This window comes from Labeo rohita, chromosome 5 (assembly GCF_022985175.1).
Source record: "Labeo rohita strain BAU-BD-2019 chromosome 5, IGBB_LRoh.1.0, whole genome shotgun sequence".
Classification (NCBI taxonomy): domain Eukaryota; kingdom Metazoa; phylum Chordata; class Actinopteri; order Cypriniformes; family Cyprinidae; genus Labeo; species Labeo rohita.
This window is the reverse complement of record NC_066873.1, coordinates 42,081,910-42,226,088: the sequence shown is the minus strand read 5'-3', so window position 1 is coordinate 42,226,088 and position 144,179 is coordinate 42,081,910. Positions and strand designations below refer to the sequence as shown.

Below are 144,179 nucleotides of genomic sequence, written 5' to 3'. Positions count from 1 at the left end.
TTGTTGATGTCTTTTCAACATCATTTGTCCACTGGGTAGAAAAAGCAGCCAAAGAAAGAAATGATGAGGAGTTCGTATGAAGCTGCCTTTTTTGTCCAATTTGATTGGTTATAATTTCAAATTTGTCCATGATTTTGAACGTTCTGTTTTGTTTTAATGTTTTGACAGTGTTGACTTGTCATGTTATGATTTACTATCTCATGATTTTGACTATTATGATGTATCTCAATTTTGACTGTCATAATACTGACTTAGTATCACATAATTTTGGAATTTATCACAATAATATCTAATAATCAAATTTATCTCATAATTTATTTTGAAATAATACTAACTTAGTATCTCATAATTTTTTACTCAATACTGACTTGGCTCATAATTTGTAATGACTTAGTATCTCAATGTCAGCTTTGTAATAATAATGACTTAGTACAGTATCTCATAATTTCGACTTTAATAATGACTTCATATCTCATAAATTTGACTTTGTAATAATTTCATAATTTTGACTGTAATAATAATTCAGTATCTCATAATTTCAAGTGTCATAATGACTTAGTATCTCATAGTTTCGACTTTGTCACAATCATTTAGTAGCTCATAATTTTTTACTTTTATCATAATAATGACCTAGTATCTCATAATTTTGACTTTGTCACAATAATGATTTAGTATCAGATAATTTCTGACTTTTATCATAATGACTTAGTATCTCATAATTTACTTTGAAATAATGCTTTAGTATCTCATAATTTTTGACTTTCACAATGATTTAGTATTTCAATGTTTTTTAACTTTGTTATAATAATGACTTAGTATCTCATAATTCTTTATTTTGTCATACTGACTTAGCTCATAATTTTTACTTTGTAATAATAATGACTTTGTATCTTATCATTTCAACTGTCATAATGACTTAGTATCTCAGTTTTGACTTTGTCACAATGATTTAGTGTCTCAAAATTTTGACTTTGTAATAATGACTTAGTATCTCAGTTTTGACTGTAATGACAGTATCTGTAATGACAGTATCTTATTGCTGACTTAAGCTCATAATTTGGACTTTGTAATGACTTAGTATCTCAATTTCAACTTTGTAATAATAATGACAGTACAATATCTCATAATTTCGACTTTAATAATGACTTTGTATCTCATAATTTTGACTTTGTAAGAAGAATGTTATTTCATAACTGACTTTGTAATAATGACTTAGTATCTCATAGTTTCGACTTTGTCACAATCATTTAGTATCTAATAATTTTGACTTTGTAATAATAATGACTTAGTATCTTTATTTTTGACTGTCATAATACTGACTTAGCTCAAAATTTTGACTTTGTAATAATATCTCATAATTACAACTGTCACAGTGATTTAGTATCTCAAAATTCTGACTTTTTGATTTTGAATAATTTTTGATTTTGTCATAATACTGACTTAGCTCAAAATTTGGACACTGTAATAATAATGACTTAGTATCTCATAGTTTTGACTTTGTAATAATACTGATTTAGGATCTCATCATTTTGACTGTCATAATGACTTAGTATCTCAGAATTGTGTGACAGTTTGATTTGCATGTTTTTTGACGTCAATTTTGTTGTCAATTTGATTTCTTTTCAACATCAATTGCCACTGGGTAGAAAACGTTGCCAAATAAAGAAATTATAAGGAGTTTGTATGAAGTTGCTGCCTTTTTTGTCAAATTCGATTGGTTATAATTTAATTTGTCAATGATCTTGACATGAAAATGTTGACTTTTGTCATGTTATGACTTAGGATATTATAATTTTGACTGTCATAATAATGATTTAGTATCTCATAATTTCGACTTTGTCATAACAGTATTTCATAATTTTGACTTTGTAATAATAATGACTTAGTATCTCATTATTTTCACTTTGTCACAATGATTTAGTAGCTCATAATTTTGACTGTCATAATGTCTTTCTATCTCATTATACTCAATAATGAGTTAGTATCTCAGAATTTTTTTCTTCATTTTTTGTCTATTTGATGTATTTTTAACATCAATTGCCCACTGGATAGAACACAGACAAATGAAAAAAAATATGAGTTTATATGAAGTTGCTACCTTTTACATAAAACTGATGCTTTAATAAGCCTAAAATACACTGAAAAAAAATCTAAATATTAAATAAAAAAAAAATAAAAAAATTATTCATTCTTATAGTTTAAGTAACCAAGTGAAAAAAATTAAATTTTTTATAAATAATTTTATCAAAATGAACAAATATTTTTGAGTAGTTTAAAACAAATAAAACTTGTTTAGTTAATCAAATAAGCAAGTTCATGATTAATTGGGGATTTAAATTTTGGGGATCACATGGATCAGGTTTCATCTGTGAAATTAAATGTTCAGTTATATTTTTTATGTCATATGTGACCTTTTGATTAATTTGAAAAATACCTTACTGGAAAAGGTTTTACATCTCGGTAATGGTCAAATTGTAAAAAACAACAAAAAAAAAAACAACAACAAACAGAACATTGAGTCTTATTAGAACATTTATTCAAGTACATTGATGCTTCACTCTCATTTTCATCTATTTACACAATAAATAAGGCACAGTCCACCAGAAAAGGCGGGAAACCGCAGCTCCCATGACTTCAATCACTTGTTGCAAGTTGTTGATTGACTAACACAAATCTGATACCATCCACAACCACTGTCATGTTGGAGCTGAACAGATTGCGAAAAGAGAAAACGTGACCGTTCTCTCAGGAGAGTCATGAGCCGAAGGCCCAGTGTTTGTGACAGAAGTGTGATCTCACTCGCTGAGGTCCTGCTTCGTCCCACTGGCCAGTGTGTACAGGTCCTCATACAGTGAAGTGTGACGACAGCAGGACCTGCTGTATCTCTGTCCTGAGACGGGCCACCATCAGCTCCGACCACACGAGATCTCTGGCGTCCTTCTCCACCGGCGGGTCGGTTTGCAGGAGGCTAAACTCACCGTTCGAACCCACGGCAGGCGGTGAGTTTGGGGTTAGTGTCAGTGCTGTTGGTCTGTTTTCAGACTTTAATGTCCTGGGACTCCGACATCTTAGCCAGCGTCTTTTTAACACGCAGGGCGGTGAGACGAGAAGCCGGATTATGAGCCCAACACTCTGTCATGAGCTTCCCCATCTGCCTCAAACACTGACAATAAACACAAAAAACTTACTTCAACAACAATGAAGATGTGAAAAATGTCATAAATAAATAAATTAATTAAAATTGTTGTCAAAGATATTATGAAAAAAAAATATTTGTGATTTGTTTCTTTTCTAATTTTGATTTCTTGGCTTTCCAATAACATAATTCTCTAACATGATGAGCTAGATTTATTAGATGCTACTCTTATAATTCATCAGTGTGACTATTGTATGAAGTTGAATAAATGAGTCACATTAGCATCATGTCAAGGTCACTTAAGTAACTTGATGAAGGAACATGAACAAATTATGATTCTTGACTAAGAATAATTTAACTAAAAATGTTTAAGTAACTTAATTGATTTGTGTGAAACTGCTGTACATGATTTAATCTAATTTTCTTCTGTAATTATTATTATAATTACTTAGAAATGTGTTTATATTGTTTTTCATTATTGTTTCAGTTATTTTAGTGCAGCAATATAAATAAAATGAAAATGAGAAATGTTGCCTTGGCAGCGAGCTAAAGGGTTATTAAATTGAACAAAACTCCATAAAAAACATAAAATATAAGAATGGCATAAACTTACTTTATTTCAGCTAGTTGCCAAAGCAACTTTTTTATTTAATTTACATTGATGTACTAAAATAAATGTTATTATGTTTAAAATAATTTAAACTAAAACTGAAAATAAAAATTAATAACAACTATATAGACATTTTAATATTAATAAAAATAATGAATAAATAGTTTTATAAATAACTTAAGTTAAATTAGTAATAAAAATGTCAAATAATTTGTGAAATTAGTACAACTTTAACTAAAATAAAAAGGAAAATAAATACAAAAATTAAAGTATATATTAAAAAATTCTAAATCTAATTTTATTAATTGAATTTATTAAAGACAATAGTCAATAATCTTAGTTATACTAAAATAACACCAAGCTAAATAAAATGTTTATAGATATATATATAAACATTTTATGTTTAAACACTAATATTTATATATATATATATATATATATATATATATATTATATATTTATTCAAGTACATTGATGCTTCACTCTCATTTTCATCTATTTACACAATAAATAAGGCACAGTCCACCAGAAAAGGCGGGAAACCGCAGCTCCCATGACTTCAATCACTTGTTGCAAGTTGTTGATTGACTAACACAAATCTGATACCATCCACAACCACTGTCATGTTGGAGCTGAACAGATTGCGAAAAGAGAAAACGTGACCGTTCTCTCAGGAGAGTCATGAGCCGAAGGCCCAGTGTTTGTGACAGAAGTGTGATCTCACTCGCTATATATATATAAGGAACATTTATTTTAAAAAATTTAAATATATATATAAAAAAATTCAAAATATCAATAATTGTATCTCAATTGTACTAACATAACACCAAGCTAAAAAAAAAAGTTTTTATATATATATATATATATATACACATATATAGAGATATATATGGTATATATATATATATATATACACACACACACACACACACACATTTTATTTAGCTTGGTGTTATATATATATATATATATATAAATTAGTAAAACTTTAACTAAAATTAAAATAAAAAGGAAAATTTAAAAAAAAATTCAAATATATAAAAAAATAATTCAAAATATCAATAATTGTATCTCAGTTATACTAAAATAACACCAAGCTAAATAAAATATGTTTATATATATATATATATATATATATATATATATATATAGATATATATATATATATATATATATATATATATATAGATATATATATATATATAGATATATATATATATATATATTTACACTTATTTTATGTCAAGCCACACATTTTTTTATCGTTTAGTTAACTATAATAAGCCTAATTTTATCAGCAATTATTTTGTGAATAACATTTGAGATAAAATGAATAAATATGACATGATGAAATATTGGCCTTTTTAATCAATAAACAATAATTATGACTAAGAAAAAAACAGTAAATTTGCACAGCACATTAGTGTCTGTGTTTTTGTGCTTTATGCTACTGAATCACAGTGTAATTGGTGAATAGATGTGTGTTTACCTCATCACTGCTCCAGCGATTGGGGAAAGACGGCCGTATTCTCTTAATACACACAACCTCTCGCATGTCTTCATATGACGGGTCATTAGGAACGTGATCGTGATACGGCAGCTGATATTCCTCTACGATACCTGCAGAAACATCCCGAAATCAATCAATACACAGACAGAACAAAATAAACATGAATGAGATCTCTTTAAAATCTCTTTCAATCTCTTATAAATCGGTTAAATTATATAAATATTAAAATTTCTATTTAAACAAATTAGGGTTTTTAAAACCATGGCAACAATTCTAATTCCGATACTATCCACATCTATTAAGGAATATCATGAGAAAAACTGAGACAAAGCTGACATTTAAAGGAAATACAGCAATATTTAATAATAATAAAGGCAGAGCTGTACCTCCAGACACACATCGGCGGGCGATTTCCCACAGTATGAGGCCGAAGCTGTACATGTCGGCCATGATGTAGGACTGAAAGTGGTTCCTGTTCAGCGTCTCGTCCAGAACTTCAGGAGCCATAAAGCGTTTGGTGCCCACGCGTGTGTTTAGCGGGATGTCCACTTCATTAGTGTCGCTGTCCAGCACAAACAACAGGGTTTCAGTTCTCAGATTCAAGCAGAAGAGCTCATTTCTTCAGCATATATGCTACACATCATTTTCTGCTATTTCAGGGAAAAACTTGTAGATTGTAGAAAAATTGTAGATTGCCAAGCTATAGTCAAAATACCCTTTGAGAAAGTAGTTAGCTACATATACAAGGAGCAATGTTTAAGATATAATATTTAAGATATCCAATAGTTATCAATATATTAATATTGTTGGCTCATAAGAAACATTTCCTGCGATTTCCGTCATTAGCAAGTGTCAATTAGCAGTATTTATTATTAATGTTTTGAATTTGTATTTGTTTCTTTCAGTTTTTATTTAAAGTTTTAGATGTTTTGTTTATTTTGTCACTTTTGCATTGTTATTACTTTTTTATATTTCTATTTATCTTTAATATATTATTTTCTAATAGATCTAGCTGAAAAATATATATAAATATATTCTACAGATGAAAAAATTAAATAAAACAAAATATTAAAAATTATTTTTGCTATTAATTTTGTCATTTTTATTTTTTTTACTGTTTCTATCTAGCTTTATTTTTATTTTAGTTTTCATTTTAGCAATTTTACTCCTCCAACTTAAACCTCTGAATTTAAAAAAATTTATTTTTAATGAAATTACTGAAATTAAAAATAATGTGTTATTAACGCTGTCATTTTCATTTTATTTTTTTCATTTTCATTTAATTTCATTGTGTTTTTATTTACATTTATTTTTATTTTAATTTTAGTAATTTTACTACTTCATCTGATATATCTTTTATTTCAGTTAATTGCCAAAGCAACATTTCTTGTTTTTTTTTTTTTTTTTGTTTAAGCTAAAATAAAATAAAATATAAATATATATTCTATAAATGAAAAAAATAAACTAAAACTAAAACTACTAAAAATATTTTTTGTTATTAATTTTGTCATTGTCATTTGTATTTTTAGCTTTATTTTTATTTCAGTTTTAATTTTAGTAATTTTATTACTTCAACTTATGTGTCTTTTATTTCAGTTAATTGCCAAACCAACATTTCTTTTTCTTTTCCTTTTGTTAAGTTTAAGCTGAAATAAAATAAAATATAAACATTTCTGTAGATGAAAAATCTAACTAAAACTATTAAAAGTAATTTTTGTTATTAATTTTGTCGTTGTCATTTTTATTTTTTTAAAGTTTCTATTTAATTAATTCAATTTAATTTTACATCTTAAATATATAACAAAACTTAACAAAAACTAAAACTATTAAAATAATTTTTTTTATTTCAAAGTACACTGATATATATGTAATAAATTTTAGGTAGGGACTTTTAGGAAAATTTTTGAGCGATCACATAGAATAATACTTGAACCTTTTTGAACAGGTTGCTAAACCTGCTGCCTACAATAATTAGCAAGTTAAACTCAAAGACAAGTAAACCACAGCAGCTGAACTCTGACCTGATGAACTTGACGGCCAGGCCGAGGTCAGCGATGCAGCAGGCGCCGTTCCTCTTCACCAGGATGTTTTTGCTCTTCAGGTCTCTGTGTGCGATGGCCGGTTTGCCCTGCGTGCCGAAGATTTCCGTGTGAAGGTGGCAGAGGCCGGAGACGGACGAGTACGCCAGTTTTAGCATGGCCCGGCTGTCCAGGGTGGTGCATTTGAGATAGTCGTACAGAGAGCCGTTCTCGTGGTAGTCGGTGATGAGGTAGAGTTGAGTCCACGAGCCCGTGCCTTTAATGTCGGCCGCTATGAACCCTGGAGAACGCAGGAAGGAGAGTTAAAATTAGCACATGAGGCTAAATATATCGAGCCAGGCCGTGCTTAATTTAATGTAATAATTAACCTGATATCAGCTAATTAATTTGAAATGACTGCTAATCAAGACGGTTCAATCGTGCATTTTAACATGGTTCATTTTCCTGTAATTACCGACTGCATGTTCACCAGTGGGAGTAATTAAATAACAGTAGATAGGCTGCTAATGTAACTACATTTCTCAGTTGCGTGACAGCGGCTCTGCTGGAAAATAGCATTGCTGTTTTTTCTTACAAATAGTGGAATAGCATGAAAAGATGCAATACGGCTGCTTGTTGCATCAGTTTGTATTGTGCGTGGAGCTTTACAGCCGAGTGATTCGAGGCAATGATCAAACACACTCTCACTGAATGTCCTCAAGCAGCAATTAATGATAGTGAAATTATTCATTTTGGATGGTTCGTTTTAATGAACTGAACTCACTTTAATTTACGTGATCGCTCAAACGTGTTCCCAGAAGTCCCCGTGTCTAAAGTATTTAGTTAATTGAGTAGTTGACAAATAGCACAGACATGTTGAGGTTTTAGTTTAACAATTACAAAGGAAAGTTTTGCACCATTTTTAATGAGTTTCTTTTCTTTCTTTTTGTAGTTCTTTTAAATAATCTTGCAGAGTAACATGAAACTGTATAATAAGATGAAAACAAACATTTTTCGGTACTGTGAACTTGAATTTCTACAAAAAAAAAATAAAAAATTGGGGGTTGCATGACTTTATGAAAATGTAATAATTAAATGAAATCATAAAATGTTAAATTAAATTAAGTATTTTTTAAATAAATACTAAATACTTTTAAGTACTCTGAACATATTTAATTTTCACTAAATAAAGATTATTAGGGGTTTCATGACTTTAAAAAATATAATAATTAAATTAAATAATAATTGAATATTAAAAATTTTATTTTTAAAATAAATACGAAATATTTTTGAGTACTGTGAACTTATTTAATTTACAAAAAAAAAAAAAACGATTATTAGGGGTTTCATAACTGTATGAAAAGATAATAATTAAATTAAATCATAAAAATGTAAAATTAAATTAAGTATTTTTAAAATAAATACTAAATATTTTAAGTACTGTGAACTTTTATAATTTCCACTAAAAAGATTATTAGGGGTTTCATGAATTTATGAAAACATAATAATTAAATGAAATCATAAAAATATAAAATTAAAATAAATATTTTTTTCCAATAAATACTTTTTTTTTTAACTGTGAAGTTATTTAATTTCCTTTAAAAAAAGGTTATTAGGGGTTTCATGACTTTATGAAAAGATAATAATTAAATTAAATCATACAAATGTAAAATTAAAATAAATATTTTTTCCAATAAATACTTTTTTTTAAACTGTGAAGTTATTTAATTTCCATTTAAAAAAAAAAAAGATTATTAGAGGTTTCATAACTTTATGAAAAGATAATAATTAAATTAAATCATAAAAATGTAAAATTAAAATGAATGTTTTTTCGAATAAATACTATAAAAAAAAAACTGTGAACTTATTTAATTTCCATTAAAAAAGTATTAGGGGTTTCATGACTTTATGAACAGATAATAATTAAATTAATTAATCAAAATGTAAAATTAAAATAAATATTTTTAAAAAGAAATACTAAAGATTGATGAGTACTGTGAACTCATTTAATTTCCATTAAAATAAAATTAAAAAAAGATTATTAGGGGTTTCAAGACTTTCTGAAAAGGTAATAATTAAATTAAATCACAACCATGTTAAATTAAAAGAAATATTTTTAAAATAAATACTAAAGATTTTTGTGTGCTGTAAACTTATTCAATTTCCACAAAAAAAAAAAAGAAAAAAGATTATTAGGGGTTTTATAACTGCATGAAAATATAATAATTAAATTAAATAATAAAAAAAAAAGTTACAAGTATTTTTAAAATAAATACTAAACATTTTTGAGTACTGTTCAGCTTTTTTAAAAAAAAAAAAAAAAAAAAAAAAAAAAAGATTAATAGAAGTTTCATGACTTTATGAAAAGATAAAAATGTAAAATTAAAATTAATATTTTTAGAATACATACTAAATATTTTTGAAAAAAAAAAAAGATTATTAGGGGATTCATGACTTTAAGAAAAGATAATTAAATGAAATAATAAAAATGTAACATTAAAATAAATATTTCTAAAATAAATACTATACTACTAAAATAAAACACTAAAAATTTTAAATATTTTAATTGTTTACCTTAATGTCATGTGACCATTAACAGACATCAGACAACCGTGAAAATGCAAATGTGTTGTTAAATTATTAAAATATGTTATCACAAAATGTTAAAATATTTTATATCACAGAGGTTTGACTGAGAGAAAAGTTTGTGAACAAAAAGTTTACCACAATTATTGCATAAATGTAGTCTTAATGGGTTTTTTGGCCCATCCTCGACCTACAGTAAGCATTAAAGCTGACAAGACTTTATTTTATTGAAAGACCTTTGCCAAATTATGTTTGAATATATGTAGTGCAGTGGAGATCTTAAGCTATTCAAACATCTATTGTTATGCGGCACTGACTCATCAGGCCTCGTATTTTAAAAGAACGGCAATAAAAAAATAACGAGTTCCTTTATTCACCCTAATTATACACATACTGCCCCCTTAATAGCTTCAGTGAAATTAAATACTTTTATTAGTGCACCCAGCTACTTTTTCAAGAGGGTAGATGAATAATTTTAAATCATGAGTTACTTTAGCTTGGCAAGCAGGACCTTTCCTAATAATATAGTGTATTTTCACTACATTAATAGTATAATAGTGGCATGTGAATGTAATGGTGTTTGTGTGTGCGTGTGAGAGAAAGTCTCACCCAGTATATTCTCATGTCTCATGAGGACAGTCTGATATATCTCCGTCTCTCTGAACCAGCTGGCCTCCTCTGTGGTGAAAAAGACTTTCACAGCTACTTTCTCTCCCCTCCATCTCCCCATCCACACCTCTCCATAACGGCCCTTCCCGATCTGTGTCACCATCTGGATCTGCTTCGCTATAGTGCGCTGCACCTACAGACACACACACACACGTATACAGTCTGTCAGATAGATAGACAGACATGAAGTGTTCGATCATACACAATAAGAGCAGTGATATTTATTTAAACAAATAGGATAAATATGGTCCTAAGAAATCATCATTAAATATAAAAAAATAAATCATATAAAAATTATTTAATTAAATTAATGAAATTCTTAAAAGTATTTAGTTTTATGGATAGTTCAACAACTTAATTACTTACTAAAATTTTAACAATAAATATAAAATAATATTTTTTCGTTTTCCCAAATTCCATTTTATTTTTTCTCAAATTCTGTTTTGGGTTGTAATTTTCTGAATTTTGCTTTAATGGTTTAATCAAATTGAAATAATAAATAAGCATGTCTAATTCACTCACACTTACTTTACTTTTATAGATAGTTCAACAATTTAATAACTTACTCAATTTTTAACAATAATAGAGCGCTATCAAATGTGTTTAAATAAATGAATAGGGCCCTTTGGAATCGGTTTTATTTATTTATTTATTTATTTATTTTTATTTTATTTTTTTTCCACAAATTCTATTTTATTTTTCCTCAAATTCTGTGTTTTTTGTTGCAGTTTTCTGGATTTCATTTTAATGGTTTAATTAAATTGAACTAGTAAATAAGCATGTCTATTTTATTCAGTTCATAAAACGTTTTTGTTTTATGGCTAGTTCAACAATTTAATAACTTACTAAATTTTAACAATAATGGAGCCCTATCAAAGGTGTTTAAATAGGATGAATATTTTTATTTGATTTTATTTCCACAAATTCCATTTGAATTTTTCCTCAAATTCTCCGTTCTGTGTTGCCGTTTTCTAGACTTTGTTTTAATGGTTTAATTAAATTTTAATAATCAAAAAGCATATCTAATTAATTTAGTTCAGTTCTGTTTATTCAAAATTTTTAGTTTTATGGCTAGTTCAACAATTTAATAACTTAAATTAAATGTGTTAAGCCTTACATTAAATGTGTTTAAACTATTATTTTTTTTAACAATTACATTTTATTGTTCCCTAAATTCTGTGTTTTGTGTTGTAATTATCTGGATTTTGTTTTTTTTAATTGTAATAATAAAAAAAACATGTCTAATTAATTACATTTGTCAGAAATACTGTGTTGTCTTTTCATTGTCGTTTTCTGAATTTTGTCTTTTTTATCATTTAATAAAACTGTGGTTATCAAATGAAGGCATAACATTTTAAATTGTTACACTTTATTTCCATAGTCCATCTTAGAAATTGTACTAACAATAAGCAACTTTGCAAAGTTGATGTCAACGAACTCTAATTTGCAGCTAACATCACAATTGCAATTAACAATTCTTTTTATTTTTTTGCACCAAAATGTTTTACTTTTTTAATGAAAAAGATGAAAAATTGTGATATTTTATATACACATATTTTTTTTTAAATAATGTTTTACTTTACTTTATTATTATTATGATTATTATTATTATTACTATTATTGTTCTGAAGTACATTCTACTGTACAACTGTAATACATAATATACATAATTTTATAATTTCTTCAGATTAGACCAAACTTTAATTTTGGTGGGTTTAATGAAGACTTTGTGCTGTGTGTATCTGACACTCATTCATTCTGAGACACACTGACTTCCTATTAAATAGTAGCCTTTCTGCAGTTTAATAATCACTGACACTAGTCTATGTTGTGATTTGATTAATTGTACTGCCTTACTTTGATCTTCATCCAAAATTCCATAACATATCATGTTATACCGTAAATTCTGTGATTCTGTCTACGTCCTGTATGCATCACAGAAATCACAAGGCTCTAAGTGGATGTTGATTTCATGTGATCTGTGACTGTGTGCAGTGTGTGACTCTCACCAGCAGGGGGAGTCCTGACCCTGAGCCAGAGCTCTGGGATTGCTCTATGAGGTCCCGCAGGGATTCTCCCGGAGGAATGAAAGTTTCATCCGGATGCAGGCCGAGGCTGTAGCGTGGGGCTAACTCATGACGCTTATACCTGAAACACCACACGGACTACTTCAACACCAGAGTAACATGACCAGAAGTCCACACAAACACAACCTGGGGCCTTAAGTGCCAGGCTGGGAGAGATATATTGTTATAATGTAAATTATGTTAAAAACGAACCACCAAGCATGAAAGCATGTTCTAGTACACCCCCAAAACAAAATCCAGACTTTGTAAAAGAGCATAATAGGACTCCTTTAAATACACTAATGTGCATACATTTTCTGAACAGGAAACTGATCGCTAAAGCCAGGTTCAATTTTTTTGTTTAATTCTGTTGACTTATTTGATATATTGACTTATTGTCTAAAAACATGTTATGAAAAAAACTAACTCAAAATTGACCAGTCCATAAAAAAAATACTTTTTTGCCTTTAATATCTAGCCTTAAAGGGATAGTTCACCCAAAAATTATTCATTCATCCTCAAGTTATTCCAAACCTGTATGCAAACACACACATCCACACACATAAAAAAAAAAATTAAATTAAATTAAATTAAATTAAATAGTTGGTAACAGTTGATGGCATCCACTGATTTCAATAGTATTTTTTCCATACTACTGAAGCCAGTGGGGACCAGCAACTGTTTGGTTACCAACATATAAAATATCTTCTTTTGTGTTGAACAGAAGAAAAACTCTTGGAACAACTTAATTGGATTCATTTAAGAAATACTAAAGCCTGTGTTTGTGTCTGTGTGGTAACTTACCTGAAGTAACAGAAGATGATGATGAAGGTGAGGATGAAGCTACAGACGGTCACTGAGATGAGCAGAGCGATGTGATGAATGTCTCCCACCACGTAACCTGCACACAAAAACACACACACATATTACATGTCAAAGAGCCGACAGTGAACACACAACTCTTACATCATCACATTTGGCTCTATGAACACTTCCTTCAGGAGTTCTGTGTGTGTGTGTGTGTGTGTGTGTGTGTGATGCTGAAATCAGAGCTACAGCACAGGTGTGAAGGTATGAACACACAGGTGTGTGTGTGACGGACAGTGAAGCTTCTGTTCAGCTGTGTTGATTGATGGGAGTTGACAGCCACAATAAACCCTACAGGTGTGTGAGAGTTTCTGACCTACATATACTTTTGGGAACAAATCAGACATTTTTTCAAGGAATGTTGCCCAAAGGAAAATACTAAAGAGGTTAAATAATGTTTTTGTATTCACTTCAGTTTGAGATGGTCTATAGCAGGGGTCGGCAACCTACGGCACGCAGAGGGATAATCGCCAGCGCGCAATAGGGAAAACTGCATACTGACATACATTTTGAGGTAATTAATTCTCATAGTCACACAGCCTGTTAGGAGCTATAAATGCTATTAAAGTGTGAGAATTAACTTACTCAACTTTTTTTTCTCAAATATGGCCATTTTAAGAGAGAGAGAAGCTGGGTTTCCATCCAAAGTTGCAAATTTTTTTTTTTTTAACTTAAGACTGGTTTTGTGGTCCATGGTCACATATATTAATCTGAATCTATGATTAGACTGCCAGATAAGTGTGTGTGTGTGTGTGTGTACTTGTTTTTGCTACATTGTGGGGACCAAATGTCCCCACAAGGATAGTAAAACCTGAAATTTTTGACATTGTGGGGACTGGCAGAAAATGCAGAAAGTTTTCTGTAAGGGTTAGGTTTAGGGGTAGGGTTAGGGTAAGGGGATAGAAAATACAGTGTGGACAGTATACAAACCATTGCGCCTATGGAGAGTCCCCACAAAGATAATAAACCAGACTGTGTGTGTGTGTGTGTGTGCGTGTGTACTCACTGGGTGTTCGCAGAGGAGGCAGTGTTGGATGCAAGTCTCTGTTACAGTAGTTCTGATCTGTGCAGCACTCGAGCGCTCGCCGCTGTTTAGAGTTCCCTGTGTCCTAAACACACAAATACACACTATATTAAAACATCAGCTATTTCGGGTGGTATTTCAAATTCTGAAACAATATGTGCAACTCATTTAACCTTTATAATGTGACACATTTCAAGTAAAATGTTCACTGTTTTCAAGTGAATGTTCAGCATCAGATAATGTACTATAGGGGCAGGACTTAAAATAAGTGTGGAAAAATAGTGTGCAATATTATTCATTAAAGTCCCGCTGTAGTCAAAATTTTTATAACTCTACCCCCCTTGCCTCATTTACTATACGCGGATCTATGAATATGCAAAATAGCCCCGCCCTCACACAGTCACACCAGCCGTGATCCACTAACTGAACTGTAGTAAACGCGATATAATGGCGAAACACGGATAATGACTGATAAAATAATTGCTTTTGTGCTGAAAATCCTGTTGGTATATTTTGCATGCTAATGATAGGAATCTATCCTTTGACGTGATTGGTTGTTTCAAACCGCATTTCTGGGACAGCCTTTGGGAAACTACAGTTTTAGGAGAAAATACTCAGCGATGGTGTTGATTAATGGACTGGGACATGGTTCCTCTAAAAGCATATTTAAAAACACCACATAGACAAATAAACTAAATAAAAATCTTGATTTTCACTACAGGGGGACTTTAACATAATTTTTCAGTGTCCACATGACTTTGGCTTTGGTAGAAGAAAAGAAAATAAATTTTAGCAAACAGTATTTGCACAATATAACCAGTGGCATGTATTATGAAAATAAGTATGATTGAATTTGATCGTATATTATTTTATGTTATGATACAGTTGAGTGTCAAAGCAATAGTTCACTCAAAATATTGACTATAAACTACTTTTATGGTAATTTTTGGAGCTTGGCAGCATAAATCACTGTTCATTTTCATAATATAGACATTTCTTCTGCTCATCAAGGCTAAATTTATTTGATCAAAAATACAGGAAAAACAGGAATATTATGAAATATTATTATAACTTAAAATAACTGTTTTCTATTTGAATACATTTTGAAATGTAATTTATTCCTGTGATGCAAAGCTGAATTTTCAGCATTATTACTCCAGTCTTCAGTGTCACGTGATCCTTCAGAATCATTCTAATATGCTGATTTGCTGCTCAAGAAACATTTATTAGTATCATTAATGTTGAACACAGTTGTGTTGCTTCACATTTTTTTCTTTAATGAATAGAAATTTCAATAGAGCAGTGTTTAATACACAGTGAGTTACATAAGGCTTTTGTTTCGTCTGTGCTTAAGGACTGATACATTAACACTTAAGTGGTTTATTTTGGAAATTAGAGTTTATGACTCACTCGGCACTGAAACTCTGATCCGACCAGACCCAGACAGCCTGATGTTAACACAGCCGTTCCACCCTCTTCCTCCACCATGGTGAAGCAGTAACCGTCCGTCCTGAACACAAAACACATATGTAATACCGTGTACAGTAGGAGTACATAAGTGAGACGGGATGTGTCCTGATACCTGCATGTGTTATTGGTGGAGTCCTCGGGACAGTGATGGTAACAGTAACACCACAGGAAGCGCTGAGGTAGAGCCGGCGCATCACTTCCTGTCTCCCGACGTTCTTCCACCTTCCCAGAATTCCTCAACAGCATGGTGTCCAAAACATTAGCTGGAGAGGAAGAGAAAAGGAAATGGCTCAGTTATCATCCTGCAGTATCTGTCAGAAACTCACACAATATCTTTCCAACTGCATTTCATTCCTACTTGTTTACGGAGCAAAATTAACGGGGAGAGAGCGAACTGAATAATTACTCCAGATTTCCAGACTCTCAGGATCAAAACACACAGCTTTGAAGCATGAAATTTATGGCACCTGGGGAAATATGGCTGCAAATATCACATCATTCTTACTCTTTCATCTTCAAACATTTTCAGAGAAAAAACGCCCCCGAGACATTTGATAAATTAAACAAAAAGATGGAAATGAAGGTTGGACGGCCTGTCACTTGTTTTGGAGTGATATGAAGAGATTATATGAGAAGTTTGTTTAAAGAAGGGCTTCTCAAACACTCGATCTGAACGGATGCTGAACTTGGTGAGCAGGTGAGTCAAGAAGAAATGGACATCAAGGATAAACTCGCTAAAAATAATATCGATTGGTTAGTGTAAAACATTTTTTAAATGGAAAAAAAAAAAATTGATCAAATAAAACTACAAAAACACAAATATTATTACACCACAGTCAGTATTCAATTATAATATTCATCAAAACAAGTAAAAAAACAATCACACAGCCCTAATTTAAAAGAAAACTTCTCACTCATGTTTTAATACAGAAAATATAAAATACGGAAAATTTGTGTTTTTTAAATTTATGGCATGTATGGCATTTTTACGTCTAATTAAATTGTATGTTTTCCAATTAATCATCTATTATGTCAAATTCAATGATTTATATTTAGTTTACCAATCATACGAAATCAGTATTAACAAAATTAATTTGTTCTACAAAGCTGGTGCAGAACAACACAAAAGTGGCTTGTAGATATATTTTCAGACGTGTAATGACGCTCAGAGGTGGCATGAGTGCAATCAAATTCATAAATTCAAGGATAATGTTTTAAATATACAATTTTGACTATAGAAATATTAAATAATTTAACTAACTAAAATAATAATACTATAAAAATGAAACTAAAATTGCCAGTAGGTGGTGGCAACTCACTGATTTTATCACTGAATCATTCATTCATTTGATTCATTCGAATGACTGATTCACTCAAGAATCAAGCAAGTGACTGACTTAATGAATAAGTACCAAACGTGGCTTGTAGGTGTATTTTCAGATGTTTAATTGCGTTCAGAGGTGGCATGAGCGCAATTAAATTAATAAATTCCTGTTTAAATTGTTTTAAATATAACATTTTAAATATAGAAAAATTAAATGATTTAAATAACTAAAAAGATACTTTAAAAATGAAACACATAGGCCAGTAGGTGGTGGCAAGTCATAGATTTTTACCACTGAATCGATTGATTCAATTGAATTGATTCAACTGATTCGTATGAATGGCTGATTCATTCAGGAACTAAACAAGTGTATGTCTTTATGAATGGGTAACTGAATCATTGACTCACTGGATGCATTTAAAAATGCACGCTAATTTATAAACCAAACTGTTTAAAAACATTTTTGTTGATGAAATAGAGCAAAATCAGCCAGAAAATGGAAAGTCACATAATATTAAGTTCTTGTTTATTTAACTGTTGTATTTATTCAATATCACATTTACAAACTCCCTTAAAGGGATAGTTCACCCAAAAATGAAAATGTGATGTTTATCTGCTGACCCCCAGGGTATCCAAGATGTAGGTGACTTTGTTTCTTCAGTAGAACACAAACGAAGATTTTTAACTCAAACCGTTGCAGTCTGTCAGTCATATAATGGCAGTCAATGGCTACCAAATCTTTGAGAGTAAAAAAAACATACACAAACAAAACCAAATTAAACCCTGCAATTCATGACGATACACTGATGTCCTGACACACGAAACGATCAGTTTGTGTGAGAAACTGAACAGTATTTATATCATTTTTTACCTCGTCATGCGGCAGATGCTGTGCATGCGCTCAGGACAGTAGGACATAGCGGTGAATCAAAAAAAAAAACAAACAAAAAAAACAAGGTATAAATACTGTTACGTTTCTCTCACAAAACAAAGTTTCGTGTCTTAGGACATCAGTTTGTGTATGTTTCTTTACTCAAAGATTTAGTAGCCATTGACTGCCATTACATGACTGACAGACTGCAACGGTTTGAGTTAAAAATCTTCGTTTGTGTTCTACTGAAGAAACAAAGTCACCTACATCTTGGATGCCCTGGGGATAAGCATCAAAATTTTCATTTTTTGGTGAACAATCCCTTTAATAATCATTAAAGCTGTTCATCGCAATCTCACAAATTTCCATTATAATCATCAAAGCCCTACAATGCACAATGAATCTCTTATTTACACCCAGTCTACCCTGTTTGTTATAATATCAAGATTCATAATCTTGCAGAACTCAACACTGAACAAACGTGTTTTAAGCAGTGAGTGGATTCTGCTCAACATTGCGTTTAAGGAATCAACAGATATGTCTGTGATCCATTACTCAACGCTGCAAAAACATGTTGTAAGTAGAAAAAAATATGCTGATCGGGTCAATAGCACTGGTGGTCCTAAATATTTTTTTCCTAGTCGCACACAGTAGTTTTCAATGGTTGCACTGTAGAGCCCTGTTATGTATATTTGTATATAACAATAAAATAAAAATATCTACGTATTAGTGTTGGTAATTTTGGCAGCTGAATGAATATGGAATATTCTATAAAAATGTTAAATAATTATTCCAAATACATACAACAAATACAAACAAATTGCAAGTAAAACAAATAAATAAATAAATAAATAATCAGCTCAAAAATAATCTTACAAGAACAAATTGAAAAACTAACAAAAACAAAGCTAAACTGGCATGACAACTTGAATATAAAGTAAAATTAATTCATAAAAAAATGCAAAAATATGGTTATACACCATAATAACCTTGCTGAGAGCACAATTGTGCTTTTGTATCCGTGAGCAAGACACTTAACCTGGGGTTATTGCTGCTGTAATTAGTGCATGCTAAGTCACTGTGGGTGAAAAGTAGGTAACACAGTTACGATACAGGGCTGTAAAGTTGATGTGTGTGTTTTTTTCTCTCCCACAAGAGCTTGTGCATATGACCGAACATACACACACACATGGTTTTAGACGGTCACAAAGGTGCTTATAGAAGCTGACCAAACACCCTTCAGTCAAAATAACTCCACATCTGTGAGCTGTTAAAAACAGAGAGGGGGTGCTGAGGAATGCTGTATATAATTTTGACATCAAGACATAAAATAACGATGCTTATTTCACGGCTCTCTGGAACACTTCATTGTGATTAGCCGATTCAGTGGTCAAATATTCTTGTATATAACATTGATAATCATGTTTATATACAGTAAAAATTAGACTCCATGTAACACTCAGTTTTACCCATATGTATATTAACTAATAACTATCAATAATAAATAGTAGTATATATAATATAAACAAATTAATTTATATCTTTCATAACATAGTTGAGAAACTATATGCAAAGTTTGGTTCATGTATGTTTAGTGGAAGCTCATTTAAACACATTAAGGCAGGCGATGTTAAAGCATAAGCATACTAATGTGCATGTAAAAATAAAAAACAAAAAAATTGTAATAAATTTAATGTAGTTGTTTTATCTAATAAAATAAAATAAAAATAATTTAAAAAATCTCTTATTTGTTCAAGGAATGTTAACAACTTTTGGTTTAAAAAAATAACTAATTAAATGTAAAAATAATAAAATTAATAAAATTAAAAAAATAATAATTAATATAAAAAATAATGTATTTGTTAGTATAATCACAATGTAATAGTTTTAATAAAATAAAATAAAATAAAATGTTATAAGGAATGTTTTCAACTTTTCATTTTAAAAATTATTATTAAATGTTGAAATGACATTATCAAAGATTATAAGCTTTTATTATTACTACTGTAGAAGTTAACTAATTTTAACTAATGTAATTCCTATGGGTAGACTTTTTAAAAACGTGAATCTCCTATTTTGGTTTAATAAAATAAAATAGAATAAAATAAAATAAAATAGAATAAAATAAAATAAAATAAAACAAAATCTCTCATTTGTTCAAGGAATGTTAACAACTTTTTTTTATCTAAAAATGTACTATTATATCTACTGTGCATGTAAAAAAATAATAATAATAATAATAATAATAATAATAAAGAATACATTAAAACATTTAAAAAACAATAATTAAATGTAATTGTTTTATCTACATTATTATTAAATGTACTTGTTAATATCATCATACTGTAAAAGTTCTTAATAAAATAAAATAATTAAAAAAAAAATCTCTTAATTGTTCAAGAAATGTTAACAATTTTTGATTTTAAAAATGTACTATTAAATCTACCGTGCATGTAAAAATAATAAAAAAATAATTTTAAAAAATTAAAAAAAAAAACAATAATTAAATGTAGTTATTTTATGTACATTATTACTAAATGTACTTGTTAATATCATTATAACTTTTGATTTTAAAAATGTACTATTAAATGTTGAAATTAACATTATAAAAGATTGTTAGTTATTATTACTACTGTAAATGTTAACTAATTTTAACTAATCAAAGTAATTCCTATGGGTAGATTTTTAAAATGTGAATCTCCTATTTTGGTTTAAAAAAATAATTGTTATCTTTATTTAAAGGGATAGTTTGGCAAAAAAAAAAAAGTAATTTTAATAAATATAAGCAATTTTAAAAAATGTAAGTAATATTAAAATATAATATAATATAATATAATATAATACTGGAATAATAAAATAAAAAACATTTTATATAAAATTTTAACTCAAAACTGTATTTCATGTCTGTAATGTAGTCATATAGTCTAGGTCGCGGTGGGGTCCTGTTCACCCTGTCTGGGTTTATTTTTGCGATAATGACCACCTGACGGTACATTATGTTATATTTAGTACCTTAAAGTCAGCTTGAGCAGACTCCCTCTCTCTCAGCAAACTATTCTTGTCTTTCACTCTCTCTGTTACAAACACTATCACTAGTCTAAACTCACTAATGCACTGCTTATATTACAGAGCCGAACACAGCACTGCTTTAGTCTGGAGAAAGAATGGAGGCCAGTCTGTGTGTGTCTGAAAGCATCCTAGCACGTCTAACACACATAATTAAGGGACGACTTTAATCCTACAAAGTACAGACACACTTACACAGACATGTGAGTGTATACAGTAAGACTCATTCATGTGTCCCGCGACATAAACACTCACGCTTTCCCACACGCGCCGTGAGTGTGATGCACTGCTGTTCAAGATCTCATCCCATCCCTTCTGATCCATTTTTTTTCCACATATGCTCACTTTATGAAACACACACACATAAACGCAGACAGATTTTGGCCCTCACTCGCATAGTTAAGAGAGCCCTGTGAAAACAGTCGTAAACACAGTCACCGCTGTGAGACGTAACGTATAAACAGAACAGCTCATTTATAACCGCTAACCCGAGAGCGTTCAGCTTACAGTGACGCACAACTCGTACGCTCAACATCGCGCTGCAGAAACAGCTTTTAGTTTGTTTGGTCTTTACTGGAATATTTATTGATTTCACACATTTTTCACAACTACTACTTGTACTAAAAATGTCTACATAAATTTAGTAACACTTTACAATAAGGTTTCACTTGTTAACATTAGTTAATGCTTTAGATAAAATAAAATAAAAACAATAAAATAAAACAATAAAATAGAATAAACATAAAAATAAAAATAAAATATAAAATGGCTCTCATTTGTTAACAACTTTTGATTTTAAAAATGTACTCTATTAACCTTAACATTAAAAAAGATTATTAGTTATTATTATTACTACTGTAGAAATGAACTATTTTTAACTAATGTGTTTAACTATTTTGTGTGGGTGAATCTCCTATTTTGGTTTAACAAATAAAATAAAATAAAACAAAAAAACAAAACAAAACAAAAAACTTTTGGTTACGAAACACGACGAAATAGGAAGCTCCTGTTTTGGTTAAATCACTAACATGAACTTTTATTTTCAAATAAACATAAAAAATATATACAAATAAAAAAACAAACAAACAAACAAATGGTTAAAGCACCAAAATAAAATAAAATAAAATAATTTGTTAACAACTTTTAATTTTAAAAATATATGTTATGTTTTAGAAATGTGAAGCAATAGTTAAATAAATAAAATAAAATAAAATAAAACTGAGAAGCTCCTACTTTGGTTAAAGCACCAAAGTTAAAAAAAATGAAATGAAATAAACTAAACTAAAATAAACTAAAATAAAATAAAATAAAATAAAATAAAATAAAATAAAATAAAGTTAAATAAAATAAAATAAAATAAAACAAAACAAAAAACTGAGAAGCTCCTACTTTGGTTAAAGCACCAAAATAAAATAAAATAAGATAAAATAAAATAAAATAAAATAATTTGTTAACAATTTTTGATTTTAGAAATGCATTATCAAATGTTCAAATTTCACATTATCATAGATTATTAAATACTAGAATGGAAGTATTGTACAATGTTAGCTCATGTTAACTAATGTAGTTAACAAATTTTAACTAATGTAATTCCTATGGGTGAAGTTTTTTTTAAATGTGAAGCAGTAGTTAAATCACTAAAATAAAATACAACAAAATAAAATTTAATTAAATTATAAAATTCAATAAAATTAAAATAAAATCAAGTATGTTAACAACTTTTGATTTAAAAAAATTTATTATTAAATGTATTATTAATTATTAAAATTTAAAATTATTAAATACTACACTTCATTTTAACTAATGCAGTTAACTAATTTTAATGTAATTCCTATGGGTGGAATAAAATAAATATTGTACATTTGTAAAATTTGTAAAATAAACAAAGATTTGTTCAAGTATGTTAACAACTTTTAATGTTAAAAATGTATTATAAAATGCTCAAATTAACATTATAAAGATATTATATTATTACATTATAAATATTAGAATAGAAGTATTAGACACTGTTAGTTCATTTTAACTAATGCCGTTAACTAATTTTAACCAATGTAATTCCCATGGGTGACATTATCATGAATATGAAGCTACAGGTAAATCAAATCAAATCAATAAATTAAAAATAAAATAAAATAAAATAAAATAAAATAATACATTTGTTAGTTTTGTTAGAAAACGGATACAACTTTTGTTTTTTAAAATGATTTATAAATGTAATTAAAAATGTTAAAGTTAGCATTAACAAACATTAAATACTGAGAAGAATTGTTCATTGTACTAATGTAGGTAACTAATGAAACTTTACCGTAAAGTGTTACCAACAAACACGTTTGACTGTAAAACTGCACCGATCCCAGCAGCTGACAGAAATAAACTCGTGTGTCACTCACAGCTGTTTTTGGCTCTGTTTCTTAACATTGTAAGCGGCGTGAATCTGGCACAGGAGATACGCGATCCTTCGTTTCTCACTCGCGTCACTCTCCATCTGGCTGTCAGAGCGCAAATACTGCTCACTGCATAGGGAGTCATTTACATAATGTAAACACTGACTCGCCAACTATTTGACTACTTTTCTGGATGACTAGTCAATTAGTAAAAATGAGTAGTTGTGCAAGCTCTACTGAAAACAAATCTGCACTGAACATACAGCAATTATACTCAGACAAACACAGTATTAGAACATTTACTCCATTAGAAGCTTTGAGTAGACATGCAGTATGCATGTAATATGGCTGAAGAAAGATTTGAAAAAATAACCTATATCTAATATGGAATAGGCAATATTCTTCGGTGTTCTTCATATCAATAGCTTTAATGATTTCACCTAAATGTATGTGATGACTGAATAATGCCACATTTTTTTCTTTTTACAAACACAAGACGCCAAGAGAAAAAAATTTTAAAACATAGAAAAAACAATTTGACTTCTCAAAGTTATGAAAGAAAAATGAGAAGAAAAAACGGGGTTACGTTTCAGAATTTATAATAATATTTATAATAAAATGTTATTTACGCATAACTGTTTATACATAAAATAAAACTAAAGTACAGTAAAATTGTTTCAAAAGTCACATAAGAGAAACACAATTCTGTTAATCTTTTGTTAGCTCATAAAAATATTATTTTACAAATATTAGCTTGTAAAAACTATTTAAAAATATGTATAGCCTAACCTATACCAACATATATGCTAAGTAAAAAAAAATAAAAAAATCATTTGTAATAAAATAAAATAAAATAAAATAAAACTAAATTAAATTAAATTAAACTAAACTAAATTAAATTAAATTAAATTAAATTAAATTAAATTAAATTAAATTAAATGGGGTTTTGTTTGAGAATTTATAATAATATTTATAATAAAATTATGTTTATGCCTAATTGTTTATACATACAATAAAACTTAAGTACATTAAAAAATAAAAATAAAATAAAACAAAATAAAATAGGACTAATAGGTTTATGTTTGAGAATTTATAATAATATTTATAAGAAAATGTTAACACATAATTGTTTATACATAAAATAAAACTAGAGTTCATTAAAAATGTTTTAAAAGTCACATAAGAGAAACACAATTCTGTTAATGTTTTGCTAACTTATACAAAATATTATTTTATAAATATTAACCCATAAAAACTATTTAAAAATATAGCCTAACATATACCAAAACATATGCTAAATATATTTTGAGTAAAAGCAACTTTTTGTATAATAAAATAAAATGGGACCAATGGGGTTATGTTTGAGAATTTATAATAATGATGTATAAAATGATAGTAAAATTGTTTATGCATAATTGTTTATACATACAATAAAAGTAAAGTACATTAAAATAAAATAAAACTAAAGTTCATTAAAAATGTTTTAAAAGTCACATAAGAGATACGTTTGTTAAATGTTTTGTTAACTTATAAAAAAATATTATTTTACAAATATTAGCCCATAAAAACTATTTTAACTATTAAAAATATATCCTAACGTACACCAAAATATATGCTAAATATATAGTTAAAAAATGCAACTTTTTGTTTGTAATAAAATATAAATAAAATAAAAAAAATAATAATAATAATTATAAAATAAAATAAAGTAATAAAAAATAAAATAATAAAATAAAATAAAATAATAATTTAAAATAATACAAAATTTTTAAATAATAATAATGAAATAAGAAATGTCAAGTGAAATGTAAAATGTTTCATTAACAGGCAAAATTATATAACACCAAAAGTAAGAGCAAATGTAACATTTCAAATACAAAGCAAATGTTTTTGATCATATTAAAATAATCAAATAAAAAGTATAATATTTTTTAATATATCATCCTTTAATGTTTATATCATAAATATGATATAAAAATGTCTCACACACACACACACACACACACACACACACACACACATACATATAGAACAATTTTGCTATATTTAGATCATATATCTAAAAATACCAAAACTGTTTACAAAGGCAAATTATTAAAAATGTCTTTTAAAGACAAGTAAAATGGTCTTAATTTCAGTTTTGCTTCACATCTAAAAATGCATAAAGTCAGGATTAAATGTATTTTAGGGCAGTCTATAGTAATTATAATTAGCTTAATTAAATAACAAAAGCCGTCAACAGGGTGTCCCCAATTACACAGTGAGGTTTCCACACACACGCTCAACCACACTGAGGTCTGACCTTTAACCCCAAAATCCAACCACTTCAGTATGCCACAGTCAGGCTTGACACACCTGTCAATCAAAACCCAGAGCCGTCAATCAAACCCGCAGGGGTCTGGAGATAATGAGTGTACACGAATGAAAGGAAAAAAGATCAATACAACAGATGCAAGAAAGTGAAACTGCTATGAGAAGAAGAAAAGATAAGAGCGGAGAATAGATGCAGAACAGACAAAAGAGAGCTACAACTGTGTCTTTATCTGCCGGGCTTTGTCAAGCACGACTGGCCGTCTGAATGGGCCTGAACTCAATCAAAATCTCTTTTTCGCTCCCTGTCAGGCTGATGGTTGAATAAAACCCCTGAGGACTGAGATTTTCACACACAGAGACACTTTTCATTCCTTTACACAGCCAAATAATCACTGTGAATATGTCAGAGAAGCCCGACAGCTCCGTAAAGCTGCTTCCTGCTCCTCATTCACAGTTTTGTCTATATGTGTGAATCTATTATCGAGATTTAAAGGAGCCTAATGTCTATATAGACAATAATGTCGATTCGTTCCTCAGTTTATAAAAACTAATGAGAAACGTGCCTACAGTGATGCATTTAAAAATGGAAGAATATAATGATGTGCTTTTTCTCTAGCGCTTATAAAATAAATAAAATAAAATAAAATAAAATCCTCCTACTTTGGTTAAAGCAATGAAATGAAATGAAATTTAAAAAATAAAAATCAAACATTAAAATTTTATAAAAAATTAAATCAAATAAAAAAAATACTAAAATAAAAATTAAATTTAAATTTAAATTTAAATTAAATTAAATTAAATTAAATATAAACAGAACATTTTATTATTTTAAAAAAACAATAGTTAGTTAAGCTGTGAAATAGTCTAAAACATCTTTTTGGGCTGTGACTATTCTTGATCTTTTACATAAAAGATAAAATAAAATAATAAAATTAAATACAAAATTAAATAAAAATAAATTAAATGATAAATTAAAAATTAAATTCAATTAAAAATACTGAGCTGAGAGTACTTTTCTAAGCAGATGAACTTCTGGTTATGAAAGGGGAAGAACTGAGAAGCTCCCACTTTGGTTTATTTTTATTATTTTTTAATTTAATTAAATTTTTTAAGCAATAAAATGAAATGAAATGCAATAAAAATGAATAAAATAAAATAAAATTAAATTAAATTAAAAATGTTATAAAATGAGCATTTTATTTTTAATTTTATTTAATTTAAATTTAATTTAAAGATTTTCAATTGAATTGAATTTTTTCAAGCAATGAAATAAAATAAATAAATTAAATTAAATAATAAATTAAATTAAATTAAATTAAATTAAAAATAAACTACAAATTATATAAAATAAAAAATTAATTCAATTAAAAAAATAATACAATTTAAATTTAATTTAAATTAAATAAAAAATAAAATGCTCATTTTATAACATTTATTAATTAAAAAAACAATAGTTGAGCTGTCAAATGGTCTAAAATGTCCTTTTGGGCTGTGATTACTTTTGATCTTTTACATAAAAGATAAAATAATGAATACAATACCATAAAAAATAAATTCAATAATAAATTAAAAATTAACTTAAAATAAATTAAACATAAAATAAAATGCAATTTAATTTCTTTAAAAAATGTTCATCATTTTTTATATTTCAAAAAATATATGATAGTTACTTGAACTGTCTAAAATGTCCTTTTGGGCTGTGCCTACTTCTGATTTCTTTTACATCACTTCCACATCCCTTCTGGATATCCATGTGCAGATACCAAGCAAAAATAACAGGGTTGAAGCTGAAACATAAGCACTTGAAAGACAGTATATTACTTTGCACATTGCACTTTGAAGACAGCTTTATTGGTATAAACACATCTCCTGTTCTATATACAGCGAGGTAGGAATCCAAACTGTTGTCTGTGATAGTTGACAGCATGCCACCAAATGCAGGCTAAAAACAACCTACAATATTCCTGTAATTGAAGCATACATGCCATAATATACATCCGCAGTCATAACAGGCTCATGTCGGTGACGTCTGAAATGCGTCGTTTCAGAGCCGTGTGTTACCATGGCTCCTCAGCGAGAGTTCTGCAACTGTCTGTTATGTAAATAAAGAAAATTCCACTCATATCTGGAATGAAACGGAGTCTGGAGGTCCAAGTCTTTTTGACTTTCTGTAAAAACACACTGCTCGACCCTAATTAGCTGATGTGATAACCTTGATTTAAATTCCCTGGAAGCATCCGAACATCTTAAGATGACACAAGGTTGCTGCAGGGTGACAAGTCTTTATCGGTCACTCGCACACAGATGCTGCTAACAGCACATCATATAAACACCCGCTGACACCATATTAAGACAGCAAACGCTCAGTAAGCGCTGATGTTAACACACCATGAGCGTGAGGGATGACTGTGCAGTGGCTTATGTGCAAACCGTGGCCTTGTGTTTGTGTTTATGCCGAGATGTAATTTACAAGGTCATCTTGAAACTCAATCACCTGACCCTGAACATTCCAGTGACCCTTCACACACACATACACACACACACACATCCACCACACTCTACGAAATATAAAATAAACACGGCACTTTCAAATAAACAGCAGAAGCAAAACTCAGACTTCCATTTCAAGAATCTTTCAACAACATGAGAGAAACAAGAAAGAGCCTCTGGCCAACTGAGAAAGTTGAGAGCGAAAACAGAAAGAGAAAAACGGGTTTCTGCTCAAATTTTAGTAACTGTTTAGTAACTTCAGTAACTGTTAAACAGTTAGTGGCACGTGCTCTTGTGTTCAAAAAGAGTGAAACTGAAATAAGCAAAGCATGTGAGACTGTGCTATACTGTAAATACAACAGGTGCATTAACGTGGAGCTTTGTATTCTGACTACAATCGGTTTAAAAGTGCTTGTTTTGGGTGCCGGAATGGCCGTTTTTACTGCTTGATGAAATATACACTACAAGCCAAAAGTTTTTGAACAGTAAGATTTTTAACGTTTTTACAGAAGTCTTTTCTGCTCACCAAGCCTGCATTTATTTGATTCAAAGTACAGCAAAACTGTAAAATTGTGAAATATTTTTACTTTTTAAAAGAACTATTTTCTATTTGAACATATTTAAAAATGCAATTTATTCCTGTGATTTCAAAGCTGAATTTTTAGCATCATTACTCTATTCACATGATCCTTCTGAAATATTTTGTAACATTATAAATGTCTTTATTTTAATCAATTTAAAGCATTTAATTGTTCTAGACTCTATTTTAATGGTTAAATAAAAATTTTTTTTAAAAAAAGAATCAAAATCATGTCAACTGAGTGTTTGTGTTTTTTTTCCCCTCAAATCGGTTTTATTTTTATCAAATTCTTAGTTTTTCTTTTTTCTGGATTCCGTTTGAATGGTTTAATTAAATTTGAATAATTAAAAGCATCTCTAATTAATTGGTTTTATTTAAACTAAATAATGTATTATTATTTTATTTATTTATTTTCAGAAATACTGTGTTGTGTATTTACAATTTTCTGGTAAATAAGGTCTGGTAAATAATTTCTCTGGAAAATATTCTTTTAAAAATAATAATTTTATGATTAGTAGTAATATCATTACATTACGTAATATCTTTCTGTCACAGTTTCTTCAAGTGAAACCAAACTTTTATTTTGACAGGTTGCTATAAAGACCTTAATGACGATAGTTTTACTTAAATGAAACGCTAAAATGCTCATGAAGTGACTCTCAGAGCAGTTCTAGAGATCATGTTCATGTGTTCATGTTAGGGCTGGGCGATTTTTCTGATTTTATCAGTTCATTCGAATGTAATTTTCAAAACAATAGAAAAGCAGGGTAATCGAATAAAAAACCTGTGCAGAACTACTACTGTATGTCTAATATGTCATGCTTGCATCACGGTGACAATCAAACTGCTGTTCATTGTTTTTACAGAACACTGTAATAGTCCACTGGTGTTGTACATCCAGTCATTTTGAATTTAAATTACCTTGACTTCTCAGATTTTTTAAAAGCATTTTCCTCATATTATTTCTAAACATGAATGAAATGTATAAGAATCTTTCTGCGAAGATAGGTGACAAGTGATTTGTTTACATCATGTTGACAACTTCATGTGTGATGCACTTGGAATACAATTTTCTTTAACTAGAAGGTTAATAAAGAATAAGTTACTTGAATCATGTTGTAGTTACATTTTCAAGTTGACTAGTTAAGGCAAAAAAAAAAACGGCCTAGTTCATGCACTCTATATTGTGTTGGCAGAGGCTGAAAACACTGCGAGCGTCATGTCCGCTTCAGTATGTGTGTAGTTAATGAAACCATTTATTCACACAGAGACACGCAGGATTCATATTTAAATAGTATTTTTGCGGCTTAATATTCAGACACTAGTCCATATCACACGTTTGATTTATTCATCCCAAATTTGGCAAATTCCATAACATTCCACGTTATATAGTAAATTCCATTTTTGTGACTGGATTCTGCGATTTTGAACGCATTTTCCACATTGCGGAAATCATAAGGCCCTAGGACGGTTAGTATGCAACAACAGCGCAAAACTTTGTATATTCATGCATGAGTGCATCAAAAGATTAAATACAATTTGAAGCTTGTGACGTACAACTACGCAAATCAACCTGATCACTTTTTTTTGTGTTCAAGTAAACAATATGTTCGTATTCAAACAAAAATTGTCTATGCAAACATGGCTGATGATGGTTATTGGTCATATTGTTAAGGTGTGTTCACATTTACCATTGTTCAGCAAATTTTAAAGTAACAGGAATCCATGCAATTAGGAATTTCGAAAAGGTGAAAGATTACCCCTTGCAGATTTTGCAGGAGGTTCAAGTTGGACAAACACAATGACCTACAAAAAGCTGCTTGGTTTGAAAGTGATTTCTGTGTGAGCTTTGCTTCATGCATTGCTACACTATTGACAATGTTTAATAGACCTTTTTGCCTGTGAAATTTCATTAATGTGACCACACCTTTAGGCAAGACTCACAATGGAGTCAGTGCAATTTTTAACCATTAATGTATACATTTTATATAATGGCTAATGTGTAATAAAAATATTAAGGATACATTTATTTTAAAACTATACAAGACTAACTAGCAGGTGTTTACTTTCCTGTTGCAAAACAAGAAATGCATTAACACCTCATTTGATACAGTAGCAGAACAATGTCATTTTTGCTGCATATGATTGGACCATGATTAAAAAAAACTAATTGACACACTAATGATGCTGCATTGATGAAAAATTGAAGTTTTCACGGCACATGGCTCATTTGTACATTTATAACATAGTGCAGACAGAAAGCAAAAATGCATTCTTTCTTTAAGCCAAATTAAAGATTGCAAGAAATCAAGAAATCAAGAAATGCAAGAAGTTTTGCCCAACCAAATGCTTTCCAAAATGAGAAGTGGCCAGTGACAAGTCATGGCTGTGATGTAAACCAAAGTTAGCTATTTTGAAAAAAACTGTCTATGCTTTTCAATATGTCTTCTGCAAAATATTTCAACAAAAAAAAAACATTTCACTGCTGCTGAACTCCCACACTTCTCACTCTCTGCTGTGAAATCTGTTCATGATTACTGCATAAGATCCTTTCAGCACAAACTGAAATAAAAGAAGGCCCGTAAACCCTCAGCTGTCCGTCCAGGTGGGGCACTGGAACGTTCAGCCTACGTATCACGACAGAAGTGAAAGGTGGGAACAGGTGCGTCTACGGATGGGGTCAATACTAAAGATGGAGAGATGAAAGAGAGGCCAGATTATAAAGAACAGAAGATAAAGGCATTAAGAAGGACTGACACACAACACCTCCAAATATCAAATCCAGCTGCTTCTTTCCCATCATGCATTTGGGTTAGAGTGAACCACAGAAATACAATAGAGTTTAGAGAATAGAGATTTAGAGAATATACCACTGTCAGTGGTACCCGAATATCACACTACCTGTCAAAAGTTTTTGTAGATTTTTTAAATGTTTTTTTTTAAAGACCTTTCTGCTCACCAAGCCTGCATTTATATGATCCAAAATACAGAAAAAGCAGTGATATTGTCAAATATTTTTACTATTTAAAATAACTGCTTTCTATTTGTAATATATTTTAAAATGTAATTTATTTCTGTGAACAAATCTAAATTTTCAGCATCATTACTCCAGTCTTCAGTGTTACATGATTCTTCAGAAATCACTGTAATATGCTGATTTGCTGTTCAAGAAACATTTATTATTGAGTATTGAGTTGAGTAAATTTTTTTCAGGAGTCTTTGATAAATAGAAAGACCCAAAGATTTATCATTTATCTCAAATAACAAGCTTTTGTAACATTATACACTATACCATTCAAATTAATACTTTTATTTAGCAAGGATGCTTTAAATTGATCAAATGTGATGATAAAGTCTTTTATAATATTACGAAATATTTCTATTTCAGATAAATGCTGTTCTTCTGAACTTTATATTCATCAAAGAAACCTAAAAAAAATACTCAGCTGTTTTTAACATAATAATAAATGTGTTTTGAGCCACAAATCAGAATATTAGAATGATTTCTGAGGGATCATGTGACTGGAGTAATGATGCTAAAAATTCAGCTTTGAAATCACAGAAATAAATTTCATTTTAAAATATATTCAAATAGAAATCAGTTATTTTAAATAGTAAAAATATTTCAAAATTGTACTGTTTTGCTGTACTCAAATAAATGCAGGCTTGGTGAGCAGAAGAGACTTATTTAAAAAACAAAATTTTTTTGACTGGTGTGTGTTTATTTTTTATTTGATTTTTATATTTTTACATACGTTTTATTTTTTATTTATATTTTTTATATTTTAAATATAGTGTCTATTAAAGATGAAAAAGACCGTCCAAACCAAACCACAACTGTTATCTTGTTAATTTCTCATCTCTGGTCAGGATGGACCAATCACAGTTGTTTGTAATTACCGGATAAGAGTTTGCCTGAGCGAATGTTTGAACTGAACAGATTTAAATGATTACACATTTTAGAGTTCAAAAATGTACAATAAGACAAGAAACGCCCAGAGGTTTGAATGTGAACATGTGTGTTGCTCCTCATCATTAACCTCCATTAATAATACACCACAGCACCGGCTCCAGGCTGACTACGCATAGAGTGCTGTTTCTGAGTGTTACTGTTTGCAGTACTGCTGTTCTCTATCATTAAAAAGCCATTAATAAATCAAGAAAGTTCAGGCTCCAGACTGACTCACACACACACACACACACACACACACACACCTGAGTGCCATTCAAAATCCATTAAGTGAGTTATCACACAGCGACTGGAGGCCTCATTCAAGCCTCGTTCTGTGCTCATGAGATCCTCTCTGAACGCCATACTGTTAACTCTTTGAAGAACGGAAACCAAAAAAGATGGGAAAACCATTAGAAAAGTTGTCACTGTCTTTCCTTTCATTCCTTAATTTGCTGTTTCTGCAAAATATACACTAATGTTTAAAAAGTTTCTTTACAGAAATTAATACTTTTATTCAGCAAGGATGCATTAAACAATTAAAAGTGACAGTAAAGATATTTATAATGTTACATTGAAATAAATGCTGTTATTTTGAACTCAATCATCAAGGAATCTTGAAAAAAATGTATCACGGTTTCCACAAAAATTAAGCAGCACATTAAATTAGCATGTATGAATGATTTCTGAAAGATCATGTGACACTGAAGACTGGAGTAATGAGGCTGAAAATTCAGCTTTGCATCACAAAAATAAATTACATTTCATTGTATATGCAAACAGAAAACAGTTATTTTAAATTGCAATAATATTTCACAATATTATTGTTTTTCCTGTATTTTTAATCAAATAAATGTAGCCTTGGTGAGCAGAAGAGATTTTTAAAACATTTGCACTGATACTTAAAAGTCTGTCTTGCTTTATAAATAATCACAGAACATAATTCTAAGTCTAGAGAGGATCAGAATGATCTACAGTCTCATTTTTTAATCATATTGTCAAATTAACAATTTTGGTAGAAAAGGCAGAAAATAAAATGCTTTTCAAAGTCACAGTTCATTCCAGCCCATGTAAGAATAAAATCCAATCAAGTTTGGGCAGTTTACAAACACATCTTCCTGAAAAATCCAGAAAAAATCCAGTTCATTCCTATGGAACATCCCTTAAAGCTTGTCTGCATAAGCAACAGTAACCAAGGGGGCGGAGCTTAGCAAAGGCATGAAAACAGTGATAAAAACATATACATTTAAATCTACACTTGCATACTTATAAAACAATGAAAGGACGACTCACTCTGCTGTGGTACTGGCATCAAAATATGTGACTAACAAAATTACATGCGAACAAATCCCAGCTTCTCAGTCTTGTACGGTCTCAAACACTCTTTTGTTTTCTTTTATTCCTCTCTTTAACACCTCTGTCTTTCCCACACTCCAGATATCCAGCTAGAGCTGCATCTGCCGGCTGTCCGTCACAATTTTCTGGACTCCGGCCATCGAGCTGTTACAGCTGGACCGTCTGTGACATAGTCTCCCTGAGCAACTTTAAGCAGAACATTATCGTTCAAGAGTGACTACGCTGTAAAACGAAATCTGAATCACTTCATTTATCCAACAGGTGGCCACTGACAGTGAAAAGACAAACCTGTAACAGCCATTGTTAATCAGAGGCATCAGAGAATATATCTCAAAACCTCCCAGGAATAGAGGTGAGAAGGTGATGAGAGCGCTGATGAAAGGCAGTTTTTCCTCTGGGATATGAGACGTGCCCTCTGTCCAAGCCAAACAGGAAGTGAGTGTCTCAGACGGCGCTGTCAGTGAGGTGCGACTGAGAAGACCATCACATAACTGCAAGACTCAAACATTTTGGTCTTTCTCACTTGAAACGTTTCAGACTTTCTGTGTTGCTCACGCTGACTAATCAGAAATCATCATAAATAAACCAGTGTTCGTCCAATTTGTTTTAAAACGGTTAGGGTTTATCTAGCTGGTGGACCAACAGAGTAACACCAGCAAAACGTCTTTGTCGCACTGGGTAGCTGAGGAAGTCTTGCTGGTTAAGCTGGGATAAAGCGGTTTTTGCTGGTCTGACGTGATTTACCAGACCTAACCAGTTTGACCAAGATGAGCTAGTTATATAGACCAGCCTGAATCAACCAATGAGCACAAATGACAAAAACTAGAAACCATGCAAAAACAACTAAAGGCTCATTTATAGTAGGGTTGCAAGATCTGGAGAAAAATAATCAGATTGCAATTGCAAAAAAAATCCTGGTTTGCTTTGCTTGTTTGTAGGGCAAAACATAAAATGCTGTGATTATATATCAATATGACTATAATAATATTAAACACAAAACCACTACTACTACTATAAATAATAGTAATAATGAATGAATAAATGTTCTGCAAAATAAGCATTTTTACAATTATTATTATTATTAAAATAAAAAATATTACTGTCGTAATATTTCTCTGTAAAATAAAAAAATAATAGTAGTAAAATATAAATAAAATATAATTATTTATTATTGGTATTACTAAAAATACTGGCATAATTTATCCAAAAATGTTGTAACTATAAGATTAATCACAAAAACCACCACCACTACTACTACTACTACTACTACTACTACTACTACTACTACTACAAATAATAATAATAATATTAATAATAATAATTGTTCAGCAAAATAGAAGTATTTTTGTTTTATTGTTATTACAATTATTAAAAAAAGAACAATAGTATTAAAATATAAGTTTTTATTATTAGTATTACTAAATTACAAAAAAATATTTTAATCAATATGACTATAATAATATTAATCACAAAACCACCACTACTACTACTACAAATAATATGAAAATAATAAGAATAAATGTTCTGTAAAATAAAATAAAAATAAAATTATTATTATTATTATTATTATTATTAAAATAAAAATAAAACTACTGTTGTAATATTTCTCTGTAAAATAAAGTTAAATAACAGTAGTAATAAAATATTTACTATTATATATAATACATTATTATAATGTATCTGAAACATTGAAGTATAATAGCAATAAAACATACACATTACTATTGTATATACATATATACATCACACATATGCATTACTATTGTAATATATCTTTATTTTACAAAGCCTAACAGTAATAAAATATAAGAAAAAATAAATACTTATTAATTGTTAATAATCATAATAATAATTTTACTTTACAGCACAACTGTAAGATGACAATACTAATATCGAACAATACTAATACATTTCAAACGTTAAACTATCAAACTTTTATTTTTAGTGGAAAACTGCAGGAAGCTTCTCCTTTGTTTATAAGCACTTCTCATTACTAGTTTGTGAAGATGGTTGGCATAAATTGTGTTCCCAAATGCACAAATGCATTAAAGACCCAAACAGCTTTTACTATGAACCAAGCCACACTCTGAAGCACTGAAAACACCAGATCACAAACTGCTCGCTTGTAAGAGAACACAGTGTTGAGCTTTACTCTGAAACATGCAACACACATTTCATTAAATCACAGCCATATTGCAATTTCAATTAATTGTGCAGCCCTACTAGTTTATATACTCCACAAGCAGCAGATCCGCATCCAAACACACACAAACATATATGCTAGCCTTGTCACAGGAAGTACTCAGTGTAGACAGACACTCAGAGTGGACATGCAGTGAGAGTGATGGAGAGGCTGAGATGCTGTGGACTGTAAATAAACTCTGACAGAGACGCCGCAGGCTCCGCAGCGCTCGGTGGATAGCGGATGAGTTCATTGTGCGTCTGGGTGTCAGGAGACAGGTCTGGACCGTGTCTGAAGGTTATTACGGGATGGGAAATGATGGAAATGGCTGATGATGGAACCTTCATTTCTCTTTATCGCTCCAGAGGCAAGAAACAGCAAGAAGTGAGTAAAAGGATAGAAACATCCATTTCTGTACTAGCTTAGATTTAATAAATTATAAATGTACTAAAATACATGCAATTATAAAAATAATGCAATTAAATAATATATAAATATATTTAATATTTCTAAATATTATATTTAGCATTATTTTTTTTTATTTTATTTTATTTTAGTATTAACATTTAATATTATTTATTTTGATTTAATAAACAGATTTTTATTTATTAAATTATATTATTTAAGTGTAACTAAATAAAAATTCTATTATTGAATAATTTATTATCGGATTGAATTTTAATTTATGATTTTTTTAGGGTCTTAATGAAAAATATACTTTGATTAAAAATCCTCAATGGTTTTGTAAAACAACACCCTTTTTACTTTGTCAAAATGAGCTCTGCACAAATCATCTCATTTCTAAGGGGTTGTTCCTTTAAATGCAAATGAGCTCTGCTCACCCCGGCCCTCTCTTCTCTTCTCTGTGGAGTGACAAGCCTGTTTACTGTAGCCACATTTAGTGCGTTTAGCCGCGGAACTTGGTGATTGCAGAGATTCATAAAAAAACCCTTATACTCACTTCTGCTGTAGGTGAAGCTGGATCATGAATGATTTGCATGAACACAGATGCATTTATGCAGATCGGGAGGCGCATTCCCTTCACAAACAAACGCAATCCACTGCATCTTCAGCAGCTCAGATGTCGGGAGTAAATGACAACCACTATGTTCATTGTTACATCCAGCAACACAACACCTCAATCGCTCAATCGGAGATATTCTTGTCTAACTTACATCCCTGCTCTGGCATCAAAACAATGGAGGCTGCACTGTGACAGTTGATCTGAGGTAAGACGCTCATGTCAATCAACTATCATGGGAGCGGCCTCTGACTGTGTGACGCCACACCGACAGGCATCTGAGAATGGCTCGATTTGAAAAAGGGGATATTATTTTTACAGATTAATTAAAAACCACTGCATGGATTTTTATCATTATAGAGTAGATGTGTGCATACACTGCCAACACATATTAATGTTCAAACAACATGTAAAGGTGAAGTTTGCTGTGGTAGAAAGAGGACTGTGGGTTTGTGCTTCAAAGGGCCAACAGCAAAATACCATTTATTAAACAAAATAGAAAATTAGATTCCTTCAATACGCAATTAAACCCACTTCTGAAAGGCGCAGATATTGATTATTAAAATAACAAAAAACACAGTCTGGCTAGAAACACAAGTCAAACAAGTGTGTGAGAGAGAAAGTCTGTTGTACAGATTAAACACTGAGTGATTTCAAAGCTGGACCTCCAACTGTGTGTAAAACAAGTGTTTGGCAGCTGAGAGGTTGATAGCACACTACCAAACAAGAAACACACACAACAACACCTGGCTGACCATTTGCCACACCATCACTACCACCAAACATGAGGTTTGTAAAAGCCTGATGGAAAAGTCCAACATACAGAACACCATAAAGCACTATACAAACTAACAAAAGAATAATTATTTAAGTTGCAATTATGCTAAAATACAGCAGCCCCAAAGAGACATTGCATCAGATAAATATCATTAAATTATAATTATTTATGTTTAAATAATATTTATAATTGATCATCAAATTAAAATAAAACATGAAAAGAATTGTATAAAATATATTATTGTAAATAATTGCAATAATATAAATCCACTATCTATATCTATCTATCTATCCATCCATCCATCCATCCATCCATCCATCCATCCATCCATCTATCTATCTATATATATATATATATATATATATATATACACACACACATATACACACACACACTTATCTCTTTCTCTCTCTCTCTCTCTATATATATATATAAATTAAAACAAACAAATATTATTTAAACAAACATATTTTAAACATGCATATATTTTAGTAAATATTTATATTTATAATTGATCTTCAAATTAAAAAGTGAAAATAATTTAATTCAATACTATTGTAAATAATATATATTCACATAAAAAATAAACAATTATTTAAACAATGTTATATTTTATTGAATATTTATAATATATTAACTTAGATTATAGACTACATTATTAATATTTATATTCAATCTTATGATTCATAATATAAAATTTATTCAAGTAAAAAATCTAATATTATTTAGACAAATCATATATTATATTGAATATTTATATTTATAATTGGTCATCAAATTAAAATAAAATATGAAAATAATTTAATTAAATATATTATTGTAAATACTATTTTCTACTTATATATAATATATATTCAAATAAAAATAAACAAATATTATTTAAACAATATTATATTTTGTTGAATATTTATATTATATTAACTTATTAATATTTATATTCAACTGTTTTATTAATTACATAATATTTCATCCACATCTATCACCAAATAAATAAATCTCAATCTCACTTTAAGCACAAACATTTAATGAGAAGTAGTTTGTTAGGTTTGAAACTGAGACACTGAGCAAAAATGAAGAAGTGAAATTAGTGAAAAGAAAATATAAGATCTCTTCAGTCACACTTGTTTCTCCTAGACGGGGCTGTAACCATCACAGACGACAATCGCTGATTTGTAAACTTTTACATTCGTTGTTCTCCCCAGTCTATCAGATTTGCTTTCCTCCAGATACCAATGAGACTAAATGGAAAGCAAATGTAGACTTTCACTGAAGTTAATGAAAAAGACAAAGATAAAGTCTCAAAAGAGATCTTAATAACATGCTCAATCATACCAAAACACCAGTCTGCCTTTTCAACAATTACACCCAGGAGCAAACCTGCTTTCCACATTCATTTTATAGCTCTGTATGTCAGCTACTGAAGAAGAAATTCTAGAAGAAACACCTTGACACTTAACGGAGATATCCTGAGCTATACAACAGCAACATCTGAGTGAATGTGAATGTGTGCGGCGATCCGTAGAGCAGAGAGCAGCTGCGTTACAGATCCTGCATTAGACACACACAGAACTGCAGTCAGTAAGTGTTCTGAAGGTTGACACTCACCCAAGTTTTCCTCCACGAGTCCCAGAAGTCCAATGAGCAGCACGCAGACCCAACGCAAGCAAGTCCTTGAGAGATCCATCTTCTGTGTGCGCAACTCCAGCGAGCGAGTGAATCCCTCAGCTGTCTGCTCAACACACACTCTTGAGTGTGTCTGTGTGTGTGTGTGTGTGTCCTCTACAGAATGTGAGAAACTGCACACCCCACAGCAGCCTCAATCACAGCTTCACACCGACTGCCCAGAGAGAGAGACACAGAGACACAGAGAGAGAGAGAGAGAGAGAGAGGGAGGGGATTATTCACAGTCTTACACACAGTAGCCTCAGTGTAGTTTGGCCAAACCCCACCCCCACTTTGAGGCCACACCCCCATATTTTCACCTCACCCTCCTTTTGCCTTCTTTTTACTAAACACACCGGCTGAATGCAATAGAAGCATACTGCTCCCTGCGGCATAGTTATTATCACAAAAACAAATTATTGTAAATAAATATTTAAATTAATTATATAGTAAATTATTTATAATATAATTTAATTATAAATGATGATATAATGAAATGTTAAAAATAATAAATAAATCAGCTAGTTGCCAATGTAACATTTATCAGTTCTTAAAATATCAATCCAAATAAAGTAAAACAAATAAAAAGATGGAAAGAAAGAAGTACTATCAAGATAAAAATTTAAAACTGTATTTTTGTATTTTTAAATAAAAAAAAAAAAACCAAAGTATTATAAATTGTATTTAAATTTTTTTTAATTACTAAAACATTAACTGAAATTAAGTGAAAACAGAAAATATAAATAACATAAATAAAACCTAATACAAAATATTACCAAAACCTTATTAAACTATCAAACCAAATAATGTAAAACAAATAAATAAATAAAGAAATACTATCCAGATAAAATTAAAACTGTATTTTTAAATAAAAATGTGTGAGTGAAAACAGAAAATATAAAAACAGAACCTAATACAAAAAATTACCAAAACATTATTTAAAAAAAAAAAAAAAATCAAACCAAATAAAGTAAAACAAATAAAAAGAAACAAAGAAACAAAGAAAAACATACATTTTTTAAATTGTATTTTTGTAATTCTTAAAATTGTATTTTTGTACAATTTTTCATATTATATTTTTTGTATTATAAACCTGAACATATAATATAAATAAATATAAAAATACAAAAATAAAACCTAATACAAAACATTAACAAAACCTTATTAAAACTTTATTAAAATATCCAAATAAACCAAATAAAAAGCAAAAAAAAAAAAAAAGAAAAAAAGAAAAAAAAAAGAAAAAGGAAAAGAATGAAAAGAAAAATTACACAATTTTTTAAAATTGTATTTTTGTATTTTTAAATAAAAAAAATTATAAAAATAATTTAAATATTTATAAAATAAATTATAAAATTGTATTTTTAAAAATATTTAAAAATGACTAGAACATTAACTAAATTAAGTGAAAACAGAAAATATAAAATAAAACCTCATTCAAAATATTGACAAAACCTGTACTAGTATGAAAATACTGTCACTGTCATAATGTGCTACATTTCACATTGATTTTTATGTAAAGAAATCACTGATTAAATACATAAATAAGATACTACAATAACACTACTGCATATTGTGCATACTACAAAAATACAGTAGTAGTAAGTAGTAAGATAGTATGCCATTTCGAACAGCCACTCTTCCATGCATGTTTGTTTGGCAGCGCCATGTAATGCAATGCAAAAAAAAAAAAAAAAAAAAAAATGATAACAATAAAAACGATAATAATAATAATAATAATAATTAATTAATTACATTTAAAAATAATATAAAAAAATCTGAGAATTACATTTGTTGACATTTTTAGCTTAAAGCACATAGTAAAATAACACAACACAGCAGTTATTGGCACTACAATAAAAATGCAAAATGGTCTGTGCAGATCAGAACAACTCAGACACTTCAAGAAAAGAGACAGAGAGCTAACTAAATCTAATAAACAAGCAAACAAAGAAAGAGAGGTCAAATGAGCAGTGCTCCCTCTTACTGAGACTTCTGGATAACAAATCAACCAATAAATCTGTGAAACACACACACACAATCTTCTCCCAAACATAACGAGCAGCGATGTCGTCTTTAAGCTTGACCTTTGACTCTTCTTCTAATTTGTACTAGGTTGACCTTTAACCCATATCAAACTCAGTCTGAATGAAGCTGGAGCAAAACAAACCCTTTTAAAGTAAAGACAAAAACACACAGGCTTTGTTCCCACCTCCACAGGGCCACATGCTCACTGATGTTAAATACGGTTGTCACTCCTTCTCTAAACACTTGACCCTGTTCTGTACACAGTTACACAGAGACACTCCTCCAACATTCAGATGGTGAAAACACTGCAAGAAAATGATTTTCTTACTTGGACCTGTTTTAGAATTGTCTTGTTTTCCAGTACAAACATCTAAACATTCTTAAACCAAGATATAGTGCATTACGTCTTAAAATTTAAGTCTTTAAAACTCATCAAAATAAATTAAGTTTATGCTTAAACACAAATCAACTCAGGTGAGGACAGAAAAATGGAAACAAGATTTTTTTTTCCAATTTTTTTTTTTCTTGACCCATTATTGGCAGATATCTTTCTTACACAAAACAAAAACTCAATTAATTTTGCTAAAATTCTTATATAAAATGAGAAAAGTTAGGTACTAAGTCTTAGTGTCTGAATAATTTGTTGTTACAACTAATTGCAGCAGCATTTTTTACAGTGAAAACAAGACAAAAAAGCAATAGCAATGGGAAAATAGTAATAGTACTATGTACAGATTATTATTTTAATGCAGTGTCACTGAAGTCAAGATCGAACTCAAAAAAAGTAAAATAAAAAAAATTACAAAGTATGTTATCATGTAGCTAAAAAAATACCTTCCACACATGAAAATGTGTTTAAAATAGTTCATATTTTCAAATCAAACAATCAAACAATCTTTATCAATCAGTGCTGAATGAAATTTAAGTGCATTAGACAACATTTCTAAAAATAATAATAATAAATAAATTAGTTGCCAATGTAACATTTATATAGACAAAAATTTAAAAAATTATATATATAAAAAAAAAAATGTAACATAAAATGGAATTTTTTAAAATATTTTTAAATTACTAAAACATTAACTAAAATTAAGTGAAAACAGAAAATCTAAAATTAAACCCTAATGCAAAATATTAACAAAACCTTAAAATTAATAACATTAAAATGTTATTAAAATATCAAACTAAATACAGTTAAACAAATAAAAAGAAAAGAAAGAAAAAAGATTATACACATTTCTAAAATTGTATAAGTAAATTTTTCTGTCCTCATCTGCAGAGATTTGATTAGTTAAGCATAAACTTATTTTATTTTGATAAGTTTTAAAATTTTAAGTTTTAAGACTTGATGTATATTTTATGCAAAACCAAATCTCAATTAATTTTGATAAAATTCTTATAAAAAAAAAATAAAAAAGTTAGGTATTAAATCTTAGTGTCTGAATATTTTAGATCTTTGTACTCACTACTTATCACAAATTAAAATTTAACATTATAATAAGTAATAATTTGCTGTTTCAACTTTAAAAATAAGTTTAAGTTTGTTTAGTAGGTTGACTAATTGCATCAGCATTTTCTTACAGTGAAAACAAGACAAAAAAGCAATAGCAATGGGAAAATAGTAACAGTTTTATGTACAGATTATTATTTTAATGCAGTGTCACTGAAGTCAAGATTGAACCCAAAAAATATATATATTTAGCATATTGCTAAACAAAAAAATACATTGCACACATAAAAATGTTTAAAATTGCTTATTTTTCAAATCAAACTATCTTTATCAATCAGAATGAAATTTAAGTACCTTAGACGACATTTCTGTCAACTTGCAATGCATTCTGTGTTTGCCAAGTTTCCAACGAATCTAAAATGGTAAGTAAATGATGTATTTTAAAAGGAATCCAAATGTAATGCTGTGTTCTTTCGTTTTGGAACAGTCTTTATGCTTACGAATGTCCTGTTTTCATTTCACCGGTGCATGCATTTCAAAGAAAATGTGTTTGTAACTGTTCAAGTTTAAAAACTCCTATAAATATTGCAATAATTCCCCTATAACCACTTTACACAATGCATTCATTCCCCTCAAACTAACTCAAACCCACCCTACATTATTCTTTTGAATTACACTTGGAAATGTATTATAATACAGAAGCAGAGTTTGTAAACACCACTTCATCTTACTTTAAAATGGTCTCTAGGAAGGCAGTTTAGGGATTTGCACAGAACGAAAGTGTTTTCATTTATTTTATGACTGTTTGTGATGCTCAAATGACAAATCCGATGCATTAAATCAGCACACATAGCGCCAGTGACACCCTGACTAACACCCGCCAATCCGTTCCATCTGTTACCCGGCCCACGCTACAAACTCATCTTCCAAATGTTTGCTCCTGTTTTCACAGCTGACAGGAGGGATGCGTTAGTCTGTTAAAGGAGCGTTTGTCAGCTTTCGGTCGGTGCGAGTGTGTGTTTTGATGCCATTAGGAGAGGTGAGTGTGTTGTCGCTGCCATTATGTGCCGTGTGTCATAAAGCGAGGTGTTGATTGTCCAAATGTGGAGGTGTAAGAATCAGCAGCAAAAATAGATCCTCAGCTGTCTGAACAACACACGCATGCTTTCGAATACAGTGATCACCTAAATAGCACTGAAACTAATAAAAGCGTAAACAGTTTAAGCCTAGACAACGGCTCAGACAACAGCTATGTTTCCAGCCTATGCTGGCGGCATTTAATCAAATAGTTGATTTCATATGTACATGTGACTCTGGACCACAAAACCAGTCTAAAGTAGAACAAGTATATTTGTAGCAATAGCCAAAAAGACACTGTATGGTTCAAAATGATTAAGATATTAAGATATTAAGTAAAATATTCATTGCTAAGATCTTCATTTGGACAACTTTAAAGGCGATTTTCTCAATATTTCGATTTTTATTTATTTTTTTTTTGTGCTCTCAGATTCCAGATTTTAAAGGTTTTATCTCTGCCAAATACTGTCGTATTTATTCAGCTTTCAGATGATGTATAAATCTCAATTTAAAAAAAAATGTACCCTTACGACTGATTTTCTGATCCAGGGTCCCAGATATATATATATATATATATATATATTTTTTTTTTTTTTTTTTTAATTTAAAAATATAAATTTTAAATGTTTAAAAATGTGTACAAAAATAAATTTAAAATGTAATTTACATTTTAGCTTAATTTACTGACTTTAAAACAATGACAAACTGAGAGAAAAAGTTGATTAGCATTTATATTTTTAATACCAAACCATATTATTATATTTAAATTTGAAATTAATTTAGTTTAAAATGCAATGCAATTTAACATGTAATTTAACATTTAATTTAAACTTATTTAAATACTTAGCACTTATATAGCACTAACATATTTTCCATTAAATTAACCATTAAATTAATATTTAATATTACATTTTTCTCAGAATAATATATGCACACACCAAAATGTGTAAAAATAAGTGAAATTAATTTAATATTAAATGGAATGTAATTTACCTTGTACTTTTAACATTTAAACATTTAATAAAAAAGAAAAACTTTAATGCTAAAAAGTATTAAATACAAGGTTTTCATATATTTAATTAATTAATTGTAATAATTTGATTTAGACTCTTTTGTATGCTGTTTGTATAAAGTCAGTATATATACTGCTGAATATGTTTTGGAAAAGGTCTTGCGTGTGTATGTGTATGAACGGCAGAATACCTCAACGGCTAGGGTTTGCAAGAGAAAGGTCAGAGGTCAGTGTAATGACCTGAAGGGACTCAGCGACCCCACACCTGTTTGAGATCATCCGTTTGGTCACATACCATCACACACACACCAGTGTTTCCCGCACCATTTTTTAGCAGTGAGCCAATAAATTCACAACTCTGAATACGCTATGAACACATAAGGCAACGTAGTTCAACTATTAATATCTATTTTGTGAGTAAATCATTAATTTGAACCATTTATTGGTCAAAATTAGTCAATCTAAAGAATCTAAGGCTATGTTAGGAATGGAGTACAGAAGGAAGTATATGTACTGCGCACTGTATAATCACTCCTACAACATTTACCAAAATGTAAATGACAGTTTTACATAAAACTGAACTAAAAACACAATAACCGGTCCAGCTGCAACTTTAAAAAATGCACATACTGAGGTCATGTAACAGCAACGTAGCATACTACTGTTTGAGGGTGAGTAAATAATGACAGAATTATCATTTTTCCATTAAAAAAAATATCAATGTTTATCATCTAAATGTTTCATAAGAGGGTTTAATTGCTATAAAGCGTTGTTGTTTTGCATTTTCTTATTGCCTAGGATCAGTGGAAATGGTCAGCAGCACACAGACAGCAAGGCGGGGTGAGTGTGTGTGTGTCGGTGGGCCGTGAGGGGAATGTGTTAGAGTTCAACATGGGTGAATGGAACATAATCAGCACATGCAGGCTGCTCCACATTTATTCTGCTTAAACAAAGACAAACACACACACATTCGCACACTAACGAGGGCAATCGTGGCGCCGCTGCCACCTGGCTCATCCCTCCAATTAAGAATTCCCTAACGAGGTGCCAATTAGAGGGAAAGAATGAACGAGACAAAAGCAAAGGGTCACAGAGGGCAGAAAACATGAAACAGAGAGAGAAAGAGACAGACAACAAGGCGAGAGGAAGAGATGGCAATTACACATGACAAGACAGAAACGTGTTTGTTTAGACGCTCCATTTGATCTATTTTTTGCTTTTTCCTCGTTATCGTCAGGAGTTTAAAGGGCAAATGTTTGACATTTGCAAACTGCTAAAAGTGCTCAAAGGAACTAGAAATATATCTGGATGGGTGGTATAGTGGTTAAAGATCAAGACGGTAACTGAAAGGTTGTAGGTTCAAACCCTTTGTTCATGACAAAGATAGTATGGATGGATCATTTCTTGATATAGCTGAAAACTACGGAAGCTTATTTTAACCATGTTATGATAAAATATCAAAAGCTAATTTTGACTATTTATATCAGTATTACAGGTTTATATCTTGCAATTGCAAGTTGTAAACTCGTAACTGCAAATTTACACCTCCCAATTATGACTTTCTGAATTTCACACCTCACAATTTTGACTTTTTTCATAGAATTCTGAGTTTATATCTCATGATTTAAATGGTTTTTTAGAATATCTGTTTATATCTCACAATTGAATTTTTTATTTATTTATTTTTTTTTTTTAGAATTTTGAGTTTATATCTCACGATTTTGAATTGTGTCTTAGAATTCTGAGTTTATATCTCACAAGTAATTTTTTTTTTTTTTTAGAATTCTGAGTTTGTCTCACGGTTTTGATTTTTTTATTTTTTTTATTTTTATTTTTTTTCTTAGAATTCTAAGTTTATATCTCACTATTTTGATTTTTTTTTTTCTTAGAATTTTGAGTTTATATCTCACAATTTAATTTTTTTTCTTAGATTTCTAAGTTTATATCTTGCAATTTGAACTTTTTCTTAAAGTTCTGAGTTTATATCTCACGATTTTGAATTTTGTCTTAGAATTCTGAGTTTATATCTCATGATTTAGATTTTTTTTCTTAGAATTCTGAGTTTGTCTCACTATTTTGATTTTTTTTTTTCTTAGAATTTTGAGTTTATATCTCACGATTTTGAATTGTTTCTTAGAATTCTGAGTTTATGTCACATGATTTAGATTTTTTTTCTTAGAATTCTGAGTTTATATCATGATTTTGAATTTCTTCTTAGAATTCTGTGTTATATCTTGCGATTTTCAGGGGTTTTTTTTCTTGGAATTCTGACTTTACATGTCACAAAAAAGACAAAAGCAACTTTAACAAGTTTATATCTTACAATTCAGACTTTTCTTTTCAGAATTACAAGTTTATAACTTGCAATTCTGAATTTATATTTCACAATTCTGAGACCTTAGAGTTATAAACTCAGAATTGCGAACTTTAATAGAACTGTAAATAGCCAATATATTTAATAAATAGCTGCTAAATTTAATAGCTGATAAATGACTGATAAATTTAAAAATTAAAATATTGTATTACAATTTTATTAAGAACACTGATAGTGTTTTTTAATTTTTATTTTATTACATTTTAATAAAATAAAATTACATTTTAAATTTATAAAAATAAATATATAAAAACAAAATAAAATAACATTTTAATTTTAATTTTATTAAAAACACTGATAGTCATTTTGACATTGTTATTAAATTAGTAGTGGCAAAGGTGATCAAAATGTACAAATAGGGGAAATGTGCATGTTTAATTACTTTAATACTGGTAAGTGTATGTATAAATGTATATATGACAAGCAATGTGGAATTCACTAAGAATTAATTATAGCCACTTACAGTGTAATTTAGGCACCCATTTCACAGAAGAAATTAAGTAAATCACATAATGACATAAACATACCCACAAAATGTTTCAGGCTGGACATTAGACCTCATATGTTTTTACACCTGCACGTTTCAAAAAAAAAAAATTACGCAAATGGATCCCGATAACAACCCCCACACAGGCATTCCACGGGAGGTCAGGACCTCTGAACATGACCTTCGACCTCTGTCTTAGGATCAGTCAGTCAGAGCACTGTGAAAAAGTCGACTGCCTCTGAAAACATACAATATCCCACCCGGAAAGAAAAGAAAGACGGATGAATGGAGCAAAGAGACCAAGAGGAGAAAGGATGAGGAACTGAAGCATGTGTGTGTGTGTGGATATCGGGCAGCTTAGTCAGGACACAAACCGCCCACTTAGACAGGAAGAGATTGTTGGAGCGATATGTAAATGCGCCAAATTTGTTTTGTCTTTACATGTCATTTAGAAACAGGTTTATCTGAAATAGATAATACCATATACAGGTGTGGGGAAAAAAGGAATTGCTCAATGATAAATTTCCTTGCTGCTAAATGCTTCAAACTAAACTTTGAGTGTCGTTCAAATATTTGAGACACTCATAGGTGTTCACTGTAGCAGCCTGGGAATTTGTAAACATGACAAGTTTGTTTTTTAAGCAGACTGATACAAATTTGTGTCCCAAAACCAGCCAAATAACTTTTGGAAAGTTCTTGCCTTATTTGAGAACAATATGCATCAAAATGAGAGGTCAAGGATTGTCTGGTTGGTTCCTGTTATCCTATATCATTTCATTCTGACACCAAAACAAAACATATTTCATTTAAAATATATATATAACAAAATTATAATGAAATTTAAATATAGCACAAGCAGCAAAAAAGTTTGGGACATCGGCAGCTGCATAGTAGCATCCTACTCTTACTATTTATGTTATATAAATATAAAACATGAACAGTAAAAGTAGAATGCTAATATGACATGAATATTACAACAAACTCAGGCAAAAAAGATACAAGACTGCACTTTTGTGTACCTGTTTTAAGTTTAGGGTCAGGAAGATATATATATATATTTTTTTAATGTTTTGAAAGTTTCTTGCTCACCAAGGCTGTATTTATTTGATCAAAAATACTGTAAAAACAAAAATATACAGAAATATTTTTACAATTTCAAAATAACTGTTTTCTATTTGAATATATTTTAAAATGTAATTTATTTCTGTCATGCAAAGCTGAATTTTCAGCATCATTACTCCAGTCGTCAGTGTCACATGCTGATTTGCTGCTCAAGAAACATTTCTGATCATTTTCAATGTTGAAAAAAGTTGCTCTGCTTGATATTTTTGTGGAAACTGATGAATTGTTTTCTCTTTAAATAGAAAGTTCAAAGCGCAGCATTTATTTAAAATAGAAATCTTTTGTAAAATTCTAAATGTATTTACTCTCACTTTTGATCAATTTAATGCATCCGTGCAGAATATAAATATTATTTCTTTCAAAAAATGTATGAAAGTGCAATGAGACTGACTTGATTATGGCATTTGCAGTGCTTCACGGGAGTTTCTAGAGAGGTATCTTCATCCCCTTATCTCAGATGCTCACAACAAATCTGTCATGAATCATTTACACATTATCATCCCAAATCACTTTCATAATGAGAGAAAAGAATGAGATTTTACATCCAGAACCGGACTGTTGTGCTCTGTTTCCAAAGACATACAACCCCGGTGTGTGTGTGAGCAGGTGGTGGAGTGGATCTAGGGGTCAGCAGTCGTGCTTCAGCTCCCAAATATAGAGCGTCCGTGTCACCGACTACGAGACGCAGATCTCATATCACGCGGAGACCTCACCACAGTCGACCCTCTCTCTCCCGTTCACACTAACGTCTTTATCTGGCCTCCACAGCCTGGCATTCAGAGCAGTATCATGTGTGTAGTGTTGTCTGTCCGTTGTCTGTACACTCACCTGTAACATAAAACCAGCTCGCGGCCCCCCGAGCATGACCTCTGACCTCGCTTCCTCTCTACAGATATGAGACTCCCGCACGCTCGCTCTGCTAATACGGAGCGTGTTTGCGCACATATAGGTTATGGTGTACCTCAAGCTTCCGCGTCGATCGCGTTACGGAGGTATAAACATTACCGGTAACAGCAGGGTCTCGACCAGCAGTGGACGTATATGTAAGGTAAAGCTTTGGAGTGTGTGTGATTGTGTTTACCTGCGCAGGTATCGCTGTCCCGCATGCATTAGCTCCCCCAAACCATCGAACCCCGAGCAACGGAAGACTGTAGAAACACATAAAATAACAGTTTCACATTTACAAAGGCAAGCCACACTATTTGAACAAATATTAAACATACTGTAACATCTTGTACTATGGTTGCAAGTTCCGTTATTACAATAGTTAGCTAACGATGCTTTCGGGAATGCACCCCTTGCCGATTATCGGCGCTGATATTAAGCATTTTTATAGTTATCGGTATCTGTAATTTTAAAAACAGATCTGCCGATAAAATAACTTAAAAGCATTTGAAGGAAGGTTTGTCAGAGCCCTGTGTTAAAATTAATTTTGACATTAATTTTCATTTTTACAGCAGATATCAAAGTATTGATAACCGATATTTTAAACCAATATACACTACCGTTCAAAAGTTTAGGGTCAGTAAGACTTGTAATAGTCTTTAAAGAAGTCTCTTATGCTCATCAAGGCTGTGTTTATTTGATTAAAAATATAGAAAAAAAACAGTAATATTGCAAAATGTTTTTACAATATAAAATAATGTTTTTTATTAAAAAAAAAAAATTAAATAATATTTAAATATTTTAAAATAGAATTTATTCCTGTGATGAAAAGCTGAATTTTTATCAGCTGTTACTCCAGTCTTAAGTGTCACATGATCCTTCAGAAATCATTCTAATATACTAATATTCTAATTTATTATTAGAATGATCAATGTTGGATAATATCAACAGTTGTGCTGCCAAATATTTTTTGGAACCTGTGATTTTTTTTTTTCATGATTCTTTCATGAATAACAAGTTTAAAAAGTACAGTGTATATTCAAAATATAAATATTTTATAACAATGTAAATTATTTATTATTAACTTTTAATAAACTTTTAATTATCAACTTAATACATCCTTGGTGAATAAAAGTATTAATTTCTTAAAAAAAAAAAAAAAAGAAAGAAAGAAACAATAAAAATGTACTGACCCCAAACTTTTGAACGGTAGTGTATGTCTGCTGTAAAAATGAAAATTAATGTCAAAATTTGCAACAGCATAATAATAATAATAATAATAATAATAATAATAATAATAATCTTACCATTTCTGCCATATAAATATAATAAAAAATGAATAGTAAGAGTAGCAGGCTAATATGATATGAATATTACAACAAACTCTGAGGCAAAAAAAGATACAAGGCTGCACTTTTGTGGACCTATTTTACATTTGGGGTCAGGAACAATTTTTTTTTAAGGTTTTGAAAGTTTCTTGCTCACCAAGGCTGCATTTATTAGATCTAAAATACAGTAAAAACTAAAATATTGTGAAATTGTTTCACATTTTCAAATAATTGTTTTTCATGTTAATATATTCTAAAGTGTAATTTATTCCTGTGGTTAAAGCAAAATTTTCAGCATCATTACTCCAGTCTTCAGTGTCACATGATCCCTCAGAAATCAGTCTGATCAATCATACTGTTTCATGTAGGGGTCGACTGATTATCGGCCTGGGGTGCGTTTCCTGAAAGCAACTATGGTCCCAATTTCAGTCATTACAAATAGTTTAATGGAACTTACGACCATAGTTAGCTAAGGATGCTTTTGGGAAATGCACCCCTGTCTGATTATCGGCGCCGATATTAAGCACCCCTGTCCAATTATTGGCGCAGATCATTTTCAAAACCGATTTACTGATAAAATAATTTAAAAGCTTTAAAAAAAAAAAAAAAAAAAAAAAAAAAAAAAAAGCCTTTGTTAAAACGAATTTTGCCATTAACTTACAGCAGACATATATATCGGTTCAAAATATCGGAGGCCGATAACTGAAAATTAATGTCAAAAATAAGAATAACTGATTACATTTATCGATACTGACGCCAATGCTAGACTCCACTTCGGCATCGACTCTGAAAATAACATTTTGGTCGACAAAATAGGAAAATTGGTCACATATAGAGACAAGAAAACTAGAAAATATTTGGCTCAGTTTATATATATATATATATATATATATATATATATTTTATGTATATTTAACTTTTTTATCTTTAAAATAAAATTTTTACAAATAATTAAAATGATTAAATGATCTAGAAATCTAGTGTAACCTAGTGTTCCCATTTAACAAAAATCTACAAAAAATATATATTTTTTATATAGGGTACAACGGGGATAAAGGCACCCCTGGGTAAAAGGCGCCTTTGATATTATTTTCCTCTAAACCACTAGATGGCAGAAAAACTTGGCGTAGCACTTTCCAAAACATCCGCTTTTCAAGACACACATGCAATTTTGTCTGATCCTTGAAGCGATCATGGGCAGCAGCGCAAAGTCGATTCTGTGCTAAAATTCTTGAATATATTGTGAGACAAAGGTCTTCTTCATGATTTTCAGTTTTGTTTGAGATAATTAAAACAGCAGTTTTTAAATAAAAAAAGAATATGTAAAAGTATGGTATTTGGGGTAAAAATGTGTTTTAAAAAAACTTTTCTATTAATATTTTAATGACAGTATATTTATTGAACAAAAAACAATTATTTTATTTATCAAAATCGAAAGTTAAAAATAGTACAAACTTTGCCAAAGTGATTGTTTTGAACAAGTATTAACTTAGACATTATTAAAAAAAAAAAAAAAACACATTATTTTAGCTAAAGTTTTGTATCAATACTGTGTGCATTTTACCCTATGCTGGTGAGCCCTGTGTGTGGGGTAAAAGGCCCCCCCTGCCACCTCAAACATTTAAAAGATTTTTAAACAAAAAAAATGACTTGCATGATTTATTTTCACACAAAATCTGTTGCTCCATAAATGTTCAATACAAACGTATATATTTTTGTGCAATCATACACTTTGGACGCAGTGAAAGCACATTTTTTTCTGGTTTTCTGCTAAAATGAACTGAAGCCGACCACAAATGAGGCTGATTTGAATATCATGCTTCAGAAAATGAGAAAAATCTGCTACCAAACTACGGAGCACCATGCAGCTGGGAAACTGTTACAGGGTTATTGGCTGATTATTAGCTGCCTGATGCTGTTGATTTCTGATGACATGTCACTGCATGTTTCCACCAATCAGATACAGAAAACATCTAATGCAAAACACAAGACATCAGACACAACCACATCAGCACCCATCACAAGTCAGTCAATGTAACCGAATCTGTGAAAGAAAACCCTTTCATGTGAGAGAGAGAGAGAGAGAGAGAGAGAGAGAGAGAGAGAGAGAGAGAGAGAGAGAGAGGGAGGGACAGAGGGTAGGTGGTGTTTAAATGAGTTAGAAACATTAGCTCTAATTCAATTTGGGTTATAAAGTGTAGAGCAAAAACAAATATTTTTTGTACATTCGCAGCTTTGTTCGTCTCTCTCACAGTGAATTTACTGCTGTCTATCAGTAAAACCATAAAGTATTTTAAAACTTAAATAATTCTTAAAAAATACCTGAATATATATATATATATATATATATATATATATGTATATATGTTTTTTTTTTTTTAATTACACCTGCTTTGAAACAAAATATATTAAAGTGCCCCTATTATGCGTTTTCAAATATGATCTTTCATGCAGTGTGTCATGTAGCTGTATGTGAACATAAACTATCTGCAAAGTTGTGAAGCCGACAGTGCACGATACATAAAGTTATTGTCTATCAAAAAAAAGAGTCGACTCACATTTGCCTAAACGAGTCGTCAGGATTTCAAATCTTTCTCTGTTACGGCCACACGTCACGAAGTAACAGATTTGCATAATGTCCGCCCACGTTCTACGTCGCGAACAACTTGCCCGCCCATAAATTACCATTGATTTACCTCACATGGAAATTTACACGTACATTATACGGAAGACGCTGTATCCTACGCTGTGAGTAAAACTGTTTTATATTCACTTCCAAAAGATGAATCTACAAAGATTGTATTTTCTAGCGATCGTTCAAAATACGTAGTTGTGTATGTTATGTTGTGTAACAACCCTGCACATGTCATGCTAACCGGCTAAATCACGCTTCTGTAGTTCTGTTGTTCAGCTGTGGACCCACTGTAGTCTGACAATTTGTGATTGATGTGATTGACTGTCTGTCTGTCTCGTTAGTTTAAGTACTGATAAAAGATGGCGCACGAAGCGGCTTTCACACCGAATGCGGAAAGCGCTGTGCTATGAAACCCATTCGTTTTAATTGCTTCCGCCCTGCGAGGACGGCTTGTTTCGGTCTCGACCAAAGCGGACGCGCCGCGGACAAAGTTCAAATCAGTTGTTCAAATGAACTTTTGCCGCTGTGCTCTGAAGGGCTGCACTGAACCCAGCGGCCAGCGCAGCGCTTTCCGCGTTCGGTGTAAAAGCGGTTTAATGCATTATGCAATGTTGAAGTTTACAACATAGAGGTGTGCCCGGTTCGGTTATAAAAGCAAATAGCGAGCACTTTCCACGGTAGACCGTGCTAACTTGTCGATCAGCCACTTCAGCCGTTTCATCGTCAGACTCTGGCTCGAATTGGTATGGTAAAATCGATGCCATCTTTTCTAAGTATTGACAAGTCTCCAGGGTTGTCAGTCAGTTATGGCAATGGGCGTTTCGTTCTCCGACACGCCGTACGCGGTAGACCAATCATAAAGGACTGTGCCATCTGACCAATCACAGCAGTGAGGGCTCACGGAAAGGAGGGGTTTAGAGAGACTGATTCTACGAACTGCTTCGCACGAGTCGTTTATGAATCATTTAGAAATGGGGTAAAATTAAATCTATTTTTGGAGAAAACTAAAATGTTTTTTGACCTTGCATACATGTAAACCTGTTTTGGGAGTCTATTAAAACAATACTAGCAACCTTTAAAATGGCATAACAGGGGCAATTTAAAAAAAAAATTAATCTTGCTTTAATGCAATGTATGATAATATCATTTTAAAAATACATTACACCTGTTTTAATACTACATCAGAATTTTACACAATATAATTTTTTTTTAATTATACCTGCTTTGAAACAATATATATGTATATGCATGTATATAAATAAATAAATAAATAAATAAATAACACTTACATAAGATATCATAATACCCTTTTAAAATTACATTACACTTGTTTTAATACTAAATTGCATGTTTTTTTTTTAATAAATGACTTGCTTTGCTAAAAATGCATAATATATATTTTAATAGAGGACATATGGGGTTGTTTTTTTTCTATATATATAATGCAATGGCATTCAGACAGTTTTAAGTGTGACCTAATTGTCCAAATATTTTCTTCTATTATATATGTTCTCTTTTATAAATCAGTGGGCACTGTATATTAGATGTGTTTTCAATATGACGCATATGAACAACAGAATTGGAAATGAAGCATGAAAAAGACACTTGTGGCATCCATTTTTGTGTTTGATTATATCGATAGAGAGTTTGACAAAAGAAATGACACGGCAAATCTCCCAATTCACATTGTTTTCCCATGCATTTCAGTGGAGCGCACTTTAAACAGGTGCACATCCTCCATTTTGCAATTACCCACAAATCTCTGCTCATGACTGCCAGCTGTTACTGTGCAAACCTGCAACTCTGAATAGCAAATCAGCCAAGTATAAAACCTTTGAAACAAGCACTGCTTCATCGTCTGTGGGAAGTTTTTGGCCTATTTTATCGTCCGCCAAGTTTAATCGCAAAAAATACACAGGACAGAACGAGGTGTGTCTGTTAACACTCTAGAGGAAAAGGGGAAAACACACACACACACACACATACACAAACACAACCACAGGGGAAAGACTTCACAGTGCACTGGCTTTTACGGCCATCCCGTTTGGCAGTTGGGTAAAATATTCCGGAGCTAAAATTAGCAGCACAGCACAAAGACCCTCATTGAGAAGGACGTCTGGCACGGAAAGCAAAATCACAGCGAACCTGCCCAAACCGTAAAACAGCTCAACAGCTCCCGACGGTTCACCACAAGACCACATCTCCAGATAAACCGTCCTGAGAGCGAGGTGAATCTGATAGCGACTCAATCAGACACACTTCAGACTCCGAATCCGTGCTCTAATCCTTAGCGCCGGAACAACGGTCACCTTGGAAACTCCAAGGATTCCCTCAGAAGTCCCGAAGTGTGTGTGTGTGTGTCTCGCAGACGTCTCTATTTCAGCGCGAGTCACTAAAGGATTATACTCACATCTCTTCTTTCATGCTGAGCTTTTACACACACAGAACAACATTCGCTCCATTGAAAGCTGCTATTGTTTGGGCAGATACTTCAGAACAATAGAAGCCATCAGCAAAGCTTCACAACACCACTAATATATCAGTCTATTACATTCCACTACACCGATATGGGTTCATCTGTCTGAAGAGAAGGACAGCAAAAATGCTAAATCAGCCAAACAGAACATTGTATTCAGTTATTTATTTTTATGACCTAAAATAGCAAAACTGTAAGTGATATTGCAAATTAAAATGCAAATAAACACTTTTTTCCCAACTATATATATATATATATATATTACAATAAAAGTGAAAAAGGCCAATAATATAGTAAATAAAATAGTAAATATAGTAAATAAAATCCATTTTAATATGACATTAGGAGAGATTTCTGTTTAGTGTATTTCTAGTAATTGAAATAAAGCTGAAATAATATATAAATTAGAATGAAATTCTGGCAGCTAAATGAAATAAATAAGTTTAAGTAGAAGTACTAAAATGAAACTTAAAAAAAAAAAGATTAAATCTGTACAGAAATATAGAAAACTAATAAATGATATAGAAATATAAAAACAAAACAAATAAATATTAAAAACCAATGAAAATTATTTAAAAAAACAAAAACTGAAATAAAAATATATTAAAGCTATATAGAAATATAAAAACTAAAATTCACAAAAAACTAAAAACTGAAATAGAAAAACTATACAAATATAAAAAAAGCTATACAATATAAAACTTATAATTATACAGAAATAAAAATAATAAAATAAATATTAAAAACCAATGAAAATTAGAAAATTATTCGAAAAACAAAAAACTGAAATAATCAATTAAAGCTATTATATATATAAAATATAAAAACTGGAATAAAAACAAAGCTATATAGAAATATAAAAACCTAATATGCACTGTATAAAAATATTAAAAAAACAATAAATAATCAATTAAATTAATTATAATACCAATTAAAGCTATATAAATAAAATGCATATAAAATATATATCATATATATGACAAAAGTACATACTGTACATAGTACTGCAACTATCAAATATCAAAATAAAAAACAAATTATTAAAATATTAGCATATAAATAATACTAACGCACACACTGATTATATTAAATCTTACAGCTTTGTCACTATGACAGTGTAATGTAATAAACACTAATAACAGACAGTAAAAATTGACATAAACAGCTTGTCAACTTCAAATACAAAAGTTATAACTGAAAAAATGTAATGTATAAAAAAAAGTTTTTTTTTAATCTAATTAAGCCATTTTATTTTCCAAAAACTAGCCTCATTAATATCCTTTATAATTGTCTTGCCATAACCTTGCTTTTTTTTTTTTTAAATAAAGAAAACAAGGCAAATACTATCAACTGAACTTAACTTGCATTAAACCAGGAATATTACAGTTCTTAACTTAACCTGACCGTTGACCCATTCATACTGATTTTTGGCCAGTTACAAATACGAAAGTTGCACATTATTGTATTTACAGGGTGATCAGCCTGTCACATGGAAATTTGTCACAATCACACCACATTTTAATAAGAATACAATGAGCTTGAGGGAGACAAAAGAGATGCTAAAACTTTCTCGGATAGAGGAAGCAGCACCAGTCTCCCTGTATGACACAAGCGAGCGGGTGTGCATGTGAAATGGATCTATACTGCAGCTCAGGGATGCATGATAAATGGGTTATGCAAGGGTTATCCGTCAGCAGTCCATAAGTTTATAAGTGCATACATGAGCAGACACACACATACACACACACAGCATTGATCACCAGCCTAGCCACTGAGACAGGAAGTAATGAAACTCAACTAACATAAGCACTTTCACAGACGTGAGCGCTGGAGTGGGGGTGTGGCAAACCGGAAAGGAGGTAAATCAATCTTAATAGCCAATCACGAACATATAAGAGCACAGCAGGGCATCTGTGCAACGTCCCATGCGATAACTAGATTACAGTTTCTGCAGCAAATGTGAATGGTGCTTACCTGTGCTATGATACTCACTGCTATGATACTAGGGTGTTAAATATACACTGCCGCTCAAAAGTTTGGGAATAGTAAGATTTTTAATGGTTTTTGAAGACGTTTCTTATGCTCATCAAGGCTGTGTTTTGATCAAAAATACAGAAAAAAAAAAAATGTAATATTGTGAAATATTATTACGATGTAAAACAAGTTTTTTTTCTATATTAATATACAATAAAATTTAATTTATATCTGTAATTAAAGTTGAATTTTCAGAATCATTACTCCAGTCTTTAGTGTCACATGATCCTTCAAAAATCATTCTAATATGCTGATTTATTATCAGTGTTGGAAACAGGTGTGCTGCTTCATTTTTTTTTGGAACCTGTGATACTTTTTTCTGGATCTTTGATCAATAAAAGGTTAAAAAGAACAGCATTTATTTAAAATATAAACGTTTTCTAACAATATACACTACTGATCAAAAGTTTGGGGTCAGTGAATTTTTATTCTTTCGTTTTTTGAATGAAATTAATACTTTTATTCACCAAGAATGTGTTAAATTAATAAAAAAGTGATAGCATAGATTTACATTGTTAGAAAAGATTTATATGTTGAATAAATTATGTTCTTTTTAACTTGTTATTCAAAAAATCCTGAAAAAAAAGAATCACAGGGTCTAAAAAAAGATTTGGCAGCACAATTGTTTCCAACATTGATAATTCTAATAATAAATCAGCATATTAGTCGGCGTCAATGGTCTTGTGGACCTTTCCCGATCCCGCCCCCTTCTCTCTCTCCCACTTCGCTTCCTGACCGCTATGATCTGTCCTATAATAATAAAGGCAAAAAGGCCAAAAATAAATCTAAAATAAATAAATAAATAAACAAATCAGCATATTAGAATGATTTCTGAAGGATCATGTGACACTTAAAACTGGAGTAACTGCTGATGAAAATTCAGTTTTGCATCACAGGAATAAATTGTATTTTAAAGTATATTAAAATAAAAACCATTATTTTATATTGTAATAACATTTTGCAATATTACTGTTTTTTCTGTATTTTTGATCAAATAAATGCAGCCTTGAAGAGCATAAGAGACTTCTGTTAAAAAAACATTACAAGTCTTACTGATCCCAAACTTTTGAGCGGTAGTGTACACACACTTTTATTCAAAAGTTTGGGGTCTTCAAGATTTTTTAAGTGTCTTTTATAATCACTTAGACTCAAAAAAGCTGCATTTATTTGTTAAAAAAGAAAAAAAAAACAACAACAATAAACATTGTGAAATATTATTTGAATTTAAAATAACCATTTTCGTTTTGAATATGTTTTAAAATGCAATTGTGATCAAAGCTGAATTTTCAGCATCATTACTCCAGTCTTCAGTGTTACAAGATCCTTCAGAAATCATTCTAACATGCTGATTGGCAAAAAGCATTTCTTTTTTCAAGATTCTTTAATGAATGCAAAAAATAGCATATGCTCTCGGAAACACATGTATAGTCATTTCTAGATTTTCTTTCTTTCATCTCTCTCCTAAAAGAGCGAAAATGGGTTTGTGGGTCGTAGAGATGCACGTTTTTACAGTATATTATGTGCAACGGTAGAAATGTGTCATTTCGATTTACCATTTATACCACAGAAGACATATTTGCACAGTTCACTATGAGTGAGCTGAACTGCTTTACATTGCACATGAGAACATCAAAGGAACATGAAAAGCATAGTTTAGTTTAGTTATTATAGAGTTCACCTGATGTGAGGGTCACAGGTAATGCATATATTGACCGCATAACCTAAAACATGACTGTTACAAATTCACATTCATTGTCAGAATTTCATTTACAACGAATAATATTTTATTATTTTGTTTCGTTATAAAGTATGACACTTAAGATCCTTTTTTTATGCATACTCGTCTTTTTATTTACATAAAAGGCAACAAATCAAGTGAGCTTTTGCTTCTAAAGTATCCATAAATAGACATGACCACATGGTTATTTAATATATAAACCACTTTTTCCACGTACAAAAGCAAAAAAAGTGATACAAACAGCTACCGTCACATAAAATTACTCATACCATGATATAAGATTTGGGTCATACCGCCCACCCGTAGTGGGTGGATTGCAGAGGGTATTTGGCTTTTGGACAATGTAAAAATGACTGACTTTTATGAGCGTGTGTGGTGTTTTATTCGGCTGGTTGCCAGATCTTTTCAGAGAGAGACAGTATAATATCTGACAGCCATTAATCATAAAGCGCTCCTGGGATTTAAATGGCTCAATTTCCTCTTGATCTATATCTCTTTTCAGCATGCGATAATATCAGCCCTGCAGACACCAGCAATCCCTCTGTCACTCACTTATACACGCACACACCTGGGTCAATGGGAGGTGTGTGTGATCGTATATTACCTGAGGAATGTGCCGTGATAACATTATTTCCTGCATGATAAATCACTCTGATGAACCTGAAGCCTTTATAGACTCGCTAAACTCCGGATTGGAGATCTCATGCTCTCAAATGCTTTTAATCTGTAGCTTTGTCAATTAGGGTTCAAGAAAGCTCCTGGGTCTAGCAGTACTACGGCTGATCCCATAGGAAATGGGATATCTCACTGATATCTCAATTGCTTCTCACAGACAACAATGAGATTACAGAGAGAGCATATTGAGAAGTCATTCCAAACTCCAAACTGTAATTTTTTTCTTTCACAAAATAAGATGTTTTGAAAAATGTGGGCTTTTACCGTATGGACAGAAAAAAAAAAAAAAAAAACAGACATGTTTGGTTTATTTACATTTAACACTCCATAAAACATTTTATGTTTGAGATTGGCACAACTAGAAAAATTGATATTCATTCTAAAAATGTTCCAAGACGCGAAACGCGAAAGTAAGCATAGGGGCTAGACTTCCAGTTCCAGTTCAAAGAGAAATAACGAGAATAACAACATGCAGTGAACGATAAAACTTTTGCACTACAAATCAGCGTGTTCATAATTAAAGAGCAGGTCATATGGGTTTTCAAAAAATTTTGCCGTTTGTAACGTAGCTATCCTTCAATGTAAAAAGTCTGCAAAGGTGTTAACCAAAAAAAGTGCATGACAAAGATTTTGTCTCACAAAAGAAAGAGTCGACACAGAGCAGCCTTAACGAGTCATTATATTTTGGAATCTTCTGCCTGTTACCACTAAGTTGCAAAACATTTGCATAATACTGCCTTCCCACAAAATACGTTAATGTATTTACATTGTGTCGAGAAGATGCTGTGTTCTGCACTGTCAAAGCAAATTTGTTTTGTTTTCATTACCAAAAGAGGTTCAAATTAATTTTTTTCCATGACATCACAGCAGTAGAATTTGAACCTTTTGTTGTGCTTGTCATTTTACCGAGGATTGCTTCTCTAATCTTCGCTTGTATCTTCATTGGCTTCTAATCTTCTTTATTTGGACTAACAAGTCTCCGAACCACCATCTGTTGTTTGTGCTAATATGTGATGTAAACCTAGTGTAGCGTTAGGTTTCCAGGTAAACCACGATATTACTGTCTTACTGAAATAGTTCTGATAATTTGCTGTGAACCCACTATTTCCTAAGAATGTGTCGATTAATGTAGACTGTCATTCTAATTACTTTATGTAATAAAGAATTTAGACATATATTGGTTTACAAACTGTTTTTCATCAGTTAGTCACATGACCACTCAGCTAATCCATCCATATTGCTTTGTTAAGTGTTTACAGTTTTATGTCATTATTTTAAAGGAGAAGTTCACTTCCAGAATAAAAATTAGATAATTTACTCACCCCTTTGTCATCCAAGATGTTCATGTCTTTCTTTCTTCAGTCATAAAGAAATTATGTTTCTTGAGGAAGACATTTTAGGAGGTATCTCCATATAGTGGACTTCAATGGTGCCCCCTAAGTTTGAACTTCCAAAATACAGTTTAAATGCAGCTTCAAAGGGCTCTAAACGATTGGTCATTTACGAAACAAATTGACAATTTATATACTTTTTTAACCTCAAATGCTCATCTTGTCTCGTCTCTGCAATGCACATGCACATGCATAGTCTGTGTAATCTGGGTCAGGGTAGATTGACAAACTCCCATCTTGTTTTCTTCTTTAACGTCAAAATCATCCTACATACAAGGGCGTTTGATCTTCTTTGCATGTTCACTTTGTAAACACTGGGTCGGTACTTTTGCAGCAATGTAGGATGATTTTGAAGTTGGGAAAGAAAATGAGATGGGAGTTTTCTGACATAACTGTATTGACGCGGAAAAAAAAGAGTTCACATAGGCCTACATAAGACCAGTTTGAGGTTAAAAAGTATATAAATTGTCAATTTGTTTTGAAAATGACCGATCATTTCGCTAGATAAAACCTTTCTTCCTTGGCTGGAATCATTTGGAGCCATTTGAAGCTCCATTCAAACTGCATTTTGGAAGTTCAAACTTGGGGGCACTGTTGAAATCCACTATATGGAGATAATTCCTGAAATGTTTTCCTCAAGAAGCATAATTTCTTATCAACTGAAGAAAGAAAGACATGAACATCTTGGATGACAAGAGGGTCAATTATCTGTAAATTTTTGTTCTGGAAGTGAACTTCTCCTTTAGGATCAGATTGGAGCACTATATTTTTGTTTTGGTGCATGCTTTGTCAATGGTTGCCAGGTTTTCACAACAAAACCCGCCCAATTTCTACTCAAAACTAGCCCTAAACTAACCAATCGCATTTCGAGGGGGGGTCCGCTGTTAAAAATGCACAAGTGTGAAAAATACACGTTTTTTTCATTCATAATCCAGGGGCTAAATATGACGTTATTGGAGTTGCTTCAACCTGTCACTTAATTTGGATTGCGATATGCACTAGTGAATATTGAAACAAAAAAAACGGTTTAAATATGAATCCTGCATGTTCCGTTTGCCTCTGTATATATGAATGGCAGAGACGCGGTTTTGTTTACTACACAAAACGTGACGCTCGCGGTGATTTTCGGCCTCTGCGTCTCACTATATGATGACATGAACACAACTTAATCTTGCTGTGTGAGTCAATTCAAGTAAATTTTACCGATTTATTTGAGAAAACTAGCATCATATCATACTGTATACAAACAGAAACTAAACAGCAACCGTCGAAATGAAAGTACAGTTTAACATATAACAGAAATATATAAGTCTTGTATTACTTTTGTACAGTTAGATGTAGGTCTTTATGTATTCCTATTTCTGCCAAATTTAAATGAAACAATTAAATGATAAAAATAAATACTACAAGATTAAAGAACTTAATTGTGGAAAACAAATCCTACAATTATTATTAAACTTTTAAACTGAATATTCACACAATTTTTCTTCATGTTTTAACAGTAAAACAGTAAGTTTGTTTGGCCAAAAAATAAAAGGGTTTATTTTTCATTTGATAAATCCAAAAAAATGTAATGCCTTCTTTTGATTATCAGAAAAATTGAAGCACACAAGAATTTCTGAAGAAAAAAAGAAAAAGATTGTAGAGCCCTATTGTCTAAAATGTTGAAATTGAGAATTTTGGGACTTTTTTCACTGAAATAAATGTTTTCGTTATTACCCAGAGTACAGCCTGCGTCATGAGAACAGCACTGTTTATTTAATTTGTAATAAATCTTTGTTCTGTTGTATTTATTTGTGCCATTGCTTGTAATTAGTTTATTTGTTCTTATTTTATTACTGACTGCTGACTTGTCTTTAATAATGTTTGAACTTTATATTAGTTTGGCTAGTAGTTTAGCTGTGGTATTGAATTTGGAATAATTGTGAATTTCACTGGTTATCTCTGGGCCAGCAGAAAAAAAAAAATCTTAGCTTAGAGCCCTAGTGTTCAATGCGTTGTACTGGGAGAAATGTAATTTTGAATATTTCCTTCAGCCCTGTTTGTGCAAAACATTCCTCACCTACTTCTCAGTGTTATTAGTGGTCAGCAGTTGTATCTTTAGGCCTCATGAGTCATAATCCATCTGAAGAATCAATACTCACCTTTCTGATATAAGAACGTCCCATAACCAGCCAGCAGCCAATCAGAATACAGATCACCTGTGAAGAGAAAATACACAATTAAATACACCCAAATCCACACACCTTCCAAATATACTAAACAAATATATTAACATATGAACACCAGCACAACAATAAATATTGAACTTTAGGGCCTGATACTTCATGACTCAAATGATGCAATCAACATTGCATAAACTTGAATATTTGTGTGTATTAATGTGAGCAGTGGTGTCAGGGCGAGGTTGAGACTAATGGAGCTCAAACAGAGACTCCCTTTGAGTCACACATACACACAACCACACACTTAAATACACACAGCATGCCTGTATTATATTCAGCTAGTCGTATTATAGCATGCTAAACCCAAAGGAAAAGAAAAATCTAAAAAAATCTAAATGGCTAGAAACAGTGTCTACAGTTTTGTTGACTTTGCACATTGGCAGTACAGTGAGTTTTGTTAATTTTAACACAAGTGTTTTTTGTCTATTTATTTATTTTTCGATCTGGCATGCTTGCAGCAAGCAGCAACCTCCCGTTCTCTCTACTGAAACCAACACGGAAGTGACTTAAATTGCAATTCATCGACTGGCTACTAGAGACTGGCTTCAAAAGGGAGTCAATCCCACTTGAGTGACAGGTGGATTTCAGCAACCAGCTCCACCCACATCTCGCCTCTTTGCCCATTTTCGATTATCCGGGAGTGACGTGCAGTGATGCGATTCCAAGATGGCGACAACCGACTCCCGCCCACTAAGATTTTCAAAAATGCTCTTCAGAAACCTACGGGTGACATCACGGACACTAAGTCCATATTTCTTTCAGTCTATGGCTTGCCGTGAGGACAACTTTATTAATTCAAACAGATGCATTGGAGTCATGACAACTTTGCACACTTGCACTTCAAACAGCTTTCCGATGTTATGGTTATCTAAAAACTAAAACTATTAAAAAATGTTTTGGTAATTAAAATGCAACTGAAGTAAAATAATATATAAATATTGGATTAAAAACTTGGACTGAACTTAAATGGAAATTTAAAAAATTGCCTTGACAGCTAACTGAAATAAGTTGAAGAAATGGAAGTTATGATAATACTGACTGTATATATTTCCAAGTAAAATGGCTTATCGACAGTGTTGTTTTTTGTTAACAATATTAGAAATTGTTTCCATTAATTTTAATTAAGCTGAAATAAAATAAAATCGAAATACTAGATAACGTGAAAAGCTTAAAATAAGATGGAATAAATAAATAAAAGTGAAAATAAATAAACTGAAATGAAGCTAAAAGTGAAATAAATAAGCTGAAGTACTAAAATTGTTGGAACTAAATGGAATATTATTATTTTTTTTAATTCAAAACAAATAAAATATAAAAAAAATATACTGTTTAATTATTTAAAAGGCAAATAAAAATGACAAAAGCACATAACTAAAATTAAAATAAAAACTGAAAAATATAAAAATAAAAAAAAGTTTTAAAAAAATTATATAAAATAAAACTATTATATAGAATTATTTAAAAAGCTATTTAAAAAAAATGGTAAAAGCATGTAACTAAAATTAAAACATCAACTGTAAAAATAAATAAATAAATGTTACCTAAAAAATGATAAATAATATAATAGTATACAAATAATACTAAAATAACTGCTTGTTAAACAAGAAAAATAAAATAAAATGGATCTTGATTTTAAGATTGGATTGTAAAAAGTAAGAGTTGCATCAAAGACATCAAGTGAGTTATATCACAGGAAGAGCAAGTTATGACATTTTGATTTCATGTTGATTTTAGGCATTTTAGTTTTGTGCTTGCGCTGCAGACGGGGTGTACTACTACTCACACATTCCATCGCTCTCTCTCATACACACACTCACATCTGCTGTTCGACTCTGGCTGGTCGTTGAGTCTTTCCTGCCTAGTCCCATGACGAAAGGTGGGGGGTGAGGTAAGAATTGGACGCTTTATGCCATATGGTCACACACTCTCCAATGTGAACTCCACATAACACACACTGACACACAGCTGGACCTGATTAGTGCCTGTGTGTGTGTAAAAGCTCACATAGTTTCAGGTCTCTCTCTTTCTGTTCATCCGTGACATTGGACCTACAGTCATATTAGTGAACTTGTTTTGATATCACACAACAGAAACGGTACTGTTGTAAAATGCTACTGCGCACAACAACACATAGCCTTAAAAACAACATTTACATGCAACCGATTAAGGACGGGTCAGGGTGATCAAATGGTCAGTTAGTAAGGCTTCTTTGTATTTCATTTTAAGTGAAATATTTATAGCAACAGGCATGATTTAAAAGAAAGCTGTTTAATGAAGATTTCAGTGTGTTATCAGAGATACTGTCTCTAAATTTTTGCAACAAATGCATCAATTTCAACTATAAATTTCAAGATAAACGTCCAACTTTGTTATGTTATACATGCAATGCCATGTAAACGCATGCAAACGAACAAGGTCGAACGTTTACATACACCTTGCAGAATCTGCAAAATGTTAATTGTTTTACCAAAATAAGAGGGATCATACAAAATGCATGTTATTTTTTATTTAGTACTGACCTGAATAAGATATTTCACATAAAAGATGTTTACAGTCCACAAGAGAAAATAATAATTGAATTTATAAAAATGACCTTGTTTGAAAGTTTACATAAGCTTGATTTTTAATACTTTGTTGTTACTTGAATGATCCACAGCTGTGTGTGTGTGTGTGTGTGTGTGTGTGTGTTTTTGTTTGTTTGTTTTTTGTTTTCTTAGTGATAGTTGTTCATGAGTCCTTTGTTTGTCCTGAACAGTTAAACTGCCTGCTGTTCTTCAGAAAAATTCTTCAGGTCCCATAGGTCCCATGAAGGACTCACATGCAAAAATTACAGAAGGTTCAAACCCTCACTGATGCTTCAAAAGGATAAAACAATGCATTAAGAGCCAGGGGTGAAAACTTTTAAACAGAATGAAAATGTGTACATTTTTCTTATTTTGCCTGAATATATATATATATATATTTCATTTAATATTACTCTTTAGAAGCTACAGAAGATACTTACATGATCCCAGGAGACAAAATAAGCACAATTTATCCTGATTTTCGAATTCAAAATGATTTTACCCCCCGGCTCTTGTTGTTTTTCCTTCTGAAGCATCAGTGAGCGTTTGTTGAATATGAGTCCCTCAGTTGTCCTTAGTGTGAAAAGATGGATCCCAAAATTATACAGTCATTGTTGGACAGGGTTCAAATACACAAAAATGCTGAAGAACTAAAGAATTTGTGGGACCTGAAGGACTTTTCTGAAGAACAACGAGCAGTTTAACTGTTCAACTATCACTAATCAAAAAAACACAGCTGTGGATGATACAACACAGTATTAAGAATCAAGTGTATGTAAACTTTTAAAAGGGGTAATTTTTATAAATCCAACTATTATTTTCTCTTTTGTGGACTATATGTAAACATCTTTTATGTGAAATATCTTATTCAGATAACATGCATTTTGTATAACTCCTCTTATGTTGGTAAAATAATTACCATTTTGCAGATTCTGTGAGGTGTATATAATCTTTTGAACTCAACTGTATTTGGATGTTATGTCACATTATGCAACATGTTTGTTTATTTGTGCCTTGCCCCATTTTAGGTCCATATCCCAAGTTAAAAATAGCTTTAAGATGCATCTTGAGACCTCTGAATTCTGTTGAATTCTGTCCAGCTGACGTTGTTATTTTTAACTAAGATTAAAACTATTAAAATCATTTCCATTACCTAAGACAAAGTTGAAATAAAATGAAATGTAAATATTAGATAAAAAAAAAAACTTGCCATTACAACTAAGCTGAAGTACTAAAATTATTCAAACTAAAACTAAAATACAAATAAATAAAAATAACATGTAAATATAGAATAATTATAAAAAATAAAAGCTAATACAAAATATTAATAAATACTATAATAATATAAAATGTTGTGAACACAAGAACTATGAGAAAGATCTTTGAAAAACATGTCTGATCAGACAGGGGTAAGGCAGATCAATCAACTAGTCCATAATAAAAATATGTCGTACTTACATAACTACAACCAATACATCTAGTACTATATTTTGATGTACGCTAAAGGTGATTGTTTAACATGTTTTAACGGTCTTGGAAACAAACAAATGCTAACTTATGTGCAACACAGTAATATTTACTTTGCTAAACACTGATGACATTGTATAAAGTATGCTTCAGCCAACAATTGTTGCTTGTGTTCATGGACCAAATGGTTCATAAAAGTCAAAAATCAAGTGTCTAATGGACACAAACAGTCTGATTCCCCCATTATCCCAAGAGAAAGCCGCTCGTGTAGGGATTACCCTCTAAGTGCTGAAAGAGTAGAGGCTATCAAGATAATGTGAGTTAACTCCTTATCAGAGCAGTTAAAAGTTTCTGTCGCTGTATCATATTCCCAGCAGACGTGTCCTGAACACCCTATATCATGACCAAATCAGCAGTGCAAACCCATCCAGTGTGTTAAAGGAATATTCTGGTTTCAGTGGTTCAAGCTGAGCTGAATCGACAGCATTTTTGGCATATTGTTGATTACCGCAGAAAATTAATTTCCACTTGTCCCTACAAATCTGGGTTACAGCAAATCACCCACAGTGTGAGTGAGCATAGCCAATCTGTAAATGTTAAAATACACAGTTTCAACAGTATAGCCACAAAAAACAAACAATATGCAAACACAATGTTAATTAAAAAAATAAATAAATAAAAAAAAGAAACTATTTTACTTTTCTTTATAAAGTTAACTTTGTTGCAATGATGATGCAACACTATAAACCATAAAATGACTGTAAAATATTTTTTAAACAGCCCTACAGCTTGAAATTATTGCAATAAAAATAATTTACTAACCTACTTTTCTCTGTACAGTTAACGCTATATCACATTTTACAGCTGATCATGACAATGCAACACCGCAAACCCTAAAATGACTGTAAAAACAATGATTTAAACAGCTTTACATTCTCAAATTGAGGTAAGTTGGAAAAAGAATGTAAGTATTTTAATAAAATTATAAGCTTGGAGGCGGGGCTATATGTTTGTCCGTGCAATGGCAGATGTTTATGGGAAACGTGTTTGAAAAAATGCATTATTTCCAATACTGTGACAGAAATTGGACAATTCCCTTTATATATATATATATATATATATAATAAGTATAACTACAATATCATGCAATCCAAGTGTATATGACAAGAAGGCAATCTTCAATTTGTTCTCTAACAAAAATGTACCGTGGAGATACAATATAGTACTATGCTGTGTCAGATGTTAATACCATGGTATTTTGATATACAACATGGTAGTCTACAAGGCAATCCAAAGAGTACAAATGACCATGGTACCCATCCAAAAACATGGTAGTAAATTATTTTTAATGCATTTTAACATCGTACTGAATAATGTTAGAAGGTCTAAACTAAACAGAAATACTGAAAAAGTGTTGATATCACAAAAAAACTGCATGTTAACACAACGTTAATTAAAGAAAACTTCATCTAATTTACAAATTTACTTGATGATGCAACACCATAAACCATAAAATGACAATAAAATGATTATTTAAACAGCTTTACATTGTCAAATTGAAGTAAGTAAGAAAAAAAATATAATAAAAATATAATTTTGGAGGCGGGACTATATGTTTGTCCGTCCAATGGCAGACAAATTTACAAATTTACTTGATGATGCAACACCATAAACCATAAAATGACTATAAAATGATTATTTAAACAGCTTTACATTGTCAAATTGAAGTAGGTAAGAAAAAAGTATAATAAAAATATAATTTTGGAGGCGGGACTATATGTTTGTCTGTCCAATGGCAGACATTTACAGGAAATGTGTTTGAAAACATGCATTATTTCTAATTCAGTGACACAGAAATTGGAAAATTCAGCTTTTTTTAAAAAAAAAAAGGTACTACAAATTGTAACTCCAAAATCATGGACAAATTGGAAAATCATGACAAGGACCATGGTACATACAAAAATACATGGTAGTAAATTGGTTTTACGCATTTTAACATTGTACTGAATAATGTTAGAAGGTCTAGACTTTACAAAAATACTGAACAAGTGTTGGTTTCACAAAAAACATGTACTATATAACAATTATTTATCATGGCAACCGTCAAGGTTATCCTAAAATACCACAGTTACTACAGTTAAAGCTTCTACTAGACTTGTAATTCATAGTAAATGTATAACAGATCTCTTAAATGTGCTCTCTTAGGAATATACAGTACAACTGTAACTTCCTTCGGCGGAAATTTACCATGGTAAATGTTTGTAATCATGCACAGTGCTACCCAAAAAAAGCTAGTCTAACGAATCGTCATCAAAACACACCGATTTAACGTTACATTTTATTGAAATCAATCGCAGTTCTGTTAAAAGAGCAGATGTAACCATGAGACCGACCCCAATCACTTCCCACCGCTCAAAAAGACGTGACTGATTGGATTCTTACCCGTTCTGAAGTGAAAGTCTCCGTGAGGTCTTGCTAAAAGCTCCACAGACTCCGTGAGTCGGTGTGAATGATGTGTCAGTTCAACACAAATGTCTTCAGCGTTGGTCAACATCAGCAGCTCGAGACGCGCGGGAACTCCACGACACCGACTACCGGCGGCGCGCGCACCACACCACTGACTGACCTGCACGCGCGCTGACAGACAAACTTACTCAACTACTTAGTCAAGTGGGTTAGTCAGGTAATTTAGGAATAAATAAATAAATAAGTAAATAAATAATGTGATATGCAAACAACGGTTAACTACCTAACCAAGAGAAGTTCACACATTTCGTTTATAATATTTAATTATTGTAATAAGCTATAGCAATTTATTAAATAATAGTTTACCTTTTCCATTATGGCTTGTTTCATAGTTCTAATTTTACTAAATAAATAAATAAATATATTATACATTAAATACAGAATGTTTTGAAAGACTGCTTTATTTATTTATTTTAATGTAAATGACATATTATTAATTTTTGTGAATATTTTGAGTTAGATGTTATTTTTATGTTTTCTGTTTTTATCTTAATTTATAAAGTTATAGCACTATTTTTGTTTTGGTTATGTTTATTATTTTGATATAGTTTTTACATATTTTTATTTATTTATTATAGTACTTCAATTATAGTACGTTAAACAAAAAAATGAGAATGATGTTGTCTTGTCAACTAGCTAAAATAACATTTATTTATTTATTTCTGTATTTGTTTATGTATTTGTTTGTTTGTTTGTTTATTTATTTCAGTTAACATTTATTTTATTTCAAGCAACAAAAATGATTTATGGTTTTAGTTTTAGTTAACTATAATAACCCTGCATATTATTATTATTATTTTTTACTTTATTCTTTTTAAATCAGTGTAAATAAAAGCTCACCTACTTAGTAAGGTGGGTTAGTCAGGTAGTTTAGAAAGGAAAAAAATGAAATATGTGAATGCAAACAATGGTTAACTACCTAACCAAGGGTAGCTCACTTACAGTATTTTGTTTATAAAAAAATATTTGTAATAAATCATTACAATTTATTAAATTATAGTTTTATAACCTTTTCATTTTGTGGTTCTAATTTTACTAAATAACTAAATAAAATATACATTTTAAATAGTGTTTTGGAAGACTGCTTTACTTTATTAATATATATATATATTAATATTTATTTATTTGTTTATTATCTTTGTGTTATTTTAGTATCACTAATATATATATATTAAAGTTTTGGTTTATTTTGAAATAGATTTTTATATTTTTTGCTTTCACCTTAATTTTATTTAAAGATATAGCAATATTACTGTGTTTTTGTCATTTTTGTTAGGCTGTTTTTATTATGTTTTTATTACGAATTGAAATTTGTCTCCTTGTCATATGCACTTTTATTGCAAGATTTTGGAGTTGCAATTTATAAAGTTGCACTTTATAATATCATAAAGAAAAAGCTGAAGGGTAATTTCTGTATCGCTGCCTCAGAAATAATGTGTGTTTTCAAACATGTTTTCTATAAACGTCTGCCACTGGTCAGGCAAACAGATAGTCCTGCCTCCAAACTTATAATTTTATACATTTGTAAAGTACTTATATTCTTCATATATATATATATATATATATAGTTTTTTATGTATTTTTATTCATTAGTTTATTTAGTTATTTAGTACTTCAAGTTAAATTAAACAAAAGTGAGAATAATGTTGCCTTTTCAGCTGAAATTATAGAAATTAATACTTCTATTTAGTGAATATGCTTTAAATATATCAAAAGTGATGATAAAGACATGTATAATGTTACAAAATTTTCTATTTCAGATAAATGCTGTTTTTTTCTGAACTTTTTGCTGTACTTTGGATCAAATAAATGCAGGCTTGGTGAGCAGAAGAGAAAAAAAAATTGAAAATCTGTCCAAAAACTTTTGACTGATAGTGTATGTTTATATTTCAAGCAAAAAAATGTCAATAAACAGCATAATCGCAACCTGTGACAACATGCCCCACTATTCAAAAAAGTACCACCACAAAGGCAATACCACGAGAATCACTTGGAATACAGTACCATGGTATTCTCTGACGTACCTCACAGTACCATGTACTGTAAATACCATAGTACATAAATATGGTAATCAAAGAGGACCACAGTACATTTCAATGTAGGCCTACCACAGCATGACACCATTAAGCAAAGCAGAATTTAAATTGCACATTTCATAACTTATAATCTGGCTTGTTAAATAAGCACAGTTTTTTTTTTAAGCTTTCACATCTTCAAATGAATTGAGCCACCCCGTCAGACCAGTGTGAAGAGAGAGGATGAGGAGAAAAGACAGAAAACGAGAGAAGGTGTTCTTTGTGGCCGAAGTGAATGTCCCATTCATGTGTTAGGCGGAGGTCACGACCCCTGAGCTCATGTGCCGGTGTGAGTTACGGCCATTACAGCCAAACCACTCACCTGAGAGAGAGAAATGCACACAACGCTTCACTATGATACTAAACTTTTTACATCCTGAAGAACATGCTTGCTATGCAGTTGCTAAAGTGTTGTGGCGGTGGCTTACAAGCCCAAAAGAGTCCATCCTCAAGTCTCTATGATGTTCTCATCACCAGATATGGCACCATTCACTCCTTTAATATAAATCTGTGGAATTTGTTCCCTGTTTTAAGTTCAGACTCAAAATAGTACAGAGGAATCAAAGAATCATTCATGTCTTGAGCACAAATGCTTCAGGATAAATTCAAACTCTGAAGTTTTATTGAAGGGTTTGCACAAATGACAAACACCAAGTATGAGCAATAACAGTGATGCTGCAGTCGTTAAAATATACAATATGAAAAAACTCATTCTCATTTTGAGACTTAAAAAGGATCTATTTATCTATCAATGTCTGTGAATCTGTAAACCTACAGTATACCTAGCTCAAAAACATAATATATACCTCTTGTCTGCTATTTATTTCCCCCCTTGTTTATGTTACATAAATGTTTCTATAAGATGTCATAATGTCCAGTTCTCCATTCAAGTTCTGTTATACAGTTGTTAATTTTACAAAAACAAGAGGGATCATACAAAATCCATGTTATTTTTTATTTAGTACTGACCTGAATAAGATTAGTGATAGTTGTTCATGAGTCCCTTGTTTGTCCTGAACAGTTAAACTGCCTGCTGCTTTTCAGAAAAATTCTTCAGGCCCCACAAATTCTTCGTTTTTTCAGCACTTTTGTGTATTTGAACCCTTTCCAACAATTACTGTATGAATTTGAGATTCATCTTTTCACACTGAGAACAACTGAGGGACTCAAATGCAACGATTACTGAAGGTTCAAACACTCACTGATGCTCCAGAAGGAAAAACCATTTTGCCTAAATATCCTATTTTTTCATTTAGTACTGCCCTTCGGAAGCTATAAAAGATACTTACATGTTTCCCAGAAGACAAAATAAGTTAAATCCTGATCTCCAAATTCAAAAAGTTTTCACCCCCTGGCTCTTAATGCATTGTGTTTCCTTCTAGAGCATCAGTGAGCGTTTGAACTTTCTGTGATAGTTGCATATGAAAAAATGCTGAAAAAACAAAGAATTTGTGGGACCTGAAGAATTTTTCTGAAGAACAGTGAGCAGTTTAACTGTTCAGGACAAACAAGGGACTCATGAACAACTATCACTAAACAAAAACACACAGCTGTGGATTATTTAGGTAACAACACAGTATTAAGAATCAAGTGGATGTAAACTTTTGAACGGGGTCATTTTTATAAATTCAGCTCTTATTTTCTCTTGTGGACTACATGTAAACATTTCTATGTGAAATATCCTATTCAGGTCAGTACTAAATAAACAACCACATGCATTTTGTATGATCCCTCCTATTTTGGTAAAAATAATGAAAAAAAATTATTGATTCTGAAAGGGGGGTGTGAACTTTTGACCTCAACTATAAATATTCATAATTGGAGGTCAAATAAGAGGTAAAAGACTGAAATCGAGGAGACGACAGAGTGTTGGCATTTGATTTTTATTAAAACTTGTATAAAAGCAAACAGGAGTTTTAAAAGATTTACAAAAACAGAAATTATTGAAAGTGCAAATCTAATATTTCATAAAAAAAATATAAAACAAACATAAAAGCAAGCATTTCACACAATATAGTAAAAGCAAAAGTTACTCACTATCCCAGAGCTTGAAATAAATACATTTCCTTTCAATTCACTTTTCTAAATGCATATATTCCCTTCTTCTGTGAAAAAATGAAAAGCGAAAATGAGTAAAAAAGCACCATAAAATGAGTGTTCATTTCATTTCTGGTTGCATAATTCCTTTAAGAACAGCTGATCATTTGATGAGTTTCCATTATGATGTTACTTATTTAATGCTTATCCAACCTAGTTTGCTATACAATTTTGATATTGATAATATTTTGGCAATAGAGCGCTGCAGGAATGAGTTTGCATTTTTGCACTAAAGTTTTTTTTATTATTAAGATCTGTGTTTAACGCAAGCTCAATATATTTTCATGTTTTATTCAACAACATAAAATCAGTAATTGTCTACTTCTGATTATTTCAACCTTTTACGTGTCTTGAAAAAGGCAGTTGCTCATTAAACATTTTCAAGCTGAACAGAAAAACTCATCTAGTCTCATCTAGTGCTTTCACAGCCTTATTGTGTTTATAATAATACTATATAGTTTTAAATAAATACTGAAAGAGTTGTCAGAAGCATAAAGGGGGTGATGTTTAGTTTCCAACAACTGTTCGGCTACCCACATTCTTCAAAATATATTCTTCTATGTTCAAGAGAAGAAAGAAACTGTTTGTAACAACTTAGGGCGAGTAAAAGATGACAGAACTTTCATTTTTGGGTGAACTGTCCCTTTAAGAGTGACAGGAAGGAAACGGAATAGATAGTTCTTTCATTTGATAAAATAACACTAACATAAGTTTCAAAAGTGCTGTTTACACACAACCACCATCTAACAGACCACCCTCCATTAAACCACATGATTTTACTTTAAGTATGTGTCATATATATCTTAATATGTAAATATGAGACACTGGACCACAAAACCAGTCTTAAGTAGCATGGGTATACTGTAACAATAGTCATTTATATGGGTCAAAATGATCAATTTTTCTTTTATGCCAAAAATCATTAGGATATCAAGTAAAGATCATTTTCTATGAAGATATTTTGTACATTTCCTACCGTAAATATAGCAAAACTTAATCTTTGATTAGTAATATGCACTGCTAAGAACTTCATTTGGACAACTTTAAAGGTGATTTTCTGAATATTTATTTTTTTGCACCCTCAGATTCCATATTCATATAGTTGTATCTCAGCCAAATATTGTCCTATCCTAACAAACCATACATCAATGGAACGCTTATTATTCAGCTTTCAGATGATGTATTAATCTCAATTTCAAAAAATTGACCCTTATGACTGGATTTGTGGTCCAGGGTCACATACGTATTTTAGTTTTTTTGCTGATACCTCAACAGTTGCATTGGCATTTTTGCATGTACACAGTTGCATTCATATTTTAAGAGTGTGAGCGTGTTTCTTGCAAAGCGGTTTGTCCTTTTTGGAGAAGAAGGTCTGACCCTCCAGACTGACGCTGCACACCTGAAGAGAACACAGCGGACGTTCATCACACCACACTCAGCGAACACACAAACACTCTCAGATGAGCCTGAACAAACACTTACTGAGCACACAAAGCAGGTGTCGTGCCAGGTGCCGCCCAGGGCCTCCAGAAACTTGTCTCCTGCTTCTATTGGGAAATCACAACCACGGCAGCCCGTCCCGAACAGACTGTAGTAATCTAAACACACAGTTGCAAAACTGTTAGAAAACACATTCTGATTGTCTTCACACTAGCAGCAACTTTATCAACTCGGAAACACTTTAACTATCAGCTTTGTGTCCGATGGTTCTAAAATTCCTTAGTTATAATTAAAATAGACACAAAGAGACAATTGCTGCAATAAAGTAAGAGTGCACGGCTAAAAACGAATCTGGATAGTATATACTGCCATTCAAAAGAATGTTGTGAGATATTAATGCTTTTATTCAGCAGTGAAGCATTAAATTGATCAAAAGTGACAGTAAAGACATTTGTAATGTTACAAAACATTTTGAAATGCTGTTTTTTTAACTTTCTATTTTTATCAAAGAATCCTGAAAATAAAAATGTATCATGGTTTCCACAATTTTTTTTCAAAAACTGTTTTCAACATTGTTAATAATATATATTTATAAACATTAATTAAAAATATTACAAATATATTTATAAATATTATATAAAAATAAATAAGCAGCAAATCTGCATGTTAGACTGATTTCTGAGGGATCATGTGACGCTGAAGACTGGAGTAATGATGCTGAAAATTCAGCTTTGCATTACATGAGTAAATTACATTTTAAAATATATTTAAATACAATTTAAAGAAATTATGTTTTTGGAGGAAAACATTTCAGGATTTTTCTCCATGTAATGGACTGCTATGGTGCCCCGATTTTGAACTTCCAAAATGCAGTTTAAATGTGGCTTCAAACGATCCCAAATGTGGTTGTAACCAATCAGTTATTTTCATAAAAATAATACAATTTATATACTTTTTAATGTCAAACTCTCATCTTGTCTTACTCTGCCTGGACTGTTTTGTTCCGGTTCATAACAGTTAGGGTATGTCGAAAAACTCTGACCGTATTTTCTCCCTCAACTTCAAAATCGTCCTATATCACTGTTTTACCTTTTTTGTTAAGGGTGTTTGATCTTCTTTGCATGTTCACTTTGCAAAGACTGGGTCAGTACTTCTGCAGCGATGTAGGATGATTTTGAAATGATTTTTGAAGTTGAGGGAGAAAACACGATTGGAGTTTTTCGACATACCCTAACTGTCTTGAACCGGAACAAAACAGTCCAGGCAGAGTAAGACAAGACAAGCTTTTGACATTAAAAAGTATATAAATTGTATTATTTTTATGAAAATAACTGATCATTACACTAGATAAGACCCTTCTTCCTCAGCTGGGATCGTTTACAACCGCATTTGGGATCGTTTGAAGCCGCATTTACACTGCATTTTGGAAGTTCAAAATCGGGGCACCATACCAGTCCATTATATGGAGAAAAATCCTGAAATGTTTTCCTCCAAAAACATAATTTCTTTACGACTGAAGAAAGAAAGACATGAACATCTTGGATGACAAGGGGGTGAGTACATTATCTGTAAATCTTTGCTTTGGAAGTGATTTAAAATAACACTGGTTCAGTTTTAAAATAACAGAAGTCTGTAGAAATTAACAGACAAATTAATACCTCTCTCGCAGTACGGCTCTCCATCCTCAAGGTGAAAAGTATCGTTTCTTATCGGTTGCTGACAGGATGCACACAGGAAACAATACACATGCCAGGTCTGCTTGAGTGCATTGATCACTTCCTGTGAACACACAAGATCATCATCATTACATATACACTACTGTTTAAAATTTGGGGTTGATAAGACGTTTTTAATATTAAAAAAAAAAAAAAAAACTCTTAAGGCTGCATTTATTAGATTTAAAATACAGTAAAAACTATAATATTGTGAAATATTATTACAATTTCAAATAAGCATTTTTTATTTGAATATATTTAAAAATGTAATTTATTCCTGTGATACAAAGCTGAATTTTCAGCATCATTACTCCAGTCTTCAGTGTCACATGATCCCTCAGAAATCATTCTAATGTGCTGATTTGAATGTACATACACATAAAATACAGACAAGAATGTTTAGGCCGTCCTAAAAGACATATTAATGTCTCTCTGTGTGTGAATGTATTTGTCTAAGCGAGCTAAAAGCTCAATCATTTGACAGGCTGTTAGAGATGGAGTATATTTTATGTTTGTGAAACACAGTCACGGACCCCCAGGATTTTGTACTGGCAGCGCGCACAGGTTGGAGCAAAGAACTCCTCGTAGCAGTGTTGGCAGTAGACGGAGCCCTGTTCCTCCACAAAACCCAGCTCGCTCAGAGACACGCTGCAGTGAGCGCACGTAAACTCCTCCGGGTGCCACGATTTTCCCATCGCCATCAGGAACGGCCCCCTGAAACACACATGCATGCATGTGAAAGTTAACACATGCGAAACAGCAACATGATTTGTGGTGTTGTGCACTGAGTGAATGTTGTGTTGTGACGCAGTCCAATTTTCAAGTTTACTCTGGCAAAGAAAAGCCCACCTAGACGGTATGAAACCGACAAGCCAAATTAGCCCGAATTGACATCTGTCCAAAAGTAATAAGGCTTGTAGAGTGAAACCTTCCCGTGGGTTGCACTTTTGTATACAGCATCTTGAGCTGAATTCTAATGAATAAAAAATCTGAAGAAATAGAAAATTATGCGTGATAATAAAGGGACAGTTCACCTAAAAATACAAATCAAGTCATCATTTACTCATCCTAAAGTTGATCCAAACATGTATGACTTTCTTATTTAGATATTTTGAAGAAGGTACACACAATTGACAATAGCCACTGACTTCCACAGTATGGAAAAAATACTATGGAAGTCAATGACTACGATCACCTGGGTCAACTTTTGTGTTCAACATAACAATTTTTGGGTAAACTATCCCTTTAAACTACTGTATGTTTATGCCACACAGCCTTGTTTTAAGTTTCATTGCATTATATGCACCGTTTACTTGCTACTAAAGGCCTCAAACAAAACTCTTTCACTTCATTAGGGGCCAAGCACCGAAGGTGCGATGGCACCCATTGTATCCGTTGGTGTTCCTTTTCTTCTTCTTCCGCTCTGGAAGTCTATGGCAGCCCATAGAACCACTTGCAGGAAAGTTGTGAAATTTGGCACACCGATAGAGGACAGGCTCAACATTAACCATAGCAAATTTGAAATTCCTAACTCAAACTCTCTAGCGCCACCACTTGTCCAAGTTTCACTCATGTTTATACTAATAACTTTTGAACCGTAAGGCACAGAAGGAAAGTTCTTTTTTCCTCAGAATCTTTGGCTCATGTCAAGTCAAATGGACACCAAAATTTAAATTGTTTTATTTTTAATCATTCGAAAAACCTACTTTTTCAAACTCGTGCTAGACGGTTTGTCTGATTTTCATTGAATTTGACGAAAAGCATGCAAAAATGGATGTGAGGCTATATCTCTGCAACGGTTTGGCATATCGAGACCAAACTTGGTGTGTGTTACAACAAGCATGACTTAAGTCTACCTGCAATGTTTCAGCACAGTGCCACCAACTGGTCAGAAGATTTTTTTGCTTATAACTTCAATGGTTTCTCCAAACCGGTCTCTTTAGATTCAGTGCATTATGCCAAGTCAAACCATACCCAATTTTCCCATGTCAGCCATTTTGGGCGTCGGCCATTTAGAATCGTGTAAAAAAAGCACTATATTTTATTTGCCATATCTGCCCTGACAGTACTTACAAAGTCTGAAGGCAGCACCACTTTGTGGTCAAAAGTTATAATGAAATTTAGAAAAATGCTAATAACTTTTGTTTAAATTAGCCTACTCTAATAAAACTTGGTCTTGACATATTCCTTGGATCATGCTGAGAACATCAATACCAATTATGCCATAACTGGATGAACTTCCTGTCCGCCATTTTAATATATGTTGAAAACCAACTTTTTTAAACTCCTCCTAGAACGTTACTCTGATTTTCACCAAATTTGACTCGGATCATCTTTAGACCTTGCTGGCAAAAAGTTATGGATTTCGTGTTGATATACAGTATGAAATGGTTTTTATTTAGCGTGTTAATGAATTTGCTGGAAAGATACCAAACTGCATCTGAGGCTGTATCTCTGCAAAGCTTTGACATATTGACACCAAATTTTTTATATGCCATTGCTACCTCTCACTGACCATGCCACAGCATCCACATTTGGTAACAGCGTCACCTATTGGTCAAGAATACTAAACCATTTATTAACCATTAATTATGAAATTTCCAAAAATGCTAATAACTTCTGATTGCATTAGCCTACTGTAATGAAACTCAAAACTCATATTCCTTGGGTCATGCCGACAACATAGATACCAATTATACCACTGTGGGCCAAACTTCCTGTCCTCCATTTTGATTATGTTGAAAACCTAGTTTTTCAAACTCCTCCTCAACCACTGGTCCAATTTTCACCAAAATCGAATCAGATCATCTTCAGACCGTGCTGACAAAATGTTATAGATTTCATCTCAATAGACATTACCGTTTTTGTATAGTGATGCAACAAATTTGAGGCATGATGCCAGACTACGTCTGAGGCTGTATCTCTGCAAAGCTTTGACATATTGACACCAAACTTTGTATAAGGAATTGTCTCCTTACACTGACCATACCACATTGATTTGATAACAGTGCCACCTATTGGTCAAAAGGGACAGCCCATTAAATCACATTACTAGTGGTTGTTTTTATGATTTTTTCACCAATTTTGACTAAAATCATCCTAAAATGGCTTTAATTCCACATTGTTTCAGTTGGTCTGACACTCCATGCCATGCTTAGCTCCTCATTTTGCCTCTGTAGTGCTTGACAATGTAATTGCTGCTTGCAGCTATATTACTGTACTTACATTTGCATTTATTCATTCAGCAGATCTGTTTATCCAGAAAGACATACAAAAATTCAGATTTCTGAAAATGAAATTTTTACATGTTTTTTAAATAAAATTGCAACCATTATGTGTGCATTATGTATTATATTTAAAAAAGTTAAAAAGTCGAACACCTTTGAGCTGAAATATTTCATGCAGTACCTTCGGGATTTTAAGCTAATATATTAATTGTCACAACATGTAGGCAGACAAATAAATTATTTATTTGTTTTATGGTAAAAGTGTTTATTTCTTTAGTGTTTAATTCATATTTATTTTAATTCATAATTTTACAATTAAATTAATTAGCTTTTAATCAACCCACAAAACCAAGAGTATCACAGCATGAGAAACCAAATAATAGACACACAAAGAGCCTGTGGTTAAAATAATATTATCATCTAACATATCAAACCTTTATTGCTGAAAACTGTCATTATATTAAAGATGAAGTGCAATTTCTGCGCCATCAAAGTGGTAAACTATATTATTACTCAGCAATATATTCAAAAATGAACATATAGTGCATCCTATTTTATCTGTGTACATATAGTACATCACACTGATCTATATAAATGATATTATATTTATTATATAAATAAATGGACAGATTGTGCCACAAATAAACAGACTGCAATTCCATTTGTTGTCACTAGTTGTGCATTAAAAACACACTTCACTTTTAATCACTAATGGCTTCAGCAATGACCTGAATCTCAGACGTAATTCAGCGTGTAGGTGAAACAGAGAGTCTGGTGTCATGTTTACTCTCGTGTGGAATAAATACTTGGGGTTTAATTTGCAAAATGAAGGCTCTGTGAGAAGAGACTGACCCTAATTACTGTCTCTCTCTCTCACACACACACACACACACAGGTAAGTAAGTCTACACATTCTCATCTTCTTTGCCACTGTGAGTGTGTGATATCCAGTATGTGTTACACGGGTGTGTGTTTCTCGTTGTATAAAGTGGCCGTCATTCGCTCTGTGAAAGTAAGAGGTGAGTTTAGGGTGACTATTGTTATTAAATAGCGCTTTTAAGCTAATCATCTCATTTTCAAAGTGTAAGAGACAGACAGAGGGAGGAAAGATGGAGAAACAGAAGCTAGTAATCAGCCTGCTGTCTGCAGATCAGTCTGTCTGTTTAGAGAGATCTTAAAATGGCACAAAAACTATTTCTCTATTAAGAAAATTAACAGGATTTTTTAAACTTCTGACTGCTGTGTTTCACTGATTTTGGCAATGATGAGTTACTTACAATAGCCTGTTGCTAACATCAAAATACTTTAATAAGCACAAAAATATCTAGCCCACACAAATTTTAAATGAAATAGTCAATTTATGTTTATATGAATTATTTTTGTTAATAGTTTGCTACTGACTTAATTATACTAATATATAATATAAAAACTAATTATACAGACAAAGGAAGAAGCTGTTTATTCGAGTTATTTTATCAATAGTTTGTTTCAGAATTAATTATGTGGATATATTACATTAATAATAATTATATGGATATTGGAAGAAATTGTTTATTTATTTAATATAAATTACTAGTTTGTTACAAAATTAATTATACAAATATATTATATTAATAATAATTATACAGATATTGTAAAAAATAGACTATTGTTAATATTAATTAATATGATTTTTTTATCAATAGTTTGTTAATGAATTATAATAATATATTATATAAATAATAATTATACATACAGTATAATGGAAGAAATTGTCAATTTATGTTCATATGCTTTTTAATCAATAGTTTGTTAATGAACTTCATTATATTAATATATGATATTAGCAATTATTATACAGAATTTTGGCGGAAATATCATAAGAAATCATAATAATAATTGTACAGATTCTGGAGGAAATATTCCATTAATGTTTATATTAATTATCTTATAATATTCTGTTACTAAATTAATTGTATTAATATATTATATAAATAATAATGATACATATTTTGGACAATTTTTGTTGCATGAATTATTTTTTATCAATAGTTTGTCAATGAATTATAATAATATATTATATAAATAATAATTATACATACAGTATATTGGAAGAACATCAATTTATGTTTATATGATTTTTTATCAATAGTTAATTAATTAATTATATTAATAAATTATATTAGCAATTAGTATACTATAATTTTGGGGAAAATGAAATTGTCCATTTTTGAGTATATTCATTATTTTTATAAACACTCTGTTACTACTCTGTTATATAATAATAATGATAATAATAATAATATATTAATAATAATTTAATTAACATATTCATTTAAAAAAATCCAAGAATCCAAAAAGTATCTCTCTTCCTTTGTTTTTTGCACAGAAATGATTGTCTTTCCATGAAGGGTATATGAAATGCTGCTTTAGAAGGCAGTCTTCTGGATAGAAGTGCATCCATGATGCCCTATAATGCTGCTTACATAGGTAGCTCGCAATGTATTAGAACAAAATCATAAAGAGCAGATTTGAGTGTAATTAAGAGGTCATATGGATATTTGTGAGGAAAGCTAATCAATATGAACATGTGTTATGTGGCATTTTCATGCCGGGATTCTATTAATGACTTTGTGATTTAATGAATATTACATCCTGTAATAGTGTGCTAGAGGTGCAGACAAAACGAAATGTCATCAGTAAGTGTTAAATTAAAATTGGACAGCTGACAACAACAATGAAGCAATAGTACCAGCTGGTGTAATACATGTTTAGCGTTGTTTTTTTAATATTGTGCATCTGTTCCAAACGCTAGTGAGTTGCCTACCTAGACAACATTGCAAGAAATCACAGGCATAATCCTGACACAAACAGTGGGCAGCTGCAGTATGTAGCCTCCTATTTTGGACAAATGTAATGTAAACTCAAAAAACTGACTATTTATTAGTATTGAATATTAGTTTGCATACCTGATAACCATGTCGCAGTGAGCGCACATAGGAGTGCGCTTTCCAGCAGGGACGTGCTCTGCCATCTGGACCAATGAGGCTTCGTCTTTGGGGTGTGGGCGGGGCATGGGCCGGTCAAGGGCGGGGCCTAAAGGAGCACTGTTGCTCATGACACCAAAAGTGGGAGTGATGAGACCTGCCAAAAGACGCAAACACATACAAATACACAAACACTCATTATAGAGCTTCCACTGCTCTTTAGTTGCCTCTGTGTCTTCAGTGTATTAACCCAGAAATTTAAGGCTGAATGTGTCTGAATTGCCTAACCCTAAAATATAAAGTAAAGTAAAAGACAAAACACAGATATCAGTTAATCTTCATTACAAAGAAATTGCTAATACCACTGAATTTACTATAACATTTTGAAGAGGAAAGACTGAAATGGTATTTTCTTGTAAAATCTATTCTAATAATCTTCATTTGCAAAATATTTTTTACAATGTAGCAGAAAAATGTCAGTTAAGGTTGCTTAATATCAGGATTATTATAATTAAATCAAAACTAAAACTACAAAAAACATTGTTAGTTGAAATTAAATAAACTTTAATTAAAATTACATGTTTTGTATTTATTTTATTAAATTTTTAAATAACTTTGATCATTTTAATTCAGCTAGTTGCTAAGGCAACATTTCTCATTTTCATTAAAATAACTAAAATAACATTCTAAAACATTTCAAACATTGTAAAATTCCAAAATTCACACTTTCTAAACATTCTAAATTTCAGTTCTAGTTTTAAAAAAACTATGTAGATATAAAAACATAAATAAGAACAGATATAAAATACATAAATAATAAACTAACAAAAACACACAAAACATTTTCTTAAATGAAAATGAAAAGAGAGAAAAAACTAATTCATATTATTTATAAAAACTATAATAGTATCTCAATAATACTCAAAAAAACAGCTTATTTCAATAATATTTAAATGAAATTTTGTGAAAGAATTTCTTTACACCTAACTAAAATTGAAATGTATTTCTTAAATAGATAAATGAGTTTGTAGGAGTGCCACAACGTTAGGTTTGTAGTGTATACACAGTGCAGCATCATATACCACAGCATTTATTAGAGGAACAACTGTGGTCAGTATATAGGCTGTGGATGTGAAGTGATATTACCTGCTGTGTTTCTGACAGGTGTTCCTGGGGCTTTGATCATGGTCTTAACAGGACAGGTGACATGAGCGCTGGGCTGAGAATCATCCAGATCCTCACTGAGACACCAAACACACACAGACAGAGAGAAAGAGAGACATAATTATATGGGCAAGACAAGAGGAGTGCAAGTGAAAGCCAAACTGAATGTACACTGTGTGCAGTATATGAAGTGTCTATATATGCATGCAATAGACGGATTATGTACAGAACTGTGCAAATCTTATGAAACCTGTAGAAATGTGGCAGATTTTGCCTCAAAATCAAACAAAAGCATATTATGCATAATTCAAATTTGTCTATTCATTATGACACCTTGTGTATGTGTCTAAAATACTATTCCAATTTTTATCTTATTCTTGACTCAAGACTGTGATGTTGAGATATTAAGATGTGTTAAAATTCTAATGGATCCTCTGCAGTAAATGGCTGACGTCAGAATGAGAGTCTAAACATCTGATAAAAACATCTCAATAATCCACAAGTAATCCACACCACTCCAGACCATCAGATAAAGGAGAAGTCCACTTCCAGAACAACAATTTACAGATAATGTCCCCCTTGTCATCCAAGATGTTCATGTCTTTCTTTCTTCAAGCAAAAAGAAATTGTGTTTTTTGAGGAAAACATTTCGGCATTCTTCTCCATACTATGGACTACTATGGTGCCCCGATTTTGAACTTCCAAAATGCAGCTTAAATGCGGCTTCAAACGATTAAACACCCTTAACAAAAAAGGTAAAACAGCGATATAGGATGATTTCGAGGGAGAGTGAGACAAGAAGAGCATTTGTCATTAAAAAGTATATAAATTGTATTATTTTTATGAAAATAACTGATTGTTTCGCTAGATAAGACCCTACTTCCTCGTGGTTTACAACCACATTTAGGATCGTTTGAAGCTGCATTTAAACTGCATTTTGGTTCAAAAGTTCAAAATTGGGGAACCATATCAGTCCATTATATGGAGAAAAATGCAGAAATGTTTTCCACAAAAAACACAAGGTTTGTATGACTGAAGAAAGAAAGACATGAATATCTTGGATGACAAGGCGGTGAGTACATTATCTGTGAATTGTTGTTATAAGTGGACTTCTCCTTTAACATATTGTTAAGTGAACAAGAGTGTGTTTGTAAAACATAAAATCGATCATTAAGATCCTTTTTTAACTTAAAACTGTTTCTTCCAGCTCAAATATGAGTCCTCTGTCCCTAAAATTGCTTTATCCAGTGAAAAAGTCATCTTATCTGATTTAGGAGAGAAATCTGCACAGATCAAGCACCATTTACACATGAAAACAGTCCAAAACTGCTCTAAACAAAATGTATTTTGCTCATTTTGCTGAACGAGACTCAAAGGTCCGAGTTGGTAAAATGATTCGAACTTCCCATCACTACTATGAATCACATCTAAGTTCATTGTCTGTGTACTCTGGCTAAAAAAGGAAGAGCATGGCAAAAAACTCCATCTTATTTTCTCCTACAACTTCAGAATCGTCCCACATCGTTGTACCTTTTTGTTTGTAAACAGCATTTGACTTACTTGCACTTTCTTAGTCTTTGTGCGTTCGCTTTGTAAACACAGGGTCTGTAGTTCCGCCTACGCTCAGCGTGACCTTTCGACATGATTCAGTAGTTCTTACACGCGCATCCCAGAGCCTATGCTACAGGAGCTTTTGTGCTTAAAAAGTATACAAATTTTTATTTTCCGAAAAAAATGACCGTTTCACTAGGTAAGACCCTTCTTCCTCGGCTGGGATCGTTTAGAGCCTTTTGAAGCTGCATTTAAACTACATTTTGGAAGTTCAAAATCCAATGAAGTCCATTATATGAAGAAAAATCCTGAAATGTTTTCCTCAAAAACCATAATTTCTTTACGACTGAAGACAGAAAGACATGAACATCTTGGATGACAAGGGGGTGAGTAAATTATTTGTAAATTGTTGTTCTGGATGTGGACTTCTCCTTTAACTGATGAACTGGAGTGGTTTGGATTACTTTTGATGTTTTTATCAGCTGTTTGGACTCTCATTCTGATGGCAGAGGATCCATTGATGAGCAACTGATGTAATGCTATGTTTATAAATAAACAAAATGTTTTACATGATGTTTAAGTACACAATCTGCAGTGTGCTAGTGCTCCACTGTAAACAGCCGAAGCCACACACAGTTCACACTCATGCCAAACACTGCTCACTTCTACTGTACCTACAGTACAGACAGACATTCCATCACAACGCTCATTAAACACACAGCAGGTCTGGTTGTGCCGTCCAGCAGCTTAAATTTAGCGAGGCAGGAAGTGAATATTGATGGACAGGAAGACAGAAGTTTGGCTCTGTGCATCTAGAAATCTTGGGTGGCCGACACAAACGCACACATTCATACCCACACACACCGTACCACCCCGATTCTCTGCCACACAACTGCGCTCTGTCAATCTCTCCTGTCTAATTACAAGTCCCCGGAGACTGAATGTTATGAAAACGGCAGCCATAGAAACCGAAAAGACCACCGTACAGTTCTGAATCTGGACGCTGCTGAGATATTCCACACTGAAACACGTCCACGCATACACTAAAACACAGCCACACTCATAAACGTCAGAAGAGAAGTTTGCACAGTTCTAAGTGATGCTTCACGATGCTATAGAAGAACCTTTTTTGTCTAAATGGTTCCATAAAGAACTTTTAACATCTGAAGAATCTTTCTGTTTCATTAAAGGTTCTTTGTGGCAAAAGAAGGTTCTTCAGATTATAAAAAGGTAAGAAAAAGATGGTTCTTTCAAGAATCTTTGACTGAATGGTTCTTTGTGGAAACAAAAATGGTTCTTCTATGGCATCGCTGTGAAGAACCTTTTAAAGCACCTTTATTTTTAAGAGTGTAGTGTTAAAAATTAAGTCAGTATTGTGTTTGTTTGTGGTTAGAGGATCATTTTAATGTTAGTTAATGTGATTCTCCAAACCTGTGGTTCCTCTGTTATAGGACACCTGTGTGAACTTCACCAAAACTGTGAAAACCACCAAAACATTAGCTCATTCAAATACACTGAGCAAAAATGATAAAGAGAAAAGATCCTGCTTGCACATTCATGATCAGAAAAAAAGGAATACAGGACAGAGAATAAAATAACTGATTGTGGCAGCAGGATACAGCACACACAATTGAATCGACTTTATTCTGTGTAGATAACAAATTGACACGCACAAACACACAGAGGCACAACAGAAAACAGACACAGGTTCCGTCTCCCCAGCGATCGTTACTGCTCTCAGCCAATCAGATTCATTACAGAGCAAATAATCCAATCAGAGTGGAGCAGCACAGCAGGCTAATCGAATGAGAGAGAAGCAATCAGCAAACCCACAGGAAGTTCTCCATCACACACAACCATGAGAAGAGCAAATCTGTCAGTGTCAACCTGATCTGAGCCCATTTATCATTAGATAGATAGATAGTGTTAAATATTTAACCAAAATAAGAGGGATCATACAAAATGCACGTTATTGTTTATTTAGTACTGACCTGAATAAGATATTTCACATAAAACATTTTTAAATAAAGTCCACAAGAGAAAATTACAGTTGAATTTATAAAAGGTTTACATCCCCTTTCTTAATATTGTTCTTACCTGAATGATCCACAGCTGTGGTTTTTTTTTTTTTTCGTTTTGTTTTGTTTTTGTTGTTTAGTGATAGTTGTTCATGAGTCCTGAACAGTTAAACTGCCTGCTGTTCTTCAGAAAAATCCTTCAAATTCTTTGGTTTTTCAGCATTTTTATGTATTTGAACCCTTTCCAACAATGACCGTATGATTTTGAGATCCATCTTTTCACACTGAGGACAACTGAGGGACTCATATGCAACTATTACAGAAGGTTCAAACACTCACTGATGCTCCAGAAGGAAACAAAATGCTTTAAGAGCCAGGGGTGAAAACTTTTAGAATTCGAAGATCAGGGTAAATTGAACTTATTTTGTCTTCTGGGAAACATGCAAGTATCTTCTATAGCCTCTGAAGGGCAGGAATAAATGAAAAAATATGATGTTTAGGCAAAATAAGGAAAATGTACACATCTTCATTCTGTTCAAAAGTTTTCACCCCCAGCTCTTAATGCATCATGATTCTCAAGCATTAGTGAGTGTTTGAACCTTCTGTAATAGCTGCATATGAGTCCCTCATTTCTCTTCAGTGTAAAAAGATGGATCTCAAAATCATACAGTCATTGTTGGAAAGGGTTCAAGTACACAAAAATGCTGGAAAACCAAAGAATTTGTGGGACCTGAAGGTTTTTTTCTGAGGAACAGTGGGCAGTTTAACTGTTCAGGACAAACAAAGGACTCAGGTATCTACTATAATTAAAAAAAAACAGCTGTGTATTATTTAGGTAACAACACAGTATTAAGAATCAAGGGCATGTCAACTTTTGAACAGGGTCATTTTTATAAATTCAACTATTATTTTCTCTTGTGGACTATATGTAAACATCATTTATGTGAAATATCGTATTCAGGTCAGTACTAAATAAACAATAACATGCATTTTGTATGATCCCTCTTATTTTTGTACACGATTTTTCCTGGGGGACCCCAGTCGAAACGCGATTGGGCTATTTTTGTGCTAGTTTTGAGTAGAAATTGGGCGGGTTTTGTTGAAAAAACCTGCCAACCCTGAGATAGATAGATGATGACAGATAGATAGATAGATAGATATGTAGATAGATAGATGACAGATAGATAGATAGATTTGAGAGTTTTGAAACATCACACTGTGTCATCATCTCACCAGTATAACAAGCCTGTGACCGTGGCACTTTCTGCAAACTCACATTTTAGCTACTAAGAAGAAAGATTCAGTGCTGCTCTCTAGTGGCGACATATGAAAACTGCAGGAATTCATTCTTTATGAAAGCAAAACTGATCCTATTTAAATATGAGTAATACATAATCCTGGAATTACTGTGCAAATTTAATCATTCTTTGTCTCTAAAACTAAAGCCGTATGTGTGTGCAAAAATACAATAATACAATAATTTCATCAAATATGTTTCATGCTGTTATTATTAATCACTTACTGTCCATTATTGCAATTTCTTATGTAACTGACTGGTTAAACATCATGACTTTCAAATCAGTGTCTGCTGTGCTAGACAATCTGATGACCTTTCATCTCACAGGACCAGATGTCTTTTAGTGCCATATTGTACATGAAGATCAAACAGAGGGACAAACAGAAAGAACCAGATAGAAACACTGACACAAATAAGGAGAAAATACACAGCAGAAATTCTTCAGAAAATACAGGCCACTTTATTCTAATTTTGCTACATTTTGAAAACTAGGTGAAGAAGGAATTAAATCATAAATGAAAATAAATTGTAAATTAGGAAGCATAAAATTAAATTCAGCAGTGTTTAAAAGAATATTCTGGGTTTAAACCTTGTTGAAGAGCATCTGTGACAGGCTTATCATAAAAAATAAAAACCTAATTTTATAAAATAACATTACATTAACAGTAATGCACTACAATGGAAGTCATAGAGCACCAAAAAAAAAAGAACTTAAATACACACAGATTTTAAAATGTACCAATGCAACATGTTAACAATTAAAACCGCATTTAAAACTTGTGTCATGACCATGCATTTAACTAAACTCATCAACTAAAATAATAGTTAAGAACTACAAGAATTAAGCACTTTGATAAAAACATGAGTTGCACATTTCACCTCAGAACACCGTAGAAGTGCATTACTGCAAACGCTGCATTACTGCATTTTGTTTTGAGGATTAAGGTGAATTTTTAAAGTGCTAATCGACAGATGCTGTGTGTACTTTAACCAGTTTTGAGCCCAGAACGTTCCTTTAAATAGGAATCAAAAGACCAAAAGCTGAAACATCAAAGAAACCAGATTAGATCCAAGCCACACGTGTAATACAATACTGTAGTGCAACTAATAAACTTTACTAAATCCACAAGAACAAAGTTTGAGATTTTGCCATAAGTGCATGTTGAATATTCACACAGTGCTTTAAATCTACATATACACACTTTAAAGAGCCATGTTGCTGTTTCTTGTGACAATTCTGACCTTCTCGTTTCCGATAAAACAGACACATTTTTACAGTCTCTTTTCAGTTTCCAGCACGGAAATGTCCCACACAGACCCCCGCACACACACACACACACACACACACACACACACACACACACACAAACAAACATTTACACACACACACAGACACACACAAACATCTAGACCAGGCTGAGGACGTTAAGGGTTCGAGCAGACACTCCATGGTGCCAGTCTCTGAGTTTATGATATCTGGGTCCAATCTTAGGATTAATCTTCACTACCCTGTTCACAGAGAACCAACAAGAGAGAGAGAAACAGAAACAAAGAGAGTATGAAGAGCTTGAGACATGAATGTCTTCAGAACAGAGATACTGCAAACCATGCAGACTGAAACGCCACTGCACACGAGTTAAACTCACTTCTGCAACTCTGTACCAAACCGAGTTTCAATAAACAGCACACACTGTGTTATAATAATAATAATAATAATAATAATGCTTGCTCTCACAAACTATAAATTCACCCACACAATACAAGACAAGTTATATTACACAACAACTTCAACGGCAAACCAACAACAGTGCAAGGTTACCATAATAACTCTAAATTTGGGCCTATAAATAAAATGTAGGTGTTTCCTTCTTCCTCATGTACTATATCACACTATATGAGCCATAAACAGAAAATCAGTCGTAAGTAGTACAGGTATATTTGTAGTAGTAGCCGAAAATACATTGTATGAGTCAAAATTATCGAAAATGTCAAAAATCATTAGGATATTAAGTAAAGATCATGTTCCATGAAGATATTTTGTAAATTTCCTATCGTAAATATATCAAAACTTAATTTTTGATTAGTAATATGCATTGCTAAGAACTTAACATGGACAACTTTAATGGTGATTTTCTCAATATTTAGATTTTTTTGCACCCTCAGATTCCAGATTTTCAAATGTCTTGGCCAAATATTGTCCTATCCTAACATACATCAACGGAAAGCTTATTTATTCAGCTTTCAGATGATGTATAAATATCAGTTTTAAAAAAACTGACCCTTATGCTTAATAATGTTTAATAATTTTGTTTACAATGCATTATAGAAGTGTTACAAGGCATAATTCATGCATGAAAACTACTTTAATAATGCAGTATATATAAAGGATTTAAGTAAACTGACTTTTTTTATTTTTATCTGATTTTTATTATTGTTATTATCATCAAAAAATAAAAATGCATTATAATAAAATATAAAAAAGGAACTAAATAGCATACCACATTTTAAAATGCACTGGACAACTTTATAGGCGATTTTCTCAATATTTAGATTTTTTTTTTTTTTTTTTTTTGCAAGATTTTTCAGTGGAAAGCTTCTTTATTCAGCTTTCAAATGATGTATAAATCTCAATTTTAAAAAAAAACCTTATGACTGGTTTTGTGAAAAAAAACAAAAAAACAAACAAAAAAAAGTGACCCCTTTAATTAAAGTCTATGTATAATGCATTACAAAGGTATTCATGATGTACATTGTAATGCATTACATCTTTTCATTAATAGCTGTAACCAAAGTTAAAATGCATTTTAATATTTGAAGGTTTGTTTAAATGTGTAACAATGAATAGAAAAGTATTATAGTGCATTATAATTGTGTTTACAAAGTGTTACAAAGCATAATTAATGCATGAAAACTACTTTTATTATGCAGTATATATAAATGATTTAAGTACAGTGTTATAAAACACTCATATGTATTTTTTCATACTTGTCTAAAGGTTCAATAAAATGCTCCATTTTAAAAAAAAGTCTATTACAGTCTATTAAAAAAAAAGAAAAGAAATTAAAACAGCTCGTAATATTTAGTCCTACCCTCTGAAGTTGATAATTAATATTTTCAGAAAGATAAAGAGATAGTTTACCCTAAAACAAAAATTCTGTCATCATTTACTTACCCTTGAATTGTTCTAAACAAAAGAAGGTATTCTGAAGAATGTTGGTAACCAAACAAACAGTAGCCATTGATTTCTATAATATGGTAGAAAATACTATGCAAGTCAATGGCTGCCATCAAATTTTTGGTTACCAACATTCTTCAAAACATCATCTTTTGCATTCAACACAAGAAAGATACTCATACAGGTTTGAAACAACTTGACAGTGAGTAAATGATGACAGAATTTATATTTCTGGGTGAACAATCCCTTTAAGCACTTCCTTTCACTGACCTTTTGTAGTGATCTGCACATGCTGGTTAAGTAGAGCCAGAGATTCAGCAGAAACAGCCACAACAAACAGGACACCAAAATCACTACATAATAACGGCACACAAACACCCTCCAGAGAAAAACCTGAGCGAATCATCATCACAAAAACAAAAAACACACACACTCCATAACAGCTTGCAAGCAGAAGAACTTACTTTGTTGTCTTTGCTGATTCACCCTCCTGTGAGCGATCTGAAACACATAAACATAATACAGAAAACGGTTAATACAACACGCTTTTATGTGATTTTATGTGAATTTCAATCTTAATTTCAAATTCAGAATTGAAGGTTTTCCTCACAATGGGTCTCATTCATGAACAATGAGCAGAACGAAAGTCTGTGTAAATGGTTCATAAAAGCATTGTTATGTAAACAGCTGCATTAATTGTTGCATTAAATGCAACAATTTATGTAAAAAAGATAATGCAACAATTTATTTTTATTTCAGATAAATGCTGTTCATCTTAACTTTCTATTCATCAAAGAAACCTAAAAAAATGTACTGTTTTCAACATATTAATAATAATAAATGTTTTTGAGCAGCAAATCAGAATCAGAATTCAGCTTTGAAATCACAGGAATAAATTACTTTTTAAAATATTTTCAAATGTTCAAATTATTTTAAATAGTAAAATATATGAAAACGTTACTGTTTTTGCTGTACTTAATAATTTCAAATTCAGAATTGAAGGTTTTCCTCACAATGGGTCTCATTCATGAACAATGAGCAGAACGAATGTCTGTGTAAATGGTTCATAAAAGCATTGTTATGTAAACAGCTGCATTAATTGTTGCATTAAATGCAACAATTTATGTAAAAAAGATTTTCTGACAGATTTTCTGACAGATTTGTATTATTATTATTATTAAAAATAATAAAATGCATTCAAATAAAATTTTAAAAAGAAATAAAATAGCACATCACATTTAAAAAATGCAATTAAATTAAATTAAATTAAATTAAATTAAATTAAATTAAAAATAAAAAAAATAAAATAAAATAAAATAAAATAAAATAAAATAAAATCTCACCGAATTCAGATTCAGTCCCAGTGATTTGGGCCAGGATACGGAACGAGCGAGACTGTGAAGTTCCTGTCCGTGGGCGCCAGTCCTCTGTGTCCTCCATGATGCGTTTCCTGCTGGCATCACCGTGAGTCGGGACGTGGTAAAACTCAATGTCCGTCTCTGTGATAGGCTTACGAGGAAGTCTACACACACACACACAAAAAGTGAGACAGGCCTACTGTCAGATTATTCTACATGTGATCAAACTGCATATCAAATGCACAATTTAAGCAACTAAGCATCTGAGAAACAAGGGCACTGCTGGTTATTCCTTCTTTACCTGTTCATTGCAGGTTTTCTGAAAGAGGCATAAAAAAGGGAATTAAAGAAAGATAAAACATTTTAATCATTCATTCTCTTTTAGAAGAGTTTTACTGATGGCACACACACATTACGGATGTACTCACTTAGATGCAACTGGAGGACCACTATAAAAAATAAAATAAAAAACTATCATTACATAACAGAAAGGCTTTTGGAGGTGTTCAATTCAAACATTCCCTTACAAAAATGTACTATGGTAAATATAGTTTCTGCCAAAAAATTACAGACATAACAGTTATTGTTAATACAGTAAAACGTCTTAATAAGAAACTTTCACAACCTTTCTGTCATTATTATATAAAAACCAGTCAAAAGTTTTTGAACAGTAAGATTTTTAATGTTTTAAATAAGTCTCTTCTGCTCACCAAGCCTGCATTTAGTTGATCCAAAGTACAGCAAAAGCAGTATTATTATGAAATATTTTTTCTATTTAAAATAACTGCTTTCTATTTGAATATATTCTAAAATGTAATTTATTTCTGTGATCAAAGCTACATTTTCAGCATCATTACTCCAGTCTTCAGTGTCACATGATCCCTTAGAAACCATTCTAATATGCTGTTCAAGAAACATTTATTATTATTATTAATATTTAAACGAGTTGAGTACATTTTTTCAGGATTCCTTGAAGAACAGAAAGATCCAAAGATCAGAATTTATCTGAATTAAAAAAAAAAAAAGCTTTTGTAGCTTACACGCTATACCATATATCAAAAGCTTGAAGTCTGTATAATTGTATTTATTTGTTTATTTTAGGAACGAAATTATAGAAATTAATACTTTTATTTATTCTTTTTTTTTTTTCATTTTTAATTTTTTTTTTTTCATTTATTATTTCAAATAAAAGTATTCATTTCTATAATTTCTTTCCCAAAATAAATAAATAAATAAAATTATACAGACTCCAAGCTTTTGAATGGTATAGTGTGTTTATCTTTTAATAATTTATTAAAAGTGATGATAAATACATTTATAATGTTACAAAATATTTTTATTTCAGAATAATGCTGTTCATCTGAACTTTCTATTCATCAAAGAAACCTAAAAAAATGTACTCAGCTGTTTTCAACATAGTAATAATAATCAATGTTTTTGAGCAGCAAATCAGAATCAGAATTCAGCTTTGAAATCACAGGAATAAATTACTTTTTAAAATATTTTCAAATGTTCAAATTATTTTAAATAGTAAAATATATGAAAATGTTACTGTTTTTGCTGTACTTTGGACCAAATAAACGCAGGCTTGTTGAGCATAAGATACGTCTTTAAAAAAATAAAAATCTTACTCAAAAACTTGACTGATAGTGTAAGTTTCCAGTTTTACTCCAGTAACGTTAGCTGCATGGTATTGTGACAGTTGTTTTACCATGGTAACTCAAATTCAAAAAGCACCAAAGTTCTTTTAAATTCACGAACATCTTTACGAAAGATTCTAAAGATTAATTAGAAATTTCTGAAGATTCATATTTGATTATTTCAGCAGCTATTTGATATGGCGGTAAAAACTCGTTAATCAAATCGACGGAAAACACCTCAGATGCCGACTTTTTGCGAAGCCCGAATCATTATTTTAGGTTAACATAATATTAAACAGAAAAAAAAAATTAAGTTTTAAATCTCCCAAAGAAAATAAACCAACCCTGTCCTTAAAGAAATGACCGTTAGAAATTCATGAGACCACAAGATGGCTCTGCTGTAACGGTTATATGGAATAAAAACACAAGCAACAGGCTTGTGAAGAAACTCATCTGGTCACAGCGGGACGTCTGAAATCAATCCAGTCTCTCAAAATACAGTTTCTGGGACGTAGTGATCCTACCAAAAACCCGTCTGCATCCACACGTACAACATTCATAAGCTATCAATAAATCAGCGTGGTCTGGCTGAGTCGTCGCGAAGGAACCGTGTGACGAAAGATGTTGGCAGGGCTTGTTTGCTCACTCGGTGTGTTTGACAAACTGCAGTTAAACCCGCTGACTACCTGACTGACCGCTGCGACACAACACGTCACAGATGAAACATAACATGCATATCGTCAAAACTCACGTCAACACACTCATGCAATACAAACAGAAGAATGAACCACAAACACAGCTTTGCTTTGCTTTACTAGAGCGGGCTCTACTTTAAAAGTCATTACTGTTACATAATCAGCGGTACCACACCAATAAAAATGTTCTGTTTACTTTATTTTATTTTATTTACATGTACCACAGAAGTACAAACGTGTTTTTAAGTAGCCCACTTTGGAAAACCATGTAGGCCACAGAAGATGGCAACCTTTGGGATGTTATGCATATTAAAATCCATGATACCACCACCTGACTGTACCATGACACCAATCAAAGCCCTTTTTATTTATTTTTACCAAATTAAGAGGGATCATTCACACTGAGGACAACTGAGGGACTATTACAGAAGGTTCAGACGCTCACTGATGCTCCAGAAAAACAATGCTTTAAGAGCCAGAAGAAATTGGTTAAATTTAACTTATTTTGTCTTCTGGGAAACATGTAAGTATCTTCTGTAGCGTCTGAAGGGCAGTGCTAAATGAAAAAATATGCTATTTAGGCAAAATATGAAAAATGTACACATCTCCATTCTATTCAAAAGTTTTCACCCCCTGGCTCTTAATGCATTGTTTTTCCTTCTGGAGCATCAGTGAGTGTTTGAACTTTCTGTAATAGTTGCATATGAGTCCCTCAGTTGTCCTCAATGTGAAAAGATAGATCTCAAAATCATACAGCCTTTGTTGGAAAGGGTTTAAATACATAAAAATGCTGGAAAACCAAAGAATTTGTGGGACCTGAAGGATTTTTCTTAAGAACAGCAGGCAGTTTAACTGCTCAGGACAAACAAGGGACTCATGAACAACTATCACTTAACAGAAAAAACAGTATTAAGAATCAGCGGGTTGTAAACTTTAGAGCAGAGTCATTTTTATAAATTTAAATATGATTTTCTCGTGGACTATATGTAAACATCTTTTATGTTAAATATCTTATTAAGGTCAGTACTAAATAAACAATAACATGCCTTTTGTATGATCCCTCTTGTTTGGTAAAAGAATTAACATTTTGCAGATTCTGAAAGGGGCATGTATACTTTTGACCTTAACTGTACCATCTTGAAAGTATCTTGAATATAGTTTTAGGACAAGATACATTAAAGTTTAATATTTTGTGGTTCTTCACAGTAAAAGTAAAGCAAAGCGCTCTCAATGTTAAAATGAGGGAATTCTCAAAAAACAATGCTTTCACTACAAATATTTACACCACACACACAATGAAAGGGACATCAATACGGTACTGACTTTGTGGCTGGAGTCCCCTGTTGAAAAGCACAGAGGAAAAAACAACCATTAAACACACACAATCATCTCATCACTGACTGAATATACACTGATTCCTTAAGCCCTCTGAGACAGACCAACAGTTAAAAATACACACAAAAATAGACAAATAATATTGAGTATACTGTAGTTTTTGTTGTGATTATGCAAAACACTGTCGCATATGGTACACAAATGGCTATTCAAATCACTTTATGTTAAACATGCTAAGCCCCGCACCTTAGTTAATGTTGCTACTGTTGCCAAGCTTTGCTAGTTCTCGTTTTTTGCTGTCAAGCATGTCACAATCACAAATACAAATTACCTTAGAAATTAAGGAACTAGTTTAGTGCACTTACATCTAGTAGTTATATACTGACCATTAAGATTTCCAGTATGCTATAGAATATTTGGGTAAATACAGTATTAATATTTAAAGATGAAATATGAATATTTAGATGAAATAATGTTTTTAAATGACTAATTATTATTATTATTTTATTTATTTTTTGCAATTTGACTTAAAACAACTTTGTAATTTAAAAATAAATCACCATCAGCCATTAAAGGAATTGTTCACCCAAAAATGTTAAATTTACTTGCAATTTATTCACCCTCAGGCCATCCTAGATGTAGATGAGTTTATGGGAACAGACTGCATTACATCACTTGCTCACCAATGGATCCTCTGCAGTGAATGGGTGCCGTCAGAATTAGAGTCCAAACGTCTGATAAAAACATTACAGTAATCCACAATCCAATCCACATTAATTTAAAACTGTTGGGCTAAAATACAAGTCCTCTATTCATAATATTGCTTCCTCTAGTGAAAAAGTAATCTTGTCTGAATCAGGAGAAAAATATGCACGGATCAAGCTACATTTATAAACAGTCCAAAACAGTTCTAAACAAATATGTGTGTGGAGTTTGAACAACAATTTTAAAGTTAAAATGCTGTTTAAACTCTCATTCTGACGGCACCCATTCACTACAGAGGATCCATTGCTAGGTAAGAGATGTACTGCAAAATTTCTCCAAATCAAGGGTGAACTATTCCTTTAAAAACACCATATCACTTAACAAAGAGAAAAGCAAACTTAATCCAGAAGAGTTCTTTCCATTCAAACAAAATACAGTATCCAAAAGCAGGCACACACAGGGCTACATTAAAGAGGAATAGGTTTTCTCAACAATTGCCTATAAAAATCATAGAAACAGAGCTGGCACTGATTTGACTTTATAATGTACAGCTGTATGAGGATAATGAGGAGGATTTATCAGAGTTTATAGGAGAGAGAGGATAAAAACCATTAGATGAGTGCGGCGTATGACGAGAAGCATTTGGTTTTCATCAGTTTTTTCTCCCACATCTATAATATTTTCCCGTTTCGCTCTTTTTTCAGACACAGCGTTCAGGCATCTAAAAAATATTATGTTCAGAATGAAATTCTAGCATACTGTGCAGTACATTCTGCACATTTTGGCACTCGCACCATGCACACTATGTACACATACTGCAAAAATAGCAGTGTAAGTAATACTATTCCAAACACTTAACGAGAAGCAGAATGGCTTTATTGGGTGATTAAACTCTAATCTGCGCTTGTATCAGGCTGATGTTATACTATTAAAGTTATTAGCACAGAAACAAACAAAATGCATCACAACAAACACGCTGATCTGATGAGACGTGCGCGTGAGTCGCAGAATATGCATGTGCATCAGCACGTGTAATCAGACACGCTGTTCTTCAGCGTAATAATGTCAATCAGCACTTTGAAACCATCATTAAAATATGAAACCCAGAAAGGGTGGTTGCACACATGCAAAATACATCTGAGCTTCCCCTGGGACATTATCCAAGGGAGAGCCCTCATACACACACATCAAAACACACAACAGATAGCATTACACAGAGCTAAATATACACGCACGAGTCAGAGCCGCTGACACCCGTTCGTAAATGAACAGAATTTCACATACGTCACTGTGCGAAAAGAGATACAGAGAGATGCTGCCAGTGTCTCCTCTAACGTATGAAAGAAAAGTCTGGAATATTAGTCACCCAGAGATCCAAACAAAAAAAAATACTAGTATATGAAGTATAAACATTATAATAAAACTAAATATAAACATGACAGACAAACTTCCTAGTTTGGTTGGGTTTAAATGTTGGCACGACTTCTGACAACTCAATATGATGTCCTGCCAAGTTTTCAAAACTCACCTGTTGTGTACTTATGGTCTAATCCAACCAGCTGAAGTGCATGTTTGGACTGAACCACGTTACAAAAAAGGTGGGGAGGGACATCATGGAAACTATACAGTTAACTAAAAAGTTAAATAAAGTTTCATACTCATATGTTTTAGTCACACTGATGGAGTTTGTAGATGTTCAACAGGAGGCAACAGAGTTCATAGGTGGGTTTTGGAAATAAAAATATCTTTAAAACAGTGGTTTGTGGTTTAAAACAGTATATGCATTCAAAATAATAAACTGTAAGCCGTAATTTAGTTCATATTCATGAAATAAGTCAAGTGCTGAGTAATATTGTAATTATATTATGATATGTTATATTATATTTTGTTATATATTTTGGTTTGAACCACAATATGGCATTCTGAAATATCTAATATTTGATTTTTTTATCCAGACACAAAAAACAAACATGCTAAAGGAAATGGAAAAAATGGGTATTTCCTAATAAGAAAATACATTAAAACCTCAGATTTGGTATAAACTGTTATTTTTACTTGTTCTGAACAGTGATATATTAGTATAAAGTATTAAATAATTTTGTTGTGTGTTTTTGTTATTCTAATTGTTTTTTTGTATATATAGTTTTTAATTCAATTCAATTTTACTTAAGTTTTAGTTATGTTAGTACATCAAGTTAAAGTAAATGAAAATGAGAATTTTTTATTATTTTATTTTATTATTGATTTCAGTTAACATTAATTTTATTTATTTTTATTTATTTTATTTATTTGAATCAGCTTAAACTACTCTGATTTTGTATATATATATATATATATATATATATATAGTTTTTATTCAGTTTTATTTCAGTTTAATTTTGGTTATGTTAGTACATCAAGTTAAAGTAAATGAAAATGAGAAATGCATCCAACCAGCAGAAACAAAACTGTATTTTTTATTTTATTTTTTTATTTTATTATTTCAGTTAACATTTATTTTATTTTTTTTTTATTTCTAATGAAAAAATACATTAAAACCTCTGCTGAAACAGCTTAAACTAGTCCAATTTGGTATAAACTGTTGTTTCAACTTGTTCTGAATAATGATATTAAGTAATTTTGTTGTTGTGTTTTTTGTTATTCTCATATATTTATGAGAATACATATATTTTATTTCAAGCAACAAAAAAATGTTCTATGGTTTTTGTTTTAGTTGAGCATAATAACTGATATTCAGCTTGTTTTGAAAGACAAACCAGGTGGTCTCCCAATCTGACCGGCTTAAAATGTCCAAATCCTTCCTAAAATCATTCAGTAGACCAGGCTGACCAGACTGGGGGACCCAGCAAACCTGCTCATGCTGGTTTAAGATGCTTTTTTCCAGTAGAGAAGCTACTGATTTGTTTACATCATTTACAAATTTTTATACTGAATGTATGTGGCTTTGTCCCTTTGTCTTTATATAACAATTTTCTAATCCGTTTTCGCTTCGAATTAAATACTGCAATCTTGTGCACCATATCAGAGCTGTAAGGTTTAGTATTTTCTAAAACAAACTGGAAACAAGCTTCCAGAACCCAGGCTCTGTATTTATAGGGTGGGTGGAGCATTGAAGTGTCAGTCAAACTCTTACCCATTCAGCTGAGAGCTTTCACCCTGGCTTTCCAACAGGCCCCGCCTCTGGCCCATGGCAACCTCACAGGCATTCTCATTGGAGTAGAGATTAATGGGCGTGTTATACACTGAAGGGCGGGGCACCACCGGCAGATGATTGGGTGAGCCATCAGTAGGAGTGGGCGGAGCCTGTGGATAAGGGTTTTGAGCTGAGGAGGCGGGTGCAAAAGCAGACGTGGCGGAGGGAATGAAGGCTATGTGTGGTGACCCCGCCCCGCCAAATGGACGAGCGCTCCTATTGGAGGATGAAGTGATGTGGGTGGAGTTTGTGATGTCTGAGGAGGATGGAATGGAGGTTGTCATGGGAACGGGTTTGATGATTTCCACAGAATCATCCTAAACACGGAGGAAAGCACATGCGGGACTCAAAACGACAACAGCAACAAATCAACAACAAATGGGTTATACAACAAAAGCTGCTGACTACACCGCTGCAAACCTAAATAATGTCATTATGTTCAGAATGGAACACTAGCTGACTTACTAAACACTGCACAGTATATATTGTATTATTTTAGAAAAAAGTATGCAAAACAGAATGGGTTGTGCAATGAGATATATTTTTGTCATATGACCAAATGATGCACTTTTAAAGCCCTGTTCACACTAACAGCAACAGAAATGTATTTATTTTTTGCTGACATGAAGCAACAAATTATTTGATTTGATCATTTCTACTGATATGAATCTGTTATTTTACCTATTTTATTAATGTAGTTCTTTTAGTACTGTGAATTAATTTTTATTTTTGTATTTTTGGTTTTCTTTTAATTATTTTTTAAATTATTGTTTTCTTGTGAGTTTTTGTCATTTTTATTATTTTTTTTTAAATCTGTCTACATTGTTTTTTATTACTTTTTATTTCATGTTTAGTTTTGTTATTTTAGTACATTTAGTACGTACTAAATAGGATATATTTTGCTTTAGCAGGTAAAATAAGTTTAGGTTTATATAAACACACACACACATACACACACACACACACACATATATATATATATATATATACACACATAGATATATAGATGGATATATATACATTTTTAAAGTATTATTTTTTATATTTTAATATTTTAATTTTAATATATATTTTTAAGTAATGAAAACGTGTGGTTTTTATGGTTTTAATTTTAGTTATTATAATAAACCTAAAAAAAAATACATACAGAACAGGAAGTATGATACAGTAGCATGCTATTCCAAACTTATTCACTAAGCATCTAAAATGGCATACTACATACTAATTTTGAAATAAAGCGGTATGAATAAGATGAATAAACAACATCAACCAAACATTTTTTAACATCTCTGCTTTGATTTATTATTCTTATGAGCCTAAAGTTGTGGCATTTTAACACAAAACTGGACTAAAAATGCCAAATAATTTATTCCTATAGCTCAAAAAGTAAAGCATAGTGCATGCAACATCAATGAAATGAGTTCGAATCCCAGAATGCATAAAGTGCTATGAATATATAGCTTGAATGCAATGCAGTTCGCTTTGGATAAAAACATTTGGCAAATGCATGAATGTAAATGCAACGCATAAATGTAAATAACCATATCTATGAGACATTATAACAGGAAAACAGCTTTCTAAATTAAACATCGATCATAATCAGGAATATGTAACATGCGACACCACTGTAGCACACTAAAGTTGCATACTGTTTCACATACTGGTAGTATTTCCTAAAAAAAATAACATGTAGTATACTATAACTATAAACATAAATGTTTAGTATTCTAGTATTCGATTCTGAACATACTGTAACCTTTATGATAGCAGGTGAGCAGTTCGAAGCAGAAAACTGAATGCAGCAAACACGCTTATGCTACAAACATGCAAAACTAAATCTCACGCATACATATAGAGCTGCGTGTCTGTCTCAGAGGGGAATAATGACATACACACAATCCATTCACAATACTCCAGTTGTGTGCTCTGCCTTGCTGTATGTGTGTATAAATCTCATACCTTTGCTGTCACATCTGCTTTTGGAAGACTGGAAGCTCTGTTGGAACACAAACAATGGATAAAAACATTAATGACTCTGCTGTAACCACATCTAGAGCTGGCAGTGGCAATACATAGGGAACATCTAACTGTGGTTTGCAGCAAAATCATAGGCCTGTATTCATAATGACACGGAACGACCGCATGGAAGTTTGTTGAACAGCTCTGAATTTGTTTCGCCTGCAAGGGATAACACAATTTGGTTTGTATGCTAAAGAAACCAGCTCAGGTTTGGTTTTAGACTAGTGCGCTGGTGGTCAAAAATATGGATTTTTTTATGATTATTGGAGAATAAGTCTTTTATGCTTGTCAAGGCTGCATTTATTTGCTATATAGTAAAAAAAAAATACAGTAAAAATAGTAATAATGTGAAATATTATTAAAATGTAAAATAAGTAAAAATATATTGAATTTATTCATGTGATACAAAGCTAAATTTTCATCATCATTACTCCAGTCTTCAGTGTTACATGATCCTTCAGAAATTCTAATATGCTGATTTGCTGCTCGGTTATTAATAATGGTTCTTATTATTATCAATTTTAGTCAGTTAAAGTTAATAAAACTACTTAACATTTTTGTGGAAACTGATTGATTATATTCAGAAATTGATTAGAATCAGAAATGTTTCCTTGAACAGCAAATCAGCATATTAACAAGACAGTTAAATGTGGCTTTAAAATATTCTTTATGGTCAGAACATGACAAACACTTCATGTTTTTGGAATTCTTTACACTTTTTCCAGTCATTTTTATTTTATAGCAAAATAAATATCTTTCTTAGTTCTGCATGTTTTAATGAGTAATGTTGTTTCAAATCAAGAAACAGGTTTGTGTTACCTGATATATTAATAATAATAAAATTATAACATTTTTCTTTGTCTCTTAGAAATACACATTTGATAATAGCTTGAGTTAGGATGCAGATGTAGATTTATGTTCATTCTCAAAATCAGCAATATCTGTTAAAATTGTAGCAACCTTATTTTTAAATGGTGAAATGTTCCATAGTATCATCCATAGATCATGATAACACAAATATAGCACCTCAATAGCATGGTAAAAATGTAATATGGTTCCTATAGGTATTTGTATGAAAAACTGTAGTCTAAACACATTTAGTACAAATGCATAAACGCTATAGCTTAATCACAAAAAATACTGTAATTATATTCCATTACTCCTCCTTCAATACGTTTAATACATGTCTACATTAATAATATAATAAAATTTGACACAAATATACCCACATTTCTGAGACAATACCACTGGGCAGTTAGTATTTGTAGATTTAAAAGCCTTCTGACTGTATCGTTGTGCACAGTGTTTCTCCTGTTTGTCAGCGGTTTCATCTGGCTATAAACCGAGTCATTTCACTGAATTCAGGCGCCTCACACTAGTGCTGTTTAGTGACCGAGACTCAACAGCGAGTGTGAACTAGGGCTGGGAGTCGATTCCAAAAAGAATACATTCCTTGATTCCGAGGTGTTGGGAATTGAGAGTCGATTCCAAAGTTTGGAATCAGTCCCATCTAGGGGAATTGACTCTCTATTCATAGCTGTTTTCAGTTCAACAAAGAAGGCTGCATATCAAGGCTGTTTTCATCAAATGATGCTGAACACTGACTCACGAAAACAGACTGAATGAAAAGAGTCGGTACTGAGCACGTCTGAGTTTGAGGATGCAGCCTTGCTCGCTAATAGTGATTAGAAGTCTGATTCGCTGCCACGTTAAGGTTCTTTCGGATAGATTGTTTTAATGAACCAGTTCAAAGACGATTCAAAAGTTATTTTACGGTAACACGGCCTTAGTTTTGAGTGCTGCACGACAGAATAGATCATGACGTGATCGAGGATCTTGATTCTATTTCCGTCTCAACCTTTCTATCAGCCAATGATAATTCTGAAAGAAAACACCGAGAGCGCAGATCAGTGGTTGAAAGTGCATTTGATTTTATCAGTGGTGTAGTTTTGGTTATTTTGTTTCAGTGTACAGTTTGTTAATTTTGCGCAAACCATATCATTGAAGTACACATAATTCACCTGAACTGTGCCTTGTTCCATTCATGCAATTAACGCATGTCCACTGCTGCATTGTGGGCTATGACTAATTTCATGTGCAATGCAGACAAAATTACAATTTAAATACAGAAATGTATCATAATGTTTAAAAATAAAGCTTTATATTATGATTAGGCTACCTTCTAAGACCATATCCTACAGTCATGGCGAAATTAGGTTCCTCTACTCTATAAAAAACAAGAATCGAAAACAACACTGAGGAATCGATTCTTGCAATTGAATCTCATCGATCCCAGAACCAGGAATCAGAATCGGACTCGATTCTAAAACCTTTCTAGAACCTAGCGGCAACCTCCCGGTCTCCCTCTTGAAGCCAACACGGAAGTGACTACAACTGCAATTCATAGACTGGCCGCAAAAGGGAGTCAATCCCATAGACTCCCCATGTTAAAATGCCCAACTTTACAGCAGAAAAAAAAAATTTGTTTACAGCCTGGTACAAAAAGGTGGTTTGGTCTATATAGCTAATTTTGCCCTTCATGTCAACTGTGAGGGGGGTAATTTTTTTTTAAGAACTCATCTGTTAAATTATATTAAGCCTTAAAGTTCTGCATAATTTAGGGCATGGCCACTTGAGTGATAGGTGGATTGCCGCTGCTGTCACCACCGTCGCACTAGGCGGGCGTGGTTTCAGCAACCAGCTCCACCCACGCCCCGCCGCTTTGCCCATTTTCGATTATCTGGAAGTGACGTACAGTGACGCGATTCCAAGATGGCAACGGCTGACTCCTGCCCACAAAGAGCTTCAAAAATACTCTTCATAAACCTACGAGTGATGTCACAGACACTACATCCATATTTTTTAAAGTCTATGGTGTGAAAGCATCTGCTCTAGGTTTCTACTAAGTTTGCGTCGTGCCACCGTTTGAACTTTGATCCGAGCACATAAACAGTCCGAGTGGCGCACTTTAACAAGCGCTCTTTTGTTCCGCCCTTGCCGCATAAAAATTATATCATTTATCGAATTCTTGTTATCATTTATCGAGGAAATCCATATCGCACGATAATTATCATTATCAATGTATCACCCAGTCCTATTTTTAAATTGTAATAATATTTTACATTATTACTGTATTTTATAACATTTTTAAAATCTTAATTATTCCAACCTTCTGTATGATGTGGTCTTATTAAAATCAAACTATGGTTTGACAGCAAGTGATACTGTTGCTGTGCATGCGTGTGTGTGTGTGTGTGAGGCTGGCAGAGCACTTGAGTATCAGTTACCATCTCTGAGAATCTGAACTCAAGACCTTCCAGAACAATCTCACACATCTCTCAGTTTGTTTGTTTTTTTATTTATTTATGAATCGTTTTGACCTTGAATGATGTTCCCAAAGGGAGGTTTTATCCGATTTAGCTTCTGTCCCTCAATTTTGTCCCTAAAATAAATTCACACACATCTTGAAGAGTGTAGATGAGTGTTATATAACAGGAGTTGTAAGCATTTGCTCCTCCGTGCGAAGACTCTGCATCTTTGTTTCTATGTAAACACATACACACAAACAGACACACACACAAACACACGTGACCATCATGAGTTCATAAGAAGGCTGCGTATCCCTCCGTGGAGGTCTTTCCAGCGGGTCGGGTCGGGTTTAGCACTGTTGATCCGGTCAGATGAACATGAGCGCTCACACTGCTGCAGTTATGAGCTAATAATCTGTTCTCAGTAAACTCAATATAGATCCACAAGACTCAGAAGACCAGCAGAACAACACCAGAGAGAGAAAGAGAGAGAAACTAGTCTGATTTAATTCACTTTACTTTGTTAAAAGAATGCGTTTTAGTAGATGCATTGATTTCCCAGTGGTATTTAATCAGATTTGATATGCAGTCTTTAAATATCCTTTCAGCAAATGTCTAAATAATCATAAATTAGATTATTTTGAGGAGCCAGTATCTTGTAGGGAATGAAATAAGGAAATCAAATGAGACCCAGATATTAAAATAGCCTTTTTTAAGAGCAACAAATCAGTTTTACACAATATCACTTTGGTGATATGATTAAAACATGCCACAGAACATAAACATCATAAACTAGCTCTGATGTACATCCCAGTTTAAAAGTTTTGGGGTCAGTTGGGGTTTCATTTAGCAAGGATGCATTAAATTGATCAAAAGTGACAGCAAAGATATTTGTAGTGTTGCAAAGGATTTAACATAAATGCTGTTCATATGAACTTTCTATTCATCAAAGAATCCTGAAACAAATGTATCAAGTTTTGCACAAAAATATTAAGCAGGGCAACTGTTTTCAACATTATAATAATCAGAAATGTTTCCTAAGCAGAAAAAATCTGCATATTAGAATGATTTCTGAAGGATCATGTGACACTGAAAACTGGAGTAATGATGCTGAAAATTCAGCTTTGATCACAGGAATAAATTACATTTTAAAATATATTCAAATAGAAAACAGGTATTTGAAATTGTAATAATATTTCACAATATTAGCGTTTTTACAGTATTTTTATCAAATAAATGTAGCCTTGGGAGCAGAAGAGACTTCTTTTAAAAATAATATTTGAAAAAAAAAAAAATCACAATACTTCAAACTTTTGAACAGTAGTGTAACTGGCAGAAGTTATTTAAATACATAATTGATAATTAAGATAAATATTATTATAGATAATCTAAGGATTTATACTTCAATCTACAAGAGAAATACAGAGAAATGACGTCAAAAGGCAATGAAAATTAACTGCATTAGCGTCACTCAGATTCTTAGAACATTCTGTCATACTATTTTAATGACAGAGAAAGAGAGAGAAAACACACACACACACACACACACACACACACATAATGACAAAAATACCCACACATGCAATAACCCTGCAATCAGAGTAAGCCTTAAATTACATATGGAACTGTTTATTAAGTTAATAGTATTTAATTGATAAACAAAGGAGGTCATTCTTACATTCTTAAACTCCTTAGACCATTTTACTACGCTCAAATTAACAGCTTTGTGTGTGTGTGTGTGTGTTCGTGTTCGGACAGAAACATACCAGCATCCCAGCAAATGGGGAACAATCCCAGAACTTTGACTTTTCTGTGTTATTGAAGTTTCTGTGATATTCTGATCTGTAGATCCAGACACAAGTTCCTCTATGGGATTTTTTCGCTTTCTATCAATCACTAAGTGAATATCTTACCACTTACATTTTCACACATTTACATCTATAGCACAAGCGATACAAGATGGTGTACATCTGCTCTACGGTGATGTCATAATATTACACTCAGAGCATCTGTTTGACGTCTCATTTATATATCACAGCGTGAGACTGCAGTCTGATGCACAACTCACTGATTTCCCTTCATTAATAACTAAATGCTTTCAAACTCCAACTCCACTTTCCTGTTCTGCAGTGAGTAAATGAAAGGTTGTGTCTGGGTGAGAAAATCTCATTAAACCCACAGGAACAAAATATCACATCTGCATTATCTCAAGAAGACAGCAATGAGATTAAATGGAGAGCAAAATAAAACTCCTGCTTCTCAGTCGAGGTCATATGTTGACACTGGGCTGCACGATAAATCGCATTTTAATCGTGATGATGATTTCTCTTGATTTCTTAAGCATTTTTTACTTTAATTTGGTATATGCATTATCTTAAAGTGGTGACAAGCCTCCATGAGCTTTCATGGTTGCGGTTGCCAGATTTCAAGAGTTAAATCCCCCATTCAGACCCTAGTAAAAAAAGTAATAGATTTAAAAAGCATTTTTTTTAGTATAGTTCAAGTCTGTTTACGCAAATTACTGACATATCACAATGCACGTTTCTTAATATTAAGCCTAAAATGTTTTAATGTCACTACTGATGATCTTTAAATAATATCGGCCATTGAATGCAAAATATTAAAAGTGTACCTAAAGCATTCTTGCAATAGTTCCACTTTAGCACAATCAAATATACTTAAGTATACTTCCACACAATTAAAGTGCATTAAGTACAAAATTAGCTTTTCCAATTTAACAGACTTTAAATATACCAGTTTAGTATACTAAAAGTACAATTGCAGGGTATTTCTATTAAGTACATAATATGTAAATGTATTTGTAGTATACTTAGCATGACATAAATGTATTTTAAATACCTTTCAGTATATTTATTTTTCACACTTTTTTCATAAATTGATGCATTTGTCCTGTTTACTTAATCTACCCAAAGTGGCAACCATAGCATACGCTCTTTCTACATTTTTAAAAAAGTGCTGATGAGCTGAAAGCGTTGTCAAATATAAAAAAAAGCTGAATTTAGCGATCTCTATAGGGATATTCTGTCTTCACACAAGTATAATAGCGCCAATCTGTATTCTTTTATGCAGTCATTAGCGTTTTTCTGCATACCACGCAAGTTAACCTTTTTTTGATTTGTGCTTATGTGAAAGTGCAAACGTTCTGATGAAACAAAATTATGATTAATAATCGAGATTATATTTTTGAGCAAACCCTAATGAAAAATAGATATACTAAAATGTATTTAAAATGCATTTATTTATTGCTAAGTATGCTACAAATACATCTACATATTATGTACTTAAAAATATGCTGCAATTGTACTTTTAGTATACTAAACTGTTATATTTTAACTACTTTTTTACTTAATGCACTTTAATTGTGTGAAAGTAGTGCTGAAGTCCAACTAAAGATATACTTAAGTATATTTGATTGTGCTAAAGTGGAAGTATTGCAAGAATACTTTATGTATAGTTTTATTTTAAAGATCATACAATCCTCATCAATAGTGACATTAAAACATATTTTAGGCTTAATATTAAGAAATGTGCATTGTGCACAAGTAGTACTCCAAATAAAGTTGACTTACAGTTTTTATATCAATAAGTGTCAATCGATATGTCAGTAAATATGTTAAAAGACTTGAACTATACTTAGTATAAAATAAATGCATTTTAAACCAATATCATGCAGCCATATATTTACATTTAGTTTTGTGCTTTTACGAACTAGGACTCAAAAATGGTCTAAAGTTAACTCTTAAATAATAAGGCTCTAATTACAACCAGAAATGGTTTTCTAAAATACTAGGAAACTGTCTGAACAGTTCATAAGATCAACAGAAACCAACAGAATTATCTAAAAAACTACAATGAAACATCAAGAATTTTCTTCAACGAGTCATACATATTGTTTTGGAAACTGTATGAAATTGCCAAACCAAATCATTTTTTCCTCTACTTTTTGTAATTTTTGACCTACAGTTTGGGCATTGTTTCTGCTTCTGATGTTTTGTTTCCCACAGAAGAAAATCATATCTTTTGGAACGACCTGGGGGTGTCCAAATAATGACAGATATTGATTTCTGGGTGAACTGTTTCTTTAAGATGCTATGTTGAAATTAGATATTTCTATCTCAGTAATTAATCAAGAGAGCAAAAGGACGTAAAGGAGGGTAATTATTTTACTCATTTCAAGTACAAAACCATGAAATATTACAATTTCTGTTGATCAGAATAATCTGAGGGTGGAAATTTCATTACGCTTTGAACTCTCTTCCAAATGTTGATTTTTATCCTGCTGCAACTTGCTAATGGAAAATGGGATTTTATCCAGCTGTGATATTCTGCGAACGCCAACACACACATTCAGAGATGTGCTGAAGTGCAGTGTGTGTTGTTCTGGTCAAACAGGCTTCAGCTTACACTTTTAGACAGTAAAAAGCTCAGGATACACAAAAACACAGAGTTTAGAGATAAAAGTGCAGGTTTTACAGAGCAATGTAATGCTTTGAGAGCAGTCATAAGAAAAAAAAAAACACATGGCATATAAATCATGTTCATGTGAGGACAAAGTGACCATCTAAATCAGTCTGGAGCAGAGAGGAAATGCAGATTTTGCTACAGCTGAAAGACCTGATGTGTGAAATCAGTGGATTCGCATCATCTTTCTTACTTCACATTAGAGGTTTGTGCAATCCTGGTTTGTAAAAACAGACCTGTAAGCCAACATATAAGCCTGATATCATCGAATTTTAAAACTAAACCTGTCTGATTTCTTGTTTGAGCAGGGATTGCAGATTGCACAGTGACTAAGCTCGAAACGGCACGTTAAAGTATACTCTTACCAGGGATTTTTGGTCTGTGGTCAGTGCAAGGGTTGCTAAAAGGTCAGTATAAAAATGAATTAGCCGAAATGAACAGTACACTGGACAAAATGATTTCTTAGCTTTCTTAGTATTCTAGTAAAAATGTCTAAAAATCCTTAAATCTTTGCTTAAACCTCATAATTTGTTCTGGTCATGCTGACCAGAAGAGGATTTTCTTTTTCCCGAAAAGGGTGGTAAATGTTATTGTATTGGATTATAACATAGTGACATTGCTCATACAGTGTATAACAGCTACCACCCCCCCCCCCCAAAGCACCAATTTTGAATCTTTAAGGATCTTTTCTATGTTACACTTGTGGTTTTCCTGGTGAAAAATGACCGGCCTATGAAAAATTTATTGTAAATCTCTCATTATGCGCCAAATCTGGAAATGATTGATTGTAGAGCTTATGAATCTGAAGTTTTTGTGTGAATACTGACAAAATGATCCACAAACAAGGTTTTTTCCACTCAAAAACTCAGACCAATCAGTTCCAAAAAGAAATGCAAAACCTGTGATGACTAAAAGAAAAAAAGTTGACAAAGATTGAATGCAAGATTTAGTGATAATATAACATTATGAGAAATTTACACACCATTTTTAAAAAGCCAGTCATTTTTCACCAAATTAGATAAAGGGTCATCTGAAAAGTCAGGATGGAAAGAAAAATGTATTAAAATACATTGAATTTATGCTTAAAAAACAAGAAAGAATAATATAATGCACTAATAATCTTGTAGACATTTTCTTGTTTTAAGCATTTTTTCTTATCTTAAGATATTGAGTCATTTTGTTTCAAGTAAATGTATCCTGATTAAGAATGTTGAAATATTTGTACTAAAAAACAAGACAAAAATACTGAGAAAGAAAATGTGGTAACACTTTACAATAAAATGTCATTTGTTAACATTAGTTATGTATTAACTAACATGAACAAACAATTAATACATTTATTACACTCTTTGTTAATCTTTATTAATGTTAGTTAATAAAAAGACAGTGGTTCATGTTAATTCACAGAGCATTAACTAATGTTAACAAACACAACTTGTGATTTTAAAAATGCATTAGTAAATGACAAAATTCACATTAAAATTAATAAATGCTATAGAAGTCTTGTTCATTCTTAGTTCATGTTAACTAATCTAGTTAACTTTAGAAAAGTGTTACCTATTTTTATTTTTTTTTGCAGTGCTGAAAACTGTATCCCACAATGCAATGTACCCAACCAGACCTTTCTTATTCCTTAACTCATTATTTGATCAGACTTTATTTGATCAGAAAATAAAAGACATTTTAAATGAAATTGCATTAAAATGGAAAGTAACCTTTTATTTACAAGATGATAACTTAACACACATCAAAAATTTAACTTGCAAATGATGAGGTCATGTGACAGCAATGTAGCATACTAATGTTTGAAGTGTTTATCATGGAATAACATACATTGTTTCACTTATTTTTATAAAAAAAAAGGGTAATGCTTCACAATAAGGTGTCATTTGTGAACTAATGACTAAATTAACATGGACTAAGATTAATAAATGCTATAGAAGTATTGTTCATTTCCTAGTTCATGTTAAGTAATGTAGTTAACTAGTGTTAACTAATGAACCTTATTGTAAAATGTTACCAATTGTATCCCACAATGTACTCAACCTGACCTTTCACCTTCCTTAACTCATTATTTGATCAGACTGAAAATAAAAGACATTTTAAATGAAATTGGATTAAAAATGCAAAATCACCTTTTATTGATAAGAATATAACTTGACGACACTCACCAAAACAACATGCAAATGATGAGGTCATGTGACACATTTTAAGGTCACGTGACAGCATTGTAACATACTACTGTTTATCATGGAATAATGTACACTGTTTCACTTATTTAAAAAAAATAGTATGCAGTATATAGTGTGTTCTGCACAGTAAGCTAGCATTCCACTCTGAATGAGCACACAATTGTACAATTACATATTAAAACGCAAGCTGATCTCAAGCTCTGGCATCTTTTGCTGGCTCTGTCTCTCTCTGTTTCTTATTGTTTACAAATTTAGGTAATGAAATATCAGTTAGAAGATGAATTACAGAGAAACATTTGTGTTCTCTCTGCATCCGAGTCCAAATGTCCAAACAGTTTTTCTTACAGAACGATGTTTCATACATTTGGGACAAAAGAGAGTTAACAGTCCAAATTCAGATACGCAAGAGTCAAAATCAAGTTCATCTGGCGAGAAAGTCACTTAAAAGGAATTTGAACAATATTAATAATAATGCAAAAATAAATGCACATTATTGTTACAGCTTCATTCATTCATTACTGTGAGTGCTGATTATTATATAATCATAAATGCACAAACTTTTTGTAGATTTTGTTGTGCTATTTATTAAAATTTTGATACCTTTTTCCCAGATTTATCAAATACAAATTAAAGATTCTATAACTTACCACACTGTTAAAAAAATCCAACTTGTAAATAAAACAAATACTGAAGTAAATTTTAAAAGAAAATACTATTTCAGTTTTTCTACTTCAAAATTTCATATTTCATAGTGTTACATGGCAGATTTACGTAATTGTTTCTAATATTTACTAGCAATCTCTGAGTGAATTTTTTTCAGTGTAGAATTTACTTGTTTAAATTTTCACATTGTACACTAAAAAAAGTAAATAAATAAAAGAATATATATATATATATATAATTTATTTATTTATTTTTTTGTCTTGTTCTTTAAGCACAAACTCACTTTGTTTTGGTACATTTTCCAGAAAATCCAGATTTTGCAGAAGATCCTTTAACTAATTTAGTATCCCTGGTCATCATTAATTTGAATCAAATGATTCTGGGAAAATTATATTAAAAATGCTAAAATGAAATGAAAATAAAAAAATGCAATAAGTTACAGACACGAAAGCAAAAAGTACACAAAAAGATTAAAGACAGCCACAATTTATGATGAAGACCATCTCTTTTATTATATATTAAAAAAAGATTTTCCGAAACTAGTAAATAAAACAAATATTATTGAAGCTAATTTTACAAGAAAATACTATTTCAGTTTCTCTACTTCAAAATTCCACATTTCACAGTGTTATATGCCAGTTTTATGTAATTGTTACTAAAATGTACTATTTTTTTTTTTTCAGTGTAGAATTTACTTGTTTAAATGTTCACATTTTTCACTAAAACGTTTTGAATATATAAAAGAATATACACTGAAAACTGTAAAAAAGTTATATACATACATACATACATACATATATATATATATATATATATATATATATATATATATATATACTTGTTTTGATACATTTTCCAGAAAATCCAGATTTTGCATAAGGTCCTTTATCTAATTTAGCATCCCTGGTCATTCTTTAATTTGCATTAAATGATTCTGGGAAAATTATATTAAGAATGCTAACAAAATAAAAATAAAAAAATGCAATATGTTACAGACACGAAAGCAGAAAATAAACAAAAAAAAAGAAAAGACAGTCTTAATTTATCATGAAGACCATCTCTGGGGATATGAACTTATGTCAGGGGTCGTTATGGTCCTGAGGTTCCTCAAAAGTGGTTTGGGATGAAGTTTGGCTGGTTTAATGAAATCAAGCTAAACATTTCCTCCAATCGGTCATCACACACCTCCCATAAGCCCATATAATCAAGTAAGTTGCATTCAACCCTGCTGTGAACGGTTGAATCTGATGCTATGCTTGACGTAGGCTGTGTTTAGGAAGTTGTGTGGTCAGTTTAATCTGCGCTCTGATGAGGATCTGGCGCTCGTGTGTATGTTTAAGCATTCGGACCAGCGAGGATCATTTGTGTGTTTGGATGTGGCATAACAAACATCAAACCTGAACCGTAACACAAAAACAGACAGATGCATAAACAACACATGCGCACAATCAAGAACACACGCAAAAAGGGCATAAGGAATTGCAGGTTTTCATGAAGCTGACATGATTAGTTTACGTGATTCAAGCTGTTGAGAGAGGCCATTTGAGGGCAAAAAAAAAACAACACTGTGATTTCACAATTCTTTTTTTCCTAAAGTACTTTTGTTGTTATTTCAGTGGATATAAACTCATTTGAGCTCATTAATGTGGAAACAGAAGCCTGCAGTGTCTCAGAACGGCCAGTATAAACATCCTGCAAACACATGTCAACAAAACAAGACACTTCACTTGTCAGCCATCTTGGTTACAGCAAGTACAGCAAGAACAGCTGTCTACTAGTCTGAAATCTCCAACAGTGACTGTAAAATACGCTTCAAAAACATCAAAACAGACAAATCTGGCAACTGCATTATAAACTATGCTTGCACGGGCTATATTAAATTAAACAGAAACAATTTCTCCCATTTATTTTTATTACTACAGGCCTGGCTTTCCTCCTATACGGTTTCTAATGTCATTAGAGCACGTATTACACCTGTTATATTTATATAAAAATTAATTTGTGAATATATCTACACATCCTTAAAACAAGGTATGTGTACTTAAGAAGCAAAATAACATGTACATTAAAACTAATTTTCATAAAAATCAGTTCAAATCAACTCAGTTTACTGAGGTTTAACTTTAAATAAGAAAAGCATTTTCAATAGAGGAAGAAAACTTGTTTTTCTTTTTTAAAATAAGCTGCAAAAACAGCTTAAACAATTAATATATTTAATTCTAAGGGTCAGAGAGAAGGTGTAAACTGTCGAATTACAAATGTTTTGGTATAGAAAACATTAAGAAATTAAAATAGCTTAATTTAAATAAATAAATGGACTTCATGGGAAAAAAATAAACAAACATGATAAATAAATAAGTAAGTAAACATAAATGGACTTAATAAATATACAATAAATAAATAAACAAACACAAATTGAAACAAACAAATAAACTAATAAATAAACAAACTTCATTTATTTATTTACTAACTAAATAAAGAAATGGACATCATGTAAAATAAATAAATACATAAAAACTTTATGCATAAACAAATATGGAAAATAAATGTAATTTATTTACTCACTAAACAAACTGATATCATGATAGATAAATAAATAAATAAATAGGCAAATGAACAAATAGACTTCATGAAAAATAAATAAATAAATAAACAAATATAATAAATGGACTTCATGGAAAATAAATAAATAAATAAACAATTTTTTACTTACTAAATAAATAAATGCATAAATAAATGGACATCATGGAAAATAAAAAAACAAACTTAATTTATTTACTTACTAAACAAATACAAAAATGAATATCATGATAAAAAATAAATAAGTAAATAAACACATAGACTTCATGAAAAATAAATAAATGAATAAATGGAAAATAAATAAACAAACACAAATGGGCTTCATGGAAAATAAATAAATTAAATAAATAAAGCATGATAAATAAATTATTTAATTAATTAATTTATTTATTTTTATATTTTTTATTTTAATTATTTATTTATTTATTTATTAAATAAAAAATGCATAAACAAATGGACATCATGGAAAATAAATGAATAAATAAATAAACTTAATTTATTTACTTATACTAAACAAATGGACTTAATGAAAAATAAATAAATAAATAAATATGATGAATGGACTTCATGGAAAACAAATAAAAAAAACACTTTTTGAAAAATACATAAACAAACAAACAAATAAATTTGATAAACTGACTTAATGGAAAATAAATAAATAAATGCATTAGTAAGTAAGTAAATAAATTAAGTATTACTTTAGGTATGTAAGTAACTAAATAAACATAAATGGACTTCATGGAAAATAAAATGAACATTATAAATGGACTTCATGGAAAATAAAATGAACATTATAAATGGACTTCATGGAAAATCACTCAATCAATAACTTCAAACTTTAAGAAATCAGCATTATAAATGGACATGATATGAGCATCTGTGTGAGTTTACGTAAGCGAGATGAATTACAGCAGTGACACTGGCTCTCTCACAGCGAACACAAACCAAAAACAAAAAAAATCAATAAACTCATTCACAGCATGTGCTTTTAATTAACATGGAGTCTCTGGTTCTGTCTGTGTAATCTACTGTCATCTCTGAGAATCAACAGAAAGCCTGTAAAACTCCACATCTCTCCAGCGTAACTGCAGCTGAAGCCCAGTCTGGCATCTCCACAGCAGCTCTCCAATAAAACCCCAGCGTTCTCCATTAGCGCTAAAAGACCCACAGACGCACACATCCACACACCGAAACGTACAAACGTCTGCTTTCTCGGTGTCCTGCTTCTTTGTTTACTTCTCAACAGTTTCCGATTCACACAAAAACATTTAATGAATAAAATTACCCATTACCTGCAGGCAGCTGTAATTACACATAACACATAAAATATTTTTAATAGGAAACCATAAGAGGGAAAACTAAACCTGAACCACAACATAACCTGATAACACAGACTTAATTGCGTGCAGCAGACAGGAAAGATATGTCTATTTCATGCTTTTAAAAAGACAAAAAACATGCCAAACATTTATAATATGATGAAAAATTTGCAAATTACATGTTGCTTCCAAAAAAAAATTCTTTGGGGCTAAAACTGAAATGAAACATGACTATTTTTGAATGGCTTTCAATGGAGAAATACGCCTTGTGCTGCAAACGCCGATCAGGTGAAACTTGACTCCTTGCAGTACTCAAAGTACTCAAAATGCAAACAACTCTATATGTGCAAGGTAGATTTTATGCATCACTGATTTCTGAAATGTTTAAAAGTGCAATTCATGCAACAAACATTTTCACTTTCAGGTCAACTAGAGCAACTGTTTTTTTTTTTCATAATTTTAGAAAAAAAAATAGATTTTAGATTTTATTTTAAAAATTAGATTTTTTAAATGGTTTTAATACTAACTAATAACCCTGAATGTATGTTATACCCCATTGGCAACACTATGAACTGCACTGACATTTCAGAAAATCACAATGCATGAAACGTGGCTCATGTGGACAGAAGCATTTGCTTTAACATACTTGCTAGAGAAGTATGAACCTTGAAGAAGGTTTGCATATCACACTTCACTCATTAACTTTCACACACACACATACACACACAGCACTGGTTTCAGATGGTGCTGATGTTGGTATATTTCTATTAATACTAATCCCCAGTAAATCAGAGAAGGTGATTAGTTTACCATCAGTACATATCAAAACAGCACTCTGCACACAGTGTCAACTTTAATATATGTGAGATGATATCAGTTGTTAAAAAATGAAAAATATTTAGAATATTTAGAATTTTAAAATGTATGTGTTTGAATTGAAAATAAAATAAACAATAAAACAGAGTTCATTTAAAATAAATAAATAAACTAAGCAACGTAATTCAAATCGGAATCCAAACGTTTAAAGTAACTATATGCTAACTGTGAAAAAATTTAATTTATTCAGTTAAAAAAACAGTGTAATGGAAAAAAATCTTTATTTTTTAATTTTTAAATAAAATGTAAATTTTATTGCAAAACTGTATTACTTAAATGTTACATTTATTTGTTATAAAAATTAATTAGTTACGAAAAAAAACGTGATCAAAATATTTTAACCTAGTTAACGTGCTGGCCCCACCCCCAGACCTGTACGTCATCTATGATTCAGGGCAACAAAAATATGTATATGACTATATATATAGTCATACGAAAAAGTTAGGACACTCTATTGAATTTCATGGTTTTCTGTATCAGGACATCATAAAAAATTATCTGGTCCTTGGCAGGTCTTAATAAATCCTCATCACATGACATATCTCACACTGTCATTATTTCGTTATTTATTTAAGAAAAATACAGCCAAGAGGGAAAGGCCATGTGTGACAAAGTTAGGACACACTATGAGTCAATTGCCTGTAGATCCACTTTTAGCAGCAATAACTTGAAGCATTCATTTTTTGTGTGACTTTATCAGTCTCTCACATCGTTCTAGAGGAATTTGGACCACTCTTCTTTTCAACGTTGCTCCGGTTTATTGAGGTTTGTGGGCATTTGCTTATGCACAGCTCTCACCACAGCATTTGAGTCAGGGTGAGCTCTGGACTTTGACTGGGCTATTGCAACACCGTGATTATTTTCTTTTCAGCCATTCTGATGTAGATTTGCTGGTGTGCTTGGGATCATTGTCTTGTTGCGTGACCCAACTTTAGACGTCGTACAGATGTCCTCACATTTGACTCTAGAATACTTTGATATACAGAGGAGTTCATGGCCAACTCAATGACTGTGAGGTGCTCAGGTCCTGTGGCTATAAAACAAGCCCAAAATGATCAGCCCTCCTCCAGCATGCTTGTCTTTTGCTATGAGGTGTTTGTGCTGATATGCTCTTTAGATTTTCACCAACCTTGGCGCTGTGCATTATAGCCAAACATCTCCACTTCGGTCTCGTCTGTTCTAGAATTTTTCTAGAAGACTTATGTTTTGTTCAGATGCAACTTTGCAGACCAAAACTGTGCTGCAATGTTTTTTTAGATAGGAGAGGCTTTCTTCTGCCAAGCCTTCCAAATATGCAATTTTTGTCCCATTTTTTAACGGTATTGTCATGAACTTTATCATTTAACATGTTAACTGAGGCCTGTAGAGTCTGAGGTGTAGTTCTTGGGTTGTCTGCCATTTCTCTGAGCTTTACACGGTCTGATCTTGGGGTGAATTTTCTGGGACGTCCACTCCTGGAAGGAGAGGTGTCTGTTTTAAATGTCTTCCACTTGTGAATAAACTTTGAATTGTTTGGAAATGACCATATTACTCTTCTCAGATTGATGGCAGCAACAATTGCTTCTCTAAGATGATTGCTGATGTCTTACCTCCTTGGCATTGTGTTAACACACACCTGAAGGCTGCAGAACAGCAAACTGCCAAAGCTTTTATAGAGGCGCTCAGACTTGCTGATGATCAGTTAATCAAAGGTATTTAACTGTTATTTACCCTCTTAATTCCAATGTTAACAGTAAGGATGTCCTAACTTTGTCACACAAGGCTTTTCCATTTTGGCTTTATTTTTGTTCAGTAAATAATGACACAGTGTGTCATGTGTTGTTGTTCATCTGAGGTTTTATTTTCGAAATTTTAAGACCAGCCAAGGACCATTTTTTTATGATGTCCTGATACAGAAAACCATGGAATTCAATAGGGTGTCCTATTGAATATTGTATATATCACGGGCAGCAGGAGCAATATGACAGCTGATTTTGTCCCGATCTATCACAAGCTTAAATGTGATTCAGTAATCAGAGTTCAGTAAATAAGAAGTTGATACTGTGTTATATTTTAAACACAATGTTATGTGTTTTTGCTCAATTTTGCAGAGAACATATTACCTTTGAAGCCACAGCAGAATTGTTGCGCGTCTCAGAGCGACACAGTGGTGTTTCGTTTCTGAATGAATCAATGATTCAAAGGCCCATTTATAAAGAGAGTCATTTACTTTATTCCTGAATGAATCAGCCGTTTGAATGAATGGATGACTCATAAAGACATTTATTGCCACCTGCTGGCACATTATCTTCTTCTATGTTCTAAAGTTTACGTTACAGTTTACGTTTACGTGTAATAAATTCTATGCTGAATCAAACATTTCTTTCTAAAGCTACAATTTGTAATGTCTACTTGATCATCTCATTTAACACAAAAATAGCTTTATATAATCTTTTGTGGGTATTTTCACAGTCAAATTTATTTAATCGAAACATCATGTAATTAATTAGATTTAAAAAAAAATTTAATTGACTGACAGTCCTAGTCTAAATACTTTTTGCGCATACCTCTTAAAGTGTATTTGCGTATCTCTCTCCAGAAATATTTGAGCGTATTTTCTCTCTCAGTTGTGGTGTTTGACACAGCCCATGTGTCTGTCCATCAGTGCCAGTTTCTCTCTTGATGTTTTCATTTCCATCAGACCAATGCGTGGGCATTTTTCTGTCACCACTGAGCAAATCTTGGCATGACAAAACTTGACATTGAGACAATACTTTCCAAACTTTCCCAAGGGGCTTATTGCTCTTATAAAATGGTTATTCCATATATGTAAGGTTTCACAAAACAAAAAACAGAGCAAATAAATTGGAATGATATTAATAACAATGCAGTTTCTCAGAAACATTTGTGGTTGTAACAAAGTGGCTGCTGAGCAACACACAGACGTAAACAAAGATGTATGTTTGTCATTTACAACAGCTTCAAACGCGGCTCAACCAATCAGAATCAAGGACTGGAACTATCCGCTTTATAAATGCAAACAAAACACACTTTTCTGCTCTCAAACACACAACAATTGTCCAGAGTCAAAAGTGCGGACAATTGTACACTGATAGTTAGATAAATTGTGAGTGTTTACACACAAGGATTGCGTCCATCTCTTGAGACTGTGCAACGTGAGGATAGCAAGATAAATGAGCATATGACTCAAAGACACTGTTATGATGCAAGTCTGATTGTTTTAGCTTTCATGAAGTCTTGTCTTCACTTATTTATCAAATCATGACAAATAAACCAACAAAAGATGAGCAATGCATTGTATAAACTCCCCAAAAAATTGGCAAATGGAATTTTAATTCGCGGCAGGAATTTCAGTAATATTTCACTTTCATTATATTCCTCACATAAAGTTCATATGCTTTGAAATATGACATTTATGATCATTTTATTTCATGATTGGAGCTTTTCAGCTCTTTTTGGTAAATGTCTACTTGTTTACAAATTTTTGAAAATTTCTGAATTTCTATTTATTTCTATTGTTGTCACATGGTCTCATATTGCATGTTTAATTACATAAATAAATAATTAAAAACATAAATACAATAAATGAATGAATTAAATAAGAATGAATAAATAATACATAATTAAAATAAATACATATAATTACATATAAAAAGAAAAAGAAAAATTAAAAATAAACAAAAAAATACAAAATAAAAATAATAATACATAACACAAATAACATTAAAATAAATACAAAATAATACATAAAATACAAAATAAATAACAAAAATATATATTTTTTTAAAAACTGGAAAAATAAATTTAAAGAAAAAATCTAAAGAAATGTATTTATTTATTTATATTCAGCTAACGAATCAAATAAGACTTCCCTGTTAGTCCATCACATTGAAAATGGAAGGTTAAGGCATGCACATTGCATTGTGGGGTTGTTTGTGTATTCCTAAATTATGAAATGATTTGCCTCTGTCCATTAGACAGGCCTCTTCATTGTCTATTTAAATCATCTCTTAAAACACATCTTTTCTCCTTGGCTTTTGACAACTGATGTTAATATTTGGTTATTTATTTTAGCTTTACATGGTATTTGTGTTTTAGTTGTATTTTATATCTTGTATGAGTTTTATTTTCTGTACAGCACTTTGGTTCACTTCTGTGCTTTTAAAGTGCTTTATAAACAAAGTGGGATTGATTGATTGACATTCTTTGCATACAGACAACTTATATACTGTGCACAGTAAATATACTGTTTGTACAGTATTCATAACATTGACTTTTAAACAGTAGACAGTCATATTTCCTACTGTTTTGCCCATTAAAAAAGCAGTGCATGCATAATCTTACTTCTGTAAGGAGAGGTTGAGTTGGTCTGTGCTGGATTTGATCTTATTCTGAGCCTCGAGGTGGTTCATGCCGTCAGTGCTGATGCCGTCGATGGACAGGACCAGATCTCCCACAACCACTCCTGCTTTAGCAGCCTTTCCTCCGTCCGTCAGCTGAAACCACACATAAAATGGTAAAAACAACACAGTCACACATAGAGAAGCTAAGTGCAAGATGGAAGTTTTTCAAATTGTATTGTTCAGTAAATGTGACCCTGGACCACAAAACCAGTCACAGGGGTCAAATTTTTAAAATTGAGATTTGTAATGAAATAAATAAGCGAAATAAATAAGCTTTCCATTGATGTATGGTTTGTCAGGATAGGACAACATTTGGCTGAGATTCAACTATTTGAAAATCTGTAATCTGAGGGTGCAAAAAAATCTAAATATTGAGAAAATCACCTTTAAAATTGTCCAAATGAAGTTCTTAGAGATGCATATTACTAATCAAAGATTAAGTTTTGGTATATTTACAGTAGGAAATCTTTCTTCCAGTTTTCACTGTCACATGATCTTTTAGAAATCATTCTAATATGCTGTTCTGCTGCTCAAGAAACACCTCTGAATATTATCAATGTCTAAAAAAATAATATTTTTACAAATACCATGACTTTTCTGGATTCTCTGAAAAATGGAAAGTTGAAAAGAACAGCTTTCAATTTAAATAAAAATCTTTTGTAAGATTTTAAATGTCTTTACCATCATTGCTGATCAATTTAATGCATCCCTGCTGAATAAAAGCATTAATTCAATCTTACTGACCTCAAACTTCTGAACAGTAGTTTATGTACAAATCAGAATTCAGATAAAAGTGCCTAACAACAGACATAAAATCTGCACTTTTGAACTCAGGTGAAGATTCACCGCAAACACCGGAAACAACAAGAGAGCATCAGTAAAAAGAGTCATGTCATGTAGAGATAACTCAAGGCAAAAGTTCACGTTTAGTGCAAGAAAAATCCAGCTCAAGTTGTGCGTAAATCACAGCGGATGTCCCTGCGAACCTGAGGCCGGTGCGGACGGGCCAATTCAAACAGAGTTACAGTAGAGATAACTCTGAAATCCCAGCCTGATACGCAAGTCGAGCGTGAAACTCCTGCGCTTTCAGTCACTAACCACTCAAGCGCTCTTCAATTATCACATGACCACCTCTTTAATAAGATTATCTTATATAAACACAAAGCCTGCAGATGGCAGACATATGCGTTCACGTGTGCTCGGCTGTCTTTTATACGAGACACTGTAAACATTTGAGACTACATCTCATTTATCAACGTTTTGCCACAATCCTGCATGAAAGCGGTGCTCTTTCTTGTGCACTTGAGAACATTTATGCAGCGAAAGGACAAGAACCTGGTTGAAAACATGTGGCGCAAGTATGCAGCGTTGCTGGTTTAACGCCGCCGCAACACAAAAGCGCGCCGCATTCTTTGATTCCTGTCATAACTTCTGTTTCCACTGGAGAGTAAACAGAAATAAAACACAAAGAGCATCTGAGAGCAATTACGGCACAACGGCACCCAAAGACAACGCGGATGCCGCTTTTCACCAAACAACAATCTCGGGATAACTAAAGCTAAGCCAATTTGGAGGTGGAAACAAATAATGAACTCGCAAACACGTGTTTTAGGGTCGTTTTCGACCCGTCGTGTGTGACTTCTTGGGTTCTCTCATTAATGCACTTGAGAACATGTGGTGTGTTGCTCTTTGATTTAGTTCAGTTGCATGCTGTGCCCTCGAGGACAACAGCGGACACTAGGCACACATAAACACATCTGAAATCAGGAAGTGGATTTCAAAAGAAAGGAAATGGGACCAGTATGAGATCTGATGGAAGAACAAGAAGCACGTGTGTGTGTGTGTGTGTGTGTGAGAGAGTGTGTGAATTAGCATACAAATGTATGTATGTTTGTTAACGGGGTCAGGTCGGTTTTGCATCGCTCTGATTTATCCGTAGGGCAAAGAGGAATGCTGGTTTGAGTCTTTAAAGACCAAATAATGCAGCCAAAATCAAAATTCATGCATTTATTCACTGCGGATATAAAAGATATCAAATAAATGTCACAATTTGAGCAAGAACATCTGCTCCCTCAAAACAATAAGTAATGAGAACCCACACTTTCTATGTAATAAAAAAAAAAGTAAGAAATCAGTAAGATTTCAATTCTGACTTGCAAATACTACTATGAACTACTATGACTATGACTTGACTCCTGGCCAGTATATCACAATGCTTTTTAAAAATGTGTTTATGCTCACTATGGCTGCATTTATTTAATCAAAAATACAAGTAAAATTGTTTAATATTTTTAGAATTTAAAATAACTGCTTTCTGATTTAATATAATTTAAAATGTAATTTATTCCTGTGATCGAATCTGAATTTTCAGCATCATTACTCTAGTCTTTAATGTCACATGATCCTTCAGAAATCGTTCTAATATGCTGATTTGCTGTTCAAGAAACATTTCTTCTTATTATTAATGTTGAAAACAGTTGTGGTGCTCCATGCAGCATTTCTGTGGAAACATTTCTTCAAGATTCTTTGATGAATATAAACTTCTAAAGAATCTTTTTTAACATTACTGTCACTTTGAATCAATTTAATGCATTCATTTCCTAAAAGAAAGACGCTACCAGTCAAAAGTTTTTCAACAGTAAGATTTTAAAGAAGTCTCTTTAAAAATCTTTTATTTGATCCAAAGTACAGCAAAAGCATTAATATTGTGAAATATTTTTGCTATTTAAAATGACTGCTTTCTATTTGAATATATTTTAAAATGTAATTTATTTCTGTGATGCAATACTGAATTTTTAGCATCATTACTCCAGTATTCAGCGTCACATGATCCTTCAGAAATCATTCTAATATGCTGATTTGCTGTTCAAGAAATATGTATTATTATTATTATTATTATCATCAATATTTAAAACAGCTGAGCACTTTTTTGGGGGATTATTTGATGAAAACAAAGACCCAAAGATCAGCATTTATCTAAAATAAATAAAAAATAAAAAGCTTTTGTAACATTATACATTATACAATTCAAAAGCTTTGAGTCAGTATTTTTTTTTGGGGGGGAATAAAGACATTTATAATGTTAAAAAAAATTTACACATTTTTATTTCAGATAAATGCTGTTCTTCTGAACTTTCTGTTCATCAAAAAAATCCTGAAAAAAAATCTACTCTACTATTTCAACTTAATAATAAAAATACATGTTTTTTGAGCAGCAAATCAAAATATTAAAATGATTTCTAAAGGATCATGTGACTGGAGTAATGATTCTAAAAAAAATCAGCTTTGAAATCACTTAAATAAATTACATTTTAAAATAGAAAGCAGTTATTTTAAATAGTAAAAACATTTTAAAAATTTAGCTGTTTTTGGATCAAATAAATGCAGGCTTGGTGAGCAGAAGAGACTTCTTTAAAAAACATTAAAAGTCTTACTGTTCAAAAACTTTTGACTGGTAGTGTACTTCTATTGTACTTTCTGGCCATTTTTAGACTTTGGTTGCTCTATTCTTTCATTGCATGGACAAAGCTACATTTAGATTCTGCTTGGTTATTTTGTGCTCAATGTAACAAAGCCAGTAATACATGTTCAGAATAACAGGTTACTCAGGCAACACACATTTTGCTGTGTATCGTGTGTTTCAGCTGGGCCTGAATCTGGTGCTAAATATTTTCATGACTTGTTTACTCATGTGGTATGACAGTGGTTCTGAAAGTCAAAACGCCACACCAGTAATTAGAGGGCTGCTGGTTACATTGCTGGTTAGAGCACCAGCGCCAAATGTTTTCAAGGGACAATCTACACTTAATGCCAAACTATGCTTGCACAGAAGAAAGCATAGTTCAATGTACATGCAAACAGCATAGAAACTGGGTGATTCTTGGAATAGTTTCCTCAAAAAAAAAAATGCAAGATGTAGATGAGTTTGTTTCTTTGGAGAAACAGATTTGCAGAAATGTAGCATTACAACATTTGCTCACCAATGGATCCTCTGCAGTGAATGGGTGCCGTCAGAATGAGAGTCCAAACAGCTGATAAAAACATTGCAATGATCCACAAGTAATCCACACCACTCCAGTCCTTCAATTAACGTCTTGTGAATCAAAAAGCTCTATGTTTGTAAAAAACAAATCCATCATTAAGATGCTTTTATCTTCATTGCTTTCAGGTCAAATCCACAATATTGGTTTCTCCAGTGAAAAAGTCATCTGGTCTGAATCAGGAGAGAAATATGCACAGATCAAGCACTGTTTACAAGCAAAACAGCTCTAAACTAATATGTTGGTGGATTTTGATGTGAAAAGACAAGAAGGGATGGACTTTTTCACTGGAGGAATTCTTATTATAAATAATGAACTTGTATTTTGGCCAGAAGTTAAAAACATCTTAAAGATGAATTTGTTTCTTACAAACACACAGCTTTTCACTTCACAAGATGTTAACTGATGGACTGGAGTGGTGTGGATTACTTGTAGATTATTGTGATGTTTTTATCAGCTGTTTGGACTCTCATTCTGACAGCACCCATTCACTGTAGAGGATATTGGTGAGCAAGTTTTCTCCAAATCTGTTCTGATGAAGAATCAAACTCAACTACATATTGCATGACCTGAAGTTGAGTACATCAAAGAGTTCATCAAATTTAAATTTTTAGGTGCACTATTCCTTTAAGAGAATCACTGGACAACAAAAGATGTTTAGCAAAATCTTTACACTGCTTCCTTTAATGCAACATAAAAGTATTATATAAGAAATACAACGGTAAATATAAAATCTTATTCATGCTTTCTTCACGAATGCAATACATTTCCCAATCACACCACAGCACATGCAAACCTGAAATATAACAGGTGGTGATTTTACACAGCGTAACCGTGAAGTCATAATGCATACAGATGGTCTGCCACTCCCGCATCAGTGGTTTTACTGTTTCTAAAGGTGTTGCATGGCTGCTAGGTGAACAGAAGGCCTATTCAACTTCATAAACGTCTCTCAGAGACACGCCACCCCATTCAGCTAAACTAGGTGCGTTCATTAATTTTAATCTAAACACACATAAACTAGCTGTGAATACTCATAAAACACCTTATGTGTGTGTCTGAGGTACGACGCGAGTGCTGTTGCAATCAATAATCCAAGCAGAACACGGTCTGTATATACAGACCGGCCAAAACTGTCAAGAAACGTCATTGCTGAGAAAATGTGTGTGGTAATATTCAGATGAAGTGTGGGAGACAGATACCATTTGCTTTATTATGTTACACCGAACAGATCTAGGCAAATAATTAAGTCATGTGTTTGAAAAGCCAGACAGAGGGACATTTCATTCAGTCTTGGATAGAAATGAATGGTTGTGTTTGTTTCTGGTGCTACAACAATATAAAAAATTGGGTGATTATTCAATTAAGGGCAATTTTCCGTACTTTAGGATGATTTTCACTCACACTACTTGTAAAGAGAATTTCTTGTTGAAATATTTAAGCATATGAAAATTACATAATACAAAAAAATGAAGGAAATTAATATCTTCATTCAGCAGGGACGCATTAAATTGATGAAAAATGACACATGAATGATATTACAAAAGATTTGTATTTCAAATAAATACTGTTCTACTGTTTTGAATAAATACTTGTTTTGAACGTTCTGTTCTTTAAAAAATCCTAGAGAAATAGATCACTGTTTCTACAGAAGTATTAAGAAGCACAACAGTTTGCAGCACTGATAATAAGAAATATTTCTTGAGCAGCAAATCAGCATATTAGAATGATTTCTGAAAGATCATGGAGTAACGATGCTGAAAATTCAGCTTTGCGACACAGGAATAAATTACATTTTAAAATACATTAAAATAGAATACAGTTACAGTTATTCTAACCAATCAGAATCAAGTACTCTAGAGCGCTGTGTAATCAAATAGCATAAACGGCTGAATAAATGGTTGAGTTTGTTTCCTGCTCGTCTCACGTTCACATGTGGAATCTTACAGGTGGTTTTGGGCAGATTTATAGGTGAGACTGGAAGCACAATCTGCTGACATGATCAGTAGAAGCGGTACAGTTTGTACTTGAACGCCATGCCATTAATAATTCAGTGAAATGATTTCTGACATTATATCAGGTTTCAGGATGAGCAGAGAAACACGGTCATTACACGGTTTTCTCACAAGGGGCATTAGATGGATCCAACAGATACTTGTTCTTTCCTGTGTGTGTATCTGTTATTTTATTTCAGCTGTATTTCAATTAATAAAAATGATTTTCGATAGCTTTAGTTATAAAAATATCTACACTGATTAGAATTACAGTCCTAAAAACATCTCCCAGATAAAACAGTTTTCAGTTTCAGTTTTTTGGGGGGAAGGGGGCAGTAAGCAATTACCTAGCACCCTAGCAACACCCCAACAACCACCCACAACATTCTAGCAACCATATATTAACAAAAACATTATGAACACCTTAGCAACCACTCACAACATTCTAGAAACTGTCTACTGTTAAACAACATTCTGGACACCCTAGCAACCACCTACAACATTCTACAACCAGTATACTGTTAAACAACATTCTGAACACCCCAGCAACCACTCAGTAACACCCTAGTAACTACCACAACATTCTATAAACAGTATACTGTTAAACAACATTCTGAACACATTAGCAACCACTCAGTAACACCCTAGCAACCACCCACAACATTCTAGAACAAGTACACTGTTAAAAAACATTGTGAACACCTTAGCAACCACACAGTAACACCCTAGGCAACTACCCATAATATTCTAGAAAATGTACACTGTTAAAGACACACGCTGAAAACCTTAGCAACCACAGAGTAACACCCTAACAACCACCCACAACATTCTATAAAGAGTATACTATTAAAAAACATTCCAAACTCATTAGCAACCACACAGTAACACCCTAGCAACCACCTAGAAACAGTATACTATTAAAAAAATTCTGAACTCATTAGCAACCACACAATAACAGCCTAGCAACCACCCACAACATTCTAGAAACAGTATAATGTTACACAACATTCTGAATACCTTAGCAACTACAGAGTAATACCCTAGCAACCACCCACAACATTCTAGAAACTGTACACTGTTAAAGAAACATGCTGAACATCTTAGCAACCACAGAGTAACACCCTAGCAACCACCACCAACATTCTAGAAAGAGTATACTGTTACAAAATTCTGAACACCCTAGCAACCACCCACAACACTTCAGAAACACTTTACTGTAAAAACAGCATTATGAACACCTTAGTAACCACTCAGTAACACCCTAGCAACCACCAAAAACATCCTAGCAACCATATTCTTTTATAAAAACATTCTGAACACTTTAGCAACCACACAGTAACACCCTAGCAACCACCTAGTAAAATCCTAGGAACCACAACAACATTCTAGAAACAGTATACTGCTAAACAACATTCCAATCACCTTAGCAACCATTCAGTAACACCCTAGCAACCACCCACAACATTCTAGAAACAGTATACTGTTACAAAAACATTCTGAACACCTTAGCAACCACTCAATAACACCCTAGCAACCACCCACAACATTCTAGAAACAATATACTGTTACAAAAACATTCTGAACACCTTAGCAACCACACAGTAACACCCTAGCAACCACCCACAACATCCTCCTAGCAGGTTTTACACAGGCACACACCTATCACATTTACTTCAAACCTACAGAGAGAAAAAGGAAAAAACACAGTTTGACTATAGTGGTACCTCCACGATGGTATCAGATGGTACAGAAATACAGAAAGAAAGAAACAGAACACACACCCAGCTGTGATGATGTGTACTGACACTAACCAGAATGTAGCAGCAGCTCCAAACCACAATCTTATAAAGACTAGTTTAGACCAGATCCATGTATTAAACCCCACCATAAACCAGAACTTACAATATTAAATCTCTGGGAGGCACAGCAAGGTCCAAACCAACCTGATCTCACTGCTTCCCACTGCTTTTCACACAAAACAAAAAAAAATTACACTCCCACAACCTCAGACCTGTCAACGTCCAAACCCAACACACTCCCCCCAAACGTTTATTTACAGTCTAAAGCTGTCACAGTGCCCGTCCTGTCTGAAATCAGCACAAACACTCCAAGAAATACTGCATCTGCAACCTAGAAGCTCCTGCCAGAAAAGCTGCAGCTTAATCCTCACGGCTCAAACGCTTGACTGCCTGCAGAGGACCTCTGAGAAAGCAGCTAATTTTACCATTCCATGAACAGTAACATTCTCGTTTTATCTTATCATCCACTAAAAGTTTATCACCCACACATACATACTCTTCTGAAGATGATGTCATGAGAAATACAAGACATAACATGAAGCAGCAGGTCTGTTTTAAACAGTTAAAAAGTACAGTCAGGCCACACTAGTTGTTAACAAAAATGTTTATATGGCTCTCTAAACTCTTAAAAGAACCATTTTTTCTTTGTATGAAGAACATTTTAAAAATCTAAAGATTCTTTTTCCACTTTAAAGAACCTTTAATGTAAAGGTTCCATAGATTTTAAATGTTCTTCATGGAATCATTGACGCCGATAAAGAACCTTTGTTTTTAAGAATGTAGAATACTTGATTCTGATTGGTTGGAATATTTTTTGCATAATTACTGCTAACCTGTATAATTTTAGAGCTGTGCTTGTTGCATATGTCCAGTATCACCCCTTAAGATTCATTTTAATAATAAACCTAACTATACATTATTCCTTACTTAGTAATAATCCAATTAATGTGTGGAGAAAATATATTTTTAATTATGCTACAATTTAGCATGAATTACATATAAGAGCAGTATTTATCTGGCACAAATACAATGACGATCTTAATAAAAGAATATACAATAAATAAAAATTAATTTAAATTTATTTATTTAAATGAATAAAAATAATAAAATAAAATAAATGAAATTAATATGAATAAAAAAATTAAATAAATAATTTCATTATATAATTAAATAAATAAATATATAGAGAATTTTAATTATTTAATTAAATATTATATTTTATTGACTATATTAACCACATATATATTAGATATAAAATGCTGTGGAAGGATTTCAGGAAACACTATTAAGTGATCTAAATTTTTATTCTGCCTCCTATTTTTACAGACTGACAGTGTAGCTATCACTCTAATTGTTAGAAAAATGTTGCTAGAAATGCCGGAAAGCCTATATTAGTTTTGCAAACAGCTGAGCTACTGTCTGAGCAGATGCAGTTACTAGCATCACTAATTCTTACTCCCCAACAATGCTGAGGAGAGACGAGAGGTACTGTAAATCACAGTTTCATGAAGTGAACTCTGGCTCCCAGATTTTACTGAGGATCTGAAGTTGAAATAACATCTTTTATGGAGTGTGAGTAACGTCTGTAGCGGGATCCGAGCGCTCTCGCTCTATTGATAAAATATTTTCACTGGCTTCCCATATAAAGCTCTTTAAGCCACAAACCAGACCAACCAGCAGCCAGACGAACCACAACATCAGTGTGAAGAATCACTGTCTGATTTAAAAAATAAATATGAAATTGTCCAGTGAATATACTTTCATACTTGAATACACATTGCTATTACAACTTAAGAAAGAGACTAAAATTAATGACATTACAGAGAAAGAAAGGAATGAATAAATAAATAGAAAATTGCAATTATTATTTATGAACAATCATTTTTGAACAAAAATAAATAAATAAATAAATATTTGCAAAAAATAAAATAAAATAAACAGGGGAGGACAGAGGAAGGAAGAGTCTGGAGAGGGGGAGGGAAAAGAAATAGAGAGAGGCAAGGAAAATCAATCAGAAGGTCATTTACATTACTCCTTTGCCAGATGGCATTGTGGGAATAGCTGTCATGCATTGGCAGCCCAAATGGGTGTGTGACATAAGTGCATCTAAACGAGTGTGTGTGTGTGTGTTTATGAGAGAGATACTGTAGATACAGAGAGGGTGGAAGACTCATTAGTAAATAAAAAGTATGAACAGGTGGCAAGGAAAGGTTACATATATCACTTAACACATAAAGAGATAAATATTCAGGGGGGAGCTGGGTAAGCTGTGCCACTTCTGACTTAGGATGGCCCTGTAGTCTAGAGGAAATGAGATGGAAGTAAAACTAAGAGTTTTAATTATATTTTATTATGTGACATTAGAAGAAAGTGCCTATAAATACAGTATACAGAAATAAATATGCCTTTTAAACACATTAGGGGTAAATTGTAATATATGAATAGAGAAAACACAATTACATTCATGCATCTGACAGATGTTTTTATCCAAAGCAATTTGCATTGTATTTAAGCTATGCATCTTTATAGTTCATGCATTCCCTGGGAATTTAAACATTGGTTTTGCTAGTGCCATGCACTTCTGTTAGAGCTACAGCAACACTGTATAAATGCTGGGGAGAAAAAGGCATCAATTTTGATGCACTTTGATGCATTTCTATAAACTTGCAAAGAAAAAGTTTAAAAGTAAGAATATTTTAATTGCAGAGACAATTTTGTTAATATAGCTGCAAGCAGCAATTACCAGGGTTTAAGCGCTTTAGGTATTTAAGCATATAAGGAAAAAGACATTACATATTATTTAGCAAGTCTGTAACCACCTAAATCAATTATTAAAAATAAAACATTTTGGTCAAATCCAGAAATATAATGCAATGTAAATAATTAACATATATGACTGTTCAATGACTGGTCCAATCTCCCTGAAAATTTGCATGCTTGTTTAGAATCACCTGTCACATGTGGTCAGTGGGTTTTGTGAAGTTTTGAGTTTTTGTTTAGGCTTTATAGGCTTTTGGGTATATTTGGAAAGGCCCCTTTTCTAAAGGACCCCATTATAGCTTCCAAAAGGGTACATTTCAACATGTTTTTGATAATTATTGACCTAGAGAGTCCAGAGAATTGCACTGCAATGTTTTTTTCCAGACTGAGCAAAAAACCTAGGAGTAGTTTGCAAAAGTAGGTTTTTCACATCTTCTCAATCATTTAAAAAAAGGTTTGATTGACAGCAGTGGTTCTACAGGCAAAGTTGTTCGGAACGAGGAGGTCTATCATATGATACGAATATAGCGTGGATATGCAGAAAACCGTGCAATGTACAATCGTTTATACCCTTAAAAAATGCGATACCGACACCCAGTGGTTTTCACAGACCCACCAAGTTTTGTTCCCATTGGCCTCCGTTAACCTTGTCTAATAGGTGCTCAAACTTCATTGGCCAATGGTGCCCATGTTTTTTTTGAGATACGCAAATGTCCCCATAGACACTTGTGTCACTTTGGACCAAGACCGTGCACAGCGATTTTCATGTTGATACGACAAATGGTTGCCTAGTTATAGCCAATTTTTTATGTTTTTCCTCTTATAGCGCCACCAAGTGGCCAATCTCCATGTTTTTTTCCTGTGACCTCAGCTTGAGCTCTTACATAAGTGTGGCAAGTTGGGCGAAGATATCTCATTCCGTTCAGGAGTTATAGGCATTTTACTAAAGTGGCCCTGCCCCCTTCAAACGTTTTTGGCGTTCCTTTGCCACAGTGAGTCGAAAGTTTAACTTTTTTTGATAATTATTAATATTCCAGAGAATCTTTCTGCAATGGTTGGGTTCTGATCGTGCACAAAACCTAGAACTAGTTCACAAAAGTACGTTTTGCAAAAAATTTCACCTCAGCTCACGATAAAATCTAATCTGCATTTTGTCCGTGAGCCAAGGATTCCAATGACATAAGACACTGAAGCCTATGACAAATGGTTTAGGAGTTATGAGCGATTTTGTACTTTCGATCATAGTAGCGCCCCCGTCAGGCCGACTGGGGTGAGACTCGGTCACGTTGTGGGTGTGGTAAGTACTACCATCCCTCCAAGTTTCAAGTCTCTACAACCTACGGTTTGGTCTGCACGATCAGTTTTACTAATCCGGGCCCATTCTAACAATTACAACAGGGTTTCAGTGCTACGCTGAAACCTAAATATTTGCAAAAGTATTTCTGGCATATATAATTTACCCCGAAGCATCATAAAACCTTTACCTACTGATATAATTCTGGGAAAAATGCTTAATTTAATAATTTATAATTAATTTTTATCCAAATAATTTGAATGGCTTTATTCAGTGGCAATTCACCAACTTGTATGATATACACTACTGGGCTCAGTAAGATTTTATTTAAGAAACTAATACTTTTGATCAGAGAGGATGCATTTATTTAATTAAAGTGACAGTAGAAACATTTAGAATGTTACAAACGCTGCTCTTTTGAACTTTCTGTTCAAAGAATTTTGAAAAAATGTATAACAACTCTAACATATATTAAAATAAAAAATACTTTTTCACCATATTACAGTTTTTACATTATTTTTGAGCAAATGTAAATGCAGCTTTGCTAAGCAAAAGGAACTTCTGGATAAATTTAATTTGTTTTGACACATTAAAAATAGTTTTTTCTCATGTGTATCTCTCAATCAGAGGCAGCTGCAAATGATGGGCCTTTTCTAAAAATATGATCACATTTTAAACCCTGTGCACAGTTTTAAAACACAGCTTGCCCTGCTCTCCCCTAAACACATGGAGAGGTCAAAAGCAACAGAAAAACAGACAAAAAGAGAATAAAGAGGGGAGCGAGAGATCATTAAAGGCTACAGATGGTGTCGGGGGGTCAGAAGGGGTGTATCATGTTTGAATGACTGTGTGTTCGTACTCACCCGTGAAATGGATAGAGGCATGTTGAAGTCTTTCCCCCCCTGCAGTCTGAAGCCCCATGGGGCCGGACCCTGTAACACCACACTGTATTTACCACTCATAGCTGTCTGATATAAAACACACCGCAGAGGCTGCCAAAAACTCAGAAACTCCTCACAGAACACCCTGGAAAGACAGACAGAGAGAAAAAAGTGTTCAGTCAGACATTGCTGAAAAAGCTTGTGATTTAGCACTAGATTTTTACTTTTTCTAAATAAAATGTGAGTGGAAAAACTCAACGCTAGGAGGTTGCCAAGGCATTTCTATGCAGTTGTTAAAGTATTTAATGTGTTTTTTACTTGCAAAAACCTGTTTTAGTTGAAGGCAAGCTTCAGTGCTATGGGTTAGAGGTTTATGAGAAATAGAAATGGAGCTGTTTGACTTATGAAACACTGCTAATGAAGTTTAGTAGCAGAAAGCAATCAGTACTGTTCAAAAGTTTGAAGCTGGTAATATTTTTTTAACATTTTAACGCTCACCAAGTCTGCATTAATTTGATTGAAAATACAGAAAAAAACTGTAATATTAGGAGATATTATTACAATTTAAAATAACTGTTTTCTATTGGAATATATTTTAAAATGTAATTGATTTCTGAGATGCAAAGCTAAATTTTCAGCATCATTACTCCATTCTATAGTGTCACACGATTCTTCAGAAATCTTTCTAATATGCTGATTTGCATTTATTTTTATTATCAATATTAACATTTTAGTGGAAACTGCAATCAATTTTTTCAAGATTCTTTTCAAGATTTCTTTTAACATCAAAAATGTCTTTACTGTCAATTTTGATCAATTTATTGCATGTTTACTAAATGAAAGTATTTATTTCTTAAAAAGAAAAACAAACTTTTGAACAGTACTGCACTGTAATACAACAAACTGTCAAATAAAATATTATGTATAAACTGACATGCATTTAACAAAGCTAAAATGAAGCAATCATTATCAGATAAATTTACCTTCAGAAAGCAACAATCTTGACAAAAGGAAACACAAACTCCTCTGCAATACAGGTCTAAAGGTCCGACACAAAATGATCCACACAGACAGCAGATTGTCCATTTATACCCATCTATCAGAGGGTGTGTGTGTGTATTTTGGGGGTTGGGATGGGGGTGCTAAGCTTACACACTGATATTTTGGGAACAGACCCTAGACGTGCTGCCAAATATTAAGGAGGAACCATCATAAAGCCACCTGAACCCAAAACAAAGGTCCTGAGATTAGACGATCAGGATCAGACGCTGGAATGTTCCACGGGTCAGATGGGTGTCCCGTCATCAGCACATTTCAAGAGGGAACGCTTTAGCCTGCCAGTATCTCTGTCTACTGCTCATTTTGTCCAATAAATCGTCATGGGAAAAGAGTGAGAGTGCTGTAAACACTGGAATACAGATGAGATTCACATTTGATCCATGCCGTCATCACGCATTATTCGGAACGCTCTTCATCTGTTATCAATAAGACAAATGTCACTTTCATTAATCAAATCCATATAATGGAAAGTTATAGTAACGTTTCTATTATGCTGTACTGTACTGTGTTGATTGTGCCTGGCTAGTGTTGCACTGCAGTTTTATGTTTAGTATAAATATCATGGATGGTTGGTTGGATGGACGGACGGCAAGATGATGGACGGATGGATGAGTGGATAGATGGAAAGATAGAAAGATGGAAAGATGACAGATGAACAGATGGATGGATGGATGATAGATGGATGGACAGACAGAAAGAGGATAAAGATGGAAAGAGATAGATGAAGAGATGGATGGCTGGATGGATGGACAGATTGAAAGTTGATAGAGGAATGGATGGATGGATGGAAAGATAGAAAGATGGAAAGGTGATAGATGAACAGATGGATGGATGGATGATAGATGGATGGACAGACAGAAAGAGGATAAAGATGGAAAGAGATAGATGAAGAGATGGATGGCTGGATGGATGGACAGATTGAAAGATGACAGAGGAATGATGGATGGATGGAAAGATTGAAAGATGATAGATGTACAGATGGATGGATGGCTGGACAGATGGATAGATGAAAAGATGCGAAGATGTCAGAGGAATGAATGGATGGATGGATGGAAAGAAAATAGGGGAATGGATGGATGTATGGGTTGATGGATGGAAAGATTGAAAATGATAGAGGAATGGGTGGGTGGATCGATGGAAAGACTGAAAGATGAACAGATGGATGGACATACAGAGATGGATAGATAAGAAAGATGGGAAGATGGATGGATGGAAAGATTGAAAAATGATAGAGGAATGGATGAATGGATGGATGGAAAGACTGAAAGATGGATGGATGGAAAGACTGAAAGATGCCTGGATGGATGGAAAGATTGAAAGTTGATGGATGGATGGATGGATGGATGGATGGATGGAGGAAGGATGAATGGATGGATGGAAAGACTGAAAGATGGATGGATGGAAAGACTGAAAGATGCCTGGATGGATGGAAAGATTGAAAGATGATCAAGGAATGGTGGATGGAAAGATGGGAAGATGATGAATGGATGGAGGAGAAAGATGGGAAGATGACAAAGGGATGGGTGGAAAGATTGAAAGATGATAGAGGGATGGATGGATGGATGATAGATGGAATGATGGATGGAAAGATGGGAAGATGATGAATGGATGGATGGATGGATGGATGGATGGATGGATAGATGGAAAGACTGAAAAATGGATGGGTAGATGAGAAAGATGGGAAGATGACAAAGGGATGGATGGATGGATGGATGGAAAGACTGAAAGATGGATGGATGGATGGATGGATGGAAAGACTGAAAGATGGATGGATGGATGGTAAGACGGATGGATGGATGGAGGAGAAAAACGGGAAGATGACAAAGGGATGGACGGATGGAAAGATTGAAAGATGATAGAGGAATGGATGGATGGAAAGACTGAAAGATCCCTGGATGGATGGAAAGATTGAAAGTTGATGGATGGATGGATGGATGAATGGATGGATGGAAAGAAAGACTGAAAGATGCTGGATGGATGGAAAGACTGAAAGATGATCAAAGAATGGTGAATGGAAAGATGGGAAGATGATGAATGGATGGATGGATGGATTGATGGACAGACGGATGGATGGAGGAGAAAGATGGGAAGATGACGAAGGGATGGATGGAAAGATTGAAAGATGATAGGTGAACAGATGGATGGATGGACAGACAGATGGATAGATGAATGATGGATGGAAAGATTGAAAGATGATCAAGGAATGGATGGATGGACAGATGATAGATGGAATGATGGATGGAAAGATGGGAAATGATGGATGGATGGATGGATGGATGGATGGAAAGACTGAAAGATAATGGATGGATGGCTGAATGGATGGAAAGATTATAAAAGAATGGATCTATCTATCTATCTTTATCTGTATAGACTACAGACAAATTTATTGGCATGCTGCCGGTCAGGGTGGAGAGGAAGAGGATGTGAGTTTAGAGCTGGACAATGGACAGGTGATTATTCTTCGTATATCCAGACACACACACACATACACACCACACACTGTACATGCATCAATGTACAGGAAAGAATGGAAGAAAATGTTCAGCAACAAAGTCTAAATACAATGAGAAGGCATAAGGTCAGTCCTCAGGCAGTCTGGAGATCACTGACTGTGTGTGTGTGTGTGTGTGTGTGTGTGTGCTGAGTGAAGGGTTTGTCCGGTATCTGACCCAGATCTAATATCAATAGTTTAAAACTCATCACACTCCATGTGTCCATCTCTCTCCTTCTCTCTCCACACACACACTCACTCACTCATCTCTATTGCCACAGAAGCGCAGCAGCACACAATAAGGAAATCACATTAGTGGCATATGATAAATGATATATGCGAACACACACAATAGAGCGTTCCGAGGCACGCTGAGTGGCGGCAGTAAGTAGCTTTAGGCTTGAGTGAGAACAGCTGAGACCAAAGCCAGAACAATACATGCTGCCTGCGTGTGTGTGTGTTCATAATAGCTGTCGGATTAAGTGTCTCTCTAGTTTACAGTTTTCTCCAATAACATGCGTTATAGATCCAGCGACTCCAGTGGGAGACACAAGGAAAACAGATTGCTGCATTGTGTTGTGTTTCGTCTGGCCAATGGGTTTAGATGATCTGATTTATTAGCATTACAAAGAGATTTAACTGCATTAACCACATATAAGTCACCATTAGACTGCGTGTGTGAGACATTTCTGAATAAAAATATCATGCACATGAACACAGAAACTGTCTGGCTGTATGCGACTTCACACTAATCTAATTTAATCCCAATCTGTCTGCACTTAATCAATGCAATTACACCAGACTAGTAACTACTTCAGTTGTCTGATACCTGCTGACACTTTTAAACCTGGAATTGCACAGAAAAGATGTTTGATATCATCCACATGTCTGGAGCAAAAACACTGTGAGACGGGTTAAACTTTTTCAACACTACTAATAACTAAAGCCCCAAAAGGCGCTAGTTCCTGGAACAGTGAGCAGATCTTCACAAGGGCCAATCAATGCTTTGCGTGCTAAAAATAAATAATGAAACAGTGTCTGCGCATCTGAGCATCTGCTTGCTGTGCATGCATGTTAAAGAGTCAGTGACCACAAAGATATATGCATGCTATTTCATGCAAAAATGTAAGTAGACACTAAACTGACACATTGTTGAAAGCCAAACAGATATTGCAGATATTGCGAAGAAGCTAGAAACTGTTCATCCAAAAAGTTAAAATAAGGAAGCTAAAAAAAGGAAATAAATAAAAAGATAAAAATGTACAGTTTATGCCAATTTGTAAATATAAGGTTGTGGACATAAAATAAAATAAAATAAAATAAAATAAAATAAAATAAAATAAAATAAAATAAAATAAAATAAAATAAAACAAAATAATTATTTAAAAAAATAATTTAGAGTTTATATTAATTTGTAAAGATAATGTCTTGAAAAGTTGTGTCAAAGTAAAATAAAATATTAAATGTAGTTAAACTGATTCAGACCTTTAAATGTTTTAAATGTAAACCCTTTTAGTTTGGTTTCTACAAATGATAAATGACTAATGATAAAACACAAATTGTAATGTCCTGGAAAAGGACATTACTGGAAATAATGATAAATAAAATAAAATAAAATAAAAAACAATAAAATAATGATTTAATGTAGTTGGACAGATTCAGTCCTATAAATAATATATATATAAAAAAAGTTAATAAACGTGTCCTGTAAAAATAAAATAAAATAAAACCTATAAATAATATCTAAAAAATAAATAACAATTCATGGTTTATACCAATTATAAATATGTCCTGGAAAAATATAATAAATAAATAAATAACATAACATAACATAAAATATTTAGATAAAAAAATAAAGACTTAATGAAGTCAGACTGATTTAGTCTTATGAAATAATATTTTTGACAAAAAAAAAGCATGAGGCAAATTTTTAGCTTTTACGTTACATTTTTAGGTTAAAGCTAAGCAAAACACCTCATCTCACTGTATCATCACAATCACTAATACATGCACATTTTTATATATGGTAAATTGGTGATGCTTAAATAATTTTTTCTCATCTGCCGCCTGTCTAATGTGCACATCCAGAGGGGTGAAGACAGACATCGACCCCAGTCTGAATAACATATGACATCCCCCCATCCATATGGGGCCCCCTGAGACATCAGTGAGACATTACAGCTCCAGAAAAACACTACCAAATGTTAATCGCTTTCACTATTGATGCCAGTTTATTCTTACCATTTAACACTCTACATTTATTTCATTTGTTATGGAAATTATTAAGCAACTTGATATATCAACACAAACAAGAATGTAGCTAAACTTTCTTCATCAAAACTAATATATTTTACAAAAAAAAAAAAAAAATGCATGCATTCATTAATTTTATATAAGTTTTATATAAATAAAATGTCACCATAGTTTTTATAACGATTCGGTAACCAAGTTATAAAAATAAAAAAAACACTGGCATGCAAAACTGGAAGCAAGATAATAATGTATAAAGATGTATAACAAGGCAAGTTGTCACATTTCTATAAGGACATGAGTTTCATGTGTCCTTTTAACCAAAACAATTGTATACTTTTTGTACTTCTTTCTTCTCTCAAATAGTTTTTAAAAATCGTCTTCAAAAGACTTGCCTGAACAGCAGTCAGTTATACATTTTAAATACACAGTGCTAAGTAGAGAATTGCTTGTTTTTATTTCAGATGGTGTTTCACATTTTAAACAAACGCATTCTTCTCAAATCGGTGTCACTAAACAGCAAGTGCTGCTGTGACAACTTGCCCCGGTGTCCCACACATGAAAAGCATTTAACTAAAGTCCATTTAAAACACTTGATTCACGTGGCTGTGCTCAGTTTTAAAGTTTCTCCTGTCCTGTGATGAACTCGCGCTTACCTGTGTGTGCAGGTCTGAAGATGCGTCGCGTCGCGT

At 32.1% G+C, this 144,179-nt stretch overlaps 2 protein-coding genes across 5 annotated transcripts; both read right to left on the bottom strand.

Annotated features, from left to right (window-relative positions):
• Positions 1–2,524: 2,524 nt before the first annotated feature.
• Positions 2,525–71,478, bottom strand: bmpr1ba (bone morphogenetic protein receptor, type IBa). 3 transcript variants are annotated; one of them, XM_051109275.1, is made up of 15 exons: positions 71,343–71,478; positions 64,789–64,845; positions 51,561–51,590; positions 50,564–50,630; positions 39,876–40,107; positions 16,069–16,219; positions 15,897–15,996; positions 14,469–14,571; positions 13,400–13,496; positions 12,539–12,677; positions 10,470–10,662; positions 7,278–7,575; positions 5,643–5,818; positions 5,236–5,366; positions 2,525–3,163 (listed from the first exon to the last, which is right to left on the bottom strand). In XM_051109275.1, exons 5-15 carry the CDS (start codon positions 39,952–39,954, stop codon positions 3,038–3,040), a joined length of 1,593 nt encoding a protein of 530 aa, XP_050965232.1. In that variant the 5' UTR covers positions 39,955–40,107; positions 50,564–50,630; positions 51,561–51,590; positions 64,789–64,845; positions 71,343–71,478; the 3' UTR covers positions 2,525–3,037. The 3 variants fall into 3 exon arrangements, with proteins under 3 accessions (XP_050965232.1, XP_050965231.1, XP_050965233.1); XM_051109274.1 differs by lacking the exon at positions 51,561–51,590; XM_051109276.1 differs by lacking the exons at positions 50,564–50,630; positions 51,561–51,590.
• Positions 71,479–75,436: 3,958 nt separating this feature from the next.
• pdlim5a (PDZ and LIM domain 5a) lies at positions 75,437–138,789 on the bottom strand. 2 transcript variants are annotated; one of them, XM_051109272.1, is made up of 15 exons: positions 138,671–138,789; positions 137,670–137,832; positions 124,861–125,012; positions 105,037–105,073; positions 99,168–99,184; positions 95,938–95,958; positions 95,811–95,828; positions 95,495–95,673; positions 94,616–94,652; positions 86,093–86,187; positions 84,929–85,103; positions 79,287–79,467; positions 78,697–78,817; positions 77,081–77,196; positions 75,452–76,997 (listed from the first exon to the last, which is right to left on the bottom strand). In XM_051109272.1, exons 2-15 carry the CDS (start codon positions 137,766–137,768, stop codon positions 76,908–76,910), a joined length of 1,338 nt encoding a protein of 445 aa, XP_050965229.1. In that variant the 5' UTR covers positions 137,769–137,832; positions 138,671–138,789; the 3' UTR covers positions 75,452–76,907. The 2 variants fall into 2 exon arrangements, with proteins under 2 accessions (XP_050965227.1, XP_050965229.1); XM_051109270.1 differs by lacking the exons at positions 95,811–95,828; positions 95,938–95,958; positions 99,168–99,184 and adding an exon at positions 103,018–103,394 and having other exon boundaries at positions 75,437–76,997.
• Between the last annotated feature and the right edge of the window lie 5,390 nt (positions 138,790–144,179).

Coding starts and splice junctions, on each gene's coding strand:
- bmpr1ba (XM_051109275.1), bottom strand. CDS start 39,954: ATGGATCTCTCAAGGACTTGCTTGCGTTGGGTCTGCGTGCTGCTCATT. Junction 7,576..10,469: donor GAGACATGAGAATATACTGG/GTGAGACTTTCT, acceptor TGCGTTCTCCAG/GGTTCATAGCGGCCGACATT. Junction 5,819..7,277: donor CTGGCCGTCAAGTTCATCAG/GTCAGAGTTCAG, acceptor TGTGCTGGACAG/CGACACTAATGAAGTGGACA.
- pdlim5a (XM_051109270.1), bottom strand. CDS start 137,768: ATGAGTGGTAAATACAGTGTGGTGTTACAGGGTCCGGCCCCATGGGGC. Junction 105,074..124,860: donor CTCAACCTCTCCTTACAGAA/GTAAGATTATGC, acceptor GTGTTCCAACAG/AGCTTCCAGTCTTCCAAAAG. Junction 95,674..103,017: donor GAAAGCTCTCAGCTGAATGG/GTAAGAGTTTGA, acceptor GTGTGTGTGTAG/ACTTCCTCGTAAGCCTATCA.